This window comes from Papio anubis, chromosome 1, assembly GCF_008728515.1.
Source record: "Papio anubis isolate 15944 chromosome 1, Panubis1.0, whole genome shotgun sequence".
Classification (NCBI taxonomy): Eukaryota; Metazoa; Chordata; class Mammalia; order Primates; family Cercopithecidae; genus Papio; species Papio anubis.
In genome coordinates, this window is record NC_044976.1 from 157201445 (window position 1) to 157342769 (window position 141325).

At 47.0% G+C, this 141325-nt stretch overlaps 4 protein-coding genes, 1 long non-coding RNA gene and 1 pseudogene across 21 annotated transcripts in view; 3 read left to right on the plus strand and 3 right to left on the minus strand.

The window, feature by feature from the left end:
* Positions 1-8024: 8024 nt before the first annotated feature.
* LOC103878509 lies at positions 8025-9272 on the minus strand. Its single transcript, XR_002517834.1, has 2 exons — positions 9200-9272; positions 8025-8299 (listed from the first exon to the last, which is right to left on the minus strand). It is a non-coding gene; the product is annotated as an uncharacterized LOC103878509 (long non-coding RNA).
* PIK3C2B (phosphatidylinositol-4-phosphate 3-kinase catalytic subunit type 2 beta) lies at positions 8925-79235 on the plus strand. 2 transcript variants are annotated; one of them, XM_021928067.2, is made up of 33 exons: positions 9306-9412; positions 32309-33328; positions 36927-37027; positions 37643-37797; positions 38118-38238; positions 41588-41699; positions 41846-41925; positions 42306-42369; positions 44356-44502; positions 45165-45198; positions 46180-46375; positions 47427-47549; positions 51866-52033; positions 52589-52700; positions 54302-54444; positions 55712-55900; positions 57430-57523; positions 57685-57779; positions 58251-58431; positions 59214-59321; positions 60283-60375; positions 61512-61641; positions 62775-62911; positions 66914-67083; positions 67573-67729; positions 68094-68203; positions 69123-69324; positions 69740-69864; positions 71810-71927; positions 73632-73713; positions 74098-74204; positions 76119-76247; positions 76817-79235. In XM_021928067.2, exons 2-33 carry the CDS (start codon positions 32396-32398, stop codon positions 77003-77005), a joined length of 4905 nt encoding a protein of 1634 aa, XP_021783759.1. In that variant the 5' UTR covers positions 9306-9412; positions 32309-32395; the 3' UTR covers positions 77006-79235. The 2 variants fall into 2 exon arrangements, 1 of the variants encoding a protein (XP_021783759.1); XR_638733.4 differs by lacking the exon at positions 71810-71927 and having other exon boundaries at positions 8925-9412; positions 76817-77335.
* A 10624-nt stretch (positions 79236-89859) lies between these two features.
* Positions 89860-90843, minus strand: LOC103878503. The gene has a single exon (XM_009189139.2). It carries the CDS (start codon positions 90435-90437, stop codon positions 90135-90137), a length of 303 nt encoding a protein of 100 aa, XP_009187403.2. The 5' UTR covers positions 90438-90843; the 3' UTR covers positions 89860-90134.
* PPP1R15B (protein phosphatase 1 regulatory subunit 15B) lies at positions 90123-97681 on the plus strand. Of its 2 annotated transcripts, XR_002517835.2 has the most exons (3): positions 90123-92166; positions 92658-92753; positions 95896-96071. XR_002517835.2 is itself a non-coding variant. In XM_003893245.5 (2 exons), the coding sequence occupies exons 1-2, from the start codon at positions 90843-90845 to the stop codon at positions 96115-96117; spliced, it is 2133 nt and encodes a 710-aa protein (XP_003893294.2). In that variant the 5' UTR covers positions 90123-90842; the 3' UTR covers positions 96118-97681. The 2 variants fall into 2 exon arrangements, 1 of the variants encoding a protein (XP_003893294.2); XM_003893245.5 differs by having other exon boundaries at positions 90123-92753; positions 95896-97681.
* An 11116-nt stretch (positions 97682-108797) lies between these two features.
* Positions 108798-109321, minus strand: LOC101016125 (annotated as a pseudogene). Its single transcript, XR_638740.4, has one exon. The product of XR_638740.4 is annotated as a 40S ribosomal protein S12 pseudogene (transcript).
* Positions 109322-126970: 17649 nt separating this feature from the next.
* PLEKHA6 (pleckstrin homology domain containing A6) overlaps positions 126971-141325 on the plus strand; it is a 159601-nt gene continuing 145246 nt past the window's right edge. For 2 of the 14 annotated variants that reach the window (XM_031656674.1, XM_031656657.1), the window contains exons 1-3: positions 126973-127586; positions 133556-133632; positions 137260-137317. In XM_031656674.1, coding sequence (XP_031512534.1) covers positions 127504-127586; positions 133556-133632; positions 137260-137317 — 218 coding nt within the window. In that variant the 5' untranslated portion in view covers positions 126973-127503. Of the gene's footprint in view, positions 127587-133555; positions 133633-137259; positions 137318-141325 lie in introns of all 14 variants that reach the window. The other 12 variants (XM_031656655.1, XM_031656656.1, XM_031656677.1 and 9 more) reach the window with 10 other exon arrangements.

Below are 141325 nucleotides of genomic sequence, written 5' to 3' on the forward strand. Positions count from 1 at the left end.
ATAACTATAGTCACTGTACTGTATGTTAGATCCCCAAAATTTATTCATCTGACAACTGAAAGTTTGTGCTCTTTGATCAAGATCTATTTGTTTCCCTCACCTCCCAGCCCCTGGTAACCATTCTGCTGTTTCTATGAGTTTAACTTTTTTGGATTCCACATATAAGTGAAATAATATAGTATTTGTCTTTCTGTTTCTAGCTTGTTTCACTTAGCATAAAGTCCTCCAGATTTGTCCACGTCGTTGCAAATGGCAGGATTTCCTTATGTATCACATTTTCTTTATTTCTTCTTCTTCTTTTTTTTTTTTTTAGACGGAGTTTTCACTCTTGTTGCCCAGGCTGGAGTGCAGTGGCATGGTCTCACTTCACTGCAACCTCAACCTCCACCTCCTGGTTTCAAGTGATTTTCCTGCCTCATCCGTCCAAGCAGCTGGGACTGCAGGCACCTGCCACCACACCCAGCCAATTTTTGTATTTTTAATGGAGACAGGGTTTCATCATTTTGGCCAGGCTGGTCTGAACTCCTGACCTCAGGTGATCTGCTCACCTCGGCCTCCCAAAGTGCTGGGATTACAGGCATGAGCCACGGCACCCGGCCCCCATTTTCTTTATCCAGTCACCTGTTGACAGATACTTCTGCTGATTCCACATCTTGTCTATTGTGAATAATGCTGCAATGAACATGGAGGTGCAGGCCTCTCTTTAACATACTGATTTCATTTCCTTTGGATATATTCCCAGAAGTGGGATTGCTGGTTTGTACAGTAGTTCTATTTTTAATATTTTAAAGGAATCTCCATACTGTTTTCCATATGGCTGTACCAGTTTACATTCCCACCAACAGTGTACAAAGATCCCTTTTCTCCACACCCTCGACATCACTTGTAATCTTTTGACTTTTTGAGAATAACCACACTACAGGTGTGAAGTGATATCTCATTATTGAGGTTTTGACTTACACTTCCGTGATGATTAATGATGTCGAGCACCTTTTCATATACCTGTGGGTCATTTGTATGTCTTCTTTGGGAAAATGTTGATTCAGGTCCTTTGTGCATTAAAAAAAAATTCTGGTTATTTGTTTTTGTTTTGTTTTGCTATTGAGTTGTATGAGTTCCTTATATATTTTATGTATTAACCCCTGGTCACATACATGGTTTGCAAATATTTTCTCCCATTCTGTATGTTGCCTTTTCATTTCGTTGATCCCTACTATAATAATTTTTAAAGGGATGTTTTTTACCCTCCTCATCTGACTCACTGCGTTTGAAAAAAGTCACCATCAATCTGATTACCCACTGCTTCCACAGCAGTGAGCTAGGCACAGAGGGGGAAAGTTGTGGACCCTTCCTTCCCAGACTTCCCCAAACCAACACCAAGTCGTAGCTACCCACTCTGGGGCCCAGTCTTCTATCATCACAGTATAGTGCATAGAGTCTTTGGAGCTGAGACCATCACAAGGTACTAAGAAGATGCATAGTACAGGTTGTTTTTGTTTTTTTGTTTTGAGACAGTGTTGCAATCATAGCTTACTGTGGCCTCAATCTCCTGGCTAAAGTGATTCTCTCACCTCTGCCTCCAGAGTAGCTGGGACTATAGGCGTGCACCACCATGCCTGGTGAATTTTTTTTTAAAAATGTTTTCGTAGAGATGGGGTCTTGGTATGTTGCCCAGGCTACCTTTGAACTCCCTTAACTCCTGTTGGGACTTCCCGTCTCAGCCTCCCTGCCAAAGTGTTGAATTATAGGCATGAACCACCATGCCTAGCTGTTTGCCCCAAGAATCTTTACACCACCAAGAGTCACATCCTGAAAACAAATACTTCCCTTGAACAATGCAGAAAACTTCTCAAATGTCATGACTAGCTGAAAAGGCAGAGAGGAAAGGTCAAGTGCTGTGTAATTCACTACTGTAACTTGCAGCAGCAAGTATGTACTTGGGAGGCTTATATGCTGGATCACAGGTCAGGAGATCGAGACCACAGTGGAAACTCCCTCAGCTAAAAATTAGTCAGGCATGCTGTGCGGGCGCCTGTGTCCTTAGTTATTCCAGGAGGCTGAGAGGCAGAATGGCGCGAAGGAGCTGCAGTGAGCTGCAGATCGCCACCACTGCACTCCAGCCTCATGACAGCGCCAGACCTGGCCTCAAAAAGAAAAGGTATAGGAAAGAAAATAGGACTGATTTCAAAGCCAGTAAGAGTCAAAGGATTGAAGAAGTCAATCTATCCATAAAATACATACAGAGCACCCCAACCCCATCTCTAACATCTTCAAAGATATTTGAATATTTTTGAAGAAAGCCTACTGAAGGATTTTAAAATAAAATTGTTTTAAATACTGCCTTTCAAACTATTAGCTTGGAGTTCTATTACAGATTAGTCCTAGCCTAGAGCAGAGCTATGAGAGAATATAGCACAGATAAACAGATTCTATCATCATCTCCTTCCATTGATTTTGGCCATTGACTGACCTGCAATCTACTTATTATTACTACTGGAAACTTTTTGAGACGGAGTCTGGTTCTGTCGCCCAGGGCTGCGCAGTGGCTGGATCTCAGTCACTGCAAGCTCCGGCCTGTTTATGCCATTCTCCTGCTCCTCAGGGCTTCTCCGGAGAAGGCGACTCATAGGTGCCCGCCAGCCACGTCACCAAGCTAGTTTTTGGCGCAGAGGACGGGGTTTGCCCGTGTTAGCCAGATGGTCTCCCCTGGACTGACCTCAGGATCCGCCTCTTATCTCACCTCCCAAAGTGCTGGGATTACAGGCTTGAGCCACCTCACACCCGGGCTTTTTAAGATAGGACCTCACTGTTGCTCTAGGCTGGCATGCAAGGTTGCACTCATCATGGTTTACTGCAGCCCTGCTAACCTCCTGACCTTAGGTGATCCTCCACTGGTTTGCCTGGGAAGCTGCTGGGACTAGAGGTACACACCACCATGCCCAGCTAATTTTTTGTGTTTTTTGTAGAGATGAGGTTTTGCCATATTGCCCAGGCTGGTCTCAAACCACGGGGCTCAAGCAATCCACCAGCTTAGGCCTCCCATAGCGCCAGGATTACAGGCATGAGCCATCACACCCGGTCACCACTGAAATCTTAGACTCTCAAGCTTTTCATTTTCTGGCTCAGTCACTCTGTCTTCCCGTAAACTAGATCCAGGTTTTCATCCATTCATTTATTGACCAAGAATTTATTGAGCACCAGCTTTGAATCATGCAATGAATTAGGCCTAGAAATTCAAAGGTGAAAATAATGGAGATTCCTTGTCTTTAAGGAGCTTACAGTCTGTTGTACTCCTCTTCTGTCCCCTCCACAATTCAGAAAAAAGTGGACAAGCAATTATAACACCCATGATCAGTGTAACAATCCAAGTAGCTATTGGGTATGTCTAGACACTCTTAGGAGGCACTCTAGGGAAGTTTTGCAGAGAATTTGTTGTAGGATGTATTAGTTTGTTACTGCTGCTGTAACAAATGACCACAAATTTAGTGGATTAAAGGAACATAAATTTATTTTTTTTTTTTTTTTTTTTTTTTTTGAGACGGAGTCTGGCTCTGTCGCCCGGGCTGGAGTGCAGTGGCCGGATCTCAGCTCACTGCAAGCTCCGCCCCCCGAGTTTACGCCATTCTCCTGCCTCAGCCTCCCGAGTAGCTGGGACTACAGGCGCCCGCCGCCTCGCCCGGCTAGTTTTTTGTATTTTTTTTTAGTAGAGACGGGGTTTCACCGTGTTCGCCAGGATGGTCTCGATCTCCTGACCTCGTGATCCGCCCGTCTCGGCCTCCCAAAGTGCTGGGATTACAGGCTTGAGCCACCGCGCCCGGCCAGGAACATAAATTTATTATCCTACAGTTCTGTAGATCAAAAGCCCAACATGGGGTTCACTGGGCTAAAATCAAGGTATCTGAAGGGTCATGTTCCTTCCTGGAGGCTCTAGGGCAGAATCTGTTTTTGACCTTTCCGGTTTCTAGAGGCCATTCACACCCTCTGGCTCAGGACCTCCATGCTTCAACTTTCAAGCCAGCAGTGTTGCATTTTTCTGACCATTCTTGCATCATCACGTCTCTGACTTCAGCTAGGAAAGGTTCCCAGCTTTTAAGGACTGACGTGATTAGATTGGGCCCACCTGGATAATCCAGGCTAATCTTCCACTCCCAAGGGCCTTAACTTAATCACATCCATAAAATCCTTTTGCCACGTAAAATAATGCAGCCATAGGTTCCAGGGATTAGGAAGTAGACATTTCCTCCTTTGGGAGACCATTTTTCTGCCTACCATGTAGAGAGACAGCCGCATAAAGGGAAGCGGGTAGAGGTGGATTGGAGGTAGGAGGCCCTTTCCAGGAAACCGTGTGGAAGGGCCTTTAGGTGAGAATATTGTGTTTTCTAGGAACTGTAGGGAGTTTTGTAAGGCCCAAGTATGAAGTTTACATTGGAATGTGGGAGGCCATCCAACACATATTTATTGAATACTGTGTGGTAGGTGCAGTTTGGGAGATGTAGGGATGCACAAGACAAAGTCCTTGTTCTCTGAGGCTAGAGTGAAAAGCAAGGTCTGACTGTGAGAGAATTCAGAGTTTCCTTAGTAGATTGGACTTTAAGAGTTAGAGAAAATCATCCATTAATTCATCTGCCCAAAATTTTGTGAGCACAAGTGCCAGGCATTGTTCTAGGCTCTGAGAATAGATGTTTAAAAACTAAAGTCAAAAAATCCCATGTCCTACATGTTAGTTGATTTTAAGCAGGAGAAGCAGATGTTTGCTTTGGAAACATCACCCTGGCTGGGTTGCTTGAGAAAAGATTGGAAGGGAAATAAGACTAGAGGTAGCCCAGTCCCTTTCCTCCCCCTTCTTCAAGATTCACAGCCTTTGCTGAGCTTCACTTCCCTTCTTGAGGACTTTGTCTTTTGTCAGGTGCCCTCTTTTCCCTTTATGCCTCCACTGTACCTATCTTGGAAACCTGGCCTCATGTTCTACACCTGGGCTTCCAAGTGCTGCAGAAGAAAATGATGAAAACATTCAGATATTTTTATTCATAGCCACAACATATTAGAGTATCCAATGCCAGCTGTATCTTCAACTCTGCTGACAATTCTCTCTCTCATCTCTCTGAAACTACCACTCTCATTCCTTATTCCTTTCTGTTTTAACCTTAACCACTTTTTTTTTTTGAAATGGAGTTTTACTCTTATTGCCCAACCTGGAGTGCAATGGCGCAATCTCAGCTCACCGCAACCTCTGCCTCCCAGGTTCAAGTGATTCTCCTGCCTTAGCCTCCCGAGTAGGTGGTATTATGGGCATGCGCCACCACACCCAGCTACTTTTGTATTTTTAGTAGAGACTGGGTTTCTCCATGTTGGTCAGGCTGGTCTGGAACTCCTAACCTTAGGTGATCCGCCCACCTTGGCCTCCCAAAGTGCTGGGATTATAGGCGTGAGCCACCGTGCGTGGCAACCTTAACCACTTTCTTTAAGCCTTTAACCTCATCTTGAGCCCCTTTCTCTCAGGAGATTGCTTAGAGACTACCAGACAGCAACCAGTCCGCTCAACATCTAGTCTCAAGTTCTAGTCTCTTTACCAGTCTACAAATGCCTCTGCTTTTGTACAGCCTTCCTTTCAAAGATATCAGAGGCAGCTCCACCTCATATGCCTGGGTCCCAAGTCCCTCCTATTCATGATCTTGCTCTCCTTGGTCTTACTCTTCAGCATATGAACACCCTTAAGCCTTTCTTATCCTAAAAAGAAAAAACAAAAATCTCCCCTTTGATCCTGCATTCCCTTGTACCCACTGCCTTATATTTCTCCTTGTCTTAAGTTGCCAAGCTTCTAGAAAAAGCATGTCTCTTTTATTCTAGATCCAGGTTCATTCATTCACTTACTGACCAAGAATTTATTGAGTACCAGCTTTGAATCAGGGAATGAATTAGGCCTAGAACCCACTGGAGGCTGGTTTAACTATGACCACTCTTACTCCATGAGCACCAGTGACTTTCTTGTCCATCCAAAGGGCATTTTCCAGCCCTACCCTCCTGGAGGTTCCTGCTGCACTTGTTATCCAGTCATTCTCTTCTGAGATTCTCCCACCTTAGTTTCTGACACTCTGTGGCCTCCAGTTTTTCTCTTACCTCTCTGATTGTTTCTTCTTTCCTCCTTATGCCCATCTGGATGACCTCGTACAGGCTTATAACTTCACTGACCACCTATAACCTACAGAATCCAAAGCTGCTATCACTTATCCACACCCCAATTTGAGTTTCGTTTCATCAGTTTGCTGTCTACTAGACATCCCCATCTAGACATTCCACAGATACCTCAAACCCAACATGTTCAAAATTAAGTGCAAGATCCCTCTGCCAACACCTGGGCCCTGTCTTACTAACTGTCCCTAACTTAGGGAATGGTACCACCTGCCAACAATTTCTAAAGCTTCAAATGGGGAATAATTCCAGAGTCCTCCTCTTCCCTAATTTCCTACATTTTACATATTTATCAAATTTTATTGATTTCTCTTAATAAGTATCTCTTGTATCCGCCTGGTTTTTTCATCCCCACTGCCACAACTCTGGCACTGTTTTGAGATTCCCTGATTTCCCACCTGGAAGGTAGCCATGGTTTCTCCGTTGAGCTCCCAGGCCGCACTCCTAAGCTGTGTTATTAGGTCCTGGCAGAAAGCAAATGGCACACTGCACTTGAGGGGTAATTTCAGGAGAAGTTAAAAAATAAGGAGACAATTTTAAAAACCACAAGAAATAATGTACAATCTACTAGGGCCAGTAGCAAATCCATGTTTCCACCCCCAGGCCCGAAAAATCAAAGGAGGGGAGTGATTTCCTGAATCAAGAGAGTGGCACAGTGACTCACGCCTGTAATCCCAGCACTTTGAGAGGCTGAGGAGGGTGGATCACCAGGTCAGGAGATTGAGACCATCCTGGCTAACACAGTGAAACGCTGTCTCTACTAAAAAATAAAAAATTTAGCTGAGTGTGGTGGCATGCGCCTGTAGTCCCAGCTACTCAGGAGGCTGAGGCAGGAGAATCGCTTGAACTTGGGAGGCAGAGGTTGCAGTGAGCCACTGCACTCCAGCCTGGGTGACAGAGACTCCCTCTCAAGAAAAAAAAAAAAGAGAGAGGGAGGGGAGAACCACCCGTAGAAGCTGTGATCTTTGGTTGAGGGTGGCAGCCAGTGCACTGTGACCCCAAAGAGAGGAATCCTGAAGAATAAATATCCGGTTTCCCCTGACCTCCCTCCTTATTCAGTCTTCAGCCATGGCTCCCATTGGCCAACCCCGTCTAGGAAGCCAGAGGGCCAGGAAGATCTGGAGGGGCACAGGGGAGACATGCAGTGCATCCTCCAAATCCTTCTCTATAATATGCCAGGAAGTTTTTTTCTGGTCACACTACTTGCCAGCTCCATTTGTGCATAGCAGGTTCTCTGTCACCTACAGCAGCTAAACTTTTTGGCATGCCCTGGTTTCTCTTTACTCAATTTTTTCCTTACCAAAATGCATGATAAAGCCTGTGATCTGATCATCCACTCAGCTACCCAGGCCTACTTCCTGTTAGTTCTTTCCTTCAGACTTTTCACCCCAGCAGCATAGAACGACCAGTGGCCCCTGTAACACTGCGTTCTCTCAGGCTCCTGAGCTTGACCTGATGATAGACACAGAGTAAGCTGTCATAAATATTTGTATGGTGAACAAGTGGTGAATACGTGCATGGACACATTTTTTAACCCCTGTGGCTCCTGAGATCAGCAGTAGCATCATATACATTATGACATATGTGTAGACCAAGCTGCCTTCAGTTAATTATCAAGATGTTTCACCTAGATTCTCTCCTTTGATCATTACGACAGCCCTGCGTGATAGGTGAGGACACTACTCTTGATATTCAGAGGGTGAAGTGGACTACCCAGTCACAAGCATTGGGTACAGAAGGCACTGTAGGAGCAGAAAGGGGGGTGATCCCTTTCCTCCCCATCATAAGAGTCATAGCCAACACTTCTGTAACAAAAGACAAGTTAACAAGAGAAAAGTATAACAAATTTATTTAATCATGGTTTTGCTTGAGAGGCTGAGTGAGAATCAGGTGTTAATCTTCATAGTCTGTCGAGAAAGAAAGAAGAAATGAGGGCAGTGGAGGAAAACACGATTCACGTTTGGAGGAAAACACGATTCACGTTTTTAGGAAAATATACTTTGAGATCAGTGATCGTTGGTACTATGCAAACGAAATGCAAAGGAGGATCTGGCCAACTCATGGTTTCTTTTGGGTGGAGCCTTTAGGAAAATTCTTCCAGAGACCACTGCTGGAAGAAAGGTATTTAGAGTAGAAAATTTAAATATAACACATTGTATGAAAGGTTTTTTTTTTTTTTTCCCCACTACCCTAGTTGGGTTGAAGGATCTTCTATCTTCCCTCCCCACTTAGGCTGACTGCTATTTTCTGGATCGCAGCTCGGAAGATCCACCTGGGCGAATACAAAAACAAACGAGACTCCCCTTCCAGAAAGGGAGGAAGGAAGGAGACAGAAAGACGAATGACACTGAGCGTGTAAAGCCCGGAGACAGCCTCTCTCTACCCCCACCTAACCCTCAAGGTAGGGGATCCCCCGAACATCGCTACCGTAATTATGGTAGAAATTCCTGAAGCGGATAACTGGACCTCAGCACCGTCATTTCTAGCAGAATGATTGCGCTTTCCTCTGACCCAAAGCCAAGGTTCCAGCAGGGGAAAGTAACGACCATCCGCAAAAACCCTCACCCAAGTGGGGAGTGGAAATCCTGGCTCTTGGGTTGCAGAGCACAACTTGACGCCAGCGCGTTTCTCTTCCCCCACGCAATGGCAAATGGGGCGGGAGTCGGAGGGGAGAGGAGGAGAGGAGAGGAGAAGAGAAGAGGAGGGGGAAGGGGAGGGGAGAGGCGAAGGACGGCCCGGGTTCCAGCAGCCGCCCCGCCCTCCGGCTCGCGGCGGATTCGGCGCTGCGGCTGGAGCCGGCGGCCGGGTGGCTGCCTGTCCAGGCAGGGTCTGGCCGAGCCTCGCGTTGCCGTGCAGTGCGCCGGGTGTCCGGGAGATGGCTTCCCCTCTCTCGCCCGCTGCTCCCGCTATTGTCTCACCCGGGGTGGCCTGACTCTGCGAGCTCGCGCACGCTCTCGGTGGAGAGCACCCCTCCCCACCCCCCCAAGCTGGTCCTTGCGCTCTTTGCTACCTCTCCCTCTGCCCCTTCGAGCCTAAGGTCTGTGCGGAGCCTGGAGAGGGCAGCGGCCCGGGAGCAGGCGGCGTGCGGCCGGCCAGCTCCTCTCGCGCTGGTGCAAGAGGCGCCTGGAGCCGCAGAGCGAGCCCGTGAGGCGCGGAGCGAGCAGCCCACGTCGCCGGGCACAAGACACGTCGGGTGTTGCAGCAGAGCCAGCAGCTAGCGCAGGTAGGACACGCACCCTGCGCGTAGCATCGGCCCCGGGGTCTGCAAAGTGCCCCCAGAGTGGAGGCAGCCGAGGTCAGGGGGCTCTCCCTCCAACATGGCAACAGCGGAGGTGCAACAATGGAAGCAGCCGAGGGTTCCTGGCGGCGGGCTGAGCGGCGTACGCCGTGGGAGCCTGAGCTCCTGCCCGCCGCGCAGAGCAGGTTGCCCCTCACCCCACCCCACCCCACTCCACTCCAGCAGCTTCAGGGCCTCTGGGGCTCCAGGCACCCGCGTCCCCACCCCCTTCTAGCTAAACACACTTCCTGGCTCCCAGCTGCAGGGCGATCTGAACCAGCCAATGGCTTTGGGGTTTGTTTATTTAAGATGAGAAAAAAAGCAAAACCTGTCCTGTGATGGGGTTAGTGCCTTCTGTGGACTGGGTGAGAAGTCGGCATTTGCCTGGGGAATGTGTACATTTCTTAGCCGGGCGGAGGGTAGAATTGGATTCTCCCTTATAAGGATACTGCAGCAGAAGGAGACTGAAAGCTTGAAAGAGGGAGAGGGACCCTCAGGCCTGAGTTCGCCGGTGCTGGGAGAAGGCGCTGCTCTCCTGGCCTATACTTGTCTCTCATTTTCAGCTCCCGACAGCGGTGACTTTGATGTTGGAGGAGCAATCGCAGCAGGAAGCGCAAGCAAGGCTGCCAAGCTGGTGTGGGGTGGAGTAGGGTGGGGATCCCAGGGGCTTGGCAGGCTCCTGGGTTGTGGGAAGAGGTTACCAAATGTATGAGGTTAGTGCACACACCCTAGTTGGCTGATGTTGAAGAGGGTATGTGTGTGTGTGTGTGTGTGTGTGTGTGTGAGATCTGCCATTGCTCTTGCTCCTTCAGGCCTGCTTTCTCTTCATCTCCACCCGCTTCTGGGGTCTTCGTAGCTTCCCTGCCCCAGTCCTTCCAATCATGCGTGGGATGGAATCGCTGTATTGTCTCTGGCAGCCCTCTTGGGCTGTTCTTTCTCAACTCTGTTGGAGAGTTTTGTACCCTGGGCTGGCTGGTCCCAGCATGGCACCAGATTCTTTAGCAGGCAGCTACCCGGGCTCCGAGAAGTGGGCCAATGCTGCCCCTCCTCCGTGCTCTAAACTACCTATTTGGGATATGGCCAGGCAGATGTAAGCAATTTGCACTAAATTCCAATCCTGAATCAGTGCTGAATGAAAACTTACTCTGTTGCTGCATTAGGCCTTGGGAAGATATTAGGAAGAGAAATGGCCCAGCGGGTGGCAACGCCGACCCCAAAATATTTCCCTCTCCCCAACTCCAGCTGCCGATCCCAGAGCAGAGAGGCAGTGAGCCTTTGGAATCCCAGCTCCTCCAGAGTCTGGCGGTTCCATCTTGAGGTTGTGTCCACAGAAAAATTAAGTCGAGGCACATTTTATACCTCTGCTTGGCAACCAGCGTCTGAAGAGATGGTGGCTCTGTGCTGGAGCCCTAGACCCGGGCTGTGGCTACCTCTCCTTTGGCCTTTGGGAGAGCCTGAGGTTTGATTTCCATGGCTTTGAGCTTCCTGCTAAGTGTGTGTAGCTGAATCTGATCAAGCTCTCAGGCCTGGCTGCTTGTCCATTTCCTTCTCCACTGGAAGCATGAGTGAGAAAGGGCCAAGGGGTGTGCTGGGTGAGGAAGGGTCAGTTTATCTGGGGACTTGGGCTGTTTCTGGGGGAGCTCCTTTGAACTTCCTTGGTGGTCTGGAATGCCTTTGGTCTTTGTCATGACCTAGTATGCTCTGGCAGATACTCTATACCCTCGTGGGCCTTTGGTCCCCTCTTGGTGCTGTCCCCACTCCTCCTGTTGCCTGGTGCTTTGCATCTGTATCATGTCTGTGGTCCTTCAGCCTGGATAGCCCTGCCTGGACCAGTGGGTAGAAAAATGAGGAGGTCTGTGTTCCTTTTAGTGGCTTGTAACTAGCCGTAAGGTTCAGGCTCCTCATGTTCTCAGGATGTGAACTTGGACATCATAATGTGAAGTAGTAGAGAAAACAGTGTCTTGGTGTGACTTTCTTTTTAGCTATGTGAGCACAGACAATTTGTGGACCTAAGATTTAGTTTGTTTATTTGTAAAATGGAGGTGGGGGAGTAGCCTTGGCTCACAGAATTGATAATCAAATACTGCTTACCAAGAACTAAACAAAATCATGTGTGCAAAAGTACCCTGAAAACTACGGAATACTTTACAAATGATTATTCATACTGGGTTTAGCCTTCCTCGTAAGGGAGGGAGAACTGTCAGGGATGGGGATAGGGTGGGATCTGAGGGCCACATGGAGCAAGGGATGTTTTGGGACCTTTTCTTTCCTGCTCAGGAAAGAGTAATGTGACAATACCAAGGTAACTGCTATATTCCTTGGGTATTTTTCTTTAAATAGTGTTGGCAGGATGGGAACTGGGAGAGAAGGAGAGGCTGCCTCATGATATTTGTAGGAATTGAGGAGGGATAAACACCTTCCAAAGACTGGCTACTGCCTATAGACAGGAGAACGCTGAGCTGGCAAGTAATGTAATCTCTAACACTCACTGATGTCAGCCAGCTAGTACGTGATAGAGGTGGGATTTGAAGCAAGCAGTCTCACTCCATACCCTGTGCTCATAGCCTCAGTGCTACTCAGAGAAATATTGGGTCTTGGGAGAACAGAAAGGAACAGTAAAATTGTGGAGTTCATTCTTTTTGTTTGTTTTTGAGACAGGGTCTCTCCCTGTTGCCTAGGCTGGAGTGCAGTGGGCTGAAATGATCCTTCAACCTCAGCTCCCACCCTGAGTAGCTGGGACTACAGGCATGCACCACTGTATGTGGCTAATTTTTTAATTTCTTTGTAGAGATGGAGTCTCAGTATGTTGCCCAGGCTGGTCTCAAAGGAACCTCCTGCCTTGGCCTCCCAAAGTATTAGGATTATAGGCATAAGCCACTGTGTCCAGCCTCAGAATTCGTGGTTTTTTTTTTTTTTTTTTTTTTTTTAGACAGTTTCGCTCTGTCACCTAGACTGGAGTACGGTGGTGCCATCTCGGCTCACTGCAACCTCCATCTCCCAGGTTCAAGGGATTCTCGTGGCTCAGCCTCCTGAGTAGCTGGGATTACAGGCGTGTGTCACCATGCCTGGCTAATTTTTTGTATTTTTAGTAGAGACAGGGTTTCACCATGTTGGCCAGGCTGGTCTCGAACTCCTGACCTCAGGTGTTCCGCCTGCCTCAGCCTCCCAAAGGGCCGGGATTACAGGTGTGAGTTGCCATGTCCAGCCTCAGAATTCATTCTTAATGGATTCCTTGAATGCCCATGAGACGTCACCAGCCTGGGACATCTCATGGGCATGTAGGCATAATAAATTTGTCTGGGCCTCATCTGCTTTTCTATGCATTTTTATTTCTATCTCTACCTTCCAAGGAAGGAGGAGATGTGGGATAATCTGATCAAGTCATATTGCTGCCTTCGGAGCAGCACTAATAGAAGGTTTAGGGACTTGGAGGATCCTGGGGAAATTAAGGCAGATTTCTTGTTTTGGTGTTTTCATATCTGCTTTATTTTGCATCTGTTTTATAAAATGAAACTTGAGGGACTATTCTTGCTTTTTTTTTTTTTTCCTTTTTCTGTTGAGACAGGATCTCTTTCTTTTTTTTTTTTTTTTTGAGACGGACTCTTGCTCTGTCGCCCAGGCTGGAGTGCAGTGGCCAGATCGCGGCTCACTGCAAGCTCTGCCTCCCGGGTTTACGCCATTCTCCTGCCTCAGCCTCCCAAGTAGCTGGGACTACAGGCGCCCGCCACCTCGCCTGGCTAGTTTTTTTTGTATTTTTTTTTTTTAGTAGAGACGGGGTTTCACCGGGTTAGCCAGGATGGTCTTGATCTCCTGACCTCGTCATCCGCCCGTGAGACAGGATCTCTATGTTGCCTACATTGGTCTTGAACTTCTGGTCTCAAGTGATCCTCCCACCTCAGCCTCCCAAAGTGTTGGGATTACGGGCATGAGCCACTTCTCCCAGCTTGTTCTTGCATTTTGTATGATCACATAGAGTATCAAAATTGGAAAGGACCTGGGCCATCACTTCCCTGAGAAAAAGTGACTTTCTCAAGGTCATAACAGTTAGTAGCAATGCTGGAAGTGAATGCCTACCCCGCAGATCACAACATGACCCGTGAAAGGACCTGTCCTGCCGCACTTTGGAGTTTCGTGCCGACCCAATTAGTGGCTTTGTTTTTGGGAAATTTACTTCCCCAAGACATTGGGACATTGGGATGGAATTCACTCACCCCAAATCATCACCCTGTTTAAGGAGACTAAAGCATCAGAAGACATTTGTGCTTTGGGGGGCAGAGACCCTCAGGGTATAGAGAAGGAAGAAGAGAGAGGTTCACTGTAGTCCCGAAGCAGAAGTAAGACCTGTGTAACCAAAGCCCAGATAGTAATAATGATGGAGCCCTTCAACTGTTGACATCTCCCTAAAAGCCCTCCTTTTCTGAAAGCAGAGCGTTTGTCCCATTCCTGACTCGCCTTGCTGTGTGTCTCCCAGAGAGTGAAAGAAATTGATGTGACTGCAAGCACCAGTAGAGTGGATTCAATTCTGACCAAGAAAAGGGAGGTGGTTTGCAAATGGGTTGTTTTGGGATCCTGGGAGAAGAACATTATAGCCAGAGATACTAGATTTTCACTCTAGACTTTAAGGAGGCAGATTTTTTTAAAATTAAAAGATAGGGGCCAGGACTGACATAGGAGGATCACTTGAGCCCGGGAGTTCGAGACCAGCCTGGGCAACATAGCGAGACCTTGTCTCTACTAAAAATAAAAATAAAAAAAATCAGGGTGTGTGGTCTCAGCTACTCAGGAGGCTGAAGTGGGAGGATCTTTTGAGCCCAGGAGTTTGAGGCTGCAGTGAGCTATAATTGCACCACTCCGATTGCATCCAGGTTTCACTCTAGCCTGGGTGACAGAGTGAGACCCTGTCTCTAAAAATAATAATAATAAAAAAAGCTTGCACAATTAATTTGAGAGGAGCCAAAGTTTGAGTCTAGGTCAGGAAACCTCTAGAACCTGCGTTCCTTCTGTGCTACACTGAAGGGGCCTGTGAGAAAAGAAAAATATTTATGAGCTTCAAGTCCTGAATGAGATGGAGCTTCCCCATGAGCCAGTAATAATACAAGTGGTTCTTAAAGTCGTTTCTGGAAGAGGATAGGATCACAAGGGTTTAAATCTATCAAATCATGTTAAAAAGGAACTCATTCATTTATTCATTAATTTGACAAACATCTTGATTGTTTACTAGTGACTTTAGGTACTTTGAAGTCATTGAGTGGGGGAAACATGGGTTGCCTTGTGAACTCATATTGTGGGGCCTTTTTGATGGTTAGACTTCTTGGAGGAAAGTGTTTGCAGAGATCTGAACAGTAAGTAGGAATTGGGGCAGGATGGGGAATGGAGTGTGGTGAACGAGGTGAACTGAAAGCAGTTTAATCTGGCCAGAGCCATTGAAGGAGTTTGCATTTTATCTTTTGGGCATTCATTCCACTGTTGTACATTGAATGTGCACTGACACTGCTGTACATGCACAGCAGTGAAGAGGACAGGGAAAACCCTTGCCTAGTGCTTGGTGTTCTGAGAAAACTTAGTTCACTCATAGTTCTTAGTTCACTAAGAGTAGTTCACTGAGAATTAAACCAAACTTTTTAATGTTACTGACAGGAATTCTATACTGATAGATAGGGAATTACTTAGAGAGATTCTCTAGTTGAACGCAAGGAAAGTTTGAGAAGGACTGTTTTGATAATCCTATAGATTATACAGGGTAGAGACAAAAGGTGGGTTAGTTAATGATTGGTTAATTGTTCATTCAACAAAAACATCTTCAGTGCCTCTGCTCATTCATTCTTACATTGATTCATTCATTCATCAAATGAAGGGCAGTGCAAGTTCAGCACATGGTTAAGAGTATGGCTGTGGAGCCAGGTTACTTGGGTTCAAAGCCTGGCTCCACCACTTACAAACTGTGTGATCTTGGAAAAGTTACTTAATTTATCTGTGCATCACTTTTTTCATATGTAAGATGGGGGAAATAATACCAGACAAAATTTGTTGTAAAATGAAATGAGTTAATTAATGAACTACTTAGAGCAGTGCCTGATGCATATAAATGGTGACTCAGCAGCTCATGGTTCTTGTAATTATTATTCCTCAAGAGCAGTTTTGTGCTAAATTCTAGGAATACAACCTTGAATTGAGTGTGGTCCCTGACCTTGAAGGAACCACATCGTACCCCTGCTCCTACCCAAAATGCAGGTAAATGGATGAGTTTCTTCATGGAATGGGGTCATCCTATAAGCTCAATATGAATCGATTGTGATAAGGTGCCCCAAGAGTTATATATATACGGTCTTAGGCAGCATTTCCTAGAGATTATAGAAACTAGAACTGTGGTGTTTATTGTTTTGGAGATCTCTAGACTCTAAGAATCTGATAAATACTATGGGGTGTCTACCTGGAAAAATACATCACAATTTTGCCTTCCTCAAACAGCCTCCGAACCTCTGATCCTATGACGAGGAGCTGTTAACTCGTCTCCTCTGGGTTGGTCAGACCACACTGAGAACACAGTATTAACGGTTCTGTACTGAGCATGTACTTCGTGTAAAACATTGTGCTAAGCATCCTGGGGGAGACAAAGATAAATACGAGGTAATCCATGCGGTTTAAAGGCTTAGTGGAAAAGAATGTTTTGTACGTAATGAGGTGTTTGTAGGTACATGTTGAAATGATAAAAGTAAGAATGTTCAGCTTGAGCAATGAAACGAGATTTATCTGTACAAAAGTTTAAAAATCAGCCAGGCATGGTGGTGTGCACCTGTAGTCCTAGCTACTTCAGAGGCTGACGTGGGAGGATCACTTGACCTGAGGAGTTTGAGGTTACAGTGAGCTATGATTGAGCCACTGCACAACCAGCCCGGGCAACAGAGTGAGACCTTGTCTCTTTAAAAAACAGAGAAGGCTGGGTGCAGTGGCTCACGCCTGTACCAGCACTTTGGGAAGCTGAGAAGGGCGAATCACCTGAGGTCAGGAGTTCAAGCCCAGCCTGGCTAACATAATGAAACCGCGTCTCTACTGAAAATACAAAAATTAACGGGGCCTGGTGGCGTGTGCCTGTAACCCCAGCTACTATGGAGGCTGAGGCAGGATAATTGCTTGAATCCAGGAGGTGGAGGTTGCAATGAGTGGAGATTGCACCACTGCACTCCAGCCTGGGTGACAGAGCGAGACTCCATCTCAAAAACAAACAAAAAACCAAACAAAAAATGAAGGATGTTACTTAAAAGATGTGTTGGTAACTGTGTTAATAAATAAATAAGAGGTATTCTTTTTCTTTTCTTTTTTGGGATGGAATCTCCCTCAGTCATCCAGGCTGGAGTGCAATGGTGCGATCTTGGGTCACTGCAACCTCCGTCCCCCAGGATGAAGCCATTCTCCCGCCTCCACCTCCCAAGTAGCTGGGATTACAGGCACCTGCCATCATGCCTGGCTACTTTTTGTATTTTTGTAGAGACAGGGTTTCACCATGTTGGCCAGGCTATTCTTGAACTCCCTACCTCAGATGATCTATCTGCCTCAGCCTCCCAAAGTGCTGGGACTACAGGCGTGAGCCACCGCACCCAGCTGTCTTTATTCTTTTTATTTTTTTTGAGACTGAGTCTCACTCTGTCACCCAGGCTGGAGTGCAGTGGCACCATCCCAGCTCACTGCAACCTCTGCCTCCCAGGTTCAAGCGATTCTCCTACCTCAGCCTCCTGAGTAGCTGGGATTACCGGTGTGCACCACCACGCCCAGCTAACTTTGTATATTTAATAGAGACGGGATTTCACCATGTTAGCCAGGCTGATCTCGAACTCCCGACCTCTGGTGATCTGCCCACCCCGGCCTCCCAAAGTGCTGAGATTACAGGCATGAGCCACCATGCCTGGCCTTATTCGTAAGATTAGTGGGCTAATGTCTATAAAAGTGCTTTGTAACTATAAATACCTATACAAATAAAAGCTATTATTTTTATTCTAATCATTAGTAGGGATAATCCAAAGCAGAATGCACATAAATGCAGTAGAGCACATTAAAAATGATAACAATGTTGAAAAGAGCAAAGTCACTTTCATTCATGGGGGATGTGCAGGTACTGCTCTTATATTAGAGCCATCATATATCCCCCATGAATAAAAGGGTGCGGAGGCTCACGCCTGTAATCCCAGCACTTTGGGAGGCCAGGGTGGGCAGATCACTTGAGTTCGAAATCAGCCTAGGCAACATGGTGAAACCCCATCTCTACTAAAAAGACTGAAAGTTAGCCAGGTGTGGTGGCAACCACGTCTGTAGTCTCAGCTTCTCAGGAGGCTAGGATGGGAGGATCGCTTGGGCCTGGGAGGTGGAAGTTGCAGTGAGCCAAGATCCTGCCACTGCACTCCAGTCTGGGTGACAGAGCAAGACCTTGTCTCAAAAAAAAAAAAAAAGAAAGAAGAATGACATGATCAGAGCTGCCCTGTAGGAAGATGATCCTGGCAGTGGAGGGCAGAAACTTTAGGGGGGTCAGCAAGGAAACAGACTAGTTAGTGGTCTGTCTCAATCATTCAGGTGAGAAAAAGGAATCATAATTTTTTTTAGTGCCCAATAAAATAATTTTTCAGGTAAGAGAATAATCATTGAGGTAAAAGAAAGGAATAACAAAATTTTTGGTGCCCAATATATGCTTTTTATAGGTTATTTCCCTTAATGAAAGTCATCAGAGGCTTGGAAAGGAATGGACCAATTTAAGAGAGATTAGATCAGGAAGGCTGGGGGATTTCCTCTCCTGAAGAATTTTAAGAGTGGGAGAGATAGTTGGGTACAATGGCTTTACCTCTGTAATTCCAGCCACTTGTGAAACTGGGGTGGGAGGATTGCTTGAGACTGGGAGGTCAAGGCTGCAGTGATCCGTGATCACACCACTTCACTCCAACCTGGATGGCAGAGTGAGACCTTGTCTCTTAAAATTAAAAAAAAAAAAAAAAAAAAAAAGAGACTGGTTATGGCTCAGCCTGGGAAGAGCACTTGAGAGGAAGTCTAAGGACCTGAACTCTCACTTCTGATCTCACCTCTATCACTGACGAGCTGTATGACTTCACACAATCCCCGTTGCTCATTGGTTCTCTCCTCTACCAAACCGTGGGGTGTGTTTGTTCGCTTTGCTTGTTTATTTATTTTTATGTTTATTTTTTTGAGTGGCCTGGGAGAGTGAAATGTTCTGGGATGGGGGTGTGGAGAGCATAGAGGTGTTCCAGAATAATCACCAACATCAGCTTAAACATTTAATCAAATGTGATGTGCCTGGGTTTCCACAACAGGATGGGAAAAAGACTATGAAGTTTGGGGTCACACACATTTCAGTTTAACTCTTGATTCTATCATTTACAAGTTGTGTGACCTTTGGGCCAATTATTACATCCCTTTCCTGTTTTCTACTTTCCTCTTCCATAAAAGAAGGATAATAACATCCACATTTAAGGATTGTTGTGAGGACTAAATAAGACAGTACCTGGTACAAAATACCAGAGGGGGAAGGTATGTTTCCTTTCCTCTATTTCTGTGATGCTCATATGCAGGTAGTCTTCCCTCCTGTCTCCCCACTTCTCTGCCTCCCTTCTCTTTCCCTTTCACCAGCACAAAGTGTAGTTCCCTCACTCCTGTTGCGACAGTACTAGTTTCACAGACCTTGAAATGGCACCTACACAGGAAAGGTGTTTTGACACAGTTCCTGCGGATTGTTGGCACAGGATGCTTGCACAGTCACACCCTGGCCGCTCATCCAGCCGAAGCAGTCAGTGAATATCTGCTGGGAATGACTTCTGACTGGGAGACCCTGGGCGAGGGTCACATGGGCAAGGGGCTGGTGGAATGCAAGTGTGCTATACTGTGCCGGGTCGTTCACCCTTCTGCTGAGCGTCCCCTTTGCTTAATGTAGACTTAGGTTCTGTCTTAGGGAGATCTGTCTCCCTTGGGACCTTCCTGTGCAAACTGGGGGATAAGAGATCGGAGAAAGGCATCAGGGCATGTACAAAGCAATATCAAAACTAATTGACACGATTCTTTGCTCTGTACTCCTCTGCCTCGCTAAAGTCACTTTATTTTTTCAAAATCTCCATGACCCATAACCACTCCATGCACAGAGATGCAAAATGGTCAGTTAATGTCTAAGGCAAAAGTGTTGCTCTTGTTCCCCAGGCGACAGGGCCACCATTTTTATCAGTGTGGAACACGGAGTATTAGGGTATTAAGGAAACACTGAGAATAAAAGTAGGGAGATACTGGAAGGCTTGACCAGGGAGGGCTTCTGAAGATCTTTTTTTTTTTTTTTTTTTTTTTGAGACAGGGTCTCCCTCTGTCACCCAGGCTGGAGTGCAGTGTCTCAATCATGGCTCAGTTGATCCTCCTATTTCAGCCTCCCAAGTAGCTGGGACTACTGGGACATGCCACTACACTCAGCTAATTTTTGTGTTTTTTGTAAAGGTGGAGTCTCACTGTGTTTCCCAGGCTGGCCTCAAACTTCTGGGCTCAAGCGATCATCCTGCTTCAGCCTCCCAAAATTCTGGGATTGCAGGTGTGAGCCACTGTGCCTGGCCTTTCTGAGGATCTTGAATTGGGATGGAAGCAGGAGAGAGAGAAAGCAGGAGGAAGAGAAAGGCACCCCCAGTGGTAACCATGGCTTTGAGGTCCTAAGAGTTAGGTACAAATGGGAAATAGGGGATGGGGAGTCCATACCAGGCTGTATGTGCAGGTGACCAGGGCTAAGGGGAAACTGAAGCCTACTGCTGCAACATGTCTAGGGTGACCAGGCTGACATGGGCAGTCCTGCTGGGATCCCCTGTGGTCTGGTACCATCAGGACGACTGCCTTCTTCCCATTCCCCCCATCTAGGTATCCTTCCTGTGGTTTGAGGATTCTGGGACACTATAGGCTATCTTGGAGAGTATCTTGTTTCTCAGTTTTTTTGTTTTATTTTTTTTTTAAGAAGGAGTGCAGTGCAGTGGCGCAATTTTGGCTCACTGCAGCCTCTGCTTCCCGGGTTCAAGCAACTCTCCTGCCTCAGCCTCCCAAGTAGCTGGGGTTACAGGCACCTGCCACCACAACCAGCTAATTTTTGTATTTTTGGTGGAGATGGGGTTTCACCATGTTGCCCAGGCTGGTCTCGAACTCCTGACCTCAATCTGCCCGCCTCGGCCTCCCAAAGTGCTGGGATTACAGCCATGAGCCACCACGCCCAGCCTTCAGTTCTCTTTTAAGGCCTTGTACCCTGAGTAGGGTTTCCCCTTTGACCTGGCTAAAGTAGAATCCTTGGTCTCCCCGCTGGGTTCAGTGTCCTTGACTGACCCTGGAGCAGGATATCCTTCTGGCCTGCTACCAGGAAGAATGGAGGCTCCCAGCTTGGGAACTGCATGGCTATAGGCAGAGGACCGTGGCCACCTGGATCAACCTGGGCTAAGAATAGCCAAGGCCAGGGGTTGGAGGGGTCAGTGCCTTAAAGGGGCAGCATTGTGGGGACTGTACTCTAGAGGGGCAAGAGGTTCCCAGACTCAGGAGCTGAGACCAGGGGGAGGCCATGGACCCATGGGGCCAAACACTAGAGAGCACCCCGTCTTTTCATGGCTCATTCCTCCCTGGGAAAATAGAAGTCTTACCATTTCCAGGGCCTGTCGGGTTGGGCGCTCTCCTCCTTAGACTCTGCTTTTTAATGCAAATGTCCCTGGGAAGGACTAACACCTTGGCCTCTCACACCCCTGTGTAAATGAGTATCAGATGTTTAGGGGTGTTTCATTTTTCTGCTTTTCTCTGGATTGAAAGACTGGAACTGCTTGAAAGCCGGTGTCCCTTTCCTTTCCTACCCTGGTCTATGGGGACCCCAGGGCTTCTTTACACCTTCCTGATTTAGGGAATGACCAGCCACCCTTGGGGGGCCTGCCAGCAGGCCTGGGGGCATTTGGGAGAGGGCTCTTGTGAAGCTCTTCTGCCTGGGGCTCCTTCCATGGCATTCTCTTTGCCTGGGTGCCCCCAGCCTGCTGGAATGCAGAGAAGGAAGAGCCTGCTTGGGGAAGGGCTGGAGCTGCCCCCTGGTGCTGAGAGGGCCTGTTTTCCTTTTTTTTCTGGGTTTAACCTTTTTTCTCAGACTTCTTTGCCAGTGACACTAAGAATGTGACCTCGGCGCGGTGGCTCACGCCTGTAATCCCAGCACTTTGGGAGGCCCAGGCGGGTGGATCACGAGGTCAGGAGATCAAGACCATCCAGGCTAACATGGTGAAACCCCGTGTCTACTAAAAATACAAAAAATTAGCTGGGTGTGGTGGCGGGCGCCTGTGGTTCAGAAGGCTGAGGCAGAGAATTGCTTGAACCTGGAGGCGGAGCTTGCCGTGAGCCAAGATCACGCCACTGCACTCCAGCCTGGGTGACAGAGCGAGACTCCGTCTCAAAAAAAAAGAAAAAAGAGTGTGATCTTATGGGTCTAGGCCAGCTTCCTCTCTTCTCTTCTCCTGGGAGAGCTGGTGAGGGAGTGAGTGAGCAGGAGGTTGTATGTGGGGGGAGAGTAGGGGGTATGTATGGGGAGGGTGTGAGGGTTATGGGATAAGCATGGGAGGTGTGCAGTGTGTATGTAGTGGGGAGACATAGATATGTGTGTGGGGTGCAGGGGGAAAAGTGTGAGGAGGGGTTGGGGGTTACACACGGTTTGTGTGATCCCTATGGCTTCAGGTCCCTGAGAGTGACTGTAATCTATTAGGGATTGCCTTGATATTTGAAGAGTTAGCATTACCTGAAGATATCCTGCTTTATCATTAGACTCTGAGTCTAGCTTGCTGGTTGAGGAACACCATGATGGCACAGGGATAGTGGGCCGGGCTGTGGGCACGTGGTGGAGAGCCTTCCTATCCCAAGGGAGGAAAGAAGCGTGGCGTGGGGGCTGGTCGGCGCCTTAGCTGGTTCCCATGGATGGCTGGCTCTGCCTTTTTCTGCTTGACTTCCTTTGGCCCTCCTCAGAGCTGAGCAGGTGGCTGTCAGCTGCCGGCAGCCCACCACCCACACAGCCTGGCCCTGCCCATTGGCTCCTGCACCCAAGCTTACAGGCAGTCACCCCCGTCCTCCCTACAGACAGCACCACCACCTGGGAGCTGCTGGCCCTGCCTCCTCTACTCTTATGTGTGTGATCCTTCTGGGTACTGGGGCTCTGGCATATCTGTGCTGAGTGTATACTTGCAGGGGAGAGCACAAGGCTGGGGCCAAGAGTGTTTCTGAGTATTCCCACCATGCCAGCCTCCCTTCATCGGGTCTACAATCTTTTCCTGACTCTGGAGCAGCTCCAGTGGGAGACACAGTACAAAGCCACTTAGCCTTAGTGGTCCTCCCTCTCATCGGGGACAGAAAGGAGGACCCTGTCATCAAGACGTGAGAGAGCATTTTGGACGTCTGAGAAAGGTGCGACCAGAAAGCACCCTAACAATTATTATAATTGAATGAATTAGAGACACTCGCTCAAAAAGAAAGTGTCAGCCCCCAGGAAGGATGTCTTCCTTCTGGAGGATGGTCTCACTGACATTATTCAGTGCCTTCTGGTCAGTCCGGTGCCTCTGCAGTTACCCCGACATACATCCTCATCCCTTTGCAGTGGGACTGGGCCCTCATTTGAAGCACACCTCCGCACTGCCTCCTTGCTCCTTGCAGACCCAATTGGGTTAGCCCGGCCCCACCGAGCCCAGTGCAGAGGACTTGGGGAGGCAGCTCCTCTGTCGTGGCCTCTCCTGTCCTCTCTCTGATGAGCCCTCCAGGCAGAGCGGAGCCTTGCTGGTATGTTGTTTCCTCACTTTGGTGCCCTGGCTGGATGGGAACAGCTGGGACTTGCTCTATGGACTGCTGAACAGGCTGGCATCCTCCAGGGAGTTTTCCCCACCCACACAGGAACGAATCCTGCAGAACTGGATTCCCAAGGGCATGAGCTAAGGAAGCTGAACTGAGGTTGGAGGTGACAGTGGTGACAATCTGGGCCTTGCAGGAGACCTCAGTTTATAGGAAGCAAATGCTGTGTTGAGGCAAAGCTGAGAAAGGTGGTAGATAGGGAAGGCCAGGCCTAAAGAGAGCTACTGTGTCTTCGTCTCCAACTCCACCCATTTTCTGTGTCCTCTTTCAGAGGAGCTTCTTTTCTACTTCGCAGCATCTACAGTATTTTCAGAGCATTTAGGGTTTCCTAGGTGTTGCTTTTTGGAAATTCTGTGGCTGTTTTTCTGATACGGGATGGGCTGCTGTGAAAGTTGTGTGTAAAGAAGTTCCCTCAGTGGTCTCCTCAGCTGGAAGCCAAGGTTGGTCAGGGGAGGTCATCCTGGGACCTTTCCTGTCCCCCTACCTTTCTCTGGAAGGCCAAGAAAGCTGGAGGAGTCCCTCATAACTACTATGCCCTTAGAGGGAACCTGGGGTGAACTGGATGGGAAGGATTGGTTCTTGGGTGAGGGAAGAGGGGAGGAGGAAGCAGGAAGTAGGAACCAGACAGAGATGTGGCTGCTTTGGCTCCTGGGATGATTCCTGGGTTAGAAATACACATACTGCCAAGGCTTTTCTTCCGTCTTTGCCAAATGTTCCATTCAGTTGATTGCCAGCTTCTGGTCCCTGGCCCTGCAATCAAAATTGCCAGCTCTAGAGGAAGGAAAGTTTTTAGAGGAGCCACAAGCTGCCTCACCTCTTCCATCCTGGTCTCTCCTCATACGCAGAGCCCACAGTCTACAGGGTATGTGGCAGGAGCTATGATCTCCAAGGATTCTATGTGTGTGCATGAGGCCAAATGGTTTCTGAGCTAGAATCAGGGTCTCTGAGTTGGAGTCAGCAGGGCATGCAGACCTGATTTTATGTAGCGGTGACCCACAGGCTCCAAGCTCCTGTCCCTCTGCCTGTCTAGGACCCAGAAGGACTTTCACTAAACTCTTTTGTGCACTTTGGCTTCAAATTAATGGAGAGTCCAGGGTATGGTATGCCCAGGGAGTAGAAGGATGGAGAGTAAGTCCTGGTAGGAAATGCCAGACTGTGTGGGGCAGCTTTAGTTTAGCTATAGAGGTCACTAGAGAGGGGATGTATAAGTGGGAAGAAAACACAAACTGTTATTTTCTGTCTTCTCACATTTGAAACTAAATGAGAGGTACTCAGAGGGCACGCACTCTAGAGCAGAGAAATACCTTATTGGTGCATGTGATTCCATAATAGACCTGCCATCAAAGAAGCTTATAGAGCTGTAGACAACCTGTGGGTTTTCCATAAGGAAACAGGGATCAGATGCACATCTGTTGGAGGCTGGGAGCTGGCCTGCTTGACCTTAATACATCTCCCTGCTGGAGGAGTCAGATTCCTGGCAGAGTGTGTTGATGTTCCCTGTTAGAGCCGGGCTGTGGGAGGGGCAGGTGGAGCCAGTGGCACGTGTGTGGACTGAGATGCAGGGCAGCGTCCCCGGCTGCAAAGCCAGTGGGATTGGAGGTATGGGTGAGTGTGGGTGCTGGGGGATGGACAGAAGTGAAGGTCCTCTCTGAAGAGAAAAACCTGGACACCAAAGGGTTTAAGTCCTTATGGCTTCTGACTCCCTGACCCTGCCTGCCCTTAGGGGAGGTGCTGAGGGTCCCTTCCTGGGGAAGTCCTAGAGCTGACTCTCTTCCCTTAGTAAAATCTACTGAAAATCAGGATGCCCAAGACTGGGGGCTTGAAACCCTGCATATTCTTCACCACCTTGCTTGAGAGCTTTCTATTTTCCCTGCCCACTGAAGATGGTCCAAGAAATGCAGTACCTTCTTACTTCCTGCTTTACACCCCAAGAGGGGATTGGATTCTTTATGTATGTGTCTGCCACCTTTGCTAGATTGTAAGCTCCCTGGAATTGTGCCATAGTCATCTGAATACTTCTAGTCTTTAGATATGTATGTGCCTGGCATGTAGCTGGTACTCAACACCCATTGGGATCCAATCTGTGGCTCAGGGTATGGGGAAGAGATGACCCAGACCCCTCTAGATTCTCCCAGTCCCAAGCAGAACCATTCTGTTAGGGTGCCTTCCAGCAAGACAGCAGGAACCCTCACCACCCACTGGCTCCAGTGGTGGCCCCTGGGCTCCTCCCACTCTGGCACAGGGACTAAACAGAGCCAGCTCCACTGGAGGGAGTGCCCTCTCGTTTCTTTCCACCCTTTGACTCTGAACCATTGTGTCATTCTGTCCTGACCCCATTTCCTCCCTGGCCAGCCCTCAGCCATCTGTGGGCAGCTGTGAGACTGAGTTTGGTGCCTGGTGCAACTCAGACCCTGGCACCGACCTGCTTGGCCATAGGCATATCCTCTTGTTTCATCAGCTGACTGGTGCTTTTTGGGGTGCCTCTACTCAGGTCCTCTTGTCTTCCTGAGAGTTCTGAAACCCTCTTCTGTGGGGTCAAATGTGGCTGCACATTCGAATCACTTTAGGGGCTTTGGAAGCATCCAGCATCTAGGCACTCACCCGACTGAGTCAGAACCTCCAGAGGAGAGGCCGGGAATGTGTGTATTTTTAAAGCTTCCCAGATGACAGACAATTGCAGTCACTCAAATGTGCAGTGTGCATTAGATGATATTATTGTTGTCAATGTTAAGTTTTGTGGGTGTGCTCATGGCATTGTGTTTACATAGGAGAATGCCCTTGCTCTCAGAGATTCAGACTGAAGTTTTTAGAGGCAAAGTGTTTCTTACACACACTTTGCAAAGGGCATCTTACTTTCAAATGGTAAAGTAGAACAAGAAAGAGAGCAAATGTGGGGAAATGTTAACAATTATTGCAGGCAGGTGGTGAAAGAAAACTTGCTGTAACAGACCTTCTGGACGATTTCCATCTGTTTTCTAGGAGGTGGACATTAGGAGAGAACGCAGCCTGAACCACCAAGGTGTATAACTCCAGGAGGCACCATTCACATGGTTTTATTTTTTGTGGTCAGGGGTTGTCATTTACATAGAATACAATGTGTGGGGTGCCCCCTGGAGTTGTGTGACATTGTGGCACTGGCCCCGGCCATCTCTCCCTGGATGGGCTGCAGAGTAGCAGAGATGCAGGCCCTGATCTACCCTTCCTCTTTCAAGGGACCGATGTGGCGATTTGTTTTTATACAGAATCCCTAGTAGCCCTTGAAGACTAAGGGAATAGAGCACTCTTTATTTTTATTTTATTTTATTTATTTTATTTGAAACAGGGTCTCTGTCACTCAGACTGGAGTGCAATGGCATGATCATGGCTCGCTGTAGCCTCAAACTCCCACGCTCAAGCAATCCATCCACTTCACCCTTCCAAGTAGCTGGGACTACAGGTGCATGCCACCACACCCAGCTAGTTTTTTCCCCCCGAAGGATGGTCTTGAACCCTGGGCTCAAGCAATCCTCCCACCTCAGCTTCCCAAAGTGCTGGGATTACAGATATGAGCCACCACGCCTGGCCCTAGAGCAATTTCTAATGTAGAACCTGACCGAGAGAGAACCGAATTGGGGAAGGGGGGAGGCAGGAAACATGAAACCCTGATTCCTAAAATACTTTCTGCGTGTCCTCTAGTCCTGGAAAATGAAATCTAGGGCTTGAATTTTTAGAGGAAGCCAGCTCGCTGTGTTTCAAGGTCGTTGGGACTGGTTGCTCCTGCCTTTCCGTCTCTGGAGTTCCCTCATGTCTGGCTGCTGCTCTCTGAACCTTTACTTCACCTTGGGGGTGGCCCTCCTGGTCCTGTGAGGGATGCTGTTTGTCCTGTTTCCTCACTGCCACCTCTCAGCATCATAGTGAGCTGAGTGCTGAGCCTTTGGGAGGAGCATTGCCAGTGTGGCCCCGGGTGTGAGATCTGTCAGAGAGCTGGGCTTCCTTCCCTGTGTGGCTGAGACAGTCTAGTGGCGGCCTGTCCCAGAGCCAGGAGGATGGTGGTTAGAGACGGGTAGCTCGCCTTTCCTCCGTCTGAATTCCAGTCTGGGAAGAGCTTCAGGAACAGCGCCTGCTTGGATCACCCTGGGATCACCCTTTCCTTCTCTTTCCTGTAACTTTGGAGTCCTCTCAGAGATTTGACCTAAGGAATTGGTACGTTGGAATCAAGGAATCTCAGAGCTGGAAGGCACTGTGTGTGGTTTTCTTGTCATCCTTGCACCTGTCTTACAGATGCCAATGCAACCTGGTTAGTTCCAAAACCCAGTCCTGTGTTTGAAGGATACTAAGGAGCACACCCGTTACATCCTGACCACCCATCTCCATGTCTGAAAATTCCCCACCTCCCAGAAGGTTCTGCCCTGATGTTCCAGTTCAAGCTCAGTGGAAATGATGGGAATTTGGAACTTGAGGAACATAGTAGGGGTGATAGATCCATAAGCATGTAATTTTGAACAAAATGTCTTAAGCCTGTGTTTGAAATATACACTGGTTGCTATTGGGAGCCAATAGCAACTAGCAATTTGGAACAACTTGAACCAAATCACAGAGGTATCACATACATGGTCATGAATGGTTGGAGATGAGAGGGAGAGCAGGGCAGGAGAGAGTCTTATGAGAAACCAGAGAGCCTTTGAAGGATCTTAAGCAGGAAGCAAGGTGATGAAATTTACATTTTAGGAAGAGCCCTCAGGATGTTCTGTGAAAAAGCCTTGAAGAGGCCAAGGTTAGTAGGGGGAAGGACTATTAGGAGGCCATTGTATTAGCCCAAATGAGAGAAGATAAGGGCCTGAATTAGGGCAACCACAGTTAGGATAGAAGGAAAGATTAGCTTTGGGAAGTATTAAGGAGGAAAAGGTGGCATGCGTTGGCAATTGGAGAGAGGAGTGAAAGGAAGGGGGACTCTAGGATGACTGCAGGATTTCGGCTTCGGGGACTGGGTGGTGCCATTCACCACAATGGGGAACCAGGAGCAAGGAGCAGATTGTGGGGAGGAAAGAAGATGATAGTTGAGTTTTGGACATTTGGATTTTGAGATATGAGTGGGCACATAAACTTGAAGGAGAGATACATATTTGGATTCATTAACATGTGAGTAGTATGGCTAGGAAACAAGAATAGATAAGATTGCCTGAGCAGAGGGGGTAGAGTTAACAGTAAGCTGAGAATAGAATCCTGAGCCAACACCAACATTTCAGGGGTGGACAAAGGAAGAGGAAGACAAAGAAGGAGGAGATGGAGAACAGGAAAAAAATATCTTCGTGAAAGCCAGGGGGAGAGGGTTTAAGGAAGAAGGGAATGGTTTGTAGAGCCAAACACAGCAGCAGTGTCCAGGCGGGTGGAAATGGCTACCGAACTGGGCAGCCCAGGCATTGTTGCAGGAGCAGTTTTAGTGGGATGTAGGGGGCAGACACCAGATTACAGTGAGTTAAAGAGTAAATGGGAAGGGAGAATTTGGAAATATCAGGTGTAGTCCACTCTCTGGAAGCTTGGCTGAGAATGGAAGGATGAACAGAGAGGACAAAAAAGTTAAGGGGAGCCGGGTGCAGTGGCTCACTCCTGTAATCCCAGCACTTTGGGAGGCTGAGGCGGGTGGATCACCTGAGGTTGGGAGTTCGCGACTAGCCTGACCAACGTGGAGAAACCCTATCTCTACTAAAAATACAAAATTAGCTGGACGTGGTGGCACATGCCTGTAATCCCAGCTACTTGGGAGGCTGAGGTAGGAGAATCACTTGAACTTGGGAGGCAGAGGTTGCAGTGAGCCCAGATCATGCCATTGTACTCCAGCCTGGGCAACAAGAGCAAAACTCCATCTTAAAAAAAAAAAAAAAAAAAAAAGTTAAGGGGAGGTGTTTTAGGGTGTGGGGTTTTTCCTTTCTTGTTAAGATTAGATGAGGCATGTTTATGTGCTGAAGAGAAAAACCACGTTAAGGAGAAGAGATTGAAGATACAGGAGAGGGAGGGGAAATCCATGGAGCATTATCCTAGAGATGAAATGGATGGGGCAAGAGCAGAAGAGGGTTGTGCCTCAGCAGGAGGCAGGAATCTGCTTCCCCTGGGCCAAAAGGAAGAAAGTGAAGCTGAGTGCAAGTGTGCATAAGTGAGTGTTGGAAGAGAGGCTGGAAGTTGAAAAAGATTATTTCCAATGGCCTGAATTTTCCTCCTCACAATAGTGCCTCCTAAGGCAAATCTTAATACTCTGCTTGTCCTAGCTCAGCACTGAAAATACACAATCATTCTCTGGATTAACATGCCTAAGCCCAATCCAACTTTGAGCATTTATCTGGTGTCTTCTATCTGTAAGGCACTAGGCCCTCCTTTTCCTGGGACCAGTCTCCCAGCTCCAGGCAGCTAGGTTCTGGATATCTCCATCTGCTTATGCTACTCCTTTGAATTTCAAATAGCAAGACTCCCTTATACCCACTGTGGATGAAAAGTGATCTGTAAGGAGCTGTGGAAAGGCAGAGAAATTAAGTTAACAGTGAACTGCTTTAGATACCCTGAGGCTGGGCTTGGGCCGGTCTCTCCTTGGTGAACTCATTCCTAAGTGCAATAGTTGTCAGATTCACTGAGCCAGAACCCTTCAGACCAGGGTCCTGTGCCTATACCTGACAGATGTACCAGGGTCCTGGGAGGGCACCCTAGGGAAAGGGATAACTTTGTCCTAACTTATTTTGAATCTAAGCAACTTGCCACCCAAGAATCTATCTGAGTCTTTTTCCTATTGATGTTTTCAACATTCTAATCATGAGGAGTAATTTCATGTTTGTTACCTGTTGGGTGAAGCAGTACAAGAGAATGAACATTTTTTGATAATTTTTATGGAACTGTCAACCTTTTGGCTGCTGATGCTAAGAGTCAGAAGTGACTACTTCACACTGGTCTCCCCTAACCTAATCACAAACACACATTCATAGATTCACAGTTCTCAGGTTGGGCTACACATTAGAATCTCCTGGGGAGTTTTTAAAAAATACCATTACCCTACCACAGATCAATTAAATCGGAATCTCTTGAGAGTGTTCGGGCTTGAGTACTTTTTTTTTTTTAGACAAAGTTTTGCTCTTGTTGCCCAAGCTGGAATGCAATGATGCAATCTCAGCTCACTGCAACCTCTGCCTCCTGGGTTCAAGTGATTCTCCTGCCTCAGCCTCCTGAGTAGCTGGGATTACAGATGGATGCCACCACGCCTGGCTAATTTTTTGTATTTGCATGTTAGCCAGGCTGGTCTCGAATTCCTGACCTCAGGTGATCCGTCTGCCTCAGCCTCCCAAAGTGCTGGGATTATAGGCGTGAGCCACCGCACCCGGCCGGCCTTCAGTACTTTTTAAAAGTTCCCCCAGTGTTGCTAATGTTGCAGCTGGGGTTGAGAACCACTGGGCCAGACTGACCTTGTCATTACCACCATTTGTTGAGTGCTTCTCAACTCTGTTCACATCATGGCTTCTAGAGAAAAGGATACCAGCACTGAAGTAAGTGGAAGCACTGGCCTGGAGATCCTGTGTGGCCTTCTGAGGGCTGTAGGGGGGCGGGGGGCGGGCGGGGAAATCCATATTTTGGCACACCTGTATAAGATCAGGTAGCCGGGTCTCACCTGTTGGCAAGCTTTGTTTTCTTTTATATATTGCTGTATTTGGGGAGGATCCTAGTGCAAGCTGAGTAATTACAAGGTCCATTTAACAGGGTTCTCTTGTACTTTTCATTTATAGTTTTATTGAGGTGTAATTGACATATAATAAAATATGCATATTGAAAGTGTATAGTTTAATAAGTTTTGACATGTGAGTATACCAATGATGCCATGACCACAATCAAGATAATAACCACCTCCAAAGGTTCTCTTGTGTCCCTTTGTAATCCACCTCTTTTTCCACTCTGTCCCCCAGATACCGCTGATCTGCTGTCATTATAGATCAGTTTGCATTTTCCAGAACTTTATATAAATGGATCTTACATACTCATACTGTTTTTTCTGGCATCTTTTACTCAGCAAAGCTATTTTAAGATTATCCATGTTATTGCCTTTGTCAATAATTCATTCCTTTTTATTGCCAAGTAGTATTCAATTGTATAGACATCACATTTTAAAATATCCATTCACTGTTGATGGACATTTTGGGATATTACAAATAAAGCTGCTGTGGATATTCATGAGCAAGTCTTTGTATGGACATATGCTTTTATTTTTCTTGGATAAGTAGGAGTGATAGTTGAATCCTATGTTAGGTGTGTGTTTACCTTTTTAAGAAGCTGTCTGTTTCCCAGAGTGGTTGTACCATTTTACAGTCCCCACCAGTAGTGTGTGAAAGCTGTCCTCTTCAAATTGACTGGAGAAGGTTTGCTTCCATCTCTTCTTCTTGGGTAATAGAAGGTGCCTCTTGGCTGGGTGTGGTGGCTCACGCCTGTAATCCCAGCACTTTGGGAGGCCGAGGCGGGTGGATCACCTGAGGTCAGGAGTTCGAAACAAGCCTGGCCAACATGACAAAGCCCCGTCTGTACTAAAAATACAAAAATTAGCCAGACACAGTGGTGGGCGCCTGTAATCCTAGCTACTGGGGAGGCTGAGGCAGGAGAATCACTTGAACCTGGGAGGCGGAGGTTGCAGTGAGCCGAGGTCGCACCATTGCACTCCAGCCTGGGCGACAGAGTGAGACTCCGTCTCAAAAAAAAAAAAAAAAAAAAAGAGATGCCTTTCTCTTTTTGGGGCACAAATGACAGAGGTGAGTGTAGGGATTAGGGCGCAGAGATGAGGCATGTAGAGATGAATGGATGGGTAGTTGGATATAATAAATAGGTAAAGTTGTCTTGGTATCCCTTTTTTCCTCTGTCTTTCTATGCTTTCCATTAGTTGTACACACCAAAGAAACAGGCACTGGCCCAGATTATGTCACCTAAATTGGATTATTAGTAAATCTCTCTTGTGACTGATTGATATTTTTACCCCTGCAGATGCCCAGACAGCATGTCACAACCCTCCAGAACTGACGTTGGCAGGAAGTAGAGACTTCTTTGTCACCTGTGTCCCCCATCCTCGCCATGTCTTCGACTCAGGGCAATGGGGAACACTGGAAGTCCCTGGAGTCGGTGGGCATCAGCCGCAAAGAGCTGGCGATGGCCGAAGCCTTGCAGATGGAGTATGATGCCCTGTCCCGGCTCCGACATGACAAGGAGGAGAACAGAGCCAAGCAGAACGCAGACCCCTCTCTCATCAGCTGGGATGAGCCTGGGGTAGACTTCTACAGCAAGCCAGCAGGAAGGCGGACCGACCTCAAGCTGTTACGCGGTCTCTCTGGCTCTGATCCTACCCTCAACTACAACTCACTCTCCCCACAGGAAGGGCCGCCCAACCACTCTACCTCCCAAGGGCCCCAGCCTGGCCCAGATCCCTGGCCCAAAGGCTCCCTGTCTGGAGACTACCTTTACATTTTTGATGGTTCAGATGGGGGAGTTTCTTCATCCCCAGGACCAGGGGACATAGAGGGCTCTTGCAAGAAACTATCCCCACCTCCTCTGCCTCCCCGAGCTTCTATCTGGGATACCCCTCCCCTGCCTCCCAGAAAGGGGTCCCCCTCATCCTCCAAGATCTCCCAGCCCAATGACATCAACACTTTCTCATTGGTCGAACAATTGCCGGGCAAACTGCTAGAGCATCGGATCCTAGAAGAGGAAGAGGTGCCGGGAGGTGGGGGTCAGGGGCGCCTACTGGGGTCTGTGGACTATGATGGTATCAATGATGCAATTACTAGGCTTAACTTGAAATCGACCTATGATGCGGAGATGCTGCGGGATGCCACCAGGGGCTGGAAGGAGGGCCGAGGGCCCCTGGACTTCAGCAAAGACACCTCTGGAAAACCCGTGGCCAGGAGCAAGACTATGCCCCCTCAGGTGCCCCCCCGCACCTACGCCTCCCGCTACGGCACCCGAAAGAATACGACGCCTGGCAAGAACCGCCGGATTTCTGCAGCCCCGGTGAGCACCTTCTTGTGTTTCTTCTGCCTTCCTTTCTCCATGTCCTTCAGAAACAGGGACTAGTCTCTCTGCTGTTCTACATCCAACTCTGCCAAGTCCTTACCCCTTTAGGCCTCTCCCACCCTCTTTTTCTGCCACTGGGACCCTGGCTCTGGCAGGGGAGGTCCAAGGGAGGCTTGATTTGGGGTGGATACCAGTAAAGGGAGGGCTCCTTCTCAGGGCCAGGTTTCATGTGTCTTGGCCAAAACGGTCCTTCTGGGGCAGGCATTTGGAAATCCTGGTTCCTAGCGTGTGCCTGCTTCCTGATGTAAGGACTGAATTGGGAGTTAGGGGATTCATTATTGACTGGCTGAATGGCCCTCTGGACCGGAGCAAGTTGCTTCCGCTTGCTCTGAGGCCCTGCTCTGCCAAAAACGCTGCGTGGCGATGAAGATCATTCACAATAGTAACCACTTGTTTAGTGCCCACTGAATGCCAGACCCTGGTCCAGATCTCCACAACAACCCTTCCTGATAGTCCAAAGCCACACAGCAAGCAATAGCAGGGCCAGCATTCAGCCTGGCCTCTCTCATTCCTAAGCCCTCTCTCTCCTCTCCTTCTCCCTTTCTCTCTCTCTCTGCTCTCTCTCTCTCTCTCTCTGCTCTGTTCTTTATTGTGATAAAATATATATAACGTAAAATTCGCCACCGTAACCATGTGTAAGTGTGCAGTCAGTGGCACTGATGACATTCACATTGTTGTGCAACCCTTGCGTTATTCATCTCTACCCATTCTGTTCTCACAATGAAAATATTTAGAAAAAATATGCAGCATGACAAATAATTTTATTTTTATCAGTACATAGTGTAAAATAGCGAACTATCTAGGTCAAAGCCCCCAGGCAGGTACCAGGGCAGCTCTGATCTTTTTTCTGGTTTAGGGGAGCTTCAGCAGCATCTCCTGGGTGGGACCAGAAGGCCTCTTTGTGTTTCATCCTTGGTCGCTGGAAACCCTGGCTGCAAGGAGTCAAGAGACAAGTGACACCCCCATGGCTGATACCTTTTTTTTGAGATGGAGTCTCGCTCTGTCGCCCAGGCTGGAGTGCAGTGGCATGATCTCGGCTCACTGCAGCCTCCGCTTCCCGGGTTCAAAAGATTCTCCTGCCTCAGCCTCCCAAGTAGCTGGGATTACAGGCACCTGCCACCACGCCTAGCTAATTTTTGTATTTTTAGTAGAGATGGGTTTCACCACATTGGCCAGGCTGGTCTCGAACTCCTGACCTCAGGTGATCTGTCCACTTTGGCCTCCCAAAGTGCTGGGATTACAGGTGTGAGCCAATGCCCCTGGCTGCTGATGCCTTCTGTGACAGCTTAGCATTCCGCTTCATTCCGTCCCGGTTTCCTCCTTAGCCATTGTTTAAGGGGCACTGGGGTTTTCCCACCTTGTGTCTAGCCTTTGGGAACCTTCCCAACTCTGAAGAGCTACACAGTTCTTCCTTCCTCTGCTTCTGCTAAGAGAGGCCCCCAAAAGCAGAATCAGCTCCTGGGATAAGCCACATCCCATCCCTAGAGCTCAAGGATTTTTAAAGGCCTTGCTCTGAGAGGTGGGGCTGTTCCCGCTATTTATAGGGACTGGGAGATTCCTGTTCCCAGCTCTGAGTTCCTCACACCGGGCTGGGCCTGCTCACTGAGTCAGGGCACCCTGGTAGGTGGTCACCTCTGTCACTCCTTCTCTCTCCTGCCTCCCCCACTCCCTCACCCTTACCCTTCCCCATCCCCTGCATGTCATCAGAGTTCTGAGACAGAGCTCAGCCCAGAATCTCCTTGAAGAAGCGGGCACAAAGCAAAAAGCTCTTGCCAGTTCTGAGTGGGGAAATGCGGCCTTGGTCCTCCCCGGCTCGGCTTGTTGCAGGGGCTCAGCCTGCTGGGAGGGGGGACCCCTTGGGCCCTCGGCCTATACCACCGCCCCGCTTTCGTCGGGCTTCCAGCCGGAGGGAACCTCCTTATCCCAGGCCAGCGGAGCCAGCTCTGGAAATGGCTGGCTCCGAATGCCAGCCTGATACCCCCGCTGCCAGCCTCTGCCCGGCAGACTCCCCCAGCCAGCATTGGGCGATGCCACCAGGGCCTGCCAGCCGGGCAAACGTAAGTGGCTTTTGTTTTCTTATGGTGCCAGTGAGTGGTACAGAAAGGGCATGACAGTAGCCTTCAGTGGCCACTCTGTTCTCTCCCTCTCTCCCTGTCTTGCCTTCTCTTCCCTCCCCCCACTGTCTCTCTCTCTTTTTTTCTTCCTCTCTCTCTCCTTCTCTCTCTTGTGGGTTAATTGCTGACAGTGGTACTATTGTTTTGACTGGGACACAGGCACGCACTTGGCAGAGCCAGGGCCTCACATGCCAACTGTTCCCACTGCTGCCCTCCCCCCTGTGCACCCCCGCCCCCCGCCGCCCATGCACACCCAGGGGAGCAAGGCTAACAAGAGAGGGTCAACCAGAGGAAACAGTCTGGATATTCAAATGAGGAGCTCAGTTGCTGTCATCTGCCCCAAGAGGCAGGGAAGACTTGAGAGTAGCCGGTGGGTTGGATGAGAGATGTGAGGCGTTGCGATGTGCACAGGCCAGAGCTAGACTCCCCCTAGAAACAGCTGTTGGAACCACATGCCGGCCGAATCTCCATCTGAGCTGAAGCCTCGTTCCCCGGTATGGCCTCCCAGGCTGCCCTGAGCAGACTTCTCAGGCAGTAACCCGTCATGCACCAGCTCTCCCTCCCCCTCACTTCCTTCTCCCTAGGGCTGGGCTACAGGCCTTGCTAGGGGCTTCTTGAGGAAGCCTCCTGGGTGACTAAAAGCAGCTCTGGGATGGGAGACCGTTTGGGACCTTGTCTGAGAATCCCACCACCACACACATATTTTGAGAGAGGAAGTGGGGCCAAGGCAGGATCCCTGACATTCCAGTTGTTCAGAGCCGGCTGACTCGGAAGCCAGAGGAGCCAAGCTTCTACCAGGTCCTCCCCTGCCCAGACCACTGCTTTGACGCTTTCTTCCTCAAATGGCATTTACCCAGAAGGCACATGTGTCTGAGTCATCTCCTCTATCTAGGGGTTCTGGGTCTCTCTCTGCTTTGGGTCCCTGGGACTCGTGGATATTGAGGCTTTTGACCAGGGCCAAGCTTCCCTGGGTACCATTTGGGCAGCCCACGTGCTCTAGCCTCAGTGGAGGGGCTGGGAAAAACAGCTGACTGCTCTTCTCCCCATCACGCCTCTGGGAGAATCCCCCAGAAAGCCCTTGTTGCAGGAGCGGCCCAACAGCACTGGATTGCCTTACCGGCTGCCTCACGCTTATCAGACTGTCCCCTCCTAAAGCAGCTTTGGCCACACTCTCGTCCTTGTCACCCAGGCTTCGGTACTCAGCCAGAGCTTCACCTCCTTCTTCAACTTGGCTCCTGGTCTCCTAGGACAGCTGATACATGTATTCCCGGATGTCCCATATGTTCTTGTACCCCTTTCATTGAATGTTGAGTGACTAGAAAATCTTTTCATCTAGAGTTTGAGTTTAGGTCTGGGTGTACCTCATAGGGAGGGGACACCATGAGAGAAAAGGCACTGAGTCGTCTCCTCTTCTCTTAAAGGTGGGCTCCCGGCCCCACACCGTTGCCAATGGCCATGAGTTGTTTGAGGTCTCAGAAGAGAGAGATGAGGAGGTTGCTGCATTTTGCCACATGCTGGATATGTAAGAGCTAAAGAATGGGGCAGGGGATTTGGGAGGGCTATGGGGGATGGGGAGGAGGGCCGTCCATTTCAGAACTTCCTTTAGGAGGGAAGAAGCACCATAATTAAATAAATCTCAATTCATAGCTATGAAATGCTTCCTACAACAAGTATCTGCAGGGTTTTTTAAATCTTATAAGTTTCACATTTTTAACAAAATTCGTGAAACCTCCATTGACTGGTCAAAGTATCCTGATCACTCTAGGGTCTGACCCTCAGTTGCCCTTAGGAGCAAATAAATGCACCCCAGCTGGCGATAAGAGTGTTATCTGGAACTAAAAGAGAAAGGAAATGGATTCATAAAAAATTTTCCATTAAACTTAGCATGGAAAGCTTTGTCATTTTAGAACTATTTGTACTGTTCAACGGTGGGAAACATGTTGCAATTAGAAGTGTCAAGATGGGGGTTTCTCAGAGCTGCTACCCCACTGCCCCCATCCTGGCCTGCAAATTTGGAGGGCTGGGCTGAGTGGGGACAGAGGGGCTCTTGAGCCTCCGAGCACGAGGGTTCCAGCAGACCTCTTCTCGACTACTCTCTTCTAAAGGCACAGTGAGGGTACTTTTTCTTCCCGTACAGCCTTCGATCTGGCTCTGACATCCAAGACTACTCCCTCACCGGCTATGTCTGGAGTGCTGTCACCCCTAGCCCAGAGCACCTAGGGGATGAAGTCAACCTGAAGGTGACTGTGTTGTGTGACAGGCTTCAAGAGGCACTCACTTTCACCTGCAACTGTAAGTTAGTGATGGGGGAGAGGGTGTGAGCATCCCTTGAAGTGGGATGGGGATTGACTGTGTTTTGGACTCCGTTCCCACCTCAGCTTGTGGCCCAGATGAAGGGCAGTGAGGATCCTCCTTTGGGGGCGGGGGTGCTGGCTTTGGGCCCAGCTTTCTAGTGCAGTCACTTTCCCCAACTCTGAACTACTTGCCTGCTTTGTCTGGTTGGTGATGGTGCTGGAGAATACTTAGCTGGGAAGGGGGATCAGGGTGGGAAAACTGAGACCCATATGCCCTGACATCCATCATCATCGTTTCCCCTGCCTTACCCTTCACAGGTTCCTCCACTGTAGACTTGCTTATCTACCAGACTCTGTGCTACACCCATGATGACCTGAGGAATGTGGACGTGGGTGACTTTGTGCTAAAGCCCTGTGGGCTGGAGGAGTTCCTGCAGAAGTGAGTGAACGGGTGGGAGGTAGCCCCTGCCTTCCTGGTAATAAGACTGTGAGGGGGCTTCCTGGGATTGGTGCTGGGACCGGCCTGGCAGCTCCGCCCCAATCCCACAGTCAAGACTCCTGCTTTCTGGGCATACTCTCGGCCACGTCGCACTTTCCCCAGGAGCTCTGTCTTCCAGCGGGGTTGGCTGACGTCCTGAGCCAAGTCTGCTGTGGAAAGAGCTTGGAGCTGGGATTAGGCAAAGACTAGGTCATATCTGCTTGCAGATTCTGCTTATGGAGGGATGTGTGTATTTGTGGGGAGGAGTGGGCTTGGGGAGACTATATGGGTAGGGCTGTATCTCCTGCTCTAGATTATGTGTGGTGTTTTTACGGCTGGGGCAAAAGGAGGACTGGGCAGAAGTGCCCTTTTGGAGCCTAGGGAAGAAATTACAATTACTGTCTCTCCCCATTCTCCTGCCAACAATTCTTTTCCCCAGCTGGCCCGTGCAGCTAGTTATCCTCCTCCCAAAGGCATGCCTCCAGCTCCTCTCTATCCAGTGCCCTCTGTGGAAAGCAGCCTCCCTGGAAAGTCTGATGTGGACCAGCTGAGGCAACCCCCTTTCCACTACCCTGGGCTTTGGAGGGCTGCAGTGGAAGGGAGGCAGGGGCAAGGTTGCTACTTCTCAGATGGTGCAGCTGTGTGACAGCAGACAGATAAGATCTGCTTTCCTCTCTTAGGCTTCAGGGCCGCTCCTCCCCCAATCTCTGTCCACTTGGAGGAAGCACATCTTGGGAATGGAGAAAGGAGAGACCTGTGTCTCACTTCTTAGGAGTGCCGTATAAGTGCCACTGCTTGCTTTTTCTCTCTCTTACATCCAGGTCTAGATGCAAGGATGGTTGATCTATGGCTAGAGCATAAGATTTGGCAGTCAGGATGGAAGATTCATTTCTGGGCTTCTTTCTTTTTTTGAGACAGAGTCTCGCTCTGTCACCCAGGCTGGAGTGCAGTGGCGCCATGTCATTCAGCTCACTGCAGCCTCCACCTCCCAGGCTCAAACTATTCTCATGCCTCAGCCTCCTGAGTAGCTGAGATTACAGGCATAAGTGCCACCAAGCCCGGCTAATTTTTGTATTTTTTAATAGAGATGGGGTTTCACCATGTTGACTAGGCTGGTCTCGAACTCCTGACCTCAGGTGATCTGCCTGCCTAGGCCTCCTAAAGTGCTGGGATTACAGGCATGAGCCACTGTGCCCAGCTATCTGGGCTTATTTCTTCAAATTTAGGGATATCGTGGGGTCCTTTCTGGCCTCTGCCTCCTCATCTGGAAGCTAAGGGAAAGGAAAGAGGCAGGGTTCTGTATGGTACAACTCCAGGGTACCCTTCAAATGTGCCCCAACTTTAAACTCATTCAATGTATACACTTTCCCCAGAGGAACAGGAGGGGTCCTAGACTCAGGGTGGCCTGGCAGAGAGAGTATCAGGTGGCCTGCCACTGTTAGAAGGGAACAAGGGGACATAGTGGGTAAGTTGGAGCTCCTGCTGACACCATTACACAGGTTTGAATTCTGACTTGCCACTCACTAGTTGTGAAGCTTGATGCTCAGGGCCCTCTGTAAGCTGCTGTGAGGGTGAAATGTGAGAATGACCTGTGAGCAAACAGTAAATACCATCAGGGAAGGAGCAGCCTACAGAGAGAAGTCCTAGGGCTCTGGGCTGCACAGATCCTGCCATTTCCCTTGCAGCACCCCAAATCCTGCAGCCCCTGGGTCCGGAGGTAGTGGGAGCTGTCAAGTTCTACCTCCCTACCAAGACCCAGGTGAAATATTCTTAGTGAGGTGGGACAGGGTCAGTGGTCCTCAGATCACACTCCGCATACTCTGACTTGAATGCAGAGAGAGGAAGGCCTTCCACAGAGAAGATCAAGCAAGTCCCCAGGAGACCTGTGTCCATGACTCCTGGCCCAGGAGCCCAGCTCCCACCCAGCAGAAAAGCACAGTGCTGTTTCTTGGCCTAGCCCCCAGGCCCTCAGCACATGACGACTACCTGGGGTGGGGGTAGAAAGGACCCTCTGGGGGTTCCAGAAATCTGCTAGTTCCCAAGGAAGCCCTCAGATTTTCTACCCTGCCTGGCAGGAGGGGCTGATACTGAGGGGGTGAGTGGGTTCAGGATGCAGGCTGCTCTCAGATAAGAACCTTGAGGCAGTCCCATGGGAGGGTTGGGTTTCCTGCCACCTCCCCCAGCCCCACCACACTCTTCCTTCCTCCCAGGCTCTCCCACCAGGCCCAGCCCCACAGCCCAGCCTCACCATCTCCAGGTTTTGGCTGCACTTCAGTTTTAGATCTGATAGGGCCTAGATCAGAGGCTTGGGCCTCTCGGGATGTGGAGAACCCCTCACTCAAGTCCTCGCTGGACCTAGACGACCCTGGGCCCTGCACCTCCACCAGCTTCTGCACATAACGCCCCCCTTATGCTCCTGTCCTCTCCTCTCCATTTCTGGCCTAGATTCCCAGCTCTGCTGAGGAAGGAAGTCCTTTTCCGGCTTCTGTTACCCAGCTGCTGAGGCCAGGCCCAGGCCTGCAGTGCTGGCCTGGAGGTAGTTCTTCCTCTGCCCCTCCTCCTGGGTTTCCTTACTGATGAAGGTGTAATTTGGGAGAGAGGAAGAGGTTGGATCACTGAGGGGCTCCTAGGCCTTCTCTCTGAAAGGGGGAGTCTGACACATGGGCGCTTGAGCAGGTGGGACTGGCATGCATTTGGGATTTTTCAAGAAGTCATAGAAATTTGTAAGGTTATTCACAAGCAGGCAGGGCCAACAGAGGGAAGGTAGAAAAAGAACTTGGGTGGGGACACTGATCTGGAGGCTTGGTGGGTTTTCCCCAAGTTATTTTGGCCTCAGCACCCTAGTTGGTAGCATTGGAGGAGGGGTGACTCACTGAGCTCCCACACTGGAGCCTGAGCACCCGCAGACTCCAACATGTCTCTTCCTGGTTGTTCCCTGTGTGGAGGCCCAGAGGACAGGGCTTCAACAACTGCTCCCTGTGATGTCCCTCTGTTTCCCCGCTCTCTCCAACAGTTCCCAGCCCTGGAGTGAACCAGTGATTACCACACGGGTCATAAATACCTAAGAGAGTCAATATTTGTACTGACCAAGGATTAAGTATATGAGGTGGCTTTAATTTAGACAGACCTCTGTTCCTTCTCCTAAGCTCCACCCCATGACATTTTCTAGGAGCCAAAGTAGGGTACAACACAGGTACTACCCCCTTACCTAAACCTTCTTTCTGTATCTCTCTCCCCAAGGCTAAGGTATGCATCTCCCTTCCCAGTGAGTCCCCAGGATGCTAATGGTCTTGTCCCTCTACCCTACCAGCAAGCATGCCTTGGGCAGTCATGAGTACATCCAATACTGCCGCAAGTTTGACATTGACATTCGGCTACAGCTGATGGAGCAGAAGGTTGTGCGCAGTGAGCTGGCTCGGACGGTTCGTGTGAGGGTGGTGGAGGGTTGCCCAAGGCTGGGGAGGTGGAATGGGAATACAGTATGGAACACATCAGGTGGGAGGGGGGTAGGAGTGCTGGGCTGAGATAAGGGCGCTGCGCCTCTCTAAATAAGTCACTTCTTACACAGGTGAATGATGACCAGAGCCCTTCCACCTTGAACTACCTCGTCCATCTCCAAGAGAGGCCCGTCAAGCAGACCATCAGCAGGTGAGTGTGGGCGCCATCTTGGATGTGCTCCAAACAGGAACTGTGCAGGGATCCCATCAGATGTGCCTGCTTGCCTTTCTGCCAGGGCTAAGGGATTCTTGCACGTGTTGGGTTGGGGCCCACACGTCTTATCAGGGAAGATCCCAACTCTAGGCATGTTTCATCTCTTCCCTCTGCAACTTTGCCATCATTCTCTCCAGGCTAGAAGTGGCAGAATAGAAAGACTCTCCCTCCTTCAGTCTTCACAAGACATATAGAAAGAGTAGGAACTCCTTTAAATTAGAGTGCGAGCTGAGGAGAGGGAGGGAGAAAATGGGTTTCCCAGGGCACTGGGTCTTTCATGACCTCTCCTATGGTTTTTCCCTGCCCCCGACTCCCAGGCAGGCCCTGAGTCTTCTGTTCGACACTTACCACAATGAGGTGGATGCCTTCCTGCTGGCTGATGTGAGTACGAATCCAGGGGCTGGCCTTGCTGCCTGAAAGCTCCTCCTCTCCCCTTCCCCAGTCCTCTGAGGGATCTGGGTGGAGCCTGAAAATCTGTTGGCAGAGCACTTCTTTTTAACCCCTCGCTCATGGGCAAACTAAGACTCCTAGATGTTGGGCAAGGGCAAGCGCATAGCCAGGGATTCTGCTCCTCTATAGAAGAAGCAGGTCGGAAACTGCACACTAGTCCCATTCTCTGGAGTAGGATGTCTCCAGAGCTAAGGAACCGAGAGCTGTCACCCCCCAGCTGCTGCACTTGATGTGCATTGGAGCATGCATCCTATGAGCAATGTCAGAAATCTCTGGTTTGAGAAGTTCTGTTTTGCTGTTATCACAGGTAGGAAACCATCGGGAGGTAGAAGGTTTCACATGTAGGGAGGGCCAGAGCCCTACCCGCTTGGACTCACGCAGAGTCTCAAGCCTCAAAACCGTGAGAATCAACATTTGTCTTAAATGTCACAATGCCAAAGAAAATCTGACAGTGATCTTCAAAAACAATCCCTTGCTGAGTGTGATGGCTCACGCCTGTAAACGTAACCCTTTGGGAAACTGAGGTGGGAGAATTGCTTGAACCCCAAAGTTCAAGGCCAGCCTGGGCAACACAGCAAGACCCCATCTCTACAAAAAATACAAAAGTTAGCCAGGCATGGTGGCACACACCTGTAGCCCCAGCTGCTCTGGAGGCTGAGGTGGGAGGATCGCTTGAGCCCAGGAGTTTGGGGCTGTAGTGAGCTCTGATCACACCATTGCACTCCAGCCTGGGTGACAGAGTGAGACCCTATCTCAAAAAACAAAACAAAAAACCAATCCCTGTCTCAGTGATCCAGTTAATAGTCATAAACGCGTCGTTTTTGAGGGGTTCAGCATTATGTCTAGTCACTGCCAGAATCCCTTCTCTAGGAGTCTGTGCTTGAACATTTCCAGTGATGGTGGGGAAGCTCTGAACACCTGTGCTGTGCTGGTCTGGCCCTTTGCTAGTGGCTACGATGGGTAGAGAAGTGTAAGAATTGTCGTAGCCTTGGCCAGGTGCAGTGGCTCACGCCTGTAATCCCAGCACTTTGGGAGGCTGAGGTGGGCGGATCACCTGAGGTCAGGAGTTCGAGACTAGCCTGGCCAACATGGTGAAGCCCTGTCTCTACTAAAAATACAAAAATTAGCTGGGCGTGATGGCAGGTGCCTATAATCCCAGCTACTTGGGAGGCTGAAGCAAGAAAATCGCTTGAACCAGGGAGGCGGAGGTTGCAGTGAGCCGAGATCGTTCCATTGCATTCTAGCCTGGGTGACAGAGCAAGACTCCGTCTCAAAAAAAAAAAAAATTGTCATAGCCTTTGGGGAGCTTGTGTTCTTGTTAGAAAAATTGAATAGTAACACAAAGCTATTAGTAGACAGAACAGGATGGTAATAAATTAATTAAGGGCTCCTGGAGGATGCTAGAGGAAGGGGATTGGCCAGGGAGGGCTTTATGAAGGAGGTAGAATTTTAGCTGCTCTGTGATTTAAATTTATATAGGTAATCAGAGCTGGACAGGTGAGGGAATTCCAAATGAGAAAATTCCAGAAGCTGAAGTGCAGAGGGGTGGGGATGGCTGTGGCGTATCAGTAGAAGTGAGATGAGATCTGTCTGTAAATTCTACAGGTCTCTGGGAGAGACCCTGTATATATGTGTATAGTATAAGTAGACTACAGAGAGAGGCTAGAAATAGGAGGAGCTTCAAGGGGAACGGCTGAAAGAATTGGGGCATGTGGGCATGGCCCATTGAATTCAGTGGGAGAGATTATTTGCTGATGCTGAATATTTGAAAACAAAATGTATTGCACATTTACCCCTGAGGATCATGAATCTCTCTACTCTTCCCAACCCTTTCCTTTAAAGACTGGGGTGGGGAGGGGTTGGAGACCAAGAGCACGAGAGCGGAGCCTGCCAGCCTCACTGTGTCACCTCCCACAGGGGGACTTCCCACTGAAGGCTGACAGGGTGGTCCAGTCCGTCAAGGCCATCTGCAACGCCCTGGCCGCCGTGGAAACCCCTGAGATCACCAATGCTCTCAACCAGCTGCCCCCCTGCCCCTCCCGCATGCAGCCTAAAATTCAGAAGGTAAAGGGGCCCAGGGTGCTAGGAGGGGGAAGGGGGAGAGGGATACTTCCAGGTAACTGAGTTGTCTGTTGCTAGGGTGTGTAGGTGTTCACTCACTAAAAAGGGGCTTCTCTCCACCTCCACCTTTTATGTTTAAGGAATTCAACCACAAGAGCTCTTCAAAAATGGATGCCAAGTGTGTCCCCTCTTCCTGAGCTTGAGGGAGAGCTACCTGGGACTGCTTGCTGAGAGCCCAGGCCAGTAAAGGCTTTATTCACAGTCACCAAGGCATTGCCTGACAGTCCGCATATCCATCAGGGCGCAAAAACAAACCAGGAGGAAAATCTCTTTAGAGCCAGGGGCTCCGGGACTCCAGCACGGGCTGTGTGCTCTGCAGACAGGGCCAGCACCACAGACGCTGCGATCTGCAGCCGAGTAGCCTGAGGGTTGGGATCTCTCAGAAGGGTGGACACCATGATTGCTATCCTCCGTCAGCTCACTCTGTCCATCACACAGATCTGGTACAAACCATTACTCTATCCTCTCTGGGGATTCTCAGCTCCTCACATTTCAGCCCATTCTGGTCCAGATGAGTGCAGCTGTGAAAAGCCCTTCTTCCAGCTGTGACGAAAAAGGCCATGGCCCTGAAGCTCCCCTCCCTCTTCTTTTTCCCCCCCGAACAGGATCCCAGCGTCTTGGCTGTGAGGGAAAACCGAGGTAAGGGAACTGCTCTCCATCTTCATCCAGTCGGGCTGCCGAAAACTGCAGTCTCTGCCCAGATTCCTTTTTCTGCCTGGCCCCCTTGATTTATGTGTCGGAGTTCGGCTGGGGTGTGTGTGTGTGTGTGTGTGTGTGTGTGTGTGTGTGTGTGTGTCTATATGAGGTGTGGACACAGCTGGAGAGCACATTTCTTTCCACAAAGTGTTTTCTCATTATTTTTCCTAGTCATTCCTCCTGGTGTCCCTGGGAGATGGGGATGAGGGTGTAGAAGTGTGGGAGTGGGGTGGCGGGGCAGCGCTAGCCCTGTGATCCAGATGGGAAGCCTCCTACTTTGGTAGATTGTGATTATTCTCCCATCGGCTCACACTTGCTACCTTTCCAATTTAGAATGGGCCTTGCGAGAGGATGAGAAAGAATTTTCCCTACAATTTTTCTAGGATTCCCCTGTCGTGCCCTTGAAGCTGAACTTTGCCCTAAGACCGACCTATATCCCTGGGATTCCTTTGTTTTGTTTTTGTTTTTTGTTTTGGCATCCCTGGGATTCTTACGGGTGATTCCCAGTCTTTTGGATTTCATAGACCAGTAAAATGTCCCCCAAAGTATCTGGGGGACCAAGAGAGAATTGGCAGCCTTTTACTTGGCCAAACTTTTTTGACTTTTGCTTTTTTGAAGCAACTGACTATAATTATTAACATTGTTTCCTAAAAGAAAGGACATTTTAATGCTAAATAGCAATAAGTAAAAATAAGGATTATGTTTAACATTGTATAACTGTGGTTTTTTGAAAAGCTCATGACATGCTTCTGCTTTTTTCTCATTTCACCGCAGATGGGTGAACTTTGTCACAGCTATTAAGAGACTGACTAGCATTTGGGGACCACTTTGTCTTAGGCCATCCCATTCTAGCCAGTGCCCTGGCAATAAGGTAGGGCTTGAGGAGGCCTCATGACTTTCCTTTCTGACCCCTTCCCTTCCCAGAGAAGGTCGTGGAAGCCCTGACCGCTGCCATCTTGGACCTGGTGGAGCTGTACTGCAACACATTCAATGCAGACTTCCAGACGGCAGTGCCCGGGAGCCGCAAGCATGACCTGGTCCAGGAGGCCTGCCATTTCTCCAGGGCCCTGGCCTTCACTGTCTATGCCACCCACCGCATCCCCATCATCTGGGCTACCAGGTGAGCCCAGGGCTGAGCAGCCACTAGGGAGCAATCCACCAGGGCTTTTTCCTATCTGCATGTAATACCACTGTCCTAAGTCTTAGGATGTGTGGCATTGTGTGACATTGTGGTGCAATGGGGCTGCAGGGGTGAGCCAAGTGTCTGAGGAAGACCTGGGCTGGGGATATCCCAGAGGAGAGAGGAGGTCCCTTAGGAGATGAAGAAGATGCTGTTATTCCCTCTTGGTGCTGGCTGCCTCTGCATCCCTGCCCCCTCCAGATCCAGGACCAGTGGAAGGAGACGTGGCAACAGATGGTGGATTCCCAGATAGAGTGCACGCTCCCTGGCCAGTGGGAGGGGGCAGGGAGGTGGGATTGACCCTTTGTCTGGGGTTCTCTAGGCCTGCAGGGGTGGGTGGAGGAGGATGTTCTTTTGGTAAAATCCTCAGCTCCTCTGTTGGGTCCCCAGCATCCAAGGCCTGAGGGAATAGGCACTGGGCCCTACCCCGCCCCTGCTGGTCCCCTTTCCCCAACCCCCTTCCCCTTCTCTCTTTGTTCCTCACTTAATGTATTCCTCTGGGCGATTGGCAGAGAACAAAGGAGGCAGCCTGGGAAACCGGGGCCTTCTCTGACCTCTTCTGTCAGGCACCTGTCATGAGCCACAGGGACCCCCGTGTGTTGGCATTCACGTCAGCATATGTCGTCTTCCTCCCCCACCCTTCTCACTTGCGCATGCACGTGCACACACACACACGCACGCACACACAGACACTCGATGGGCTGGAGCTTTCTATAAGGAGGCTGGGTGGCCGGTTCCCATTAAAGAAAGAAAAACCACAGGGCTCAGCATGGAGCCTAAAATCGAGCAGAGGAACTCAGATTAAGTTGCTTTGGCCTGAGCACATTTCCTTACATCCAGTTTGGCTGTCCTATCCAGAGATCCCGTGTTATAGCCCTCAGAGACTGGGAATTTTACCAGGGGAAATGGATTTTGGCCTCAGAGGGATGCATAGGTTTGGGTGATTGGTTTTGGGAGCTGGGTGTCCTGACCTGCTCCCTTTCTTTTGTAGCTATGAAGATTTCTACCTCTCCTGTTCCCTCAGCCATGGCGGCAAGGAGCTGTGCAGCCCCCTGCAGACCCGAAGAGCTCACTTCTCCAAGTACCTCTTCCACCTCATCATCTGGGACCAGCAGTAAGCCCTTCCCCCAGGCTCCAGTGCCCAGGTCACTGCAGACCTACTCAGCCGCTGAAATATCCCTGGGGCCAGATAACTACTCCAGGACTAACGATAAAACCAGGCTTCCTTGTTAACCCTAATTGGACAAGTCATTCAACCTCTTGAGTCTCCACTACCCTCACTTTTTTTTTTTTTTTTTTTTTTTGAGATGGAGTCTTGCTCTGTCGCCCAGGCTGGACTGCAGTGGCGCGATCTCAGCTCACTGCAAGCTCTGCCTCCCAGGTTCACGCCATTCTCCTGCCTCAGCCTCCCAAGTAGCTGGGACTACAGGCGCCCACCACCATGCCCTGCTAATTTTTTGTGCTTTTAGCAGAGATGGGGTTTCACCGTGTTAGCCAGGATGGTCTTGATCTCCTGATCTTGTGATCCGCCCGCCTCGGCCTCCCAGAGTGCTGGGATTACAGGCGTGAGCCGCTGTGCCCAGCCTCCACTTCCCTGACTCTGAAATGGGGCCAAGTATAATTACCACCTCTCAAGTTGTCATGAGGATCCAATGAGAAGTATCTATAAAGGCTCTTTGTAAACCATAAAAAACTTATAAATGTTAGTTGTTAATTTTAATAATACTTTATTTTTTGATCTTGTCTTCCTTAAAGAGTTTAACTAGTTGGAGGGCTTCTCATCCTCTCCCACTTCCCTCAGTTCCTGTAGACTCTGGAGAGGAGACTGTGCTCTTCCCTTTATATAGAGAGAAGGGAGGGTTGTCTAGAGAAGGAGTATTGAGCTTGGATTCCCAGGAGTGAGCCTCTATTTCTAACTCTGTCTTGAGTACTACTTTCTATTCTTTCTGTGCCTCATTTTCTCAAACTGAGAAATGGGGACATTTGTTTCACTCAGAAGCAGTTATGGCATCCAGATGAGATAGGTGGGTTATAAATATAAATATGAAACCAAAAGCACACGGTAGTATTAATCACCACGTGTAAATAATAATTTGGTGTCGGGAAGGTAGGCGTCAGCCAAGCAAAGCAGGAAGGAAACGGAGGAGAGGGTGCCTTGCTTGAATGGGGGCACTGCAGGGGTTTTCCTGCCCTGTGCGTCGTCTGTGCTGTGCTCTACCTTCCTTCCAGTCAGTCAGAAAATCCCCTGCTTGCTGCCCCCAGCTTTGCTTCCCCACACAAGTCCTCATTTGCAGAGCAGCACGGCAACCTAAGTATTTGGAGCACAGATTAAAGAGACTGAGGAGGGTCCTGGGGAGGCCGAGGATGTAAAATAGGTAGATGAAAAATCTGGAGATGCTGGAAGGGGTGGGTCATTTTACTGATGGACAACTGGGAAAATGGACCCTTTCTCATGCCCTTCACACTTAGGTAATTCTTAGAGCAATAAAGGTGTATATGGCTGGGCATCATGGCTCACACCTGTAGTCACTGTACTTAGAGAGGCCAAGGCAGGACGATCGCTTGAGCCCAGGAATTTGAGACCAGCCTGGGCAACACAAAGAGGCCTTATCTCTACTAAAAAATTATTTTAAAGGAGCCGAGTGTGGTGGCATGCATCTGTAGTCCTAGCTACTTAGGAGGCTGAGGTGGGAGAGTCACTTGAGCCTGGGAGGTCGAGGCTGCAGTGAGCCATGATCACACCACTGCACTCACTCTAGGCTGGGCAACAGAGTGAAACCCTATCTTAAAAAAAAAAAAAAAAAAAAACAGGGGATGTGCATAAAAGGTCCTTAAGCAAACAACTGCCAGGACAGGAGAAACTCCTTGCAGGCAGAGGATAGCTGCATTAACTGGCCCTTGAGTTCCACCATTCCTTTGGGATTTTTTGGTCACAATTACTGCTGCTGTCAAGAGAAGGGGTGCCAGCCTGGGCAACAAGGGAGATCCAGTCTCTACAAAAAATACAAACAATTAGCCGAGTGTGGTGGCATATACCTGTGGTCCCAGCTACTTAGGAGGCTGAGGTGGGAGAATCACTTGAGCCTGGGAGGTGAAGGCTGCAGTGAGCATCCAGCCTGGGCAACAGAGCAAGACCCTGTCTCAAAAAAAAAAAAAAAGGGGGGGGGGGGGGGTGCTATAGTCTTCTGGCCCAGGAGGACTTTAAAAAATTGGCCTTAAATCCTTTTCTCCTACAGTATCAGAGGTATAGAGGCAGCCCAGCCTGCGCCATGAGTTTCATTTTGTCCCCTGAGATCCCTACTTTGAATTTTAATGGGCCAGTCCCCTGCCTAGAGCCTTGTGAAGGGCATTATCTTGCACTGTCCATCCAGATGCCCCGAATGAGACTTCTTGGCCCTTCATGGTCAAGACCAAGACATTTGGGGGAAGGCATGCCAGCGTTCAGAGGACAGGCTTTGGGCCAGTCATTCTCTCCTTCCTATTGTAGTTGCAGCCTCAGGCAGGTCTTTCAAACTAGAATGGTGGTGATAACAGGGCCTACCCTACAGGATTGTTTGAGGAGCAGTTAGGACGCTGTAAATAAAGTACTTGGCACAGGCTTCTTAGCTGGGGAGCCCTCTTGGTTTTGGTTTCTCCGTTCCAGGTGACTGACAAACTGGCTGATACTTGGGGATATGTGCGCATGAAAATACTCTCTGTATAACTCAGTGCCAGTGCAGTAACCACAGCGTCACATAGCAAAAAGTACACAGTGTGCACACACATCATGCAAGTGAAGCTATGTTCCCCTTCTCCCTGATGAGAAACTGAGGCACGGAGATGGGAGTTAACTTGCCCAGGATTGTGAGTGGCAGAACCAGGACTGGAGCCAACCAGCACATTCCAGGAGTCCTTCCTGGAGGAGGCAGCCTGTGTGATATGATGTTGTTGAATGGGCTGCAGGAAGGAGAGGGGTTTCTAAGGGAGGAAGGTAAGGGCCGCAGCCAACATAATGGTTATCCTGACCAGCCCTGGGTGAAGGTCTGTGGGAGAGGTTTTGGAATACCAGATATACCCAAGGATTGAAGGGAAAGAGGGCCTTGGCTGGCTCTGGTTTCACTCATAAAATCTTCTCACTCCGCTTTTCCTTAAGACATGAAGCTGGAAGCTTCTTCCTTAGGCGAAAAGAGAGGGCTCAGGACCAGCTCCCTCTCCCCTTTGCTATGGGGTCAGGTGATTCTCTGCCCCACTGTAGCAGTCCAGGGATCAGCTAACTCTCAAAATAGGCTCAGCAGCCGTGCTTTGTCACCTCCAGCCAAGCCCTGGCCTGGCATGTCTACTGGCCGCTGGAGGGGCCCTAATTATAGCTGTGGGCCCCCAGGGTAGAGGCAGCTGGGATAGAGCAGGGCTCTGCCAGTCTGTGGTGGGCTGGAGGGAGTGCCTCACTTAGGTGGAGATTCCCCTGGAGGACAGCAGCGAGGCAGGCTGCTTTATCATGAAACTGCTAACCTTGGGGGTGGCTGCCCTGCCTCTGTGCCCTCTGGCATAGAAGTTGCTGGGCCCTGGGCTGGCCAGGAGGGTGTGACAGTATGGACTTTGGCCCAGGGACAGCTTCCCGGAAAGGTAACATGGGTCCTCCCTGCTTTTCCACAGCTCCCCTCCCCTGTGTACTTCACCCCACCTAGCAGTTCCTTATCCTGAGCATAGAGGGAGCGGCTAGGTGTGGTTCAGACTGAGGACCTGGAGAGAACTTACGGGCTTGAGCAGTGGTGGGCGTATGTGTCTCAGTTCTCTTGGTCCTGCCATTGGCTTTCTCACCTGGGGGACTTGGAGAAGCCCCTCCTCTTTGTCCCTTTGACTTTGAATCTGTTTGGGGGTGGGGGTGAGAAAAACCCATTGTGTGTCCCTGGGGCTAGGTGTAGGGGACTTGTATGAGGACAAGTGACAGGGCTGTGGGGGAGGGTGAACCGAGGGCAGAGAACATGGTGCTTCTTCTTAGTGGCTCTCAGCAGCGAGAAGTGGGGGAGGGATGGGGACTGTCAAATGGAAAAGGAGGACAAAAGGAGTAGCTTTGTGGACCCTCTGAAGAAATTCTAAAACAAGGAAAGGAGCAAGGCTGACAACATGGGATGTGTCATCACCTGAACTCCGAGGTGGCTCTGCTAAGCAAGTTCTGTCCAGGCACCATGGGTAGCCTCAACATCAGGGCATGTTTGCCTCACTCTACTGCAAAGCTCCAAGGACACCACATTGTGCTTCTGGGAACATCCAGTGGGGGTTTCGCCTAGTTTGGGGCCTCTCCTGGTTCTGTAGGAGGAGGGCTTCCTCAGGGAGTGTGTCTGAACCCTGAGAGGGAGGCTATATCCTCAGCCTCAGCCTGACTTCCTGGACCACCTGTTGCTTGAAGCCACAGGAGTGGCCCCTCCTAATTTGATTTCCTGTCCTCCATAGGATCTGCTTCCCAGTGCAGGTGAACCGGCTGCCTCGGGAGACCCTGCTGTGTGCCACTCTCTATGCTCTGCCCATCCCCCCACCGGGGAGCTCCTCAGAGGCCAACAAGCAGCGGCGGGTGCCTGAAGCCCTGGGCTGGGTCACTACCCCACTCTTCAACTTCAGGCAGTATGTGAGCCCCAGGGTACAGCTTCTTGGCCTTGGGAGGGGAAGAGGGGGACAGAGAAAGGGGCCTGGCTGCTGCACTGGCCAGTGTGCCTTGGGAGAGTTGGCCATGTGGGGCTCACTGGTGAAATCCAGAGGATCCCCAAGCACAGAACTGGTGACCAGGAGTATTGATGTAACCAAGAGCCTCTGAGTGGTTCTGGTGGCACAGGACCATGTTGAGGATACATGGAAAAGCAATGCTTGGGTAATAGATCATCTGGTCTAGTCATTGGAAGAACCTTAGAGGTCATCTAGCCCAGCCTCCCCACCTCACCAAGGCATCCCTGCCACCAAGTCATCCAGACCAGGGTGTGGTTAGCTCACAAGTCCTCTTGGAGGGTGTGAGCTTTTATAGGACTTGGGAGAAGGAAGAGGCTATGGTCTATGGGGAGACTGAGAGAGTGGAGTTGGATGGTGGCTTCAAACAGAAAAGGCAGATTTTTGGATTGGGGGAGCAGGAGACATACTCTCTGCTTAGCTATTTTAGCAGCTCTTCCCACTCTCCTTCCTTCTTAGGGTCCTGACCTGTGGCCGGAAGCTTCTGGGTTTATGGCCAGCAACACAGGAAAATCCCAGTGCCCGTTGGAGTGCACCTAATTTCCACCAGCCAGACAGTGTCATCCTGCAGGTGAGGCTTTAGCCCTTCCCTCCCACTCACCAGCAAGACCATTCCAGTCAACTGTACATTTTTCCCCTTGAGATTTGGGCTGGGACAACAGGAGAGAGTGCTAGAACTTCAAGCATGGGAGGAGGATGTGACTGAAGCAACTGAGTGAATATGGTTAGATGTGGAGTGTGAGGTGAGCTCTGGGGTATCCATCTCCCATCTCCTGGAGGTTACATTGATTTCGTGGAGCCTGAAGATGGGGTCTGAGACCCTCTGCATTCAGGGCTCAGCTTCTGAGACCCTTGTATTGAATCCTCATACTTCTAAGTCTGATCAAACCTGACCTGTGCCCTCTTGGAGCCTGCGGGGACACCTTTCCCCCTTCCGGTGACTCAGTGCTTTGGCAGGATGGACCTATTCTCCAGGGAGAAGAGGAGGAGCTGGTCACGCCCAAGGTCTAGTTCCTAGTTCCCAGCTTCCCTTTCTTGTGGTTATGAGATACCTTGTGTGAATGTTGACATAGAATGAAAGCTCCCTGAGGCAGGTTTTTTTTTTTTTTTTGAGACAGGATCTCTGTCACCCAGGCTGGAATGTAAAGGCATAATCTTGGCTCACTGCAACCTCTGCCTCCCACGCACAAACCATCCCCCCAACCTCAGCCTCCCAAGTAGATGGGACTACAGTTGCATACCACCACGCCCAGCTAATTTTTGTCTGTCTTATTTACTACTCTATGCCCAGAGCCTAGAAAATGCCTGGCACATGTTAGGATTCAATAGATATTTGTTGAACAAGGCTGGGTGCGGTGGCTCATACCTGTAATCCCAGCACTTTGGGAGGCCGAGGCGGGGGGGATCACCTGAGGTCAGGAGTTCGAGACCAGACTGGCCAACATGGTGATACCCTGTCTCTACTAGAAATACAAAAATTAGCTGGGCATGGTGGTGCGTGCCTGTAATACCAGGTACTCAGGAAGCTGAGGCATGAGAATCGCTTGAACCTGGGAGGCAGAGGTTGCAGTGAGCCGAGATCACGCCCCTACACTCCAGCTTGGGTGACAGAGCAAGACTCTGTCTCAAAAAAAAAAAAAAAAAAAAAAGATATTTGTTGAATGAAAGAAAGTAGAGCTCTTTTGGAGACTTGGCTCACTCAGCTCTGATACTTTAGTAGGATGAACATCTGGTGGCATAGACTAGGGACCAAGTGTCCCAGGGCCTTCTCCCAGTGTGTGGTTCCGCCTCCCCTCTGGCAGCAGTGGCCTCTGGCACCCCATGGAAGGCTCCCCGGACTCAGCCTGGATGCACCCCATGGTTCAGCTGGGTGACACTTCTGTTCAGAGTTTTTGGCTGGGGCTTGTCCCCACACCCCTCACCAAGGTGCATCTCCACCGAACCTCTTCCTCACGTGTCCATTCTTTTTCTCTTTTTGTTTCCCTTTCATTTTTTCTGAGAGTTATAGCTGGAAAGGACTTCAGAGATCACTGAGTCTAATTGGGTTATTTTACAAAGAACCTGAGGGAAAGTGAGGGAGGGACAAGGCCGGAATGCTGGGGTGAGAGAAAGAAGCTGGGAGTCCACACGCTGCCCGTTCTCTCTCCTCACGTCCTTGATCCCATCCCCCAGATTGACTTCCCCACCTCGGCCTTTGACATCAAGTTCACCAGCCCCCCTGGAGACAAGTTCAGCCCCCGCTATGAGTTTGGCAGCCTCCGGGAAGAAGACCAGCGCAAGCTTAAAGACATCATGCAGAAGGAGTCCCTCTACTGGTGAGGCCCGGGCCCCCACTGAATCTGTCATGTTTCACCTGACCTCCCAGCATTGAGTCTCTGTCCTGCTTTGGGAGTGGAGGTGGGAAGGGGAGGCAGCCCCCAGGCTTTTCTCCATCAGCTGACACTAGGAAAAGTAGAGAGGTCAAGGTCAGGAAATTAGATCTGAGAGTACCCAAGTCCCCACCCCAGGGACTTGGTCCATACTCAGCTACCCAGGAGGACCAGAGCTCTGCCCCACGTCCCAGATGTGCTGCCTACTACCTTCTGTCCACTGGGGCAGCTGGCCCCACCACCCTGCCCCCACCTCCTGCCCTCACCTCCTGACCCTTCCACACCAACAGCCTTTGAATTTTTCTGGCCCTGTCACTTTCCAAAAAGGATCAGGTGTCAAGGCAAGCTGGCAGCTCTTAAGGGTAAGCGAGTCCAGGCTGATCTCATCCTTGGGGCTGCTGCTTTCACAGGATTGGAGAAGGAGGGGTGAGAACAGAACTGGAGGAGCTGGAGGGACCCGGTTCCCCTGCCTGCTCTCTGTTTACTTCTCTGGCTCCTGCACAGCCCTGTGCGTGTGTTGTGTGTGTGGGGACATGAGAGAGACGGGGCTCATCTCTGTCCCTTATGTCCACCCTGAGTAGCTGGAGTAGCTGAGTGACCGCAGACCTCCCTTCCCCCATTCTGTCCAGTACACTTCATTAGCCCCTCAGCTCCCTTCTCCCATTAGACACCTGATCTCAGGCAAGGCCCAATTAGCTGCAGGTCCTTGAAAGCCGACAGCTGGTCCCTGGAGGCCCCAGGAGGCCCCTCAGCAGCCCAGACCCTGGTGTTGGGGGACCACTGCCCTCTGGTGGTTCTACTTGAGAGTGGTACCCTCAGGGCATCCGCAGGAGGGGTAGTAGATTCGGGTGCTCTTGGCCCATGCATTCTGCCTCCAACCAAGATGTCGGTGAGTTGGGAATCAAAGATAGGATTTGGGCCCTGGTTCCCGAACTTTGCTTCATATTGGAATCACCTGGTGATCTTTGGCATATACCAATGCCTGGCTTCCCCAGCCATTCGGACATAACTGGTATCAGGTGTGACCCAGGCCTGGCAAGGGGGTTCACCAAGCCCCTCAAGTGGCTATCATATGCAGCAAAGCTTGGGAACCACTGAATTGCAGTGTGTGCAGCACTCCCTTGAGGGTAAGTACTGCGCCCCTTGGCTGACGCTCTTCTCTCCCACTGCCCCCTACCCTCCTACCACCTTCTCCTTTCCCCATGCCCACCAGGCTCACTGATGCTGACAAGAAGCGCCTGTGGGAGAAGCGATATTACTGCCACTCGGAGGTGAGCTCGCTCCCCCTGGTGCTCGCCAGCGCCCCCAGCTGGGAGTGGGCTTGCCTGCCTGACATCTATGCTCTCCTGAAGCAGTGGACCCACATGAACCACCAGGATGCCCTGGGGCTCCTGCATGCCACGTGAGTTGTAACATCCGCCTTTTCTGACCATGTGTCCTTGTAGAAGCCAGAGCACGGCACTGCCCATCACTGATCTGAGCCAGCCCTGGGGAAAATGGTAAAGTGGGTGTGGATATTCAGGGATTTTCCATTTCTCCTTTTTGCTTTTCCTTTCTCATTTTCCCCCCCAATGTTATATTATGGTCATTTTTCAAACATACAACAAAATTGAAAATTATACAGTGAATGCCCGTGTGCCCACCACCTAGATTCTGTCGTTAGCATTTGCTCCATGGGCTGGATTGCATACATTTCATTTATCCATCCCTGTATCCATCCATCTATCCATCTTATTTTTTATGCTTTTTTTTTTTTTTTTTTTTTTGAGACAGGGTGTTGCTCTGTCACCCAGGCTGGAGTGCAGTGGCATGAATATGGCTCACTGCAGCCTCGACCTCCTGGGCTCAAGCACTCCTCCTGCCTCAGCCTCCCAAGTAGCTGGAACAACAAGTGCACACCACCACACCTGACTAATTTTTAAAATTTTTTTGTAGCGATAAAGTCTTACTATGTTGCCTGGGCTGGTTTCAAACTCTTGGGTTCAAGTAATGCTCCCTCCTTGGCCTTCCAAAATGCTGAGATTATAGGTGTGAGCTACCATGCCCAGCCTTTTTATACATTTTGAAGTAAATTACAGACACCATTAAACTCCCTGCTTTCGCATGCACACCATTACCTAGAGCTCAATGTTTGTTCTGTGTTGTTTTTCTTTTGAGGCAACATTTACACATAAGCAAATACCCAAAGTTTACCTGTACACTGGCTGAGTTTTGACAAATGCATACACCTGTGTAACTGAAATCCTTATTACTTAGTTTTATTTTAACCATTGTCTCTCCCCTCTTGCTCTTGAAGGGTTCTCTGGGGACCCAAGGCTTCCAGTCTCAGATCCGTTAGGGCTGCCTTTTCTAGGTGGTACCCAGGATTTCCTGCTTATTTCTCACCACTCTCAGTAATCAAAATGTACCTATTCACGTGACCTGCCTTAAGGAGTTTTTGAACCAATGGTTTTGTTAATCTCTGCTAAACTAATTCTGCCAATGTTTATTGGCTTATATAAAATTCTGTGATTTTCTGTTATGTGCCTGGTACATTTTGCATTAAAGGATGTTACCAAGACAAAATAATGCTTTTACCCACATCAGGGCCCTCCAGTGGTGGGAATTTCTGACACAGTGGGAGTCAAGGGAGAACTCTTTGGGAGTAGGGTTGAGGACTTTGTCCCGTTTTCTTTAAATCATCCAAGGAGTGAGAGTGGCTACCCAATTGCTCCCCCATGGCTCAAAGTAGACTCTGACCATGAAGAAGGCTCATTCCCAAGGGTCGCTATCCAGGGAAGGTGCTAAGGATTCTTCTAGTGACTTTGGCAGAACTAGGGCCATTGCATTTTCTTTCTCCACGCCTCTGAAGCCCAGGTGTGAGGGTGCTTGGCTCACAGCTGTTCCTCAACCTGCAGCTAGGTTGTCAGGGCACTGGGCTCTGTTTTGCAGCTTCCCGGACCAGGAGGTGCGTCGTATGGCCGTGCAGTGGATTGGCTCACTCTCGGATGCTGAGCTGCTGGACTACCTGCCCCAGCTGGTACAGGTGGGTGGATTGGTTCTCCCTCCAGTTTTGCCGGTCTCATCCCCAATATCCCAAGTGAGTCTGCCCCTTAGAAACCAGAGATCCCAGTGCAATGATAATAGGTGTAGGTTACAGGCAGTTTATGAAGCTTCATATTTTCTTTCTCCCTTTCTCCGAAACAGGCCCTGAAGTATGAATGCTACCTGGACAGCCCGTTGGTGCGCTTCCTTCTGAAACGAGCTGTGTCTGACTTGAGAGTGACTCACTACTTCTTCTGGTAAAACTGCATGTAGAAAAGTGGGAGGTAGACACGTGTCTTTCACATAGGAGTATTTCACTTTTAGGCACGCAAGGGCAAGGAGCTGAGTTGTCCAAGCTCCAGTATGTTGCTGACTTACCCTGTGGCCTTGGCCCAGCATCTTTTCCTCAGGGGTCTCAGCTCACCCCCATGTAACATAGTGAGGATTATGTTATCCTGTCTCTCCTCTATCCACACATGGCAGAAATAGGAAGGGGAAACAAGATGCAGAGGGGCTGTGAACTCTACTTAAAGACAGAGTGAGGGCACAGACTGGGGTATGGGCACAGGTGAACATCTCCATATAAGCCGTACATACCGAGTGTATTTTCCCTCCCAAGTTCAGGGGGGTTTTGCAGTGAGTTGGAGCTGGACTTGACTCTGTCTCCCCCTGCACCCTTGCCTTTAACCCCTGGAGTGCTCTGACTCCCGACTCCCTCTGCCTTGCAGGTTGCTGAAGGATGGCCTCAAGGACTCTCAGTTCAGCATCCGCTACCAGTATCTGCTGGCAGCCTTACTGTGCTGCTGTGGCAAGGGGCTGAGAGAGGAGTTTAACCGCCAGTGCTGGCTTGTCAATGCTCTGGCCAAACTGGCCCAGCAGGTCCGGGAGGCAGCCCCATCTGCAAGGCAGGTTAGTGGGGTGAGGCTGCCTCTACCCATTTCTCATCCAGGGCTTTGGCAGCCAGTGTCTTCTTAGGAATCCTGAACAACAAGATTCCATGTGATGATTTTTGATTTCGGAGCTGGGAGCAGATGACTCTGGAACCTGTAGGCTGTAAACAGGCAGTCCACAAGCTGGATACAGCCCGTGGATGTGTTTTGTTTGTCCTGTAAAATATTGAAATTTATTTAGCTGTTTGTTTTAAAGGCTAAGCACAGTTGTGTAAGTTGTTCACTGCACAAGAGCACTCAGCCAGAAGGGGCAAGTGAGGGCTGAAATCCAGCCATATTTTGTTCACCATGCTGTGACCCTTGGCTCAGGCCGGATGCCACCCAGAAAGGACACCTTTATCTGTTTGAAGGCATTATAACCAGTGAGCGGTGTTCCTGGTTAACGACATTTAAAAATTGAGAGATTTTGTATCAACGTCCAGATTGTGAGCTTTTCTTGGCAAAAGCCTGAGCAGCTCTTCCCCCTTGAGAGACAGCCCGCCCTCTCTGTGCACTGTGGCCTGCTTCATGCTGTTCTGCCATCTGCTGCCCTCTAGAGCTATCTAGTGTTGCTGTTAGCACACTGTCCCAGGCTGGGGTCTAGGGGGTCCTCTTCCTTAAGGATCTTCTGGAGGGTGTCCACACTTCTCAGGGGGCTGGTTTTCATACCAACTACTACTGACAATCCACCCCTGGGAGAGGTCTGGTTCTCAGTATGGACCCTTCATTTCACTTCTGCTGTACTCCTCCCCTTCTTTCCAGGGAATACTCCGCACGGGCCTGGAGGAGGTGAAGCAGTTCTTTACCCTCAATGGCTCGTGCCGCCTGCCACTCAGCCCCAGTCTGCTGGTTAAGGGAATCGTGCCCAGGGTGAGTGACTGGTAGGTTTGGGGCTCTCAGAGTGGGAGGGCTCAGTGGAGGTGAGGTCCTCACTAACCAGGCACGCAAGGGCGAGGAGAGCTGAGTTGTCTCGGCTTCAGTATGTTGCTGACTTACCACGTGGTCTTGGCCCAGCACCTTTTCCTCAGGGGTCTCAGCTCACCCCCATGTAACATGGTGAGGATTATGTTATCCTGTCTCTCCTCTACCCACACATGGCAGAAATAGAAAGGAGAAACAAGATGCAGAAGGGCTGTGAACCCTGTTTAAAGACAGCGTGAGGGCACAGACTGGGGTATGGGCGCAGGTGAGCATCTCCATCTAAGCTGTAAAATAAGAGAGAGATTAGGAAGAAAGGCCTCTTTGTGCCGCTTCCCATTCCTCATGTGTATGGACTTTTAGAAGCCTGACAGCTCGCAGGGTGGAGGGATTGGGTTGGAGGCTGGGCAGCTGGGCAGGTGTCTTTCTCTGATGATGTTGGGGATGAAGTCAGGGGTAGTGGTGGTGATAGCTGTCATCTGTCATTTATTGAGCACTCTCTGTGCCCGGCCCTGTTCTGAGTGCTTAACGTTGGTTATGGCATTTCATCCTCACAACTCTTAGGACATGGGTACTATTGGGAGTCCCCTTTTACAGAGGAGTAAACTGAGGTATAGGTGGGACATGTGACTTACCAGAGGTCACACAACTAGTAAGCTGTGTGCAGAATGAACTAACAGGCTGAGAGGTCAAGTGCTGGAACTGAGGTCATAACAAACTGAATTGGGATGATGACTATAACGAGAGAAGGAAGGAAGTTGGGTTCCTGAGAAATCCGGAAGAAACAGTGAGCAGGTCTTGGGTGGACCGGCAGCAGGAGGGAGGCGGCATCTTGGTCTGAAGTGGAGAGGTCGTTATCCTTTCCTGGCACAGGCTACTCTGACCCTCGTCACTGTCCTTTTCACCATGGCAGGACTGTTCCTACTTCAACTCCAATGCTGTCCCCCTCAAACTTTCCTTCCAAAATGTGGATCCCCTGGGTGAGAACATCCGTGTCATCTTCAAGGTGAGAATACTTTACTCAAGCCTGGTGGACCAGGGTGGGAGAGAGAAGGAGGCAGCCTAGAGTGGCATTAAGTAGCTCCTGGGTGGTTCTCTTCCCACTGTTCCATGCTGTCTTAATGTAGAAAAGACGATCAAGTGAAAAAGGATTTAGACGAATTCTGCATGGCCCCAGAGGGCTAAGAACAGAGTGTTAGGTATAGGGAGGCAACTCACAGCTCAATATCCCGAGTGCTTTCTAGGAGGCAGAGCTCCCTCAACAATGGGTTGGGTAAGATGGTGATCCACTTGTCCCTCGGGTATTCAGGCAGAGGCTGAATGTCACATGGCAGGGCTGCTGAAGAGGAAATTAATATATCAGGTGCAGGTCCAACTAGATGAACCCTGAGGTCCCTTCTAACTCTGATGTATCCACAATTCTGAGAAGTAAATGATAGTCTCAGAGCATATAGTCTAACGGGGGAGACAAAATACATGCCCGTGACTTAGTAACATATATTTGCTGTGTGCAAGTTCCAAATCCAAAGTGTAAACATTCAAGTTTAAAAAAAGGCCTGATGGCCTGGGCGTGGCACCTCATGCCTATAATCCCAGCACTTGGGGAGGCTGAGGCATGCAGATCACTTGAGGTGAGGAGTTTGAGACCAGCCTGGCCAAGATGGTGAGACCCCATCTCTACTAAAAATACAAAACAAAATTAGCTGGGCGTGGTGGCAGGCACCTGTAATTCCAGCTACTTGGGAGGCTGAGGTGGGAGAATCACTTGAATCCGGGAGACAGAGGTTGCAGTGAGCCAAGATTGTGCCACTGCACTCCAGGCTGGGTGACAGAGTGAGACAACATTATCTCAAAAAAAAAAAAAAAAAGCCTGATGGTCAGAGGGGCTACATGCAGAAGTGGACCGTGAATTTAATTCAGATGGGGCCATGGGATTGAGGGACAAGCTGGAACAACACATGGGCAAACTGGGAAGGTTCCTGGGCCATCTTTGACCTGGTCTGAGCTGAGTGAGCAGGTCAGGGATATGAGGACGGGGAACTCCTGTCACTGTTAGTTTAGGGTCAAGGTTCAGCCCTTGGGAGACCTGAGAGCTGGGGAGGCAGTGGAGACGGGATCTGGTCACTTTCTCCCTCCATCCAGTGTGGGGACGACCTTCGCCAGGACATGCTGACGCTGCAGATGATTCGCATCATGAGCAAGATCTGGGTCCAGGAGGGGCTGGACATGCGCATGGTCATCTTCCGCTGCTTCTCCACTGGCCGGGGCAGAGGTCAGTTGGGAGTGGGAGTGAGGGTGGTGGACGGGACCCCTTTGCTTATTGTCCTTCCGCCCATTGCCAACACAAACTGTGTCCTCCTCCAGGAAAGTGAAAAGGGCAAGATTATTTCATGAGAAGCTGTGGGATAGCCTTAAAAGGGAGGCATGGGAGAGAGACTGTTATAAAGTGAAACAGACTTGGCGCTGTAACAGCCAAGCATGTTGTGTAGACTTTGGATCCTGATTAAAACAAACCAATTGTAAGGAAATAGTTTTTGGGGCAGGCATGGTAGCTCATGCCTGTAATCCCAGCACTTTGGGAAGCTGAGATGGGAGAATTGCTTGAGCTCAGGAATGTTTGAGACCAACCTAGACACAGAGCGAAACCTCATCTCTAATAAAAATGATAAAAAATTAGCCGGGTCCAATGGCATGTGCCTGCAGTCCCAACTCTTCGGGAGGCTGAGGCAGATGGATCGCTTAAGTCCAGGAGTTCGAAGCTGTAGTAAGCCATGATGGTGCCACTGTACTTCAGACTGGGTGACAGAGTGAGACCCTGTGTGAAAAAAAAAATGTGGAGATATATATATATATATATATATATATAGAGAGAGAGAGAGAGAGAGAGAGAGAGAGAGACAATGGGGGAAATTTGAATAGAGATTGAGTTAGATTAAAGAGTGATTGTTAATTTTTTGGATGTGACAATGGCATGGTGTCTTTGTTAATTACATTTGAAATATTTATGAGTGAAATAAAGTATCTGGGATTTGCTTTAAAATACTCCAACCAAAGTGGCAGGGAGTGGAGAAATAGGGTTGTGTGATTAGCAAACAAGATTAGCAAAATATTGACAATTTTTGAAGCTGGGTGATTGTTACATGTATTTTTAAATTCCTGTAGTAAAAGCTAAAAACAAAGGGAGCAGCAGCTATGAACTGGAGAGACCAAAAAGTCACAGTATGGAATAGGAAATGTGGGAATGACCTTCCTTTCTATGGTTATTCTTTTCCTGTTATTATCAGACTTAGTCCAAATGCCTTACACCTTAATTTATAGAGGAGCATGAGCACCGTCCCTGTAGTCCTCTCCCTGCAGTCCCCTTCATTCTGGTCTGGAACGTGACCCCCATTTCTCCCCTCACAGGGATGGTGGAGATGATCCCTAATGCCGAGACCCTGCGTAAGATCCAGGTGGAGCATGGGGTGACCGGCTCGTTCAAGGACCGGCCCCTGGCAGACTGGCTGCAGAAACACAACCCTGGGGAGGACGAGTATGAGAAGGTAGGGTTGGGGGTGGGGAGTGCATCTGGGGTGCGTGTGCCTGATGCCAGCACACAACTCTTTAACCACAAGACCCGCACTTGCTCAGAGAAGACAGCTCAGCTTTGTTGGCAGAAGGACCTACCCTTTCTTCGTTGACTGGTGCCTCCAAATAGCTAGGGGTGACTCACTCAAATGCCTCTTGTAAGCTGGCTGAGAAAATCCCCTGATACTGGACTGAGAAACTTTCATTGAGTTCCCCTGGCAGATTAAGCCTTGGAGGAGGCGCCAGCTTTTGAGAACCTACCTGTATCCCTCCCAGTTGTGGATCTTGTTCAACTTCCCTTGTGTTCTTAGAGGGTTCAGTGGTACTTTCTAGAATAAGAGTTGGTTGGAAGAGACTTTAGAGATCCCTTTATTCCAGCCCCTTCTTTTCATAGCTGTGAATTAAGACTCACTCACTCACTCCTAGTTATGGAGCTGATGTGTGGCAAGGCTGTAACTCAAAGCTAGGATTGAGGTTAGATATGAGACAGATGAGTGAAAAGAGGGCTGGCTGGTTCGTGATGAACGAAGATTAGATTAGAAGTGGAGCTTTCCTGGGTAGTAGGGCCTTGGTAGCCTGCTAGGGTCCATGGGCTGTTCCCAGCCTCACAACTCTAGTCTCTCGGTTAATTAGGTTGAGGGAAGTAGGGACACTGGGAAGGAACAAATCACAATAACCAAACTCACAAGAGACTGGCTATATGCCAGAATGCTAATTCATATAATTTTAACTTCAAGGGACCCAAATACTAATTTATATTGATCAATGTACTTTATCCTGGAGGGAAAACCAGCATGGGCAGCCAAGGTATAATCAGAACATTGTTCAGTGAATGTGTAATTAGATGATCTTAAATGGCTTTCAGTGTTTGTGTTCTCCAGGGCTTAATTCCTGGTCAGCTGGGCCCTCTTCGCACTCTTCTTGTGCCAGCTCATTGTCTTATGACTTCAACTACCACCTAAATGTTGATGACCGCTGAAGCCATTCCTCTAGCCCTCTTCCCTTCCTCCAGGTGGCTCTATAGCCACCTTCTTGCTGGACTTTTCCACTTATGTTTCACCCACGTCTCAAACTCAGTGTAGGCAAAACAGCCCGCTGTCTCTCCTTTGCCTCTTGAAACCTGCTTTTTGTGTTTGCTGTTAGTCAATTGTGCGACTCTCTCTGTGCGTTTACCCAGGCAAAGCCACGGTCTTCCTGATGCTTCCCTCTATCTCACTTCTGTACCAAGCTCTGTTTATTCTTCTTCCCATCGATCTCTCAAACCTGTCCTCTTCTTTCTATTTTGTTACCATTGATTTTGTTCAGCTCTTTGCTGTCGGTCCCCTGAACCACTGGAATGCCTCTCCTCCATCTAGAGCCAGCCTCTGCTTGATTTCAGAGGTTTTTTTTTTTTTTTTTTAATGCAGATAAGTTCTTCAAAGCCTCCCTGTGTCCTAACAGATAAGTCCAACATCCATAGCATTGCACACAGAGCCTTTTACAATCCAGCCCTGCTGACTCCTGTAATCCCATCCACTGCAACCTACCACCTTATGCTAACCTATGCTCTAACTAGGTTACTAGCTGGATCATAGGCGAGGGTTACTACTTTCATTTCCGCAGTACTGTAGGCAATACTATTTCCTTTACCCGGAAAGTCTTCCCTCCTCATTCCTCAAAACTCTGCCGCTCTATGCTATACATTTCAAGACGCTCTACCTTTGGAGAGGAGTAATGATTTTTTTCCTTTCTGCTACCAACGCCCACATATACTTACTCTTTATACTAACATGCATTTTTCAGATATTAAACACCCATATGCAGAGGCACTGTACTAGGTGCTGGAGTTATGATTACTCCCTGCCAATGTAATAGTCATATATGTGTAAATGTATGGAAATAATACTAAATAATAAATGTACAAATGTACAAAAATATAATATAAAAATAAATGCACAGAAGAATGTATGAGAATACACACACACAGAAACTAACGCTGCATGTTCATGTTTAATCTCAGTCTTTCAAAGATAGCTTCTCTGCCCTTCTAACCTTTCTGCAAGAATAATGCTGGTAGTTTCTTTCTTTTTGAGGCAGGGTCTCACTCTCTCACCCAGGCTGGAATACAGTGGCATAATCACTGCAACCTCTACCTCCTGGGTTCATGCGATCCTCCTGACTCAGCCTCCTGAGTAGCTGGGACTACAGGCGTGTGCCACCGTGCGTGGTTAATTTTTCTGTTTTTTATGGAGATGGGGTTTTGCCATGTTGCCCAGGCTGGTCTTGAACCCCTCGGTTCAAGAGATTCACCCACCTCAGCCTCCCAAAGTGCTGGAATTACAGGCATGAGCCACCACCCCCAGCAATGCTGGTAGTTTCATCTGATGACTTCCAGAAGAAATAAACTAGAGGTATTTTTCTCTTGGCCACCTACTCAGCAAGAGAGTATCCCACACCCTACACATGAAACCCTTAAATGAGGAGGCAGAATGCCCCTTTATAGCGTGAGACTTCTTGCCAGTAAGCGGCTAACACCCTGCATAACTTAGGGAGGTGAAAAGAGTTTAGTCATTTACCCACAGGCACACAACTATTTTCTCAGCCAAAATAGGATTCATTTAAGGTAAAGCATCTGTGACAGGGAGAGGATTTGATAGAGATCCAGGTCAAGACTGGGAGTTATGCATTATGCTCCTTTTTAAGTGCTTTTATCCATTTATTTTACTTTCTTAGAAATAGTCTTTTTCTTCCAGAAGGTGAATGCTGTGATTTCTTTACAACCTTGCCATTCTTAGTTTCCAGTGGTTCCATCATCAGGTTGTAATTCGACAAGTAGCTGGGGTGGGTGCCTTCTGTGTGGAGCTAGTTTTGCAATAGGCCGTGTGAAATAGGCAAGAAGCTGTTAGGAGAACAGATCTCTAAACCCCATGGGACTGAAAGGACCAAGTAAACACTGTATGAACGGAGGTGACAGTACATCTGTAGGGGTTCAGAGAAGGAGGAGTCAGTGTGAGCTGGGAAGGTCTGGAAAGATATGAGACTCGAGGTCATTGAAGGATGATGGGTGGAGATTTATGGAAGGAGGCAAAGAGGGCGGGCATTCCATATCTAGTAAGCTTTCCCTCATTCCTAATTTCACGCATTCCTACCTGGCTGTGACGATCATTGCCCTCTGCTGATGTCTTTCCTGAGTTCGTAGGAATTCTACAAACCTCACGAAGAGGATTTCGAAGGCAGGAGTGGTCTGCTTCCTCATTCCATGTATTTTTTCTTCCTGGAAAGACAGATAAAGGGATGGATGTTGACCAGACAAAATAAGATGGAGTCAACCCCTCACCACTCCTCTCCTGCTTTAAATTCAGAAATATTTCTAACATATTTTACCAACTAGAGATGTCTGATTTTCAAGTGTAAAACACTCTCTAGATGTGTTAAGCGGCCTCAGCTCTTCTTTGGAGTGCAGTGACTTTAATTAGATTAGCATTTAGCTGTTACCAAGAACTCTGGAAATGGGAATTTTATTTGGGGCAGAAAGAAGGAAGATAGAATTCTGAGCAGGGTCAGGAAAAGATTCTTAAATTGGCTGCCTCAGTGGCTGTACTTAAGATCATCATGGCCAGTCGGGGAAGTTGTAAATGTCAGTCTTCCCATCTCTTAAGGTCCCCTCAGTCTGGGCTGATCAAGTCTGAGTTCTTGGATCAGTCCACTGGCTTTCCAACCAATCTCCCTAGGAGAAAGAAAAGAGAAGATGGTATTCAGATGAAGTGGTGAAGACATATATATAAACCTCCATCTTCTCCATAACACATGGGAGATGTTTCTGTGTAAGTGTGTAAGTTAGTACATGATGAAGGACGAACAGACAGATGTGAGACACTGTTGGAGTTCACAAAAGAGAGAGAGGCCAGGGCTGGCTGAGTTCTGTCTGGCTGTGGCCCCTGGAGTCCTTCCAAGCCAGCTTTATGTGCTCTCCTCCCATCTGCCTTGACCCCTCCCAGGCTGTGGAGAACTTTATCTACTCCTGCGCTGGCTGCTGCGTGGCCACGTACGTCTTGGGCATCTGTGACCGACATAACGACAACATCATGCTGAAGACCACTGGTCACATGTTCCACATTGATTTTGGCCGCTTCCTGGGCCATGCCCAGATGTTTGGCAACATCAAGCGGTAAGTGATCTCCTGAAGCCAGGGTGTGAGTGGAGGGCAAGGAGGTGAGCAACAGTGGTTCAGAGCTGGGACACAAGCCCATGACGGAAGCAGCTGGGCCTCAGTTCATGGTCCCAGGGCTGAGCAGCATTGGAGGAGAGAAGACTGATAAAGAGGTCAAGTCCTTGCAGGGCCTTGCAGAAGAATGTGGGGACCAGCTGTTCTTCCCTACCAAGGACTGAACAAAGGGAAATGAACCCAAACTGTAGCAAAAAGGAACGCAATCAGATCTCCAGAAAAAAACATTGCCAGCTCACAGATAAGGAACCAATGAAGGATATAGAGATCTTTTAAGATTAAGGTAGGAAAGGAACAAAGAAAAAGTTAGAGCCCCATCTATCCAGTGTGTCCATGTGATCAGGGATGAGGGAAACTGACTCCTGATGCAGCCCATATGGTGGGCTTCCTCCTCCATGTTGACCTTCTACCTGTATGTTCCCCTTGGCTCAGGGACCGTGCCCCCTTTGTCTTCACCTCGGACATGGCGTATGTCATCAACGGGGGTGACAAGCCTTCCAGCCGCTTCCATGATTTTGTTGACCTTTGCTGCCAAGCCTACAACCTCATTCGCAAGCACACCCACCTCTTCCTCAACCTTCTGGGCCTGGTGAGGAGATCCATCCCTTTCCGAACACCTTCTTATTACCTGGCACCATCTTTAAGACTTCCCTGTCTTGCTGCAGAGGGTTTCTAGAGATTTACCTCTCTGAGCCCCAACTGAATACCTGCCTGCTCTAGATAAAGGCAGGGACCCAGACTACCTGAGGACAATGATGTCTGTGTAGGTGTCTGACTCCCTGCTCCAGCCCCTCAGTTCCTGTGGCCCTCCGGCCACTGCCCACAGCATCTGTCTACCACCCTCTAGAAGGGTTAGGGAGCCTAGCTGTAGAAAACCTTGCCTAAGGGTGGTGAAGCAGCAAGAACTCTCTGTTGTTACAGGCACCCTCTCTTCTTCTTTCTGCTCCTTCTAGATGTTGTCCTGTGGGATCCCTGAGCTCTCAGACCTGGAGGACCTCAAGTATGTGTACGATGCCCTGAGGCCTCAGGACACAGAGGCCAATGCCACTACCTACTTCACTAGGTAACATGATTCCCTAAGCGAATCAGCACTGCCCACCCTGAGTAATTCCCAGCCCACTGGATTGGCAGGAGGAGGACTGGGGAAAGGTAAAAGGCTTAGCTCAGATGCTAGAGCCTAGAACTGACCACGTGGATATATTGTCCCAACTTTGCCCGTGATTTAGGTAAATCATTTTGCTTCTCTCAGCCTTGGTTTCCCATCTGTGTTTTGATGCTACCCTTTGCACACAAGAGTATTTGCCATCACTCTTATCTACATTCTCACCAGGTCCCAGTCAAATATTTTGTCTGTGGGGCAATGTATAATGTGGCTTTTGTAATAATTTTTAACTTTCTTGGTCAGACCCTTCCCCCTTGCCAAAATGTAGAGTTCCATGATTCAGTTTCCTTATATTTGACAATGTTTTTAGGCACGCTGTGTGTGAGAGCAAGGATGCGTTTATCTATGAATGCCTACAAAATGTTGTCCACGCAGATAATGTTCTCCACTCTTTTTGGAACTCAGAGAATTAAACTTTCTCTGTTAGGTCTCCTAACACAGGACCTCTCCCTCTGAATTGAAATCTCTAGATTCAACAGTGCTTGGTGAGGTTCTATTGTACTGAACCTTGAAATTTTTTGACCATGATATTTAGACATTTACACAGGGTTCCTAGTTCCTTTCTATCTTGGTTTGATGGTCTTTGGCTCAGGTGGGCAGCCAGGGGAGGAGATAAGACCCTAGGGTTCACATGAGCAAATCGCATGAGATAATTGTGTGCCAATCATTTGCTTTATGGGGATATGACACAGAAAAATGGTTTGTCTGAGCTGAGCTGATTGTTAGTCTCAGTAGTCAGGAATATTCCTTGGAACACCCCTGTCGAGGCAGCAGGATTTTGGGTTCATAGTTATATCCTCTTTTCTCATCCTCCTGCCAGGTTGATTGAGTCCAGCCTGGGCAGTGTAGCCACAAAGCTCAATTTTTTCATCCATAATCTGGCTCAGATGAAGTTCACGGGCTCAGATGACCGGCTGACCCTCTCCTTTGCCTCCCGAACACACACTCTCAAGAGCTCTGGCCGAATCAGTGATGTTTTCCTCTGCCGCCATGAGAAAATCTTCCACCCCAACAAAGGCTATGTAAGTGTTTTCTCCAATCTGACCCCCTTTCTTGCTCTCTGCTGACCCTGGTTTATTGGGGTCCTGACTTTTTTCACACTTGCACAGTGGGCACAGGAGTTGACCAAGCGTCCTGTGCTGGGAGCAGTCCTGGACCACTTCCCTCTCCTTTGCTCACGTGACCTGCCTAGAATTGGGGAACTGAATTGAATGGTTATTCCCTCTGAGTCAAGGATCCTGGCGACGTATGTGGGAAGTCTGCTTTTAGATTCCTGTGTATGTGCTATCATCTGTCTCCACTGGAGAGACTCTTGCCCTCTTCCTTCTGGAACGTGCCCCTCCCCTCAGCACATACATACACTTCCAGACCTTTCCTACCCCCTTCACTGGGTGCAGAGTGCTCGGCAGGTACACCCTAAGATCTGGACCTTTGCAGATATATGTGGTAAAGGTGATGCGAGAGAACACTCACGAGGCCACCTATATCCAGCGGACCTTTGAGGAGTTCCAGGAATTACACAATAAGCTGCGGCTGCTCTTCCCTTCTTCCCACTTGCCCAGGTAGCTGCCCCCTTTACCATCTGCACAGAGGGATGTGGGGGAGGGGGAAAGGATACGGGATGGGAGTTGGGCAGGACTGCAGGGGCAGAAAATACCCTTTTGGACTAAAGATCTGCCTGCTTTGCTTGGCCTGGTATGGAGTTTGATGACAAGTGCTCCCCCTGCTGGCCAAGCTCTCCTTGCACGCAAGAGCTCTCACTCCGGGCCCCCTGACCAGAAGGGAAGGCATGGTGAATTCGATGTGTCAAAATTTCTAATTTTTGGCCAGGCGCGGTGGCTCAAGCCTGTAATCCCAGCACTTTGGGAGGCCGAGGCGGGTGGATCACGAGGTCAGGAGAGATCGAGACCATCCTGGCTAACATGGTGAAACCCCGTCTCTACTAAAAATACAAAAACTAGCCGGGCGTGGTGGCGGGCCTGTAGCCCAGCTACTCGGGAGGCCGAGGAGAATGGCGGAATCCCGAGAGGCGTGGAGCTTGCAGTGAGCCGGTGGATCGCGCTACCTCGCACTCCAGCCAGGGTGACACAGCCGACTCTGTCTCAAAAAAAAAATTTCTAATTTTTTAGAGTTACACCATTTTTCAAATGGATAAGCAAAATGTCATATGTACATACAGTGGGATATTATTCAGCATTTAAAATGGAGGGAAATTTCGACACGGGTAACAACGTGGATGGACCTTGAGGACATTCTGCTAAGTGAAATAAGCCAGTCACAAAAAGACGAAAACGGCGTGATTCCACTTATCGGAGTTACCTGGAGTAGTCAGATTCCTAGAGACAGAAAGTAGAAAGCTAGTTACCCAGGTCTGAGGGGAGGGAGGTGTGGTTGTTTTAATGGATACAGAGCTTCAGTTTTGCAAGATGAAAAGAGCTATGAAGTTGGATAGTGGCGATGGTTGCACAACAATGTGAATATGGTTAATTCCACAGAACCGTACACTTAAAAATGGTTAAGATGGCAAATTTTATGTTATATGTATTTTACTGCAATTTTTAAAAAAACTACTTTTCAGGCTGGGTGCAGTGGCTCATGCCTGTAATCCCAGCACTTTGGGAGGCCGAGGTGGGCAGATTGCCTGAGGTCAGGAGTTCGAGAGCAGCCTGGCCAACATGGTGAAACCCCATCTCTGCTAAAAATACAAAAATTAGCATGGTGGCATGCTTTTATAATCCCAGCTACTCAGGAGGCTGAGGCAGGAGAATTGCTTGAACCCAGGAGGCACAGGTTGCAGTGAGCTGAGATTACGTGACTGCACTCCAGCCTGGGCGACAAAGTGAGACTCAGTCTCAAAACAAACATACAACTTTTTAAATGAATTTTTTGGCTGGGTGCAGTGGCTCACACCCATAATCCCAGCACTTTGGCAGGCAGAGGCGGGCAGATCATGAGCTAAGGTGTTCGAGACCAGCCTGGCCAACATGGTGAAACCCCCCTCTACTAAAAATACAAAAATTAGCTGGGCGCAATCGTGTGTGCCTGTAATCCCAGCTACTGGGGAGGCTGAGGCAGGAGAATCGCTTGAACCCGGGTGGTGGAGGTTGCAGTGAGCCGAGATTGCGCCACTGTACTCCAGCCTGGGCAACAGAGCAAGACTCCATCTCAGAAAAAAAAAAAAAAAGGATTTTTACTTTGATAGGAGAAACTGAGGGCTCCCAAGGCATTTCTGGGGAGCCACAGGACTCTGGCCAGCTGTTTGGTTTTCTTGTCTGGGGTCCTTGGGAATGTAGGTGTAAGATGCTGAGCAGGTGTCAGACCTGGGCACAGATGTGCAGCACAGGAGGAATTGTGAGGGTCCCTAGAAATGAAGGCTGCTGGGAAATGGGTGCTAGGGGACTCGAAATGCAAATGAAATGTGTGAAAAAAGCCCACTGTGTCCATTTTCTTTCCCCATCTTCACGTCCTGCATCCCTGCTGCCTACGCTGCCTACGCTGCCACGCCAGCTTCCCTAGTCGCTTCGTGATCGGCCGCTCCCGGGGAGAGGCGGTGGCCGAGCGGCGGAGGGAGGAGCTAAACGGTTACATCTGGCACTTGATCCACGCAGCCCCTGAGGTGGCCGAGGTGGGTGGGCTTGCCTGTCCTCCTGGCTGTCCAGGCTGGTGGGGGTGGTTAGGGAGGCAGGGGTGGAAGCATCCAGAGCCACTAGGAGTCAGGAACAGGACTCGGCACTTCGGGGTCTGTGGGCTGAATGACCAGTGCTCTAGTCTGCAGAAGACAGGAGGCGGGTGGGTCCAGCCTCACAGGGTTATGCACAGAAATGCAATTAAACAGAAACGTGAATGCATCTAGGCACATGGTCTGAGAGTGATGAGAATGAGCAGAGCCTCAGAAAGGAAGGCTTCTCCTTGAGGAAAAAATTTTTTGAGCAGGTTGAGTATGTATTATCAACCTAGATTTTGTTTTAAAACAAGTAGTATTATAATGGCCCTAACAAAGTCATGAGGAATCCTATTATTAAATACTTTAACAAATCATCTGACCCTATTGTCCATGTTTCCTTCCTATTTGTCCATATGCAAGCATGATATTTACAGTTTTATAGTGGTCATAGCTTAAGTATAACTCTAGATTCTGAGCTTTTTTTTCCTTAGCGTTTATAGTATGCATATGCTATAACTTTCAATATCTGCTCCCCCAAACACCAACTTGCAGTACCATATTCTTAACCATTTTATTTTTGCAAGATATTTAGAGTATGTCTTTTTTTTCCCAGTATTAATGTTCAAGTGAGTATTTTCACACAGTTTGTTTGTTTTCTGAGACAGGATCTTGCCCTGTCATTCAGTCTGGAGTGTGGTGGCATAATCACAGCTCACTGCAGCCTCGACCTCCCAGGCTCAAGTGATCCTCCCACCTTAGCCTCCTGAGTAGCTGGGACTATAGGCATGGGCCACCACACCCTGCTAGTTTTTGTATTTTTTTTGTAAAGATAGGGTTTCACTGTGTTACCAGGCTGGTCGCAGACTCCTGAGCTCAAGCAATCCTCTGGCCTCAGCCTCCCAAAATGCTGGAATTACAGGCATGAACCACTGCACTCAGCCTGTTTTTTCTTTTTAAACTTTTTAGTATTAAAACTTTAAAACATGCAGAAAAGTAGAGAAACAATATAATTAGCACCTCTATATCTATCACCTAAATAGTTAACATTTTGCTATATTTGCTTCATCTATATTTTAGGAAATATTTTAAAATAAATTACAGGCTGGGTGCAGTGGCTCACGCCTGTAATCTTAGCACTTTGGGAGGCCGAGGCAGGTGGATCACCTGTGATTAGGAATTTGAGACCAGCCTAGCCAACATGTCTCTACTAAAAATATAAACATTAGCTGGGCGTGGTGGCGCACGCCTGTAATCTCATCTACTTGGGAGGCTGAGGTTGCAGTGAGCTAAGATTGCGCCACTGCACTGCAGCCTGGGCGTCAAAGCAAGACTCCATCTCAAACAAACAAACAAACAAAAAAGTAAATTACAGACATCATAATACTGTACCCCCTAAATAGTATGCATCTCTAAACAATAAAGCCTCATTTTTAACATAACTACAGTATTATTGTATTATCCAGTACATAGTCCATATTCAGAATTTCCCTATCATCCCCCAAATTCCTTTTACTGTTGGCTTGTTAGAGCTATAATCCACATAAGAACTGCATGTTGTTGGTTGTTATATTTCCTAAGTCTTTTTACATCTGGAACAGTCCCCTTCCTTTTTGTATTGGGCCATTGTCTTATTGAAGAATGGCCCTGTTTCTGATTCTGTTCCAGTGTGATTTGGTGTACACCTTCTTCCACCCACTGCCTCGGGATGAGAAGGCTATGGGCACCAGCTCAGCTCCTAAGTCCTCAGGTACAGTATCTTCTCTGAGACCTTCCTGCCAACTCCTCTGAACTACCCCAAGGGTAACTGCTTCTGCCCCAACCTCTTCTCAGTTCTCTCTCCTTGACTTGCCTCCTGTTCCTTTTCTTACTCTCCGGGGAATCTAGTTTCCTACTCAGGCTGGGGGGTCCATAGCTCCTTACCTGGGTTCCCCACAGGGTGGATATTCAGTTGATTGTATCCTCAGACCCATCCCAACCCAGTTAACTCTAATCACATTCAGACTACACTTATGTAGATGCCTCATGAGTATCAGGAACCTGACGTGGAGAGGCTGGGGCAAGGGGGCTCAGAAAGAAAACAGAAACCCCTGCCTGGCCTCTTGACCCTTCTTGGTTTCGTTTGTCCCTACAGATGGCACGTGGGCCCGGCCCGTCGGAAAGGTGGGAGGGGAGGTGAAGCTGTCCATCTCCTACAAAAACAATAAACTCTTCATTATGGTGATGCATATTCGGGGCTTGGTAAGTGCCTGCACAGCCCTGATTTTTTTTTTTTTTTCTTTTTTAATCTTTCTTGAGCTACTTTTTTGTCTGGGCAGACCTTCTCTGCCCCATGTCATACAGGTAACCACCACAGTCTATTGAGCATCCACCATGGACCTATAACCATAGCAAGCCTATGGTTTGACCAGGCAATACATGATACAGCTTTTTGTAGCTGTGGTCTTTGACAAGTAACCTAATCATTCTGAGCCTCATTAGAATGAGGAAAATGTTAGCACCTACCTCATAGAGTCATTATGGGGATTAAATGAGATAATGCTTGTGGAATACTTAACACCATGCCTGGTTTTATTAGAATAATGATTATTATCGTAATTATCATAAGGGAGAGGCCCAAGGGGCTCATTACCTGGCTATAATGATTCAGCAGCCAAGTGATGTCCTTTGAACATGATCAAGGCAGTATATAATGACTAAATTTTTGGTATGAGTTTTAAGAACATTGTGACTAGAAGAGGAAGGGAACTTTTTTTTTTTTTTTGGGTTGGAGTTTTGCTCTGTCACCCAGGCTGGAGTGCAGTGGCGTGATCTTGGCTTACTGCAACCTCCTGGGTTCGAGCGATTTTCCTGCCTCAGCCTGAGTAACCGGGACTACAGGCACATGCCACTACACCTGGCTAATTTTTGTATTTTTTTAAATTAGAGATCGGGTTTCATCATGTTAGCTAGACTGGTCTCAAATGCCTGACTTCAGGTGATCCACCCACCTCAGCTTCCCAAAGTGCTGGGATTACAGGTGTGAGCCACCATACCCAGCCAGGAAGGGAACTTGAATACTTGCATTGTGCTGTATCCTATGTTAGGCATTTTGTGTAGGTTGGGGCAGTGGGATATGGCAGGAGGAGCATGAACATTCATCCATGTATTCTTCATTCATTCAATAAATGTTTGAGTGCCTGCTGTATGCTGATACATTAGCTCTGGGTGTGGGGAAAAACAAAACAAAATCCCTGCCCTCAGGGGGCTTACATTCTAGTTGGAAAGGGCAGACAGGCAGATAAGTAAAATATATGGCATAGAAGATGGTAGTAAGAGCTATGGCAAGAAATAAAGCAGAGAAGGAATGCTAGGATGGAATGAAGGGAGTGGAATTTGCAGAGTGGTCAGGGAAGGCCTCATTGCTGAGGAGGTGTCTTAGCAAGTTGAAGAAGGTGAGGGAGGGAGCCATGTTTATGCATCTGAGGGCAGACTGTCCCAGGCAAAGGGAGCAGTTAGATCCGACAGCCCAAAGCTGGGAGCCTGCCAGGGGTGCGTCAGAAACAGCAAGGGGCCAGTGGCTGAAGCCGATGGAGCAAAGTCGAGAGGAGTGGATGATGAGGTTGGAGAGGGTATGATGGACCAGCACCTTACCCCGATAGTAAGAACCCTGGCCTTTTCCCTGAATGAGATGGGTTTTGAGCAGAGGCGTGACATGATCTGACTTAGGTTTTAAAAGGATCAGGCTGGGTGTATCACTAGTTGGCTGCCCTTGAGCAAGCAACTCAATCTCTCTGACTCATATCTCTACCTCTTAGGGGTTAAGTGGACCAAATGACAAAATAGACAAGGATAGTAGATATGGCAGGAAGATACCTGGGAACATGATGTTTCACTCAAAACAGAGCACATTATGGGATGTCCCGAGGATTTGGATAAAAAGTATAGACTTGATATCATAGACAAATCAATTGATGTTTTAATAGGACACAATGTTATCATGGTAGATATTTTTATCAGAATGGAGTGAGCTTGAAAGCAGACAAATAAACTAGTCGTGTATTGCAAGACGCCAGATGGCAGATGAGAGTCTGGATCAGAGTGTGATCACGGGAATGGTGATGAAGAGACAGATGTTAAAAATCTTAACATTTTTTGGTTCTCATTCTGTTGTAGCAACTGCTCCAGGATGGAAATGACCCTGACCCCTATGTGAAAATTTACCTCCTTCCTGACCCTCAGAAAACCACTAAGAGGAAAACCAAAGTGGCCCGGAAAACCTGCAATCCTACCTACAATGAGATGGTGGGTGGGGAAAATGGTGGGGTAGGGCAGGGGTTGGCAACCTGCGCCTGTTCTCCTAGCTAAAGTCATATTGAAGACCGTATTAAGACGTCGTATTAAGAACACAGCTGTACTTTCTGATTTAGGTTTTGCCTGTGGCTGCTTTCATGTTGCAATGGCAGGATTGAGTAGTAACATAGACCATGTGGCTTATCAAGCCTAAAAATATTTACTGTCTGTCCCCTTACATAAAGAGTTTGCCAGCCCTTTTGGGCTGGGATTTCCTGGCTGGGGTCTGGCCCTATCCTGTGGGAAGGAGAAGCCTGCTGGTCCTGTGCTGAAAATGAGCAGTGGCCCCAATACAAAGCCCTCACCTGCTTGAACTCTGAGCAAAGAACAGAGTTCATTAATGCTTCCCTTGGAGTCTGTGTACCTTGTGTACCTTCTGTATGACCTGGGACTCTGCAGGGTCAGTGCTAGCCTCAGCTGGATCAACCCCCAACAGACTTTACCATCTCTCTCTCTCAGGTTCCCTCTGGATTCTTCTTGTTCCTTCTCTCACCACTTCCCTCACCCATCTCTGTTTGCAGTTGGTATATGATGGGATCCCCAAGGGAGACCTGCAGCAGCGGGAGCTCCAGCTGAGTGTGCTGAGTGAGCAGGGATTCTGGGAGAACGTCCTCCTCGGTGAGGTGAACATCCGCCTGCGAGAGCTGGACCTGGCTCAGGAGAAGACTGGCTGGTTTGCACTGGGATCTCGAAGCCATGGCACCTTGTGAGCCCAGCAGAGCCACCACCCAGGATCCCAGGCTGGTGGTGGGAGCTGGAGGAGAGGACTCTCCCCTGCGAGACTCTTCCTTGTGAAGGGCCAGGGCCCTGGGCGGGCCCCCTGCTCGGTCCAGGTGATTCTGGCCTTTGTAGTAGGAGGCAGGGAGAGTAAGACATGCTCTGCTGTCTCTTCCTCTGGAGACTGAACTGGGTTGGTTGTGATGAGCAGCCCCTTGGAGGCTGTGAGGTTGCAGCAAAGTTTTAAGTTTACCTTGTGTCAAGGGAGCAATGCTTGGTTTGGGGAGTGTGTGGGGTGGGCTGTATGAAGTAGCATTTTGGGGGTGGGTGGGCGGATATCTTTATTTTTATTTTTAAAAAATGAAATAGTGATGTTGTCCTAACTGGGACAGGAAGCCTTGCGAGAAGGGACATACCTATGCCCCAGAAGGCAAGAGAGGAAGACTATTTGGACTTTTTGTATGATTAAGGTTCTTATTGGACTTTTCCCTAGGTTTTTTTTTTGTTGTTGTTGTTGTTTTGTTTTCTAGCTATAGGAACTATTAGGGGAGGGGCCCAGTGGGTCCTCGGCCAGAGCCCTCTCTAATGACAGGTTGGGGAGGGCTGGGGAGGGCTGCCTGTGCTGGACTGAGGCTTGCGCCACTGGGCCTTTCTGATTTTGCCTCCAAAGGAGAGCGCTGTGATACCTACATGTGTAAGGAAGGGCCTTCCGTGTTGGGGTTCTGCCAAGGACCCGTATTCAGGGACCCATGCTCTTTTTGGGGGACTTTTCCTTTTGTCTTCCCTACTTTATTAGGACTTGCCCTGAATACCATTTTCTACTCCTTGCCCCTTCATTCTCCCGGCCCTTCTGGGAGTCAGCTGGTCTCTATGAATAGGCTGGGGGTGCTTCCCCATAGGTCTCTCCCTTCATTTCTCTCTGGTGGGACAAAATGCTGACTTAGTCCTTAGATGTAGTTTCACCCAAGAGCATCTTGGCCCTAGGAAGAGGTCCCTGGGCTGCAGATGCCACTGTGACTGCTTGCTAGGTAGCCTCTGGAAAACATTCACCATCCATCACTCCCCACTTCTTTCTGCTGTGCTGCTTCCCTCCCAAACTCCATTTCTGTCACCCTTTTTATAAGACTTTTCCTCATTCTGTGGGGCCATAAACCTATTTAGTCTGGAGCCAAAGGGATGCCCTATCTGAAGGAAAGGGGCATGGGGTGGGGGATTCCATCAAAACTGTTATTTTTTGCCCCATGATTTTTCTTTGGTCAGTAGGAGGCTGGATTGGAGTGGTGATTATTCCCCTGGAGCTAAGCTCAGGAGCCCAAAGGGAGAGACTGAGACTGAGTCTCTTATCTCTTCATATTCTTTATTCCCTACCAGATGGTGTTTTTTTTTTTTTTAATTTTTTCTGGAGACAGAGTCTCGCTCTGTCACCAGGCTGGAGTGCAGTGGCATGATCTCGGCTCACTGCAACCTCTGCCTCCCAGGTTCAAGCGATTCTCCTACCCCAGCCTCCTAAGTACCTTGGAATACAGGCATGCACCACCACGCCCAGCTAATTTTTTGTATTTTTAGTAGAGATGGGGTTTCACCATGTTGGCCAGGCTGGTCTCGATCTCTTGACCTCGTGATCTGCCTGCCTTGGCCTCCCAAAGTGCTGGGATTACAGGTGTGAGCCACCACGCCCGGCCCCAGATGGATTTTACATTTGCTCTTTTGTGTTTCACTCCAAAGGGTTGTCTTCCTTGCCAAAAAGAGGGAGGGACTTGGAATTTGATACAAACTTTTAAAACCAGAAGCGGCTGGATATTTCCCATGATTGGGAAAAGAGTGAAATGAGGACATTCTGTAAACTGTCCCTCCCTAATTCCAAGGATCAGAAACTCCCCGTTTTGCTGACTCATTCCATAACTGGAGAAAGAAGCTCCGTTGACCGAAGCCACAGGGCAGCACGGAAGTTTAAATTTTCTCTAAAATTAAAATGTCAAGGATAAAGCTGGCTGCTTCCGGTGGGGGGAAGGGGAGTGGGGAGTGGGTGGCGAAACTTTTCCAGATGAACGGACCATAAATGTGTTACTGGCTCTGTGCCTGTAGCTCATTTTATTATGACCCTGTATGCTCCTGATTTAAAGAGATCTGTGTACTGTTTACTTCCCACTTCCCAGAATCCCTTGTATCTCCTTTCTTGGGAATTGTATTTTCTAATAAATGACATTTGAGAAAAAAATGAAATGATAATTTTATTTATTTTTTTGACACAGGGTTTCTCTGTCGCCCAGGCTTGGAGTGCAGTGGTGAGATCTAGGCTCACTGCAACCTCCACCTCCTGGACTCCATCCATCCTCCCACCTCAGCCTTCCCAGTAGCTGGGACCACAGGTGCACATCACCATGCCTGGCTAATTTTTTTTATTCTTTGTAGAGACAGGGTTTTGCCATGTTTCCCAGGCTGGTCTTGAACTCCTGGGCTCAAGTGATCCACCTGCCTCAGCCTCCCATAATTTTTTTTTTTTTTTTTTTTGAGACGGAATCTTGCTCTGTCGCCCAGGCCGGAGTGCAGTGGTGCAATCTTGGCTCACTGCAAGCTCCGCCTCCCGAGTTCAAGTGATTCTCCTGCCTCAGCCTCCCGAGTAGCTGGGACTACAGGCGCCCACCACCACACCCGGCTAATTTTTTGTATTTTTAGTAGAGACGGGGTTTCACCCTGTTAGCCAGGATGGTCTCAATCTCCTGACCTCGTGATCTGCCCGTCTTGGCCTCCCAAAGTGCTGGGATTACAGGCGTGAGCCACTGCACCCAGCCAGCCTCCCATAATTTTTAAAAGTAATTTTTAGAAGAGACAAGGTTTTGCTACGTTGTGCAGGCTGGTCTTGAACTCCTGAGTCCAAGCAATCCTCTCACCTTGTCCTCCCAAAGTGTTGGGATTACAGGTGTGAGCCACTGCACCCAGCTGAAACTATCATTTTAAAGACTGGTTGATGTTTGGCCGGGCACAGTGGCTCATGCCTGTAATCCCAACACTTTGGGAGGCCGAGGTGGGTGGATCACCTGAGGTCAGGAGTTCAAGACCAGCTTGACCAACATAGTGAAACCCTGTCTCTACTAAAAATACAAAAATTAGCCAGGCATGGTGGCACACGCCTGTAATCTCAGCTACTCAGGAGGCTGAGGCAGGAGAATCACTTGAACCTGGGAGCTGGAGGTTGCAGTGAGCTGAGATTGTGCCATTGCACTCCAGCCTGGGCAGCAAGAGTGAAACTCCATCTCAAAAAAAAAAATTGGTTGATGTTCAGATGTTTACATTGAAACATCTGCTGGATGAGATGAAAATAATAGTAGTGGTTTTTTATACCACCAAATGGTAACTTTTATATGTACCAGTGCACTGCACTGACCATTTTCACATGTCAGCTAAATCTATCCTCACAACAACTTGATCAGGTGCGTACCATTACCCATTTTACAGATGAAGAAACTGAAGCTCAGAGGGATGAAGTAACTTGCCTGAGGGCACACAGCCAGTAAGTCATGGAGTTTGAACCCAGGTTTGTTGCACTCCAAACCTTGTGCAACACCTCCTAGGCAGTGTTTAATACAATCCCTTAAATAGGTCTAATTGATATTTCAGGTGCTTTTTATACATGATATCATTTTCCATTACAACTGCCCTGGACAGTAAGTATGGCTCATTCATGAATTCTGTCAACAAACATTCACAGTTCTTACCAGTGCTACCTAGTGGCATGCCTCCATTCATTAAAAAATACATTTGTGTTGAATGCATCCTGGCCCTGTATTAGGTACCAGACTAGGGCTTACCAAGGTAAATTAAGACAGTTCTCTGCATTTAAGAGGTTTCCTACCAGGGCTGGGTGTGGTAGCTCATGCCTGTAATCCCAGCACTTTGGGAGGCCGAGGTGGGCAGATCACGAGGTCAGGAGATTGAGACCGTCCTGGCTAACACAGTGAAACCCCATCTCTACTAAAAATACAAAAAATTAGCCGGGTGTGGTGGCAGGTGCCTATAATCCCAGCTACTTGGAAGGCTGAGGCAGGAGAATCGCTTGAATCCGGGAGGCAGAGGTTGCAGTGAGCCGAGATTGCGCCATTGCGCTCCAGCCTGGGCAAAAAGAGTGAAACTCTGTCTGAAAAAAAAAGAAGTTTACTATCTAGTAATATTTAACCAACTCCATTTTATAGGAGAAAAAAACTGAAACTTGAGATGCCTCGCAACTATCAAGCCACTACAGCATAACCATAGCCCGGAAGTGAACCCCCCAAGTGCAGGATGGAAGTGAAGTGACCCTTGTTCAAGCATTGTACCCAGAAGTCTCCAAAACTCTCCAGTGGGGAGTCATGTTTCATACTGGGGAATTGTGAGGGGGCTTCCAGGGGATTTTCCAGTAGTAAACAGTAGGAAGTGTTACCTGCTTTATTTCTAAGTGATCTTGAGGTATCACTGCAGTTCTGGGCAAGTCCCTTTGGACTTTTTAAAGGTTAGTACTTGAGTCTGCCAAGAGTCTTAGTGAAGGAAATTTCCTGGCCAAATGGGGTAGAAATCTGAACCCTCCTGAGGGAGTGGGAATGAGAGAGGTGGGGAATGAGAGAGAGGGGTTGCCCAAGGCGAAAAGAAACAAAAGCAGCCCAGGGGGCCCAGATTTCTGAGTTCAAAGAGAGGTGGCAAAAATGAAGCAGCCCAGCTTGCCGAGATTTGGGGAGCAAAGATTAGATTGGATTTGAAAGGTGAAAAAATAGCATTTTAAATTGGGAGAGAATTTTCTGGTGGCTGGGACTTGTCTAAAGTGTCTGATCAATTCAACTAACAACACTAATGGCTTACACTGGGTGAGGCGAGGTGTCAGGTACTGTGGCTACTCAGACAACAAAGGTGTGGATCCTGTCTTCAAGGAACTCAGTCTTTCAAGGGAAGCATGCATGGAAATCAATACAGTGCAGTGTGATATGGATAAGGTGGTATGTTAAGGGGCGGGGTGGGCAGAGTGGGCTTCAGAGAAGATATCTGCGTGTTAAAATCAATCAGAGCTTCAGGCTTTATTCTTAGGGTGATGGGGTTTTGAGAAAGGGAACTGCAGGGGCCAGGCACGGTGGCTCATGGCTATAATCACAGCACTTTGGGAGGCCAAGGCAGGCGGATCATCTGACATCAGGAGTTCGAGACCAGCCTGGCCAACCTGGTGAAACCCCATCTCTACTAAAAATACAAAAATTAGCCAGGTGTGGTGGTGAACGCCTGTAATCCCAGCTACTCAGGAAGCTGAGGCAGGCGAATCGCTTGAACCCAGGAAGTGGAGGTTGCAGTAAGCTGAGATAGCACCACTGCATTCTAGCCTGGGCAACAGAGAGAGACTCCATCTCAAAAAACAAACAAAAAAAACGGTAATGTCTAATTTATGTTAAGAGATCATTCTTCTGGCTGCTGTTTGAAGCAAAAATAGAAGCAGAAGAGGAGGCTATTGTAGTCCAGGAGGGAAATGATGGTAGCTTGGGGATGACGGAAAATGGTCAAATTCTGGATATATTTTGAAGGTAGAGCTGACAGGACTTGCTGATGGACTGCGTATAGAATTGAGGGAAAGGGGAGTTGAGGATGACTCCTCAGTGTGGAACCTCAGAATGTAGGCAGAGTCCTCTGGAGGAATTACTGGGAGTGGGGAGGTAGGTTCAGTAGAGCTGAATCAAGACTTCTGATTGTGTTAAGTTTGAGATATGTGATAGAAATCTAAGTGGAGAAGTAACAATGGAATCTGAAGCCCAGGGGAAGTCAGTCTGGAAGTTTAGATATGGAAGTCATCAGCATTGAGGTGGTGTTTAATTCCATGGAATGATACGAGATCACCCAGGTTAGAGAGGCATGTGGGTAGATTGAGGCCAACATTTAGAGGAGGAGGAGCAGGTCATGGTGTCCTGGCAACCTAAAGAAGTATGATCAGTTTCCTGGGGCTCCGGTAACAAAGTATTACAAACTGAGAGGCTTAAACAGCAATGTATTTCTGGAGGTTGGAAGTCCAAAATCAAGGTGTCAGCAAGGTTGATTCCTTGTGAGGGCTGTGAGAGAGTCTGTTCCATGTTTCTCTCCTGACTTTTGGAGGTTTGCTGGCAATCTGGAATTCCTTGGCTTATATATGCATCAACCCAATCTCTGCCTTCACATTGCTGTGGCATTCTCTCCGTGTGCATGCACGTGTCTGTGTCCAAATCTCCTCTTTTTATAAGGACGCTGTCATCTTGGATTAGAGCCCACCATAATGACCTCATCTTAACTTGATCATCTGCAAAGAACCTATTTCCAAATAAGATCACATTCACAGGTAGTAAGGGGGTTAGGATTTTACCGTTTGGGGGACACACTTCAACCCCTAACAGTCAAGAGGACTGAATACAGCAAAATGTTCTTGGTGACGTTGATAAGAGCTGCCTGAATGAGTGGTGGGGGTGAAAGTCACATTGGTGTAGGCTGGGGAGAGTATAGGTGAAGAGAAAGTGGAGACCATAAGCACCAACAACTCTCGAGAGGTTTCACTCTGGTGGTGCAGAAGCTTGGAGGGGTGTATATCTAGGGAGGGGTTTTTAAATTTTATTTATTATTATTTTTTTATTTACTTTTTTTGAGACAGAGTCTCGCTTTGTCACCCAGGCTGCAGGGTGGTGGTGAGCAGTCCTCCCTCCTCAACCTCCCGAGTAGCTGGGACTACAGGCATGAGCCACCAAGCCCAGTGAATTTTTTAAATTGTAGAGACAAGGTCTTGCTATGTTGTCCAGTCTGGTCTTGAACTCTTTGGCTCAAGCCCCCCGCCTTGGCCCCGCAAAGTGTAGGGATTACAGGCATAAGCCACCATGCTGGGTGGTCTTTTTATTTTTAATATAGGTGATATTAAGTTATGTTAATGTGAATGATCTAGTAGTGAGAGAAACATGTATTTTACTAGGGAGAAGTGATAAGAGAGGTCAGAATTATTCCTTGAGTAAAAATGGAGGGATTGCATCCAGGAGGCTTCTTGGGTTGTAGAGGGATTGAAGGCAGATTATGTGGGTCCAAATGCCAGTGGATTTGGTCAGGGAAAGATGAGGTGATTTATGTCCAGTTGTATCTGTTTTTTCTTGAAGTATGAGTGTGATCATAAACTGAGAATGTGTGTTTATGCGAAATGCTGGAAATTTGAAGAAAGAAGTATTGTGAGACAGTCTCAGAGTGTAGGAGAAGCAAAGCTTCTAGGGAACTGTGGTGGGAGTGTCTGGCATCGAGGAGATTTGTGATCACAAGTATGAAGTGAGTCACTCAGCATGCCTGAGCGATCTTCTTAAGCAATGATTAGCTGCAAGGGTGCAGGTGGAGAATGAGTGAGTAGTTGGATTTAACTAGGCTTGGACTTTTGCCAGGGAGTAGAAGGACAAGGGGGTAGTTTTAATACTGGATCATGGAAATTCACGCTGAGTAAAGAGGGAAATGAAGAGTGTGATGGATCACAAAAAGTGGTAAGAGCAATGGTTTGTGGTCTCTGAGGGGTTGACCGGCAGCTGAATAGGGATATCAGGGCAGTGCGGATTGGTAGGAGGCGGCAGCCAGAGTGGGAGATACTGGGATATCAGATTTTGGAGCTGGTGGTGACTCTGAAAAAATCAAGAGCCATATACCCTTTACCTCAGCCTGGCAAAGTCTTTTAAAATAAACAGAATTAACTGAGGTTTTAATTTTTTCCGGCCAAAGTGCCAGTCAGCTTGCCAACAGAAGGACTTTTTGTCTTCACCAGCCTGCACACGGCCTTGGCAACATGTTATCTCTGTGTACAGATCTGGCCTCCCTCTGCCCTCTTGCAGGCTTGGGAAGGCTGAGTCACACTTTTTTTTTTTTTTTTTTTTTTAAATTTTTTTTTTTTTTCTTTTTTTATACTTTAAGTTCTAGGGTACATGTGCATAACGTGCACGTTTGTTACATATGTATACTTGTGCCATGTTGCTGTGCTGCACCCATCAACTCGTCATTTACATCAGGTATAAATCCTATGCAATCCCTCCCCCCTCCCCCCTGAGTCACACTTTTCCAGCTGAGACGAACAAGGCAAAGTCACATATTCTCAGAGGCAGCTCTCAAATATTTTAATTTTTTAAACTTTTTTTCCATAAACTTGTAGGCTGTTGCTCAGGTTCCTTCCTTTCCCTCCCTTCTTGCCTTCTCCCCTCCCCCGTGCACTCTCTTCCCCCTCCCTTCCCTCCTTCCCTCCCCTCCTATAGTTCTTCCTTTCCTTTCCTTTCTTTCCTTTCTTCCTTCCCTTCCTTCCTTCTCCCTCCCTTCCTTCCTCCTTCCTTCCTTCCTCCTTCCTTCCTTTTTCCTTTCCTTCTTCCCCTTCCCTCCCTTCCTTCCTTCCTTCCCTTCCTTCTTTTTCTTTCTTTCTTCCTCTCTCTCTCTCTCTTTCTCTCCCTCCCTCCTCCCTCCTTCCCTTCCTTCCTTCCCCTCCCTCCCTTCCTTCCATTCTTCCTTTCCTTTCCTTTCCTTTTTTCTCTTTCTTTCTCTTTCTCTTTCTTTCCTTCCTTCCCTCCCTCCCTCTTTCTTCTTTCTTTTCTTTCTTACATCCCTTTTTCTTTCAAGACAGGGTCTCTGTCACCCAGACTGGAGTGTGGTGGCATGTTCTCAGCTCATGCAGCCTCAACCTCCTGGGCTCAAGTGATCCTCCCACCTCAACCTCCCGAGTGGCTGGGAACACAGGTGCACACCACCACACCTGGCGAATTTTTTGTAGAGACAGGGTTTTGCCATATGTTGTTCAGGCTGGTCTTGAACTCTTGGGCTCAAGCAGTTGGCCCACCTCCCAAGTGCTAGGATTACAGGTGTGAGCCACCATGCCTAGCCCAAATACTTTATGATTGCATTTTCCCTCTCTAGATCAACTTCTAACATAAAGAAGAATAAAAATTATATATCCAATGACTACATGGGGAAGGGGAGTTCCATTCAAGTAAGTTTTAAGAAATTGTTTTCAGGGGTATGTGATGTCAGTTGGTGACAAAGTTGACAGTGGAATGCAAGAGGCTTGGTCTTAAGGAAGATGACATTATTTTAAAGTATTATTACTCTTCTGTTCATTCAACAAACATTTATTGGGTGCCTATTATGTACCAGTCAACATACTACCTCAGTGGTTCTTAAACTTTTTGGTCTAAGAAAAAAGTTTATACTCTTAAAAATTATTGAGGGCCCCAGCCAGGTGTGCTGGCTCATGCCTGTAATCCCTGCACTTTGGGAGGCCAAGGCAGGCAAATTGCTTGAGCTCAGGAGTTTGAGACCAGCCTGGGCAACATAGCGAAACCTCATCTCTACTAAAAAGAAAAGAAATCCTAACTTGGCCAACCTGGTGAAACCATCTCTACTAAAAAATATAAAAATTAGCCAGGCGTGGTGGTGGGTGCCTGTAATCCCAGCTACTTGGGAGGCTGAGGCAGGAGAATCGCTTGAACCTAGGAGGTGGAGTTTGCAGTGAGCTGAGATTGTACCACTGCACTCCAGCATGGGCAACAGAGCAAGACTCCATCTCAAAAATAAAATAATAAAATAAAATGAAAAAAAAAAAAAAACAGATGTGGTGGTATACACCTGCCATGCCAACAACTTGGGAGGCTGAGGTGGGAGGACTGCTTGAGCCTGGGAGATCAAGGGTGCAGTGAGCCGTGATGGCACCACACTCCAGCCTGGGCAATACAGCAAGATCCTGTCTCAAAAAAAACCTACTAAGGACCCCAAATAACTTTATGCCTTTATGTGGTTTATATCTATCAATATTTCCTATTTATGAATTCAAAACTGAGGAACTGAAAAATGCTCATTTAGGCTGGGTATGGTGGTGTGCACCTGTAGTTCCAGCTACTTGGGAGGCTGAAGCAGGAGAACTGCTTGACCCCAGGAGTTCAAGGCCATAGCGTGCTGTGATTGCCCCTGTGAATACTCACCGCACTCCAGTCTGGGCAACATATGAAACCCTGTCTTTAACAAAAAATACAATAAAATTTTAAAATTCATTTAAAAATAATAAACCAATTACATGTTAATTTTTTTTTTTTTTTTTTTGAGGCAGGATCTCACTCTGTTGCCCAAGCTGCAGTGCAGTGGTACAATCTTGGCTCACTGCAACCTCTGCCTCCCAGACTCGAGCAATCCTCCCACCTCAGCCTCCTGAGTAGCTGGGACCATAGGTGTGCACCATCATGCCTGGCTAATTTTTATATGTTTTGTAGAGACAGGGTTTCGCCATGTTGCCCAGGCTGGTAATGTTCAATTATTTTTCAAAACATAAAAAGCTTAGCAAGAAAAGTGGCATTGTCTTACATTTCTTCCAAATGTCTTTAGTATCTGGCTTAATATAAAATGGCTAGAATCTCGTATCTATCTGTTTTTGCATTCATTCTGTTGCCATATCACACACCATGTATCTTCTAGAAAACTTCACTGTACATGCATGAGAAAATGAGAGTTAAAAAAGCTTAGAATTATTATGAAAATATTTTTGGCCTTAAGGACTCTCTGAAAGGGTTTCAAAGCAGGATCCCCAGGGGTGCCCACACCATACTTTGGGAACCACTTTGCTAGATAGTTGGATACAGCCCTCAAGGAGTTCAGGGACCAGCAAGAGAGAACATTTATAGGTATATGTAATGCAATGTGTTAAGTGCTCTAATAGAGCAGAATAATATAAATGCTGTGAGGGATCCATTAATTCTGGCTGGAAAGGTCAACAAAGGCTTCAAGGAGAAGCTGACATTTGAATTGGATCTTGAAGGATGAGTAGGTATGTAACAGGAAAGGTGAAGCTTTTCTTGGCTGAGAAACAGCATGAGTAAAGGCCGGAAACAAGGAGTATAGGTAAGTCCAGTGTTCCTAGAATATAACATGCATGAAGACAAGTGACAGAGGAGGCTGGACGAGTACAGTGGGAGGACAGGCTGAATACAGCCTTTATTCTGCAGGCAATGAGGAAACAACTGAAGACTGTGAAGCAGAACCATACAAGAATATTAGCTAATCTTTGTGCTCCTACTCTGTCTAGGCTAGGCATTGAGAAAACCTAGTTTTCTTACCAACGCATTGAAAGAGGAATTACTAGCCTCACTTTACAAGAAACAGGCTTCCGGTAACAAATTTACCTACTTGGATCTCTATTATGAAACTGACCTCTATTATTAATACATTTTTCTGAAGTTCTTAGGATTGAGATTTTCCAGAGGTATGGATAATAATACAGGGTAAACAACAGAAACTGAGGTCCTCTTGGCTTCCTAGAAAGAAGTGGTTGTGACGGGCATGGTGGCTCACACCTGTAATCCTAGCACTTTGGGAGGCTGAGGCAGGCGGATCACGAGGCCAGGAGATCAAGACCATTCTGGCTAACACGGTGAAACCCCGTCTCTACTGAAAATATAAAAGTTAGCCAGGCGTGGTGGCAGGCGCCTATAGTCCTAGCTACTAGGGAGGTCGAGACAGGAGAATAGTTTGATCCCAGGAAGGCAGAGATTGCAGTGAGCGGAGATCACGCCACTGCACTATAGCCTGGGCAACAGAGCGAGACTTGGTCTCAAACAAACCAAAAAAAAAAAAAAAAAAAAAAAAGAAAGAAAAAGAAGTGATTGTTCTTGAACAGGCCCAGTAAGGCAGGAAGAGCTGCTGGTCTCCTTCTGGCTCCTTAAAGATTTTTCTGCTGTCTCTAGTGCTCATAACTGTCACCCTCCCTCTGTAATTGATACCTGACTTCAGGAGTATCTATTACAAAGTTTTGGCAGAAATAAAGAAATGAACTAAGACCAAACTCACAAGAGAGAATCAAATACAGCAATTAAAATTACCAGACAATTTTTTTTTTTCCAAAGGATAGTGGTCCATGTTTCCTTTTTGGGTGTTGTATTCGGTGGTTCTGGTTGCTAAGGAAGTATTCATAAATATGATTTGAATATGTTGCCTGCTTGGAAGCATAAAAGAGAGGAAATAGTTCTGGGAACTGAGCTGCTTCTCTGTGAGTTTAGTTTGCCCCATATCAGACATGTATTTATGCAGCACTGCCCACCTTTTACATAAGATCTCAGGTTGATGGTCTACATAGTACTCAACAATAGGAGAACCCTGAAATACCTGTCAGGCTGGGCGCGGTGGCTCACGCCTGTAACCCCAGCATTTTAGGAGGCCCAGGCGGACAGATAACTTGAGCCGAGTTTGAAACCAACCTGGGCAACACAACGAAACCCTGTCTCCACAAAAATATGCAAAAATTGGCTGAGCGCAGTGGCTCACGCCTGTAATCTCAGCACTTTGGGAGGCTGAGGTGGGCAGATCATAAGGTCAGGAGATCGAGACCATCCTAGACAACATCGTGAAACCCTGTCTCTGCCAAAAATACAAAAAAATTACTGGGCGTGGTGGCACGCACCTGTAGTACCAGCTACTCGGGAGGCTGAGGCAGGAGAATCCCTTGAACCCGGGAGGCAGAGGTTGCAGTGAGCCGAGATAGCGCCACTGCACTCCAGCCTGGCGACAGAGTGGGACTCCGTCTCAAAAAATAAATAAATAAATAAAATTGGGCGTGGTGGTGCGAGCCTGTAGTCCCAGCTCCTCAGGAGGCTGAGGTGGGAGGCTCACTGGAGCACAGGAGGTTGAGGCTGCAGTGAGCCGAGATCGCACCACTGCACTACAGCCTGGGCGACACAGCCAGACCCTGTCTCAAACAAATAAATAATACAAATTTAAGACTACGATAACCCAATAATTGGCCCAAGGGGCATTCAACCTTCCATGGATTGAAAATATTCGGGAAAAATAAAGACAATAAAACATAATACAAATAAATACAATATAACACTAGTTCCATAGCACTTGCATTGTATTAGGTAATTTACTTAATCTAGGGGATGATTTAAAGTATCTGGGAAGGTGTATGTAGGTTATATGCAAACACTACACCATTTTACATAAGGGACTTGACCAGAATCTGCGGATTCCGGTGTCTACGGCGTCCTGGAACTAATCCCCATTTCATACGAGGCGATGACTGTACACACGTTAGTGTGTATTAGGCCATCAAAACGCCTCCGGGAAATTCTCGTGTTATCTTGAAAACCCCTTTTCTACCCAAGCCCTTTAGCCTAGAGGGCTGTTGGGGCGGTCGCCTAAGAGACCACACAGAAACAACTGCGCATGCGTGCATCCCGCCGGCTGATGCAACCCCGCGCTACCGTGCGGCTCTACCTCGAGTAAGGAAACCGACAGGGAAATCCGGCGCGACCAATCGGCGGCCACACGGAAGTGGGCGGAAAGCCCCGCCCCCCGGGGCTTTGAGAGAGACGTTGGGCGGCGCGGGGCTAGTGGCGTAGACGCCCAGCAGTCCTGCGTCTCTTCCGGCGGCTGGGGGGTGTCCCGCCGGTGCGCGGGCCCTGCGGCCATTTTGGGCTTCGCTTCCACCGCACCAGCCAACCTACCTAGCCCTTCCGGTGTCGCGTTGCTCAGGGGTTCTTCAACCTTCTGTCACTCAGAAAACCACCGCCGAGGCCGTGGGCAGGCTCCTATCGATGGTGTTGAAGCGTCGAGCCGACTAGGGAACGTCCTTTCCCTCCAGGATGGAAGTCGCATCAGCTGCCGCATATTGCGCGGGGTGTTTCTCTCTGTGTTCTGCCGTCCGCTGCCGCATCCGCTGCCCTCTGTGGCTTTTCTGCTGGCTCGGAGATCGGCCTGGAGCACCGACGCCACCGCTGGGCAAGGCCGAGACTCTGTAGGTTTCCTCCGAATCCCGTCCGACCTCCAGCCGCTGAGCCCCGCGGCCCTACCCGAGAAACTGCCAAGGAAAAGGAGATGGAGCCTGAGACAGGCGGATCGCGGAAACGGCCTGGCCCTCGGGCGGGCTTCCTGTTCTGGCCACCCTTTTTCCCTCGGCGATCGCAAGCAGGCTCTTCTAAGTTCCCGACGCCTCTTGCGCCGGAAAATTTCGGGGACCCCACACTGCTTTCCTCTGCCCAGCCCGAGACTCGGGTCAGCTACTGGACGAAGCTGCTCTCCCAGCTCCTTGCGCCGCTCCCCGGATTGCTTCAGAAGGTGCTAATTTGGAGCCAACTTTTCGGTGGAATGTTTCCGACCAGATGGCTAGATTTTGCTGGAGTCTACAGATCCCTGAAGGGACAGGAGAAACCAGCCGCCTCCACAGCGCAGAAATCTTTGAGTTCGCTGAAGCTCGACTCCTCAGACTCCTCGGCCACCAGTCCCCTTAATTGGCTAGAGGAGGGGATCCACTGGCAGTGTTCGCCCCCAGACTTAGAATTGGAGCTTAAGGCCAAGGGAAGTGCTTTGGACCCTGCAGCACACGCTTTTCTCTTAGAGCAGCAGCTAGGGGGAGTGGAGCTGTTGCCCTGTAGCCTTCAATCCCGTCTGTACTCTGACCGGGAACTTGGCTCTTCGCTCTCTGGGCCTCTAAACATTCAACGCATAGACACTTTTAATGTGGTATCCTATTTGCTGAGCCCCTCCTACCTGAACTGCTTTCCTAGGCTAGAAGTCAGCTATCAGAACAGTGATGGAGGTGGCGAGCTAGTCGGCTTCCAGACACTAACCGCAGAGAGCAGCTGCCTGAGAGAGGACCCTTGTCATCCCCAGCCGCTGAGGGCAGAACTCACTCCGGCCTCGTGGCAGGGATGTCCACCTCTTTCTACAGAAGGCCTACCAGAAATTCACCATCTTCGCATGAAACGACTGGAATTCCTTCAGCAGGCTAGCAAGGGGCAAGAGTTACCCACCCCTGACCAGGATAATGGCTACCACAGCCTGGAGGAGGAACACAACCTTCTCCGGATGGATCCGAAACACTGCAGAGAGAACCCAACACAGTTTGTTCCTGCTGCTGAAGACATTCCTGGAACCACCCAGGAATCCACTGAAGAAAAAATAGAATTATTAACTGCAGAGGTTCCACTTGCTTTGGAAGAACAGAGCCCTTCTGAGAGCTGTCCATCTTGTGAGATACCTATGGAAAAGGAGCCTGGAGAGGGCCGAATAAGTGTAGTAGATTACTCATACCTAAAAGATGACCTTCCCATTTCTGCCAGACCAGCTTGTAGTAACAAACTGATAGATTATATTTTGGGAGGTGCATCCAGTGACCTGGAAACAAGTTCTGATCCAGAAGGTGAGGATTGGGATGAGGAAGCTGAGGATGATGGTTTCGATAGTGATAGCTCACTGTCAGACTCAGACCTTGAGCAAGACCCTGAAGGGCTTCACCTTTGGAACTCTTTCTACAGTGTAGATCCTTATAATCCCCAGAACTTTACAGCAACAATTCAGACTGCTGCCAGAATTGTTCCTGAAGAGCCTTCTGATTCAGAGAAGGATTTGTCTGGCCAGTCTGATCTAGAGAATTCCTCCCAGTCTGGAAGCCTTCCTGAGACCCCTGAGCATAGTTCTGGGGAGGAAGATGACTGGGAATCTAGTGCAGATGAAGCAGAGAGTCTCAAACTGTGGAACTCTTTCTGTAATTCTGATGACCCTTACAACCCTTTAAATTTTAAGGCTCCTTTTCAAACATCAGGGGAAAATGGGAAAGGCTGTCGTGACTCAAAGACCCCATCTGAGTCCATTGTGGCCATTTCTGAGTGTCACACCTTACTTTCTTGTAAGGTGCAGCTGTTGGGGAGCCAAGAAAGTGAATGTCCAGACTCGGTACAGCGTGACGTTCTTTCTGGAGGAAGACAGACACATGTCAAAAGAAAAAAGGTTTGTTTCTTATCTTTTAACATGCCTGATATGTTCTGACTGTTTTGATATGGTTAAATATAGCAGCATGACTTTGGAGGCTTAGGAGTGCATGTGTTTTTGAGGAAGACCTCTAAATTCGTATACTTGCATTGAGAAATATGTAAATGACCCTTCTCTCCCTGACTCCCCACCCCCATGCACATTTTTGCTGTCCACAACGAACATACCAGCGTGTAGATGTTAGCAGGAAAGTGCCATTTTTCTTTGGGTTGGTAGTTCTGGACTGTTTCTTTACAAGCTTCAACTTTTCACACTTTTTAACGGACTATTAAACTTTGTGTATACACGATTTAATTTTTCTAGAGATTGAAAAGGTCCTGTTACAGCCATAGAGTTTTAAACTGATTTTAAATGTATGTTGTTTGCAAATACTTAATATTTTGTTTGCACATAACAAGAGTGTCTTCATTCCTGTCCATTACAACCCAAAGGGATGATGATATCAAGTAGTAAGTAAGATTTATTTGGTCCAATTTGCCATGAAAGAAAATAGTAATTTCAGTGGTTTTGACGTTACATGATTTTAATTGAAAGTCAAAGCCAATACAGGAAATGGTATTGCCTTTTCTTAGGAATGCAGTGCTAGTTATCAGTGGTCAGCTACAGTTAATATTAATAAAAACAGTGATGGCCACTTACTTGGTTTATCTTGACTAGTTGCTTCCTATTCCCAGGCTAATTTCAGGTTAACCTTATTTTGGGAGTGTTTTGAGTTGGTTTGTTTTTCTTTATAGTTGCTTTAACTAAAGTTATTAATTGAACTCTCCGCAAACCGAAAGGTGTCTATTGTAGAGGGAAAGTTTTTTTAGTTTTATATGCCTTTACTTGGAAAGAGAAGATAGTGGGTGAGTTATTACTGACCTCAGCTTCCGCCGCACTGGGGAGTTTCAGATGGACAGTGCCATAATCTCTTGGCTCCAAATGGCCAGCTTAATACTTTGAAATTATTCCTGGGTAGAAAGTATCTCCAAATGGTGATAATCTTACGTCTTACCTTTAGGGCAGAATAAGTTATGTTAAAAATTAAATTTTAGTTCACACTGTGTAAATGCCATCTCTCTGTCCTTTTAAGGGGCCCCTGACAAAATGACCTATTTAGAATGAATAGGTAAGAAACAAAGTGGGGCAATGGAATGAGCACTTGGCAGCTGGAGCCCTGTGTTCTCTGCTCCTCAGTGGTTAAGGCGGAGAGATTTGGAAGGCAGCCAGACCTGGCAAGTTACTTGACTCTCATGGCCTCAATTCACTCTTACTTGATGGGAAAAATAATAATATCTATTGTACAAGTTATTGCAAGATTTAAATGAGACAAGTAAATAAAATTCAGAATTTATTGCCTTGCCTTTAAATGCTAGCCCTTATTGAGAGACCTCAGGCCAGTCTCATGTCTAATTTTAGCTTGCTCATTGAGTAAAATGAAATGAGTGGAGTAGATGATACTATTGACTGTGAACTAGAAGCAGAATTTGTAAATGATTATGTCTGAATATGATAGAATTATTTGACAGCCTTTGACTACCTGTCATTGGTATATATGGAGTATGATGTATGGAATATATGGAGTATATACGATGATGGGTAGTGAGTCTAAAAAACCCTTCTACCTCTGTTTTCTTATCTGTATAATGATCCGTACCTCATAGGGTTAATGTGAGGATTAAATGAGATAAAAATGTGAAGCTCTTTGAAAAGAGCTGGTATATGATAAACACTGTACATTTTTATCATTTATCTTAATGACACAATGAATGAGTAGTATTCAAGACTAGAATGCAATAACTGGTAAGGTGTTACATACCTGCTAATTGTCCTCAGGGGCATCCCTTGGCCTGATGTAAAGGGAACGAAAGTAGTAGGCCACAGTAGGGTTAGCTGATGTAACTATTAAACATACTTTAAAGTGAGTATTTGCTTTTGGAGTTTGATAGCTTAGAAAGAAGCTTCATAGAAATTAAGTAGTGATTAAGTAGTAATGAGTAGGGATTGTCACTCATTACATGTCATTATGTATATTATAATCACAATTTCATATATAGGATAGCATATTGAATACAAAGGTTTTTGAAATCTTAACTACAAAGTTTCTTAGAGTAACACAGTGTTAAAAATACTAATTTTGCTGTACTTTGTTTACTAAGTAACTTTTTCTCTTCTGTATTGTTATTGCCAAAGTAATGATACAAAAATAGTACTACATGTTGATTTAAAAGTTGGAAAGTGAAAACATTTTCTAAAAGGAAAAAGAATAGAAGTAAGCAAAAATATTGTTAAAGCCTTTATGCAATGATAAAAACAGTGACTTCCGGGGATATGGCGGTTATTTTCAGAAATATTTTGCTTATCATTTTGAGGGAAGAATATCACAGAACTGTATTTCCCTAAGGATTAAAAAATAGCAGGGGTTAATAACAGCATGAAAAATTCAATTCCCCATCTGGATTCGTTTTATTAACACCAAAAGCCAAGGGTTGGTGGGGGATGCGTGGGGGCAGACGACTGTATGTGTGTATTATGCAGATACAGATAAATGAAGGAGATATATATATAAATGAAAGATATATGTCTCTACATGAAATATTTAGGTGACATTTGTTCACTATTTTATCCAAATGCCATCTAATCAGAACTTTTGTTTTTTTGAGACAGAGTTTCGCTCTTGTTGCCCAGGCTGAAGTACAGTGGTGTGATCTCGGCTCACTGCAACCTCCACTTCCCAGGTTCAAGCTGTTCTCCTGCCTCAGCCTCCTGAGTAACTGGGATTACAGGCGTGCGCCACCACGCCTGGCTAATTTTTTTGTATTTTTAGAAGAGACAGAGTTCCGCCATGTTGGCCAGGCTGGTCTTGAACTCCTGACCTCAGGTAATCTGCCTGCCTCCGCCTCCCAAAGTGCCGGGATTACAGGCGTGACAGAACTTTTTTTTTTTTCTTTAACTTCAGATATAGCTGGAACCAAATATTCCTAAGAACAAGATGTTATTTTTAGTTGGGAATAGTAAGATATTCTATATTCTGAAAAAATTGGTAGCATAAAGGGTTATTGACCTCAACGCTAATTGTAAGATCCTAGAGAGTTATTAAAATTAGTCTTTGTTTTTGTAGGTAACCTTCCTTGAAGAAGTTACTGAGTATTATATAAGTGGTGATGAGGATCGCAAAGGACCATGGGAAGAATTTGCAAGGGATGGTTGCAGGTTCCAGAAACGAATTCAAGAAACAGAAGATGCTATTGGATATTGCTTGACATTTGAGCACAGAGAAAGAATGTTTAATAGACTCCAGGGAACATGCTTCAAAGGACTTAATGTTTTCAAGCAATGTTAAGATGAGTTGGCAGCCTGTAGTCCTAGCATACACTACCTCTTACCTGAGAGGTGTCTTTTAAAAACAAATCTTGGCAGCTGTCCTTTGACTTTTTTTTTTTTTTTTTTTTTTTTTTTAGGAGGAAATGTAACTTGGATCTAGTTTAATTTTTTTTTTCCCAACGTATCCCACTCAGAAACATTCAGGTTTGAAGCCAGTCCTGATGATGAAGGATGAACTAGTGTAATTTCGAATCCTCCCTTTTTTGATTTAGTTGGATGTGCTTTTAAATGTCCTTTGCATGCATGAGGTGAAAAGGGGACCTTTTGAGTTGTCATTTTGCACTTTCAAAACTTATTTTCTTGGAAAACAATATTTATAGGGCTTAAAGCCCATTTTCATTTCTAATCTAAATTATGTGTGCCTATCTGAAAACTTTGGACTCTTGTTTCTTTCCCAAAATTCAGAAGTTAATGGGCTTTTATGTTTTTCTATGTTTTTTTATTTCAATGATTTGGCCTATCTACCGTAGGCTGAAAAATAACCTTGTGTATGCTACCGACTTAAAGTACATTATTTTGTGTCACTTTTTTTTTCTTGTAAAAATGACTTGGGTTGAAAATGTGTGTTAACCTTTTGTTTCTACATTAAGTTATACCTAGGATATTTCCAAGGATTGCCACAAAATCCACATGTGCAGTACTTTACTACTTTGGGAAAGCTGCATCTTTCTACCAAATTTTAATGTCTAATGTATTTAATTTCTTTGGAAACTGTTGTTTGGAGAGGGTTCTGTATGTGTTATTGTAGTTCCCAGTTTAATATAGTTCTTTGTATCTCTTTAACAGGTTGAAGTTGTTGCAGAATACTCTGGAAAGTAATAATTACATCATAATCATTTATTTTTTAAACTTAAAAGCCTAGCAATTTCCTAGAAAGAAAATAGGAGACATCTCAGAGCAATTTGGTTTTGGTGTATATGTTCTCAATAGAAAACCAGTGTTAACGAATATCATGCCTCAGCACTGTCACTTTTAAAACCTGTCAGGATCCCACTGTAAAATTGCAAATGGGCAGTTCTGAATTTTCACGTTTGAAATGTAAAATATAAACTTCAGTCAGTATCCAGGTTTATTGTGTCCTACTGTTTAATAAGGAGAGAAGTAATGGCAAGGCCTTTACTTTCAGGAAAGGATAGAGGTATAGATTAATGACTACAAAGTCTTAATATCTTTAGCCCAAAGCTTGCTTTGAATTAAGTCTTCGCATTGACTGCTTGTGTTTGGTTTATTTGTTTAGCTTTACAAGGTACACATAAGTTAGGCTGAGGGGTAGTTAACTCTTCAGTGGTCTGCTTTCATTCCATGTGCTTCCTGTCACAGGTAATGGAAGACATAAGTAGAATAGGTGACCTCTTAGTTTTGAACTTATTTAAGTGTGGGGATGAATTTTTCATCAGAAGTGCTTACAGGGTTACTACCTCAGTTTACAATCTACCTGGTCATTATTTTATTTGTGTCTGGTTCTGCGAACTGCCTCCACTGTTTATATATTCATAATTAAACACATTGAGAATGCAACACTATAAAAACTGGTCAAGTTTTTGCAGAGCCCTTATTCTGTGTGTTTTGTGCATCTCCACTTTAGGTAATCATAGGGAGCACATTTACAGGATGGTCTAATAACATGAAAACAGGCTAGTTTCAAGCAATAGCGATGTCGGTTGGAAAGCAGGCATCATTTGCCTTGAAAAACGCCTTTTGACAACATAATAGGCATTCTTTTAAAACCAGGCTAAAACATTTTATTTCCGAGACTTAACGGTGTGTTTTCTGTTTCTGAAACCTAGCACCTCTGTGTATTTGAAAATAATGAGACATGTTTCATTGGATTTTGGAAAATTATTCCCCATGGGATTCTAACTTCACTACCAAATACGTGAAAGCTTGATTAAGAGTTCTTCCATATACTAACCTCCTTGGAAGAAGTGATCAGAAGTTGATAAGAAGGACAGAAAGGACTATTTTAAAGTTGGACTGAAGGAGAAAAAAGCAAAATTCTTGTTTCATCCCAATTCTAGTTAGAACGAAGTTAAACCCCCATAATCTTTTTTTTTTTTTTTTTTTTGAGACGGAGTCTTGCTCTGTTGCCCAGGCTGGATGGAGTGCAGTGGCCGGATCTCAGCTCACTGCAAGCTCCGCCTCCCGGGTTCATGCCATTCTCCTGCCTCAGCCTCCCGAGTAGCTGGGACTACAGGCGCCCGCCACCTCGCCCGGCTATATTTTTGTATCTTTTTTAGTAGAGACGGGGTTTCACCATGTTAGCCAGGATGGTCTCGATCTCCTGACCTCGTGATCCGCCCGTCTCGGCCTCCCAAAGTGCTGGGATTACAGGCTTGAGCCACCGCGCCCGGCCCTAAACCCCCATAATCTTAAAGAGAAAATCTTTAGAGGTTTTAATTAAACATTTTACACATTTGAAGTCTTATTAATGGTGCTTTAAGTGTCAATGTAGCATGTAAAAGGCTTTGTACAGACAGGTAAAAGTTCCATTTCTGAGTAATAAAATGTAACACCTCTTCATGTTTGACTTGAAAACTATCAGATTTTATTTTTGTATAATTTAAGGAAGGTAAAGTTAGGGGACTAGAAGACTAAATCGGCTTCTACAGATCAATGATTTAAATGTAACTAGTGTGTTGGGATTTTATAGTTAAAATTATATTTGTGTATATAACATAACTAATCTGTAAATTGTAATAAATATATTTGCAATTATTAAATGTTAAATTATATTTTGGTTCAACTTTATATGTATCAGTATTTTACAGTGGTTTTGGAATTACTAAGCAGGATTAGTATAATTGCAAACAACATTATAGTAGTAGAAGAATTTGGTTCTTGAAGTATTATGAGAGGCCCTTCTAAGAAACTGAAGATTTGATTCTGAAATTGGCCCTAGCTTTTCAGTTCTGCTGCAAAGAAAATTAAACTGGATATTCACAGAAGCAATAACATTCAGATACTTGGCTTAGCCTAGTGCTTATGTAGCAGGGAGATCTCCGTTTTGTGCATTATTTATTTTTCTTTTTTGAGACAGAGCCTTGCTCTGTTACCTAGGCTCCATTGAAGTGGCACGATCTCAGATCACTGCAACCTCCGCCTTGTGGTTTCAAGCGATTCTCCTGCCTCAGCCTCCCGAGTAGCTGGGATTACAGGCACCTGCCACCATGCCTGGCTAAATTTTGTATTTTTAGTAGAGATGGGATATCACCATGTTGGCCAGGTTAGTCTCGATCTCCTGACCTCGTGACCTGCCCGCCTCGGCCTACCAAAGTGCTAGGATTACAGGTGTGAGCCACCGTGCCCGGCTGTTTTGTGTGTTATTAATCATGATAATCATGGTATTGTAAAATCATGATGCTCTCTCATTTACAAAAGTGGGCCAGGTATGGTGGCTCATGCCTGTAATTCCAGCACTTTGGGAGACTGAGGTGGGAGGATTGCTTGAGGCCTGGAGTTCAAGACCAGCCTGAGCAATACAGTGAGACACCTCTACAAAACAAAAACAAACTGGCCCATGGTGTCGCACACCTGTGGTCCCAGCCCATAGACCTAGTTACTTGGGAGGCTGGGGCAGGAGGGTTGCTTGAGTACAGAAGTTAAGGCCTGCACTGAGCTGTGATTACACCATTGTACTCCAGCCTGGGTGACAGACTCATCTCAAAAGATAAAGTCAGATGGAATCATGCTTTAATACTGGATACATGGATCATTGAGACTGCCTCAAAAGAAAAAAAAAATAACATCAGAAAAAAATTTTACTCTGAAAAGAAAGCATTTGGGTTATGGCAACCCTATTAATGGATTAAGCCCTATTTGGTTTATGGCAACCCTATTAATGGATTAAAGAATAATAGCACTCTTAATTCAGGTACTTTCAAGATGAAAGGATAATGAAGAAAAGTTATTAAGATACATTTCTGAACTGGAAGGAAAGAAACTAACATTTAGTTGCAGTTAAACAATATTTAGTACAAACTGAGTTGACATCCCCGGGATATAATTTTATTTCTATCTTGGGGTTAATTGAAGCATGTCTGCCATTCCCCAGTAATAAATGGCTACATTTACGTTAAGCCAGATTTATTGCTATGCTTATCCTGATATTTTGTAGAAATTGTGTTATTTTTCTTTTGTACTTTAGTAGAAAGTTAAAAGCAAATATTTAATTGCTGACCTCAGAATTTCTTGTTTTTTTGAGACAGGGTCTTGCTCTGTCCTCCAGGCTGCAGTGCATTGGTGCGATCTTGGCTCACTGCAGCCTCAACAGCCTCAACCTCCCGGCTCAAGCGATTCTCCCACCTCAGCCTTCTGAGTAGCTGGGTCTCCAGGTTCACACCACCACACTCAGCTAATTTTTCTGTTTTTTGTACAGATGGGGTTTTGCCATGTTGGCCCGGCTGCGACCTCAGAAATTTAGATAGTTACTCAGATTTGGGAATTTGATGTTCTCTGGCATATTCTCATTTGGAGACTTCATTTGGACTCTTCTCTGTACCTTTTTAAAATAAAAATGGGAAATTTTCATTTTTTTCTCATAATAATGCATGTTGTTTATAAAAGCATCTAATACAGAGATATACAAAGACATTTTTGGTACATTAAAAGATAATGCTTCCCAGGGTGCCTTTCTGAGCTGAGAGACTGAATTTCCTTTTATCTGTAAAAAGAGGTTTTGAGAGTTATTTAATGATACACATGTTAGCTATTTGGAATCTTTCCTTATGAACTTAGTTGAATGTTTTGTGATCAACACAAAACACCAATCTTCTTCCTGGGTGTGCTCAGCGAGACAAGTCTGTGTTGGTCAGTTATAACTTTAAAATACAAAGGCAGCGTGATACTGAGATCTATAATAATCGGCATCATAAAGAGGATACACAAATCTCTTCTAACCCTGCTGACTTTGAGGATTCATCAAGTAGGACCTATGATGCTTTTAACCAATATGTTTCAGTGGCAGATTTGACATCAGGGAATTTAAAGAGAACTAACTCATTCTACACATGGAATGGAGAAGGCGGTTGAGAGTAGGGGTTATGTATTACCATGTAAGCAATTTGAGTTACATCAGTGTTCCACCACTGGCAGACTCCTTAATCGCATCAGGGAGAGACAGGGAAAACTAGGTTTGTGGAAAGTAGGTTGCTTGATCCACAGGGAGGATACCCTAGAGATTGAATGAGTCTGAGAGCCACAAGGCCTGGAAAGCTGTACTACAAGGGAAGCAGCTTTGGAACAATTTTTCAGGTTTTGTTCTTTTAATGTTTTACACTTCCCCCTTTATCTCAGTAATATCCTTTCCGTTTCCTCCTGCCTTTATTTGCTGAATATTTTATTTTCACTGCTGTTCTTATAGATCCTTATCAAGAAGAAGGATGAAGAACTTAATAGCAAAAGAAGAGCACAATTGCCAGAGATGCAAGAAGAAAGGACCTCACACAGTTCTTGACTTTTCTACAAAGCTCATTGCACATTTTCCCACTAAAATGTTGGGTAAATATTTACACTTAAGATTGGATTGGCCAGGGGTGGTGGCTCACACCTGTAATCCCAGCACCTTGGGAGGCCAAGGTAGGAGGATCTCTTGAGCCCAGGAGTTCAAGACCAGTGTGGGCAACATGGCAAAACCGTCTCTACAAAAAAAAAAAGAAATTAGCTGGGCATAGTGGTGCATGCCTGTAGTCCCATCTACTCAGGAGGCTGAGTTGGGAGCTGTGATTGAATCGACTGAATCACTGCACTGCAGCCTGGGTGACAAAGTGAGACCCTGTCTCAAAAATGTTGGGGGGAAAAAAAAGGATTAAGTTTCAGAAACATTCCAAGGATGTTCAGGGTCAAAGAAAGAGGTGATAGTAAAGCTGAATAATGCTACTTTGGGTTAAGCCTTCTTTTCTTTCTTTTTCTTTTCTTTTTTTTTTTTTTTTTTTGAGACAGTGTCTCACTGTCACCCAGGCTCTGAAGTACAGTGGCATGATCACAGCTCTCTGCAGTCTCAACTTCCCAGGCTCAGGCAATCCTCCCACCTTAACCTCTTGAGTAGCTGGGACCATAGGTGTGCACCACTTGGCTCACCTATTTTTTGTAGAGACAGGGTCTCTCACTGTGTTGCCCAGACTGGTCTCGAACTCCCGGGCTCATGAGCTGCCTGCCTTGGCCTCCCAAAATGCTGGGATTACAGGCATGAGCCACAAAGCTTGGCCTCTTTTTTTTTTTTTTTAAATATATATAAATAGAGATGGGGTCTGGCTATGTTGCCCATATAGCAACTCCTGGCCTCAAGCAGTCCTCCTGCCTTGGCCTCCCAAAGTGCTGGGATTACATGTGTGAGCCACTGGGCCTGGCCAAGTTAATAGCTTTCCCAAAGTCACCTCTCTTATCAGCTTTATTGAAGTTTCATCCACACAGCCTTGTCTGACCAGAAACAAGTGTGCCACAATCATCAGATGATGTAGAATCACGGAATTTAAATGTCCTCAGAGAAAAGCTACAGTAAGCTTTTAACTAAATTTGTAGAAAGTAATTACAAATTTCAATTTGGCTAGGGATACCACATCCATTAATTCTAGTGTCATTATTAATATAAGATACATTGTTAATTTATGAATTTAATATGCAAGCAAATCAGCTGAGACCCTTCTTTCCTAGAATTAATAGGCTGCATTGGAATACCAGAGTATTCTTGCCACCACACCAGGGGTTTTAGCTCTTTGACAGAAGATTGGCTTTGGGTTTCCAGTGATGCCCTGTTGTGTCCACCAGATGGCGTTATCTTCCGTCTGGGAGTGCCTGATGGACGCCTGTTACTAGGGATCTGGTTGCTATTGCTCCCCTGGAGGTCGGTCCCTCAGTGTGTAAACAAGCTGGAAAACTGCCCTGCGCTGCCCATTCCAGGCCTACCTGGCCCAGTGTGACTCCACCTTTTTGTGGTAATTACCCAGAAGTAGGGGTTGTTTCTTATGGGAGAACCAAGGTTTGTATTTGAACACAAACAAAGGAACTGATTTTTTTTTTTTTTTTTTTTTTTGAGACGGAGTTATGCTCTGTCACCCAGGCTGGAGTGCAGTGGCGCGATCTTGGCTCACTGCAAGCTCCGCCTCCCGGGTTGACGCCATTCTCCTGCCTCAGCCTCCCTAGTAGCTGGGACCACAGGCCCCCGCCACCACGCCCGGCTAATTTTTGTATTTTTAGTAGAGACGGGGTTTCACTTTGTTAGCCAGGATGGTCTCGATCTCCTGACCTCATGATCCACCCACCTCGGCCTCCTAAAGTGCTGGGATTACAGACGTGAGCCACCGCGCCTGGCCAGGAACTGATTTTTTTTTTAATCTGCTCAAAGGGAGAGTAAAATGAGCATTGTGCCGGGCGCGGTTGCTCATGCCTATAATCCCAGCACTTCGGGCTGAGGCGGGCAGATCACAGGTCAGGAGTTCAGGACCAGTCTGGCCAATATGGTGAAACCCCGTGTCTATTAAAAATACAAAAATTAGTTGGGCATGGTGGCACATGCCTGTAATCCCAGCTACTTGGAAGGCTGAGGCAGGAAAATTGCTTGAACAGGGACTCCATGGAGTTTGCAGTGAGTCAAATGGCCACTGGGCACTCCAGACTGGGCTACAGAGGGAGACTCCGTCTCAAAAAAAAAAAAAAAAAAAGAAAAAGGAAAAAAGAAAAAAAAAAGAGCGTGGTGATTTAGGAGATTGGAGGTGAGATCGAAGCAGCTGGTGTCTGATATTTGCTGCGTTTTGTGTGTTAGAGTTTTTCAACTTTGTCCCTCTCTTTAGTTGTTCAGCATTCAGTTTTCTGTTGCATTCCTGTGCATCAGGGCAGGCATTCTCAATGGGAGGAGGATACCATATTGCTTCTGGAATGGCGGATCACTGTGTTTGATGACAGAGTGGTACATGTGACTGTCCTGAAAGAAGGCAAAAAAGCCAAGAACTTTTGGGTTGGGGGTTAATACTAGTGTTGCCGGTTTCCTTCTTTGAGCTAATAGCCAAGGCCAGGTAGATAACACACTCCTGTTTGGTAGGTTGATATTAGCTACTTGGGAGGCTGAGGTGGGAGGACTGTTTAAGCCCAAGAGTTTGAGTTGAGGTTGATATTAGCTCCATATGAGCTGAAATCAACAAACCTGGGTGAGGGGCTGTCCTTAAGCTACTTCCAAGTGTACAGAATGGAAGGCATATAGTGTCTGTATGTAACTTCCCCATGCCTGCAGTGACTGAGGCAACTTTCAACCTTATGGTTGTGGTGCTTTTTCTTTTCTTGTTTTTGCTTGATTTGACTGAGTAGGGAGGGCAGGGGTTTCTTTTTTGCATCTCTAAGAATTTACATGGGAGGTTTTTTGTTTTTATTTTTACCACATGTCTAGAAACGTCTAAAATGTTTTGCCACATTTTCTAGACATCCACCTCTGAATGCATTCCCTTCCCCAGGACAATTTGCTGCTGAAAGTCACAGCTCAATTCACCTGGGGTGTAACCCAGTACTGCCTGAGGGAAGTTACTTCTTATTATTAATTTTTAGATGGAGTTTTGCTGTTGTTGCTCAGGCTGGAGTGCAGTGGTGTGGTCTCAGCTCACTGCAACCTCCGCCTCCTGGGTTCAAGTGATCCTCCAGCCTCAGCCTTCCAAGTAGCTGGGATTATAGGTGCCCACCACCATGCCTGGCTAATTTTTGTATTTTTTAGTAGAGGCGGGATTTCACCATGTTGGCCAGGTTGGTCTCAAACTCCTGATGTCAAGTGACCCACCTGCTTCGGCCTCCCAAAGTGCTGGGATTACAGGCGTGAGCCACCGCACCCATCTGGGAAGGTACTTTTTTAGAGGAATATTGAATTACAGAAGAAGGGTCTTGCTGAGAAGTCCAAAGATGGAAGCAGGTGTATGTTCTTGAAATTAATTTCCCAGGTTATTTCAAACGGAATGACAAGTTATGCTAAGCCAATGTCCCTTCTTATCCCTCCCACTCAGCACAGACCCCTCTGGGTTCTTTGGGAATGTTTGCCTCCCTTGATCAGGTTTCATCTCCCCTCTAAAGGCTTCCCTGATGATGACTCCATCTCTATTATCTGCAGAACTCTTCATCTTGTTTTCAGTATTACAATACCCTCTACAGCTTTTTCAGAAACTATTTTTTCTTAGAGACAGGGTCTTGCTGTTTTGCCTAGGCTGGTGTACAGGCAGTGGCACGGTCATAGCTCACTGCAGCCTCAAACTCTTGGGCTTAAACAGTCCTCCCACCTCAGCCTCCCAAGTAGCTAGGACCACGGGCATACACCACAATGCCTGGCTAATTTTATTATTTTTGTGTGTAGAGATAGGGTCTCATTATATTGCCCAGGCTGGTCTCAAACTCCTGGCTTCAAGAGATCCTACTGCCTGGGCCTTTCAAAGTGTCGCAATTACAGTCATGAGCCACCTCACTTGGCCCCTGTATGCTTTTTTATCACTGTTCATGTCACATTGACTTTTAATTGTGATTTGCCCTTTTCTTTCTTCCTCTGTGGTGGAAGGGTCTGCGCAGTGACCACAGTATTTTAGACACACAATATACTTTTCTTTAACTCAAGTGACAATTTCTATAGCCTCTCTTTTCCAACACACAGGCTCCCTCCCGACATAACAAGTAATTTATGAATTAATTTCAAAGAACAATTTTATGTGTGAAAAAGTCTATCTTCAATGTTTACATTATTTTTTATTTGTAGTATTTGAGTTTTTTTTTTTTTTTTTGAAAAGCTATCATTATTAGTGATGACTTGAAACCTAAGGTTTTAAATCAGTTAATGTAAGGTCTCCTTGACTAATCTTTCCAGTGGTAGCCTGAGGTTCACTGAAACATTGTCATTGCTATGAAAGGCACTTTATTATGCAGGATATCATTCATATCCAGTTTTGTAAGATGGCTGAGGACATTGTTTTTTAAACTTTTCTGTTTTTTAAATTGACAAAAATTGTATATATTTACTGTCTACAACCATGATGTTTTGAAATATGTGTACATTGTGGAATGGTAAGTCAAGCTAATTAACATATGTATTACCTTACATACTTAGCATTGTTTTGTGGTGAGAACCCTTAAAATCTACTCTTAGCAATTTTCTTTTTCTATTTATTTATTTATTCGAGACAAGCTGGAGTGCAGTAGCGCAATCTCAGCTCACTGTCATCTCTGCCTCCTGGGCTCAAGCAATTCTCGTGTCTGCCTCCCAAGCAGCTGGGACTACAGGCGTGTGCCACCACACCTGGCTATTTTTTTGTATTTTAGTAGAGATGGGTTTCATCAGGTTGCCCAGGGTGGTCTCGTACTCCTGAGCTCAGGTGATCTGCCCATCTCAGCCTCCCAAAGTGCTGGCACTGCAGGCGTGAGCCATCACACCTGGGCTTTTTTTTTTTTTTTTTTGAGACAGAATCTTGCTCGGTTGCCAGGCTGGAGTGCAGTGGCATGATCATGGCTTTTCAGCCTTAACCTCCTGGGCTCAGGCAATCCTCTTGCCTCAGTTTCCAGAGTAGCTGGGACTACAGGCTCACAACACCACAACAGGCTAATTTTTAAGTTATCTGTAGAGGTGAGATCTCCCTATATTGCCCAGGCTGGTCTTGAAGTCCTAGGCTCAAGTGTTCCTCCTGCCTCAGCCTCCCAAAGTGTTGGGATTAGAGGTGTGAGCCACCTCACCTGGCAAATTTGCAAGAATATAATACATTGTTATTGACTATGGTCACCATGTTGTACAGTGGATCTCTTGAACTTATTTCTCCTAACTGAAATTTTGTATCCTTTGAGCAAGGTCTCCCCAACCCGCTTCTTGTTTTTTATTAACTTATTGAAGTACAATTTACATACAATAAGTTTCACTCATTTTAAGTATGAATTCAATGAGTTTTAATAAACACGTGGAGTCATACAAACACCACCAGAATCAAAATATGGATCATTTCCATCACCCACAAAGCTCCCTCATGTTCTGTCGTATTCAGTCCCCTTCCCAACGGCCAGCTTTTGGCAGCCATTGATCTGCTTTGCTTTTCTTTCTTTCTTTTTTTGTTTGAGAGACAGGGTCTCACTGTCACCCAGGCGGGAGCGCAGTGGTGTCATCACGGCTCACTGCAGCCTTATCTCCCTGGGCTCAGGTGATCCTCCCAACTCAGCCTCCTGAGTAGCTGGGACTACAGATATGTGTGACCACACCCACCTGGTTTTTTGTTTTTTGTTTTGTTTTTGCTTTTTTTGTTGTTGTATTTTTAGTAGAGACAAGGTTTTGGCATGTTGCCCAGGCTAGTCTTGAACTTCTGGGCTCAAGAGATCTGCCTGTTTTGGCCTCCCAGTGTGCTGGGATTACAGGTGTGAGCCACCACATCTGGCCTTTGATCTGCTTTCAACACTATTTTAGCTCTTCTAGAATTTCACAAAAATGATATCATATATACAGCATGGACCCTTCTGTGTTGGGCTTCTTTAGTGTAATGCTTTTGAGATTCATCTGTGCTGTTGAGTGTCTCAGTAGTCCATTCCTTCTGTTGAGTATATCAGTAGTCCATTCCTTTTCATGGCTGAGAAGTATTTGTTGTATAATTATACCACTATTTGTTCATTTACTAGATAATAAACATATTCGTATATAAACACACATAAATTTGTACCTATTATGAATAAAGCTTCTATGAACCATTGAGTACAAGTGTTTCAGTGGACATATGTTTTTATTGCTTTTTGATAAATCCAGGAGTGAGATTGCTGGATCATATGGTAAGTATATATCTAATTATATAAGAAACTCCCAAACAGTTTTCCAAAGTGGCTATACTACTTGGCAGCAGCGTATGAACTCCAGTTGCTCCACATCCTTGCCAACACTTGATATTGTAAGTCTTTTTAAGTTTAGCTATTCTAGTGGCATCTTATTTTGGTGTAAATTTGCATTTCCTTGATGTTTAATGATATGGAGCATCTTTCCATATGTTTATTTGCATTGATAAATACCTTCTTCAGTCAAGTGTCTCTTCAAATCTTTTGTCCTTTTTTTTTGAGCCAAATTGTTAGTATTTGTATGGATTTGTATATGTGTGTGTGTCTTTAAAAACATATTCTAGGCCAGGCACAGTGGCTTACGCCTGTAATCCCAGCACTTTGGGAGGCCGAGGCGGGTGGCTCACGAGGTCAGGAGATTGAGACCATCCTGGCTAACACGGTGAAACCCCGTCTCTATTAAAAATACAAAAAAATTAGCCAGGCATGATGGCAGGCGCCTGTAGTCCCAGCTCTTTGGGAGGCTGAGGCAGGAGAATGGCGTGAACCCGGGAGGCGGAGGTTGCAGTGAGCGAGATCGCGCCACTGCACTCCAGCCTGGGCGACAGCGCGAGACTCCGTCTCAAAAAAAAAAATAAATAAATAAAAATAAAAAAAATAAAAACATATTCTAGATGTAAGTCCTTTATATATGTTTCGCAAATATTTCCTCCCAGTCTGTGGCTTGCCTTTTCATTTTTTAAATTATGTAATTTGGAGAGCGGAATTTTTTAATTTTGCAGAAGTTCAGTTTATCAGTTTTTTCTTCTGTGATTCATGCTTTTCCAAAGGTCTTAGAAGTTTTTCCCTAAGAAGGCCATGAATATTTCTGTTTATGTTTACTTGTAGAATTTTTGTAGGTTTTTTTTTTTTTTTGTGAGCCAAAGATTTATTTGTTCATTTCTTGCATTTGAAGTACTCTTGGACAACATCCTTGGCCTGAGACTCCTTTCCATATTCCTTAACTACTACACAACTGCAACCAACCACTTTACGGGGTTTCCCCTCTCTGTCAATTTTACAGAGGCCTACCCATTCTTCTAGTTTCTTGTTGTCATCAACCTTAATTAGGTTGATCTGGTGTTCAGCACAAAGGGCCTCCACCAACTTGACATACATAGGCTCATCACAGTTGGATGCAAGCACACAAAGATGGGCTTGGCGCTTGTCTAAGGCTTTGGCAGCTTCGCGAATTCCACGTGATAGACCATCGTGGATGAGGGCGGTCTTCAGCTCTTCTTGTAAAGCAGTATTAACGTCCATTACACCTCCAGCAGCAATGCCTTCCTCGGCCATGGCGGTGGGTTACGGGTGAAGCGGAATCTCGAACGCACCCAAGCCTCCGCCTCCGCGCGACTCCGCGGCGGCAGGGAAAGAGCAAGTTTTGTAGTTTTAGCTCTGACATTTAAGTCTGTCGTTCACTCTGAGTTAACCTTTGTATGTGTTATGAGGGCAAAGGTTAAGCTTCATATTTTTGCACATGGATATTCAATTGTTGAAAAGACTATCCTTTCTCCATTGAGTAATTTTGGCATATTTATCCAATTTCAATTGACTGTGTAGATGGATCTATTTCTGGACCCTGTATTGCGTTTTTTTTTTTTTGAAACGGAGTCTTGCTCTGTCGCCCAGGCTGGAGTGCAGTGGCTTGATCTCAGCTCACTGCAAGCTCCACCTCCCGGGTTTACGCCATTCTCCTGCCTCAGCCTCCGGAGCAGCTGGGACTACAGGCGCCCGCCACCTCGCCCGGCTAGTTTTTTGTATTTTTTTTAGTAGAGACGGGGTTTCACCATGTTAGCCAGGATGGTCTCGATCTCCTGACCTCGTGATCCACCCGTCTCGGCCTCCCAAAGTGCTGGGATTACAGGCTTGAGCCACCGCGCCCGGCCAGGACCCTGTATTGTTTCATTGATCTGTATCTCTGTGCTTACATAAATACCACACTGCCTTGATTACTGTAACTTTATAGTGAGTCTTGAAATTACTTTGTTCTTTTTTCAAAATGTTTTTTTTTTTACTCCAGGCCCTTTGCATTTTTTTTTTTTAAAAACAAATCTTTATTGTCTAGAAATACATATTTAAAAAATCCCCTTCAAAAGATGCTATTCACTCATTTCCCCATTTCCTCTTCTTCCACACCTCTGATATAAAGGCCATTATTACACCTTATTAAAACTTCACCTAGATGTCCAGGCAATGCATCATTTATGAATTCTGTATCTGCAAGCTGCCCGTTCATATAGCCATCTACAGATACCAGGTAGCCCTTATACTCCATTCCCACTTAAGCTTCACCATCAGTGGCTCTCCTGTTAATCCACTGAGGAAAGATTTGAGATTGCGGGGTAAACTCATCGTAACTAAAGGGAATGTTGTGGCCTATTTGCCACCGACCTAGCTGCTACTCTCCTGTCCCTCCTAACTCAGCAGGTATTGCAGGTCCCGAACCACTGATCTCCAAGAGAAATGGCTGCCAAATAAGAGTGTCACCCTTTGCATTTCTATTTGAATTTCAGGACTAGCTTATTAATTCTTACCAAAAAAACGCGGGGCAGGTGGGGGGTGCTGGTGGGGCATTGAATGGGATTACACTGACTCTATGGATTGATTTAGGAAGAGTTGACATCTTAACAATATTGAGTCCTTTGACCCATAAACACACTATATCTCTCCATTTATTTGAGTCTTTTAAAATTTCTCTCAAGTATTCAGTAGTATTCAATATATTGATCTTGTACATATTTTGTTACATTATCCCTAAATATTTCCTTTTTGAGATACTATTGTAAATTGTACTTTTCTCATTTCAATTTCCACTTCTTTGCTAGTAATATAGAAATACAATTTATTTTTCTATATTAACTATCTTGTGACCTTAGAATATTTTACACAGATGATCACGTCTTAGAATAAAAATAGTTTTGCTTCCTTCTTTCTCATCTGTATGCCTTTTATTTATGTTTATCTTGCTTTATTGTACCGGCTAGTATACCAAGTACAAAGTGAAATGGAAGTGGTCAGAGGAAGCATCCTTACCTTGTGTTTAGGATCAGTGATATCTTCTTTTTCATTCCTGATCTTGGCAGTTTATGTCGTCTTCTCTGTCTGTCTCTCTTTCTCTCTCTTTTTTTGCTTATCAGTCTGGCTAGAGGTTTATTAATTTTATTGATCTTTTCAAAGAACCAGCTTTTGGTTTCATTGATTGTTTTCCAATTGTTTTTTATTTTGCTTTATTTTGTCCATTGATTTCTGATCTGTAGTGCATTTTCTTTCTTCTACTTTTTTGGGGTTCAATTTATTCTTTTTCTAATTCTTAAGGTGGCACTAAGACCACTGATTCAAGACCTTTCTTTTCTTCTAATATACATATCTAATGCTAAAAAGTTCCCTATAGGCACCATTAGCTGCTTCTCACGTGTGTTTACATGTTGTGTTTTCGTTTTCATTCAGTTCAAGCTATTTTCTAATTTCCTGTGTGATTTCTTCGACCTATAGCTATTGGAAGTGTGTCATTTAGGCCAGTCACAGTTGCTCACACCTGTAATCCCAGCACTTTGGGAGGTCGAGGCAGGAGCATCACTTGAGCCCAGGAGCTCGAGACCAGCCTGGGCAAAATAGGGAGACCCTGTCTCTACAGAAAAACAAACAAAACAACAACAACAACAACAAAAACCTGGACATGGGGGCACACATTTGTGGTCCTAGCTATTCAGGAGACTGAGGTAGAAGGATTTCTTGAGCCTGGGAGGTTGAGGGTGTAGGGAGCTGTGATTATGCCACTGTACTCCAGCCTAGGTGACAGAGTGAGACCCTGTCTCCAAAAAAAGAAAAATTAAAAGTATGTCACTTAATTTTTAAATTTAAACATTTGAAATATCCCAAATATCTTGTTGACTTCTAACTTGATTTTATGGTGCCTAGATAAAATTACTTTCTTTTATTCGAATCCTTTTACATGTATTGAGATTTGTTTTATGACCTAGCATATGTCTGTCTTATAGAGGGTTCCATATATGTTTGACCAAAAAAATGTGTATTCTGCCTTTGCTACTGACATGTTCTCTATATGTTGTTTAGGCCAAGTTGATTGATAATGTTGTTCAAGGCCTCTATATACTTACTGATTTTCTAATTGTTTTATAAATTGATATTCCAAGAGAGGAGTATCGAAACACCAACTATAACTGTTCAACTGAATTGTTTATTTCTGCATTCTCTACTGTCAGTTTTTACTTTCTGTGTTTTAGGGCTCTTTGCTAGGTGCATTTAGATTTATTATTGTTTATCTTCCTGATTTTGCCCCCATGGGGACATTTTGAAAAGTCTGGAGACATTTTTGGTTGTTGTAACTGGGGAGATGCTGCTGGCACCTAGTAGCTAGAAGCCAGAGATACTGCTTAACTTTCTGCAATGCCTGGACAGGCTCTGAAACAAAGACTTATTCAGCTCACAATGTAGAGACTAAGGTCGAGAAACCAAGTTTCTTTTAATACTTAATACCTAAAGCTGTAGCAATTTTTAAGTAATAAATGCTTCTCAGTTTTTGGTATGCCTTTGGTTCATTTTCAGATGCCTGAAATGTTTATTTTTTTCAGTTTTTTCCAGTTTTATATTTGCTTTTGAAGAGGAGAATTTGCAGATCTCTTCATAACACCACGAAATGGAAGTCTGTCCATCCTTTAACATTTAACCTGTTGGTGTCTTTATATTTAAAGTAAGTTTTTTTGTAGATAGCATTCAGTTGGATCTTTTTTTAAAAAATGCAATCTGAGGCCGGGCATGGTGGCTCACGCCTGTAATCCCAGCACTTTGGGAGGCTGAGGCAGGCGGATCACGAGGTCAGGAGATCGAGATCATCCTGGCTAACATGGTGAAACCTGGTCTCTACTAAAAAAATACAAAAAATTAGCCGGCGGGCAACTGTAGTCCCAGCTACTCGGGAGGCTGAGGCAGGAGAATGGCATGAACCCAGGAGGTGGAGCTTGCAGTGAGCCGAGATCATGCCACTGCACTCCAGCCTGGGCAACAGAGCAAAACTCCATCTCAAAAAAAAAAAAAAAAAAAAAAGCAATCTGACAATGTCTGCCTTCTAACTGGGAATATTTAGACCATTTACATTTAATGTAATTTTTGATAGAGTTAAGATTAAATCTATCTTGTTTTTGTTTTCTGTATTTTTCTTTTCTTACCCTTTTTTGTGGATTATTTTTTGTGACTCCATTTTATCTTCATATTGGCTTATTAGCTACACCTCTTTATTTGATTTTAGCAACTGTTGTTTAAATATATGACTTTAACTCATCATAGTCACAGTATACCTTTAAATAATATTATACCACTTCATGTATATTACCTCACTTGTGTGTGTCTGTGTGTGTGTGTGGGAGCACCTAACAACAGTATGCTTCCATTTTCTCCCTCCTGTCCCTTGTGCTACTGTTGTGGTGCCTTTTTTCTTGTACAAAAGTTATAAGCCTACAATATGTTGCTATTATTTTTGCTTTAAAGAGTTCATCATCTTTTAAAGAGATTGAGAATTAGAAAACATCTTTATTTACCACTTGTTTATCATTTCTGCTGCTTTGTGTAGATCAAATTTTCTATTAGGTATTATTTTCCTTCTGCCTGAAGAGCTTCTTGAACATTTCTTGTCATGTAACCTTGCTGCTGATGATTTCTCTCAGATTTTGTCTGAAAAAGTCTTTACTTCTTCCTTCACTTTCGAAAAATATTTTTATTAGCTTTAGAATTCTAGGTTGATGGTTTTTCTTTCAGTATTTTAAGAACTGGATGAGATAATGGCGTGACTTTTTTTTGAGACAGGGTCTCCCTCTGTCACCCAAGCTGGAGTGCATTAGCACCATCATGGCTTACTACAACCTTGAGCTCCTGGGCTCAAGCAGTCCTCCTGCCTCAGCATCCCTCCCAAAGTGCTAGGATTACAGGTGTGAGCCAGTGCACCTGGCCAAGTAACTTCTTTAAACTCTTCAAGTCCCTGATTTTGTGCTAGGCTCCTTAAAGTTAAAATGTTAGACGAAACACCTGTCTTCTCAAGTTAACTGTTTTGTTACCTTTTCTCAGTAACAAAGTCTGATATTGCTCTTGGGCTTATACCCATGTTTCCTGTCATTTTTTTTTTTCTTCCCTTGTGGGGTTACACATTGGCCTATCAAGAGCCTTTGACTCTGAGCCTAATATTACTTCCTCATGCTCCTGTGTTTCTCTATGCTCCTTACCAGCACACACATTCTCTTTTACTGACTCCTTCTAAGAGTAAGTTGGAGAGATTAGACCTCTCTGCTTCTTTCCTAGTGCTCTTTCCAGTGCTGTAAAGAGAACCTGGGCATTCGTCCAGAGAGATTTGAGGTTGAATTCCAGCTTTCCATTTCCACCAGTTGTGTGCCCATAAGTAAATTATTTGAGTCTTAAGAGGCCATCTGTAAAATCTGAATAATAATAATATCTCTTAGAGTAGTTGGGAGGATTAAAGTAGGTAATATATGACAAGTTCTTACACCATATTTGTCTCATAATATCAAATACTCACGTAGTATATATTATGATATAAATCCCGATTTACAGATGAGGGACCTGAAGCATAGTAACCTGCCCAAGTTACATAACTAGGGAATGGCAGAGAACTAGGAGTGAAACCTAGTCTGGCTCCAGATCCCATGCCTCTAACTACAATGCTTCACTCCTTTTCTAGGTAAATGTTAATTCCTTCTTTTTGGATTAGATAGAGTTGGACTTTAACAAATGAGTACTCTTGACTGGGTGGGTGTTGGGGGAATGGGGCAGTTAAAGGGTAGCAAGGCAAAGGATATTTCAAGTAGGAAAAATAGCTTTGGAGAAAAGGTAGAAATGAAAGGATATGGATATGGGAAACATGCTGGGGAAATGGCTAATAGGCTGGTAAAGTTGGGTGGAGGTCCTGGGGGATAGAGAAGGATAGTGGGGGATACAGTTTGTTGTGTAGGGTCTAAATGATAGAGTACTTTGAATGCCGTGCTAACAAAGTTGGTCTGTTTTATTCTACATAAAGTGACAAACTATTGTGGGAGTGACATGGTCAGATGGGTTCTTTTGGAATAGCTCTTGGATCATTTGGTGGATGGATTGAACTGAGGAGCAAGTATAATAGGGAGATCAAGTAGAATGCTCTTCTTAAAATACAGCCGCTGAGGTAATGAGCTCAACCAAAGGGATGGTTAGAGTAGAAAGGGGGAGCTGTGGAGGTGTAATAGTTGGCAGGATTCAGGGGCTTATTAGACCAAGGAGAAGGAGAAATCACGAAGGAGTCAGCTTTACTAGGCTTGGTGACAAGGAGGAAGGTGATGTTTTCATTGAGATAGGAAATTCTGAAAGGGGAGCAGGTTGGTGGAGGGAGATGTAAGAGTTCTGTTTCACATGAATAACTGGCCATTTGTAACACCTTATTCCCCTTTCTCATTTGTGGGAAGCAGTGAGGTAGATCACCTAAGGGAAATTTTGTAGGACAGTCCTAAGGGAGGAGGGAAAGAAGAGAAGGGCTTAGGTAAAGAGAGGTGAGATTCACAGACCAGAGGCAGGTTCAAAGCAATTTCAGAGGTGAAAGTTTTTGGGAAGTCCTATGAGTAGATTGGATCAAAAGTTTGCTCCCACAAAACCCCTCAACCCCTGTTATCTATCATTTTTCCCCAAGTCCTAGCTTGGCCAAAAAGCAGCCAATCCTGGCCGGGCACGGTGACCCATGCCTGTAATCCCAGCACTTTGGGAGGCCGAGGCGTGCGAATCACGAGGTCAGGAGTTCAAGACCAGCCTGACCAAGGTGGTGAAACCCCGTCTCTACTAAAAACACACAAATTAGCTGGGTGTGGTGGTGTGTGCCTGTAATCCCAGCTACTCAGGAGGCCGAGGTAAGAGAATTGCTTGAACCTGGGAGACAGTGGTTGCAGTGAGCCGAGATTGCACCACTGCACTCCAGCCTGGGCAACAGTCAGACTCTGTCTCACAAAAAAAAAAAAAAAAAAAAAAGAAGAAGCCGCAGCAATCAATCCTTCAAGGAATCATGGAGGCTAGAGCCAGGTGCATATGGAGCTGAAGACTAAAGAGCCCTTCCTGGATCTTTTGGACTCCTGGGACCTCCTTATGACTGTAGAGGTTGTGGGGAGAGGCCCAATAATGACTGAGATTGAATCTGCTGCCACCCCAGTGGAATGAGGACCCAGAGCAGATCACATTTTCTTTAGTTGTAATTTAATTAAATTTTTTTTTTAGAGACAAGGTCTTACTCTCTCACCCCAGTCGGAGTGCAGTGGCATGATCATAGCTCACTGTAGCCTCCAAATCCTGGGCTCAAGTGATCTTCCAGCCTCAACCTTCCAAGTAGCTGGGACTACAGTTGTGCACCACCGTGCCCAGCTAATTTTAAAAATTCTTTTGTAAAAATAAGGTTCTACTTTTTTGCCCAGGCTGGTCTCAAACTCCTGGCTTCTAGTGATCTAGCCCCTTGGCCTCCCAAAATGCTGGGATTACAGGTGTGAGCCTCCATAGCCAGCAACATTTTATTTAAGAAAATAAATGAATATGCCACTTCTTATTCCTCATCATATTCAAACTGTTATGCATATTTTGTTTGAAAGGTTGATTTATGCATTTGTTTCCCAGTAGACCATAAAGTCCAAAAGAACCGTGTCTTAGGTTATAAAGGTGGGCCCAGTGCCTAGCATGCAGCTTGGTTTTCTCACGAATTTGTTCATTCAGCATCATTTATGAGTACTGTGAGAGGTCCTGTGCTATGTGCTGAATATCCATTTATTCACCAAATATTTATTGAGCACTTACTGTGTGCCAGGGTCCGGGCCAAGTGCTGGGAACACAGATTTGAATAAGACTGGCAAGGTCTCTGCTCTCAAGGAGCTTACACCTTAAGTGGTGGAGTCAGGAAACAAAAATAAGATCACAAGAAGACTTCAGATAGTGATATGTGCTGTAAAGACAACAGAAGAGAGTGATGTGATAGGGAGAAACTTGCAGGGTATCTTTGGATACAATAGTTGGGGAAGGTATCACTGAGGAGGTAACCTTGACCTCAGGCCTGAGTGGTAGGGAGGAGTGGGTCATGAGGTAATCACAGGGGAGGCTGGGATGAAAGATGGCTTCAGTAAGCAGTAGTAAATACAGGGGAGAGAACTATGAGACAACGGTGGCTGGGCCAACGGGCCAGATCATGGGGAGACTTCAGGAAAAAAATTTGGATTTATTCTCTGTGTAACTGGAGGGCTTTAGATGGTGAGAGTGTGGGGTGCTACAATCATATTTTCTCTTTGCTATTGATCCTCTGGCTATTGTGTAAAAAAATAAAAAAAATAGCAGGCCAAGTAAGGAGGAAGGGAGGCCAGATGAAGAGACTGTTTGGATGGTCTATGTAGGACATGATGGAGGCTTGGACCAGGAGGCTTGGACCGGTGGAAGTGGAAAGAGGGAAGATTTGGGGTATATCTGAAAGGAGGTCAAATTGACTGGATGTGGAACGTGAGGAATGAAATCTATGGTGGCTCCTAAGTTGAATGACAAGCCAACCCGGATTGCCTGAGACTGAGGGCTTTCCTGGGACATGGAATTTTCAGGGCTAAAACCAGGACAAGTCCCAGACAACCCAGGATAGTTGGTCACATTACTTTTAGGTTTTTGAGCCAAACAATGGAGTGAGTAGCTGGTGCCATATACAGAGATAGAGACGACTCAGGGAGAACAGATTTCTAGAACAGAGTTCTATTTTGCCCATGTGAAGTTTGAGATGCTAATTAAACATTCACACAGAGATGGAGTAGGCAAATGTATATACACATCTGAAGCCCAAGGAGGAGATCAGATTCAGATAGAACTCCGGGAGCCAGCAATATATAGATGGTATCGAAAACAATGGGGGAGATTACTTAGGGAGAGTATGTAAATAAAGTACAGAAAAGGGCCTAGGGTGGAGTTTGGATATGGAAATTTTGAGGGTAAGCAGAGGAGGAGCAGTCATCCAAGGCATTAAGAAGGAACAGTCAGTGAAGTAGGAGGTAACCCGGGAGAACGTGGTGTCATGGAAGCTTGGAGAAAAATGAGCTCCATGAAGGAGAGAGTGGTCAACTATGTCTAATCCTGCTGAATAAAATGGAGAAAGAAAAGTAGATTAAAACACAGTCCCTGCTCCCAAGGAGTTTCAGTGTAGTGGGGAGATGGGAGAGTCAATTCCTAAACAGCCATGAGTGCTCTAGCAGTGAGAAGCACAGGCTGCCAGGCAAGTACAGAGGGCTCCTTCCTGGGCTGCATTTGGAAGGAGAATTGGAAAACAGGACATGGGTGGAGAAGAGTTCTTCAGATGGAGGAAGCCACAGGCACAAAGGCACACTCAAGGAACTGTAGGGTTTCAGGATGGCTGGGGCACAGAGTGGTGAAACAAAAGGAGGCAGGAAGTGCAGGGAGCGGGGACAGCCAGGGCTATCACATGCGACAGAGAGGTCACCTAGGATGGGAACTGAAAAGTGTTGGATTTAGCAACCTGGACATAAGGGTCTATCTTTGCCAGAATAGTTTCAGCCATTTCAAGGAGTTGTGGGGACAAAAGCCAGATTATGAGTAACTGGGAAGCAAGGAATAAGACACCCTGACTGCAGAGATCACTCATTTAAGAAACTTGAAGTAGAAGGAAGGAGAGTGGTAATGTGGCATCTGGGAGTGGGGGTGGGTTTGTGGGTTTTTTTTTTCCCTCTATAGTAGAAATCTTGAGCTTAGTTATAGGCTTGAGGGAAAGAACTAGAAGTGAGGGAGAGCTTGAAAATATAGAGGTGAGGAGATAATTGATGGAGTAAGAATTCTGAGAAGCTGGTGAGGGATGGGCACGTGTAGGGTTGGGGACATGTAAAGTTTAGCTTTGGATAGGAGCAAAGAGAGACAGATGGGTAGAAATATAGATAAAATTGTTAATAGTAGGCTTAGGAAGACTGAGGCGAAGTTGTTCTTTTCTGATTGCCTTTGTTTTCTCTTAGAATAATGATGAAGTCTGCTGCTGAGAGCAGCTGTAGACCCAGCAAGAGGTATATGGAAGGCTAGAGAGTGAATTTACAGGGGTACAAACTTAATTCCTCCGGTGGCTGGATGTGATATTTTTCTGGGCAGGAGCAGAAAAGTGGATGGATTAATCCAGAGTGGCATCTTGCAGTGTTGATACAGCTGAGGACAAGTGGACAAGGATATTAGCAAGGATAAAGTGACAGGCTATGAGTCTGGACTGAATAACGCAGGAAGTGGAATGAGGCTTTGGTTGATAGATTAGGAGGAAATGTACTGAAGGAAGAAGGCAAGGAGCAGGTATAAAGAGAAGAAAGGAATCAGGGTATGAGAAGGACCCAAACTGTTCTCAGGAAGTAGGACATTAGAGTTTAAGTTTTCCAGGTTGGAGCAAATCTGAGTGGTGAGAAAGTCCAAGGTGAGGCCTTGGGTATGAGTAGGTTATTAGAGGCTAGGTGAGTAGCCCCGGAGTTGAGGGTATCAGTGTATTGTAAGGTTAGGACACTGGATAGATAGTTCATTCACATTAGTGCTGAAATCACCCAGAATGAGAGGGAGATATGGGAGGGAGAAGAAGCTGCTGAACTGGGAGCCAAGGTCCTTGATGAGTGGAGAGGACTGACCAGCAGGTTGGTGGGTGACAGAGACAAGAGAGGAAGAAGCTGATTGGCTGAAGGCAGAAACAGTTTTTACAGAGATGGAGGCATAATTGTGCCTTATGATTTTATTGAACTAAATTGAACCAAAGTGCTACATTAGTCCCAGGAAATGCCAAAGTCGGCACCAGCTGCTATTTTCTAGAAAAACCCCAGAACACACATTAAAGTCAGCCCTGAAAGAGCATTGCCTACCTAGAAAGAGCTGTCAAGTCAAGAAGAGACCCAGAGAAGAAATGTCAACAGGTGGACTACAGACGGGGCCAGTCTTCTGGGCTCCACGGGCCCATATCTTGCCCCGACAATTTCAGTCCTCCCCTCCCCCTCTGGGGAACTGTCAGTGCCAGCTCTCTGCTCCATGACACATCCTGGCAGGAAAAGTCAGCCAGCCATCTTGGGCTGGCGTCAATCCCAGGAGAAGCCAGAGCAGAGGCTTTGAGAGATGGAGCTGAAGGAAGCACATTTCAGCGCACTTTTCTACGGAAGAGCAAGGGCTCATTAGCCAAAATGATCATTTTCCCAGGCCTGTTCTCAGACCAACTTAAAAATCACCTGGGCTGTGTCTCCACCCTTTCACCCAGGAGTACAAGTTGCTTCCTGCTCAGACAGAACCCACCCTAACCTCAGCCCTTCTGGAGCACAGGCACCACTCGTACATTGCTTCTGCTTGTGAGTGATATGAATACACACAAGGCACACTTCCAGGACGCTGCCGTCCTGTTGTTCTCCTGTTTCATGGGCACTTGTTCTCCAGTCTCCTTTGCAGGTTCTTTCTTATTAACTTGACCTCTGACATTTGGAATGCCCCAGTTCTCAGCCGTTTATCTCTGTTTCCTCTCTCCCTACACTCATTTCCTTTGTGATCTCAACCGGCCTCAGGGCTATAATACCTTCTAGTCACTGAAAAATACTAATGCATATCTCTACTCCTTAGTCTTCTATTAGGTTGGTGAAAATGTCATTGTGGTTTTTGCTATTGTTTTTAATGGCAAAAACTGAGATGACATTTGCACCAACCTAATAGTCTTATACATCCACTCACCTTGTTGGCATCTCTGCTTGACTATCTCATAGGCATCTCCAACTTAACATGCTCAAAATTGAACTTCTGATTCCCCCAACTCCCTGCCACACCTGCTCTACCTGCAGTCTACCCCCATCTCAGTCAATAGCAACTCTATCCTTCCGGCCGCCCAGGCCAAATCCCTTGGAGTCGTCCTGACTCCTCTTCCTCTAAATACAGTCTATCAGGAAATCCTGTCAGTTCTACCTTCAAAAGATACCCAGAATCTTACTCTTTCTCACTGCTTCTTCCCCCGACATCCTGAACCAAGCCATCATCATGTCTTGCTTGGATTATTACAATAGCCTCCTAAATAGAATCTGCTTCGACCCTGTTTCAAACAGCAGTCAGAGTGATCCTCTAAATACGTGAAGTCCTGAAGATCATGTCACTTCTGCACTCAAAACCAACCAACCATTTTCTGTCTCATTTAGAATAAAAGCAAAACTCCTTACACTGGCTTGGAATGACCTGGCCTCCCTCCACCCTCCATCCTCATCTCATCCTGTTCTCTCCCTCATTCACCCTGCTCCAGCCTTACTGGCCTCCTTGTTGTTTCTCAGAAACTTCAAGGCTGCTTCCGCCTCCAGATCTTTGCACTTACTATTTCCTCTGCCTAGAACGTGCTTCCCTGCTATCCACACGATTTGCTGTCTCCTGTCCTTCAAGCCTTTGTGCAAATGCCATTCTTCTCACTGAGGCCCTTCCTCACTACCCTATGTAAAATATACACAATATAGGACAGCAGCATGCACTGTGTTCCTTTTGTTCCCTTTACTCTGTCCATTTCTCTCTATAGACTTATCTTCTGAGACCACATGCTTATTAAATGTGAACTCCGTGAGAGGAGGGACATTCTGTCCTTGCCCACAGAGGGTATCAATAAATATCTGTGGAACCAGTGCAATTCAATATACATGGTTGTGGGGAAACCTCAGAATTCTGCCATCCTCTGGATGCTAGCACTAGAATGGCAGTTTTTATAATGAAACCCTTCTCTTTCAAGTCCTTATAGAGGTATGACTTTAATTAAGCAGCTAGTGTGTCTGAGCCCTTGCATATTTACAGAGCCATATCTCGAATGCCAGCAGAGATGGCTGTTGCCTTCCTTTCCTTTGCTTCCTAGTTCTTGGAAGAAAATCAACAGTGGCTAGTGACCTTGCCTGCAGGTGAGCATAACTATTAAACACCAGCCCTCAATGCAGATTGCTGTTGTGGTTATTCTTTAATAGAGCAAAGGAATCTGTTACAATCTTCTTGTAACTATGTGCGTCTCTTGGCCAAATATGTTTAAATGATGTAGCAAATGTCTCAGTATGAACTTTCTACTGATCAGGTTTTCAGGAGATTTGAGTTTTGGTCTTAACTCTACTGTGGAATTGCCACAACTCTGGGTACTTTCCTGAATTCTCTAGTATCTTCGTTGGGAAAAATGTAATTTTGGGGGTAGATGATCACTAAGACCCTTTCTTGATCTAAAGTTGTGGTTTTCTCAGAACACAAGAGCTCCTATTTGTGAGTCACTAGAAACACACATGATTATCTCTTTGGCTTTCCCATTACACACAAAAAGCCTTTTTTTCTGTGACTTTTATATTGGTGAGGACTTTTTCATTTGTTAGGGGCAGAAACCCAGCTCAAACCAACTAGAAAGGAAGTAAGAGGTCTGTTGGCACCTATAGCTGGAAATTTAGGGGTAGAGCCTCTCTGGCAAGCTGGATCCCAGGGCTCCCAGGATATAAGGAGGACCCAGTCTCTCTCCGTCTTCTGGCTTCACTTCCTCCTGTGTTGGTTTCACTTTCAGGCAGGCCCCACATGACGACACCAGCAACAGCCACACAACATGTGCCACCTTCAAATGCAAGAGGAAAAGGGCTTCTTCCCAGGAATTTGGGGATCTTTAAAAAATGGAGTCTCATTGGTCTCGTCTGAGTCCTGTGTCCTTTCCTGAACCAGGGAAATGGAGAGTTGTCAGATCTCTGGCCAGATCTGTGTCATAGCCCAACCCTCAGTGGAGCTTGAGAGTAAAGGTGGGGAGCCCACCCAACCCACACAGGCTGAGAGCGGCAGAGAGTAGATAGATGTCAAAAGGAAACCTGGGGCTATTAACAGAAGAAGGGAGAGTAGATGCTGGAGAGGTAAAAATAATGGACATTTATTTCAGTCCTCATTGAGGGTTTTTTTTTTTCTTGAAACAGAGTCTTACTCTGTCACCCAGGCTGGAGTGCAGTGGCACTATCTCAGCTCACTGCAATCTCCACTTCCTGGACTCAAGCTATTCTCATGCCTCAGCCTCCCGAGTAGCTGGGATTACAGGCGTGCGTCACCGAATAAGTTTTGTATTTTTAGTAGAGACGGGATTTCACCATGTTGGTCAGACTGGTCTTGAACTCCCGACCTCAAGTTATCCACCCGCCTCGGCCTCCCAAAGTGCTAGGATTACAGGTATGAGCCACCACACCTGGCCCTCACTGAGTTATGATTTTCTTGTAGGTTCTGTATTAATTTCTCATGGCTGCTGTAACAAATTACTACAAATCGGTTGGTTTAAAACAACAGAAATTTATACTCTCACAGTTCAGAATGAAATCAAGGTATTGGCAGGGCTGCACTCTCTCTGGAAGCTCTAGGGGAAAATGTACTCTTTGCCTCTTCTAACTTTTGGTGGCTGCCAACATTCCCTGACTTGTGGCCACATCACTCCAATCTCTGTTTTCATAGTCACATGACTTTCACCTCTTCTATTAAATTTCTTATGTGTCTATTATGAGGACACTTGTCATTAGATTTAGTGCTCACCCCAGTAATCCAGGATGATTTTCTCATCTTAAGATTCTTAATTGTATCTGCAAAGACCTTTTTCCAAATAAGGGAACATTAATAGGTTCCAGGGATTTGATGCAGATAGCTTTTGAGGAGCTGTTTTTCAGCCTACCACAGATATCAAACCAGAAATAGTAACGTTGAAGTGATTAAGACATCAGAATGTAATGGAGAATCAGAATAATTTATAAATATAATTGATATATTTTTTCCAAATGCTTGGTTGCCTTTTAAAGAGATAAAAGAGGCCAGACACACTTGCTCACTCCTGTAATCCCAGCATTTTGGGAGGCTGAGGTGGGATGATTGCTTGAGTCCAGGAGTTCAAGGTTGCCGTGAGCTCTGATTGTGCCACTGCACCACCTTAGCCTGTGTGACAAAATGAGATCCTGTTTCTAAGCAAATAAATAAATAAATAAAAAGTTTTTAAAGGGATTAAAAAAAATTTGCTGTGGGGGGAAAAGCAATCAGACAGGTAAATTTCTGACTTCGTTGCCAGTCATGTATGATTTTCATTTATGATTTCCAGTCATGTATGATTTCCAGGTCATTGTTGAACCAATAGCTTCTTCTATTTGGGCTTTCTACTCTTTTTCTACATGTCTTTAGCTCTTTTGCTAAAATGTCATTACTAGCAGTATCCATACTAATCATAATTGATCAACAAGAGCTAGCATGGAAAAAGTCACTAGCAAGACTACACCACAGTTAGGAAAATATTTTCAAACCTGATTTCTTATTTCAAATGAGTAATAAACACTTAAAAATCTGAGCCACTGGCCTTTTCTCATCTAGGTAAATGTCCCTAGGGACCCCAGGCTAGATTAGACATTAAACAAGACAAAAATCTTGTGGAGAAAGAGATCAACAGGCACTCAAAGAAGACAGTGGTGTAATACATGTTTTCAAATATATGTCATCTTGTCCCTGTTTCCGCCCACGTTCAGCACAAGCAGCTGCCCTTACTGGTTGCTCAGGTTGGACTGGAAGTGCACTGATTGCTGGTATTTTCCCTTGAGGCATCTTGGCAGCAACTCTGGCAGTTTATATTCTTGGCCATAACAGGGGCTAGGCAGGTGGCTCTGTGCTTTGTCAGTGGCGTGAGTTCTACAGGTGTTTCATATGGCTGGTGACAGGGGACTGCAGCCTGGCAGAGTCTGCTCCCTTGATCTGCCAACCTTCCCCAATTCAGAAACGAAGGGGCACCTAGACTTTCATCTGTGCTTCCCAAGTGCAGCTCTGCTTTACTGTCAAGTGAAGCTTTCTCTGCTAGAAATCTGTAGGATCTGAGAAGAGAGAAATAATTTGGACATGATGGATTTCTGCATGTCTTCTGCTTCTGGAGAATGGACTTAACTTAGATCTGGCAGCCAGGATGTTGGCAGAGTCCATTTCCAGTGTTGGAGTGAGAATGATGTAATGAAAACAGCTCTGGCCTGAGACATTGGTGGGCAGATCCTTTTCAGCCACCACCTTTCTCGGTGACCTTGACCAGCCCCTTTCCCTTCTCTGTTCCTCAATTGCCATATTCAAAACAAGAGGATTGGACTAAATGTTCTCTGAGCCATTTCCTAGTTTTACCATCTATCAGATGTATACATTTTAAACCCTCCAGGTTGAGCATTTGGGATCTATGAGAAGGATCACAAGCTGTTTCTTTTCCCAGAAAGAGCTCCCCACGCACACCCTGATGATGCTGATGGTTATATTCAGAGTGCCTCTAAATAAAGTCCAAAAGTATAGGACTGTGGTTAGAGTTAAGAGTAGTTCCCAGTTATGACCATATCAAGCATTCATCAAATGTTAATTGGGCCGGGCGCGGTGGCTCATGCCTGTAAATCCCAGCACTTTGGTAAACTGAGGCAGGTGGATCAGATCACTTTAGGCCAGGAGTTTGAGACCAGTCTGGCCAACATGGTGAAACCCCTTGTCTAGTAAAAATGCAAAAAAATTAGCCAAGCATGGTAGTGAGTGTCTGTAGCCCCAGCTACTCTGGAGGCTGAGGTGAGAGGATCACTTGAACCCGGGAGGTGGAGGTTGCAGTGAGCCGAGATTGCACCACTGCACTCCAGCCTGGGCGATAGAGCGAGACTCTGTCTCAAAAAAAAAAAAAAAAAAAAAAAAATTGTTAATTGGGTGCCACAGACAGCTGCCAGGGCTATAAAGATGGGTAAGATGGAGTTCCTGCCCCAAGGAGCACACAGTCCAATGGAGGAGACAGATGACTAAATCAAGGATTGCATTAGAGTGTGATAAGTGCTACTATAAGGTTATTCATCAGGTGCCTTGACACATGGAGGATGGACCTATAAATCTCTCTGCGGTAGTGTCAGGAATGGCTTCCTGGAGGAGGTGGCACATGAGTAGACACTGAAAGGATGAATAGGAATTACCTATGTGAAATGGGGATCAAGTCTCCTAGAATACTCACAAAATGTATGTTTGCCCAACAGATAATTGCCAACTGTCATGGAACACATTGCTCCCTTTAAACACAGGTGTCTCTCTCATTGTCTAATTATTCTCTTGGGCCTGGCACATGGATTGGAACTGTATGTACCTAAATGGAGCCCCAGGGGCAGATCCGGAGTAAGCCGGGAAAGCCAAATGGACTCCAGCATTTTTTCTTTTTTGAGACAGGGTCTCGCTCTGTTGCCCAGGCTGGAGTGCACTGGCAGGATCACAGCTCACTGCAGCCTCGACCTCCCAGGTTCAAAGTGATCCTCCTGACAGTGTTCTGAGTTGCTGGGATTACAGGCTTATACCACCAGGTCCAGCTAATTAATTATTATTATTTTGTAGTGACAGGGTCTTGCTATGTTGCCTAAGCCGGCTAACTTTGATATAGACCCTGAGATAGCAGAACTGTGGGCTCCAGCAATACTGTTTTTGGTATGCCAGTATGAAATGCTTGCAGTCTACATTCCATACACATAACATTCCCTTCTCTCTCTCTTTCTATTTTTCTTTCTTTTTCCTTTTCGATTGCTGGTGCAAGTTAGGGGGAATGGAATGGAGGGACATAAACGCTGTTGGTTTCTGAGTATTTCTAAGGTCTCCCTGTGATTCTACTTAGTCATGGCAGGCTTCTTGGAGGAGGTGCTGGTAAAGAAAGGTAAGGACTAGCTTGACCAATCAGGCTGGCATCTGAGCTAGGAGAGGCTCCCCGGGTCCCCGGCTGCTCATAGCCCCGCCACACTTACGTGCCTGTGACCTTTGTTTCTCTCCTAACCTCCCACCAAATAGAACCAGGTTTAATCACTTCCCCTTTTCCCTTCAGTGGCTGGACATGTCCATCAGGTTCCTGATTCAAAGCACTTTCAGTCAAACTGGTTCCCCGCGCGGTGCGCCTGGACTGGGGGACTTGGGGCTGCGGGCTAGTTCTCCGCGCTGTGAATTACCTTCCGAGGCGGCGGCGCGGCTCCGCCCCCAGCCCCGCCGGTGGTTCAAGTGCAAGATCCGAGCTGGGAGCGGAGAGGCAACACCCCTGCTCGCACTGCAACCTGCTCCCTTCGGGGAGGGATCCTCCCCGCTCCAGCTTCTGCTCGCCGGGCTCCGCCAGGCTGGAGGGCAGCAGAGCCAGGAGGAACGGAGACCCAGCGCTGCCCGTTAACAGTCCCGGCAGGAAAGCCATCATAATTACTCACCGCGCTAATTGCCCGTCATTAAAGTTCAGGAAACGGTCCGAAGAGGAGCTCCGAGTCGAGGAGGGGGCAGGTGGTGTCTGGGGCTCCCGGCCGGCCAGGGTTAAGCGCTTGCCTGCTCCCTGCCTCCCGGCTTGAGGCCAGCGCGTCTTCAGTGGGAGGCCAGCCACTGCCAGGGACCCGGGAGCGACGCCGCCAGCCCGGCCGGACCCCCTCCCCCACCACGGCCTCTAGAAGGGGGCAGCAAGTGGGGGGTCCCGGGTACCAAGCCCCCTGCCCAGCCGGCGCCTGGAGGCGCAGAGAGCCAGAGGGGCTGCAGGGACACCGAGATGGCCGATGAGATTGACTGGCTGGACCTGCCCGGCCGGTGGGCCTACGGAGTTGACGGTGGTGGGAGAATCTTCTTCATCAAGTATGTTGGTCTCCCTCTTCTTTTTATTTCAATTTTTTCCTTTAAGTTGTCCAACTTGAAAAGTGGCGGGGTTGGGGGCAGGCTGGAGAAGGTGGGTGAAGCGGTGGGTGAAGCGGTGGCTGCAAGGGCGGGCATGACTAATAAGTTTATCACCATGCCTGTTTGAATGTGTCTCCCGCCTTTTCCTCAATGGGTCAAAGTCCAGCAAAGGCTTGGCATTCTCTCAGCTCGGAGAGGCAGGGCAGGGCAGGGGAGTGCTGCCCTTTCTCCCTCTCCTTGGTCACATGCGAGGCCTCCAGGAGGATGACTAGACTAATGCCCAACCTGGAGTTTTTTCAGCTCCTTCCCTGAAAGGGCCAGAGGTAGGTCTTTCATTTCCCCCCAGACTTTCCTATGGGAAGACTTGGGCTAAGTGACAACATACCAGGAGATCCTGCCTCTGCCACCCAGTTCCTGGCAACCCTCACCACAGACTCAGCGTGCCCAGGACAGCAGTTCTCCTCTCCTGTCCTGCTTCTTTATGGGGCTGTGGTCAAGAGAGAAGGGCACGATGCCCACTGTATGTTTAGCATTCTTGAGAGAGAGAGCGCCTTTGCTACTCTCAGTAATATATTAGCACTGTTATATTAATTTCATAAACCAAAATGGCTCTGGCATAATCTCATTATAACAAAGTGGCCCTGCTGGCTCTCTTTTGGCTTGCTTCTACTACAGTCATCTTTTGCCAGGATAGATATCTCCCAGAAATATAGCAAGTCTAGAAGCACAGCGTCTTGGACTGTTACCCACACTTGACGAGCTTTTCCTTCCTCAAGATAGCCACTTATAAAACATCAGAGCTGCAAGGAATCTTAGAAACAATCCCTTCATTTGTCAAACGGGGAACTGAGGTCCAGAGGTATTGAAAGTACCGGTCGAAGAGAAAACCACTTGTTAATCAGAGCTGGGACTCAGCCTAGCATCTGCTGACTGAGTGCACTGCTTCCCCAGGTACCAAACTGCCTTTGCAGGGGCTCAGGCAGGCAGCGGTTTCTCTTTGGTGTTTCTAAGTTTCCACATTTGCTTTAGGCCTTTCTTCTGTAATTGTCACCACCATGATCATAATTGATGTTGTAATTATGTTATCTTAGAAATTAACTCCATTAAAGGTCTTGACCCTAAGTCAGATTCTTAAATAACAGAACTTCTGCAATATTAAAACTGCAGTGACTTGAGACATTAGAGTTTATAAGAATCACCCAAGGAACTTATTAAGCAGGTGGATTCCTGAGCCCTACCTCAGGAGATTCCTATTCAGACGATCTGGGGGAGGGTCTTAGAATGTGAATTTCCATGAGCCCCTCAGGTATACTGATGAAGTGGTTCATTCTCTTCTTTCTTCCTGATCTCTTACTTGCCATCCAGATTATTTTCCTCTTTCATTTTACAAACATTTATTGGGCATCCACTCTTTGCTGCAGTGCTAGGCACGGGAGATAAAAAACAATAAGATGTAGGTTTTTACTTTAAGGTAACAGGGAGAAAACATAAATCAATACTTAGGAAATACTATGGTACATTCTTGAGGCATTTGCAAGATGCTATGGGAAGGAAAGAACTAATGCTCTCCAGGGAGTTCAGTGAGGGCTTCCCAGAGGAGGAAGCATTTGAGCTGATTCTGGAGGAGAGACAAGAGTGAAAGAAGCCTTGGAAGTAGAGGCTTGGGGAAATAAAGGCACCAATGGGGGCTGGGGAACAGGTAACCTAGAGGACTCGGAGAGGTTCAGTGGAGATGGAGTGGAGCTGCTGGATTACTGTAGAGGCCCAGGAGGAAAAGTAGGAAGAGGCAGCTTGAGAGAGCCCTTACGTGCTTAGCTAAGGGGTCTGGACTCCATCCTGTAGGTGATGGGAAGCCAAAGGAGATTTCAAACTGGGACTTGACATCATCAGATCTGCATTTAGAGCCTTCTCTCTGGCAGCTTCATGGGCAGTGATTTGAGGCTGAGCGAGAGGCAGGAGGAGAAACTTAAGGTATGGAAAGCAGTTAGGAAACAGTTGCAAAAGTCCAGGAGACAGCTGATGGGGCCTGAATTAAAATGCTGAGAATAGAAGAGAAGGGGAGGGAGAGATGGGAGAAATCTTCAGGAACCAAATCAGGAATATTCATCTAAAGCTTGAATTCTGGGAAGGGGAGACAATGGGAGGAATCAAAGGTAAAGCTTAGAATTTCCAGCTTGAGTTTGAAAGAGGTCAGGAGTATGGCAAGAGGAGTGCATTTTAGGGGGAGTACCGGTTTAGTGGGGAAACACTGCAGTTGATGTCCCTGGGGGACATTCAGGAGATGCTGTCTAACAGACAACTGGATATACAGGATAGAGTTTGAAGAGAGAGGCCTGGCCTGGAAAAGGGTCATCATGTGGGGGTAGAACCACCCAGAATAGTGCGAGGGAAAAGACAGGAGTATACCCAGGCAGCACCAGTGTTAAGGAAGGGATAGAGGAACAGAGGCCAGGTTGGAGAGTAAGACCGAGAGGTTGCAGAGGTGGGCGGCACCAGGACCAGGGTAGAATGCCACCCCAGAAGACAAGGAAGAGGGATGTTAAGAAGAAAAAAGGAATTCAACAGTATTGGATGCAGCAGAAAAGCCAAATGGGCCAAAGGCTAAAAAACACCTAGTGGATTTAGGAGAAGGGGAGGCCTTTAATGATATCTAGGAAAGTGGTTTCAGGAGAGGGCTGGGAACAGAAACCAGGTTGCAGGGGATTGGTGAATGAAAGGCCAGGAAGTGGAGAAAGCTAGGAGAGACTACTGTCAAAGGTTTGGTCAGGAATGAGGAGTGTGAGACAGGAAGCTGCCAGGGGACATGGCATTGAGAGGGAGGCAGAGTACTGAGACTACAGAAGACACAGACAGAGGAGTAGAATAAAGGGATGGACCCCAGAAAGAGAGAGGAGGTGAAGATGCAAGGCTGGGATGCTCAACAGAGAAAAGATGGGAGAGAAGGGGGACGATAACCCAGGCAGAGAGATTAGCCTTAAAGGGGAGAGAAGGCTACCTATTCTCCAGAGGAAGACAAGTATTAAAGGATGGGTGAGAATCTGGGTAAGTTTTGGTGGTGAGGTGATTGGGCATACTGGGAAAGCTCCCACCTAATCTTTTCTATTTTTTCTTCGATTAAGAGATAAGATCCTCTGCGCAGGAGAGGGGCTGGGTAGCAGAGGCAGGCCTGGGACCTGAGATTAGCGGGAAAGCCTTGGAGCTCTCTGCGGATGACAACTGACTGGGGACCTTGAAGAAGATTCTAGGTGGCACTCAGGGCTCAGCTAAGCTGGGAGACTGGATTTGCAGTGACCCCAGTCCTCCCAGGCCCAGTTCCCCCATCAGCCCAGTGCTGGAGTGGAGACGGCCTGTGACTGTCCCAGATGGGGGTGCTGACAAGGGGTGCAAGGGGTGCAAGATGGTGCAAGGACAAGGGGAAGAGGAAGTTGAGGGTTGTGATGGAATGTCAAGGGTGTGATAGGGTTGTCTGTGATATCCAGTGGGTCAGAGATAGATGGGAAGTCTGAGGGGGCTGACAGTGTGCAAGGAGGGGAGAGTCAGGGGCTGGAAAATCTCAGGAGAGATGTATTGGAGGTGAGGGCACTGGCTGACTTCCTCTCCAAGCCCTTCCTTTTTATTGGCTTCCTCTTCCACTGCCTCCGAGAACCAAAGCTAAGACCAGAGACCCAGTATGTTAGAGTCTTCTTCAGTGGTGCCCAAGCTCAGAGGTCACTAGAACAGTGACTTTGTTTTTTTTTCTGCTTATCAGAGGGGTAGGTTAGCTGGGAGATCTCTTCCTGTAACAGGTGTCCAACTTTAGAGAAAATTACTGGAGTCAATAGAAAAAAAAGTATATGTTTACACCAACACTAGTACACAAATGTTCATAGTAGCTTTATTTGTAGTGGCCCAGAACTGAAAACAACCTGTAAGTTCAGCAACAGGTGAATGAATGAACACACTGTGATGTTTCCTACAATGGAACACTATTCAGCAAACAAATGGAATCAAACGACCACATGCCACAACATGGACAAGAGCATGAACGTCAGACAACTGGGTGCTGTGGTTCACACTGTAATCCCAGTGCTTTGGGAGGCCAAGGCAAGAGGATCACTTGAGGTCAGGAGTTTGCAACCAACCTGGGCAACATAGTAAAACTTTGTCTCTGAAAAAAAATAGCCAGAGGCCAGGTGTGGTGGCTCATACCTATAATCCCAGCACTTTGGGAGGCCGAGGCACTTGAGGTCAGGAGTTTGAGATCAGCCTGGCCAACATGATGAAACCCCGTCTCTACTAAAAATACAAGAAAAATTTGCCAGGCATGGTGGTGCATACCTGTAACTCTAGCTACTTGGGTGGCTGAGGTGGGAGGATTGTTTGAACCCAGGAGGCAGAGGTTTCAGTGGGCCAAGATTGTGCCACTACACACTCCAGCCTGGGTGACTGAGCGATACTCCATCTCAAAAAAAAAAAAAAAGCCAGACATGGTGGTGCATGCCTGTAGTCCTACCTACTCAGGGGGCTGAGGAGGGAGGATTGCTTGAGCCCAGAAGTTTGAGGCTACAAATGACTCTATGATTGTGCCACTGCACTCCAGCCTGGATGGCAGAGTGAGACTGTCTCAAAAAAAAAAAAAAAAAAAAAAAAAAAATCAGGCAAAGATGTATGATTGTATGATTGCATGATTCTATTGTATGACTGTATGATTCTATTTATATAAAACTCTAGAAAATGCAATTAATCTACAGTAACAGAAAACAAATCAGTTGTTGGGGAGAGGGGTGAGGATAGAAAGAGCTAGGGGTGGTAGCTGGAAAGGAGGAATTACAAAGGGTCACAGAGAAAGTTTGGGAATTCATTATCTTGATTTTGGTGGCAGTTTCACAGGTTTATAGATAAGTCAAAACTATTAAATTGTAAATTTTATAGGGAGTTTATTCAATATCTCACTTTAATAAAAGTTTAATGGAGTCTTTCTTAGTGGAGTTTATTCTACATCCATTATACCTTAAAGACATCGAGTAGAGTCTTGGCCTGGGCTCCAAGACACCATCCTAAAGCCTGGGTGATCCAGGTGATCTGAGAGTCCCTTCCTCCACATACCTGAAGTAGCCAAGACAGTCAGGTGCTTCTTGCTGGGTCACATCTGGCTCTGGAAAAGTCTGTGTCACTTGGTCGGTGGGGATTGAGAAATGATGATGACTTCATCTGCCATTGAATCTACAACCCAGAGGGTCTGTGTTGCTGGGGAGCCTGCCTTGCTGGGTGTGAGGTATCAGAAAGAGTTTTGTCAGGGACAGATCTAGGTCTGAATCCTGTCTTCATCACTTACTGGTTGTGACTTTGGCCAAATTTCTTAACTTCTCTGAACCTCAGATTCATAATGTGTAAAATTCCTAGTGTGAGGGAATGTCGTGAATGAAAAATACGTAGCATTGTTGACACACAAGGACTATGGGTTCACTCAGTCTCCTCCTTTTCTTATCCATTAGAGAAGCTGCCAGTTAAGGACCTTCCTTGTTCTTCCCACCTGCCTTTAGCAATCATCTCTAACATTGCCTCTGTCATGAAGCCTTCATGCTTCTCCTTCCTTAACCTCATGCCAGGTAACACTTGTTTCTTTGTGATGGTATCACACTTTTTACGCATAGTTACAATAGGGATTATAGTGCCTATCACATTGTATTGCAGCTATCTTTTTATGCATCTATTTCCCAGTGGGTTGTAGATTCTTTGAGGTTAGGGATTCGATATTACTCATCTTGAAACCCTCAGAGTGTACTCCGTAAATAATACTCTGTGAATGTGAACAAATGAACAGCCTTGTGGACGCTCCCCTCTCATGTGTCTGGGATTGAATAGTCGGTGTTAATGTGAATCTGGAGATGAGTGTCCCACTCAGAAAAGCCTCTCTTGTAGCTGACACTTTCTTATTGGTCTTTCTGTAGCGATGAGGAAAAGTCAACCAGCTGGGTGCACCCTGGAACAAAGTCACCCATCCAGAGTGGACACACCTCCTGCCCAGGTAAGGATCCTCTGTCCCTGCCTTTACAATCGAGGAGGATGCAATAGCTTGAGGTGGCAGCAGGAATTCTGTGCCCCAACTTTGCTTCTGACTTTTTCCTTTCTCCATGGATGGACTCAGCTTAGCATTTGGACTGCCATCTGGGGGAGACTGCAGGCTGGCTGGAGCTCACCTCAGTGTCTCTCCAGGCTTCCACCTCCAAAATTGGCATCTGAGACAGACCTTTGAGGACAGAGGTTTTTACTCTTCTTTCATCCCTCTGCCCAGTCAGAAAATCCCCTGCCTCAAGGGCTTTTGCACTGACAGAAGCCAGCCCCCAGTGCTGCGCTCTAGAACTTTATGTCATGATGGAAGTGTTCTCTTTCTGCTCTGCCCAATACAATTGCCATGAGCCACATGTGGCAATGAACAAATGAAATACAAGCATCACTGAGGGCTTGATTTTTCTTTTTTTTTTTTGAGACAGAGTCTCACTCTGTCGCACAGGCTGGAGTGCGATCTCGGCTCACTGCAACCTCTGCCTCCCGGGTTCAAGAGATTCTTGTGCCTCAGTCCCTCAAATAGCTGGGATTACAGGCGTGTGCCACTACACCCAGCTAATTTTTTTTATTTTTAGTAGAGATGGGGTTTTGCCATGTTGGCCAGGCTGGTCCTGACCTCAGGTGATCCACCCACCTCGACTTCCCAAAGTGCTGGGACTACAGGTGTGAGCCACTGTGCCCAGATGGATTTTTAATCCTAATTAATTCAAATGTAAATGGCCCCACGTGGCTAGTGGGAGCGCCTGTTTCTCCCACGGAGGAGAAACGTGAAAGGGGACAAGGCTGACATTGCTGCTGATTATGGAGAAAATATCACTGGTAGCCCTCAGGGCTAGTGGGAAAGGTGGGACACAAATAGGTCAGCAATGAAGAAACAACCAAAGAAAAAGATTTCAGTCTAAGTTGTTGAGGTAGAGACATCAAGACTCACAAGGCCTGGGTACTTTAAGTGAACAGCCATTCATCCTCCTCATGACGCCACCACAGGCCAGTAAGAGGGGGTGTGAGTTACAATGTGGGGAGATCTCTCACCCCCTCTTGCCTTCCAGCCCTTCACTGGACTGGACCCCAGGCGCCTGGTTCCAGGGCCTCCGTCACTCATGGGCACGGCTGGCACTGCTGGACACACAGGATGAAGCCTTTGACTTGTTCAGAGTCCTTTTCTTTTTAGCTTCTGAGCTGGGATCATTGCTGGAAGAGAGAGACTTCAGGGGTCATGGAATTCGACTCTTCATTTTATGGTAGAAAAGTTGAAGAGCAGAGAGGAAGTACCTGGCTCAAGGCCACTTGACTAATAAGCAAAGTGGTGTCATGGTTAAAGTCATACATTTTGGAGGCAGAGAAATCTGAACTCAATTGTGGCTCTATTTCTTTCAGTGTGGTCTTGTACTAGGGGTTTAATTCTTTTCGGACTTAGCTTCTTCATCTTTATAATGGGGAGAGGATTATGAACCTCAAAAAAGTAGTAGCAGGCATTACATCAGAGAGGTGGTTCCGAAAATGGAGGTAGCTGCTGCTGTTATTGTCACCATCATTATTTCCAACTTGCAGCAAGGCTTCCTGACTCTAAGGCCAGGGCTGTTTTCTTCTACCAAGTTGATGGTGGTGTCACCTTCAGTGTTTCAGCTGTTTACAGGTTGAGTCCATTCACTTCATTATCATCCTAGCTGGAGTGGAAGATGAATACCAGTCTGTGAGCCAATGCTTTCATTTTTGGCTGCAGCCAACTGGTTGTCTAAGGCTGGGAAGGGGTTAAGATGCCCCCGGAGCTTGCCGGGAGGGCAGCTGCCTCAGCGGGCACTCCGCCTGGATGGGAATATAAGCACTCTTGGTGTTGCCCAGGCAGAGAGGGCAGTGTGGAGGGAAGTTGCTAGAAAAAGGCAGGGGACATAATCCACACTGGCCTCTTTCCCAGGCACATCACAGTGCCAGAATTATTTATGATTCTGACCCAATGGGGATCCCTCTACTTGGGGAGGATGCCAACCCACACCCTCCTGAATGGCAGCATCCTCCCACAGAGACAGAGGGGAACAAGTAGCATTTATGGAGCAGCACAGAGGAAAGAGTGTGGGCTTTGGAGGCAGCACAGCAGCACTCACATCCCGGCCCAGACACTTCCTGTGTGACCTTGAGCCAGTTGATGAACCTGTCTGGGCCTCCGTTTCCTCATCTGTCATTGGTGAAAATGTTTTGGAGGACACCTGTTGTATAATGTTGCTATGCAGATTAAATGCACTAGCAGAGGTAAAGTGCATAGCTTAGAGGAAGGAAGCACTCGCTAAGTGGTAGCTGGTGTGATAGGTGGGCCATGTCCTGGCCGGAGCTGGGCTTGCTGGCTGCCCTGTTTTGCTGAAACAGCACCATCACCATCAGCAGCAACTGTGGAAATACAGACCCTTGATAAATACAGGTGAATAAAATGAATGATTAGAAACTGGACCCGCTACTCTGCAGAACCCAGGCACTGCTCCCCAGCAGCTGGTGCCTCAAGGCAGCTGCTAACATGGCAGGAGACTGTCAGACCAGTAGAGAATAGCTATGCTTTGTAAGACTTCATACACAAGGCAGGCGTGTGGACTGACCAGAAAGGTGGCAGTCACTGTCCATCAAGAGAATCCCCACCTGTTTTCCAATATGTCAGCCAGGGGTTCGCACTCCCAAAAGGAATGTTCTCAGCCAGCTCCCTGACTGTCCCCACCTCTGACAGTGGACTCTCTTGGGTCTCTCAGAAGGCTCCTCCTCCTCAGCCATGGGGTGAAGGAATCCTGTTTGCTGGGGAGGCGGGATGCTGCCCAGGGTGGCTGTTTTGGGAGAGCGAGTGGGATGATATAGAGCCTACGAGTGATCTTGGGAGATGGAGGTGCTATGCCCACCTGTGGGGGCTGCCTGGGTGCCTCCTGGCCACTGTCAACTTCCTTGCTCACACTGAGATTCTGTGATTCTCCTCTGAGCATTTCCGTGGATAAATTTTTTGTTCAGAGACACTATTAAAGATTGTAAAAACTGCAAGTCTTTTCATTTTCCTGGGGCTGATTTCCTAGGTCCTTGGTGTCCTGTCCAGAAGGAGCAGAGCCTGATGGCCATAACACTGGCCTGGGATTTGGAAACCTGAGTCTTACTCGGATCTTGGGTGTTAATGATCTGTGAAGAGTTCCTGGGGCAAGTGACCTGCCCTTCTGGTTAGATGATCCTGAGGACACTTCTGGGGAAGCGTCTGTGTGTTCACTGTTGTATCCAGGGGCTGGCACAGGGCCTGGCGCACAGTAGATGCTCAGCAAAGATTTGTTGAATGAATGAGTGCGTCCTACCAAGCAATGATCCATTCGGTCACTTCACCGCTCATTGACGGAGAACATCCCGTCCACTCCCGTGTCTCTCATTATTTGCTGGGAATCTCACTGCTAGAAATCACGGACAAAAAAGGATGGAATGGTTGGTTTCAACTCGACTGGCCTATCTTTGGATTTTCCTGACTGTTCAGGCACCCATCCCTCCTAAGTGCAGGTGGGGTTTGTGGGAAGACAGGAAGAGAAGAGAGGTTGATCCCAGGGTATCTCATTCTGGTGATTTTGCTTCCTCACAGGTTTGCCCAAGGGCTGGGAAGTGGATTCCACCCAGGAAGGAGCTGTGTATTTCATCAAGTGAGTAAGACTCAGTTTGCTTTCTGATGTCGCTGTTGGTTCTGCTTTCGTCCTTGTCAGGAGGAGAGATGGTTAAAGTGTCTGGTTTTTCACTGAAGGCACTGCTGGGTCTGTGACTGGCTAGTAGGTGCCGAGGCTCCTGAGAGCTGAGGTAGAGATGGGAACGTATGTACCAGTATGCCTGTTTATGTTGGCCTGGGTAGTAACCAGTGTCAGTCCTGGTAAATTTCCTGAGGTGGGGTGGGTGGAGTTTTGGTCTGGGCTGTACTGGTGGGAAGGAGATGGCTCAACAAAGTAGAGGAATGAGGCTGTTCTAGACACACAAGCAGAGGTTCAGAGGCAGGAGATGGAGCCGCGGGGCAGGATGTGGAGCCAGTGGGAAGGGGAGGTGTCCATGGGGTGTACGAAGGAGGACACCAGACTAGTGGTGGCAAGGCCAGCTCTGGTCACTCTTGCTCTTGTGGATGGGGGCACCTGCGATTCTGGGGGAGGTTTGTGCAGGTGGAGATGCTCTATTTTCCTCCTAGGAGTTGGGTAGGCCCCTCTGTGAGCTGGGGAGCCCTTATTTCCTGCCGTGGCTAAAGGTGTGCCTTGGGAAGTTGCCCTGGACTTAACCTTGGAAGCAGAAGACACAGCTCTTTGGGCTGGGGTGGTGCATGAGCTACCCAGTTGAACTCACTTCTCTCTGCCTTGGCCTGGGTCTCTCCATCTCCCAGACAGGCTGGGAGCTGGTTTCATTCGCAAGGGTGAGGCTCAGCGTGCCCAGGCCTGTGGGCCTCACCCTCTGGTCTGGCCTCAGATTCTGCAGGGATGGTGAAGCGCCTCTGCCCAGCTGCCTGGGGCAATGGCACCACCAGAGGGAGCCCCAGTCTAGCCAGGGGAGGAAGGACCTTTGCCTCATCCCCTTTCCCTCCCTCTCTGCTTTGAAATCCTCATCTGTGTGTACTAGGAGGGGTTACCTTTCCATCCCCCACCGCCAAGATCTGCCAGTACTTAGATCTGCCATCATCTACCACCTACATCAGCTTAGCTGCTAACCTATTCTTTTTTTTTTTTTTTAAGACAGAGTCTCACTCTGTCACCCAGGCTGGAGTGCAGTGGTGTGATCTCAGTTCACTGCAATTTCCACCTCCCAGGTTCAAGTGATTCTCGTGCTTCTGCCTCCTGAGTAGCTAAGACTACAGGTGCCCGCCACCACACCTAGCTAATTGTTGTATTTTTGTTTGAGATGGGGTTTTGCCATGTTGGCCAGGCTGGTCTCGAACTCCTGGTCTCCAGGGATCCATTCACCTTGGCCTCCCAAAGTGCTGGGATTACAGGTGTGAGCCACCATGCCTGGGCCTGTTAACCATATTCTTAAAGCAAAAGCAAATTTTTCTTTTCTTTTTCTTTTTCCTCCTCCTCCTCCTCCTTTTCTTCCTCCTCCTCCTCCTCCTCCTTCTTCCTTTCAAAGTATCTGTTCTGGAAATTATTCTAATATCACATGACAGTTATAGGCTGAGCTTTTCCTAAGTTTGGACCCACATGCTTCTTGCTTCAAGTAAGAATTGTGAATTGTTTCTTCTTTTCTCCCTCTTGCAGATACCATCTTCATATTCCTTTCTGTACATGGCTCTAGAGACTATTTATTAAACACTTTCACATGTATTGCGGCATCTCACCAGTCCCTAGAAACGCACCTGTCCACCTCTCTGACCTTGCGTCCCATGACTGGCCGGCTGTGCTCCCATCTTCCCTTCCCTCCATCATGTCAAAACCATTCCTACCTCAGAGCCTTGGCACTTGCTGCTCCCCCTGCCTGGGAGCACTCTCCTCCCATTTACACACACGGTTCCGACTTCTGGATTAGCCCCAATGTCACCTCCTCAGAGAGGCCATGCCTGACTGCTCCGCCTGAATTCCCCCACCCCTCCACATTTACTTTTCTTCACAGCACCGGGCACTACCTGAAACATGTTTGTGTACGTATATGTTTGGTTACGTATTGCTGGCCCCCTCTGCTGCATAGTCCTGGGAGCAGATTCTGGCTATTGTGTTTTTCACTCGCTCCTAGAACCTTTCTGGTGCATGATAGGAATCCAGTATTTCCTGAAATGAATTCATGCATGAAAAACATTGGGAGATAAACAACAGAGGCATAATTGATTTCTGCTTCAGCTACCAGCCCAGAGCTTTCTTCTGAGCGCCCCCAATTTAATGTATCCAGACTTGAAATCATTGCTTCTCTGTGCCGGTTCCACCTTTTCTAGAAATACCACCAAAGCAGAGCCCTCAGAGATATCCTCAACCTTTCCCTCTCTCACACCTCCCCCACAGGTCCTGTCAATTCTCCTCCCAATTATCTCTCAACCCACCCACTTTTCATCATCCCTATAGCCATGGCCTGAGTTCAGGCCCACATGGACTCTCACTTCCATTATTGTAGAAGCTTCCCAACTGATCTTCCTGCCTCCAGGCCATAATGCTGCAAGAGTGCTTTCCTCTAGAATTCAAATTTGGTCATATCATTCTCCATTAAAAACTTTGCATGTTTCCTATCACTTACAGGATAAAATCTAAATTCCTTATCTGGGCACATAAAGGGCGTCATAGTCTCACTCCCGCCCCCCTTCCCAGCCTCACCTCCCACACTCCCCAGCTGGTTCTTTAGCCCTCTCCTCTAGCCCTACCAAATCACTTGTGGTTCCCTCAACGTCCACTTCCCTTCCATGCATCTGGGCCTTTGTAGGTGCCAATCTCTCCTCACATGGCCTGTGTCCACCTGAGAACACTTGTTCTTCCTTCAAACCCTGCCCATGACATCACTTCTTCAGCGATGTGTCCGTGTATTGTAGTTATTTGCTTATACTTGTGTCATTTTCCACTAGATTAGTAACTCTCCAACTGGAGCATGTATCACAATCACTGGAGGGTTTGTTGGAGCACAGATAGCTGGGCCCTACCCCTAGAGTTTTGGATTCAGAGGGTCTAGAATTTGCATTTCCAACACATTCTCAGGTTATGCTGCTGCGGCTGCTCTGGGGTCCACACTTTGAGAACCAGTAGCCTAGACTGAAAACTCATCAAGGGTAGGGGCAACACAGGGGGGCCATAAAGTCCGGAGACACAGGCAATATTGTTTAATCATCAACCAGCCATGAATTCTGTGTTCACATACATTTCCAGACCCGGTGGTCATTCTGTACATCATAGCAGCAGCCGCCACTCTAGGAGCTAAGTGCTTTATGACATTATCTCATTTACTCCTCACCGCACCTTTATGAGGAGGTTCTATCATCCCGGTTTTAGCAAATAATGGAAAAACTGTCTCTTCGTATGTGTTACTCAATGTTACAAAGCTTGTATTAATAGAAAGCAAGCGGGGAGGCAGCCTCATGTGTGCTTGATTTCACATCTTAGCATGATGGCACGGCTGCTTCCCAGCATCCTTGGCACCTTGCTTGGACAAAGGAAGTGCTCAGTAAGCTCCTGCTGAATGAGTGAGTGAATGAATGAACGACTGACTCGCTGTTCTTTCCTATTTTCACAGTTCCCACAAAGGTTTATGACATTTGGTTGGTGGATGAGTTAGAAACTCGAACGATTTCAGACATGGATTCCAAGTAATAATAAAAGCCAGACAACTGGAGGAGCTATTTTGTTTCTTTTAGTGTGGATGAGGGAGGGAAATTTCAATGAGCAAATATTGACATCTGCCCTGGAGCAGAGAAGTATGTTAATTGTGTGTCAACAAGCTCTTTCTTTCAGAGTATTTAGGAAGTGACTCTCATAGTATCCACAACAGACGTATCTCTTGAGTGTGCCTGTGGTTTTAAAGGTGTCATTTACTGGGAAGAGCGGTGGGAGGAGGAGAGAACAGGGGAAAGGTTAAAACGTGGGAGAAACGCACTGCAAGCCTGCATGCACTTACCGCAAGGATCCACAAGAGGGCTCCAGAGCACACATGATGGCCCCACAAGGCTTTCAGGGGTTTGCTCACAGAGTGTCTCCCCAGGCTGATGGCGTCTT

Bases quoted from the DNA above. Each gene is read 5' to 3' on its own strand.
- PIK3C2B (XM_021928067.2), top strand. From the start codon at position 32,396: ATGTCTTCGACTCAGGGCAATGGGGAACACTGGAAGTCCCTGGAGTCG. The intron at 38,239-41,587 runs GTGAGTGAACGG...CTACCCTACCAG, and splicing joins CTGGAGGAGTTCCTGCAGAA to CAAGCATGCCTTGGGCAGTC. The intron at 47,550-51,865 runs GTAAGCCCTTCC...TGTCCTCCATAG, and splicing joins CTCATCATCTGGGACCAGCA to GATCTGCTTCCCAGTGCAGG.
- LOC103878503 (XM_009189139.2), bottom strand. From the start codon at position 90,437: ATGGCCGCAGGGCCCGCGCACCGGCGGGACACCCCCCAGCCGCCGGAA.
- PPP1R15B (XM_003893245.5), top strand. From the start codon at position 90,843: ATGGAGCCTGAGACAGGCGGATCGCGGAAACGGCCTGGCCCTCGGGCG. The intron at 92,754-95,895 runs GTTTGTTTCTTA...TTGTTTTTGTAG, and splicing joins CACATGTCAAAAGAAAAAAG to GTAACCTTCCTTGAAGAAGT.